This window comes from Salmo salar, chromosome 07 (genome assembly GCF_965601325.2).
Source record: "Salmo salar chromosome 07, fSalSal1, whole genome shotgun sequence".
NCBI classification, from domain to species: domain Eukaryota; kingdom Metazoa; phylum Chordata; class Actinopteri; order Salmoniformes; family Salmonidae; genus Salmo; species Salmo salar.
Genome location: NC_138297.1, coordinates 17363236 through 17470083, shown reverse-complemented (window position 1 = coordinate 17470083; position 106848 = coordinate 17363236). Strand labels below are relative to the sequence as shown.

At 44.4% G+C, this 106848-nt stretch overlaps 5 protein-coding genes and 1 long non-coding RNA gene across 12 annotated transcripts; 3 read left to right on the top strand and 3 right to left on the bottom strand.

The window, feature by feature from the left end:
- Nucleotides 1-8683: 8683 nt before the first annotated feature.
- LOC106608673 (cellular tumor antigen p53) lies at nucleotides 8684-22254 on the top strand. 2 transcript variants are annotated; one of them, XM_014206769.3, is made up of 11 exons: nucleotides 8684-8842; nucleotides 10416-10562; nucleotides 10763-10829; nucleotides 10971-11177; nucleotides 13771-13957; nucleotides 16330-16442; nucleotides 16787-16896; nucleotides 20410-20540; nucleotides 20612-20709; nucleotides 20832-20935; nucleotides 21097-22254. In XM_014206769.3, exons 2-11 carry the CDS (start codon nucleotides 10516-10518, stop codon nucleotides 21182-21184), a joined length of 1152 nt encoding a protein of 383 aa, XP_014062244.3. In that variant the 5' UTR covers nucleotides 8684-8842; nucleotides 10416-10515; the 3' UTR covers nucleotides 21185-22254. The 2 variants fall into 2 exon arrangements, with proteins under 2 accessions (XP_014062244.3, XP_014062243.3); XM_014206768.3 differs by having other exon boundaries at nucleotides 10941-11177.
- Nucleotides 22255-28572: 6318 nt separating this feature from the next.
- Nucleotides 28573-37907, top strand: LOC106608674 (receptor-type tyrosine-protein phosphatase H). 5 transcript variants are annotated; one of them, XM_045721581.2, is made up of 11 exons: nucleotides 28573-29413; nucleotides 29508-29595; nucleotides 30384-30490; nucleotides 30770-31370; nucleotides 31580-31837; nucleotides 32060-32317; nucleotides 32601-32727; nucleotides 35527-35675; nucleotides 36099-36359; nucleotides 36607-36876; nucleotides 37061-37483. In XM_045721581.2, exons 2-11 carry the CDS (start codon nucleotides 29565-29567, stop codon nucleotides 37273-37275), a joined length of 2277 nt encoding a protein of 758 aa, XP_045577537.2. In that variant the 5' UTR covers nucleotides 28573-29413; nucleotides 29508-29564; the 3' UTR covers nucleotides 37276-37483. The 5 variants fall into 5 exon arrangements, with proteins under 5 accessions (XP_045577537.2, XP_014062245.3, XP_045577536.2 ...); XM_045721580.2 differs by having other exon boundaries at nucleotides 28574-29413; nucleotides 30402-30490; XM_082977393.1 differs by adding an exon at nucleotides 37539-37907 and having other exon boundaries at nucleotides 28587-29595; nucleotides 37061-37158.
- A 7856-nt stretch (nucleotides 37908-45763) lies between these two features.
- LOC106608697 (uncharacterized) lies at nucleotides 45764-56446 on the bottom strand. Its single transcript, XM_014206803.3, has 8 exons — nucleotides 56366-56446; nucleotides 55927-55974; nucleotides 52168-52307; nucleotides 51699-51797; nucleotides 49950-50228; nucleotides 49334-49462; nucleotides 46882-46987; nucleotides 45764-46591 (listed from the first exon to the last, which is right to left on the bottom strand). The coding sequence occupies exons 2-8, from the start codon at nucleotides 55964-55966 to the stop codon at nucleotides 46059-46061; spliced, it is 1326 nt and encodes a 441-aa protein (XP_014062278.1). The 5' UTR covers nucleotides 55967-55974; nucleotides 56366-56446; the 3' UTR covers nucleotides 45764-46058.
- Nucleotides 56447-59243: 2797 nt separating this feature from the next.
- LOC106608675 (macrophage-capping protein) lies at nucleotides 59244-73517 on the bottom strand. 2 transcript variants are annotated; one of them, XM_014206775.3, is made up of 9 exons: nucleotides 73379-73517; nucleotides 66692-66885; nucleotides 64522-64676; nucleotides 63920-64081; nucleotides 61591-61740; nucleotides 60813-60899; nucleotides 60445-60577; nucleotides 60140-60231; nucleotides 59244-59792 (listed from the first exon to the last, which is right to left on the bottom strand). In XM_014206775.3, exons 2-9 carry the CDS (start codon nucleotides 66882-66884, stop codon nucleotides 59727-59729), a joined length of 1038 nt encoding a protein of 345 aa, XP_014062250.1. In that variant the 5' UTR covers nucleotide 66885; nucleotides 73379-73517; the 3' UTR covers nucleotides 59244-59726. The 2 variants fall into 2 exon arrangements, with proteins under 2 accessions (XP_014062250.1, XP_014062249.1); XM_014206774.3 differs by lacking the exon at nucleotides 73379-73517 and adding an exon at nucleotides 70651-70948.
- Nucleotides 73518-75029: 1512 nt separating this feature from the next.
- LOC106608676 (DNA-directed RNA polymerase II subunit RPB1) lies at nucleotides 75030-98147 on the bottom strand. Its single transcript, XM_014206776.3, has 28 exons — nucleotides 97800-98147; nucleotides 96783-96915; nucleotides 96471-96607; nucleotides 95741-95917; nucleotides 95272-95553; nucleotides 94999-95160; nucleotides 94423-94643; nucleotides 94158-94290; nucleotides 93913-94037; nucleotides 93362-93572; nucleotides 92938-93147; nucleotides 92631-92799; nucleotides 92333-92427; nucleotides 91932-92135; nucleotides 91158-91380; nucleotides 90693-90876; nucleotides 89759-89930; nucleotides 89415-89520; nucleotides 88243-88448; nucleotides 87746-88009; nucleotides 87402-87609; nucleotides 87072-87277; nucleotides 84404-84586; nucleotides 82148-82351; nucleotides 81640-81826; nucleotides 81232-81345; nucleotides 79360-79509; nucleotides 75030-79200 (listed from the first exon to the last, which is right to left on the bottom strand). The coding sequence occupies exons 1-28, from the start codon at nucleotides 97884-97886 to the stop codon at nucleotides 78041-78043; spliced, it is 5913 nt and encodes a 1970-aa protein (XP_014062251.3). The 5' UTR covers nucleotides 97887-98147; the 3' UTR covers nucleotides 75030-78040.
- Nucleotides 98148-98560: 413 nt separating this feature from the next.
- On the top strand, nucleotides 98561-100924 carry LOC106608677 (uncharacterized). Its single transcript, XR_001329562.3, has 3 exons — nucleotides 98561-98904; nucleotides 99059-99110; nucleotides 100412-100924. It is a non-coding gene; the product is annotated as an uncharacterized LOC106608677 (long non-coding RNA).
- Nucleotides 100925-106848: the final 5924 nt, after the last annotated feature.

Here is a 106848-nt window from a genome sequence, read left to right as displayed (position 1 = left end):
ATCTATATCCACAGTAAAACGAGTCCTATATCGGCATAACCTGAAAGGCCGCTCAGCAAGGAAGAAGCCACTGCTCCAAAACTGCCATAGAAAAGCCAGACTACAGTTTGCAACTGCACATGGGGACAAAGATTGTACTTTTTGGAAAAATGTCCTCTGGTCTGATGAAACAAAAATAGAACTGTTTGGCCATAATGACCATCGTTATGTTTGGAGGAAAAAGGGGGATGCTTGCAAGCCGAAGAACACCATCCCAACCGTGAAGCACGGGGGTGGCAACAGCATGTTGTGGAGGTGCTTTGCTGCAGGAGGGACTGGTGCACTTCACAAAATAGATGGCATCATGACGGAGGAAAATTATGTGGACATATTGAAGCAACATCTCAAGACATCAGTCACGAAGTTAAAGCTTGGTCGCAAATGGGTCTTCCAAATGGACAATGACCCCAAGCATACTTCCAAAGTTGTGGCAAAATGGCTTAAGGACAACAAAGTCAAGGTATTGGAGTGGCCATCACAAAGCCCTGACCTCAACCCTATAGAAAATGTTTGGGCAGAACTGAAAAAGCATGTGCGAGGAAGGAGGCCTACGAATCTGACTCAGTTCCACCAGCTCTGTCAGGAGGAATGGGCCAAAATTCACCCAACTTATTGTGGGAAACTTGTGGAAGGCTACCCGAAACGTTTGACCCAAGTTAAACAATTGAAAGGCAATGCTACCAAATACTAATTGAGTGTATGTAAACTTCTGACCCACTGGGAATGTGATGAAAGAAATAAAAGCTGAAATAAATCATTCTCTCTACTATTATACTGACATTTCACGTTCTTAAAATAAAGTGGAGATCCTAACTGACCTAAGACAGGGAATTTTTACTAGGATTAAATGTCAGGAATTGTGAAAAACTGAGTTTAAAAGTATTTGGCTAAGGTGTATGTAAACGTCCGACTTCAAATATATTTACTTGCTATCCCATCCCTGTAAGCTACTGTACACTGTGTAAAACAATAATATGATGATAGATCGACTTGTATTATTAATGCCTTAATCATAAAACTTTCTGAAATCCAGTCACACAAACTTGGCCAAGACTTATAAGACTTAAAACTATAAGAGTTTAGTAAGTACTTATTATGTTCTTATAAGATCTTTACAAGCTGCTATTTAATCAGTTAGTACTGCTGTCTCATTCAGAATGGTTAAGCATGTATTTGTCATTTAGATATGATTATGATCGAATTAGGTGCTTGTGTGTACTGTACAACTCAAATTGAGTTATTTTCTATCTGTTTGCATTACTCTGAAGTGACCTTACTAACACCATTCATGGTATCAATATCCTAGATATGTCTATATACAGTAGCCTACTACTATGATCAGGATTAGGTTCCTACTGCTGGCTGGTACCATCAATATTATTTCCCGGTCCTGCACATGCATGTGTAAATATCCAACGTCAATTCGTTTGAGTGCCGTCTAGTATTATAGTTGAGCTAAATTACCATTCTATTTTTACTTCATACAGTTTGTATTTTTCCTACTCTTTGTACTCAATTGTTTACTTTTCTATTGTTGTTGCATTGTCCAGAGGTGAACCTGAAAGAATGCTAAGCAGTTTATTTGTAACGGCTGTCTTCTGTAGAAATGGACCAAGACGCAGCAGGTATGTGAATACTCATCTTTAATTAAAATAAAGAAGTAAAGCATCCACTTAACAATGCAAACAAAGTAACAACAGCTACAGTTCTGCAGGCTAGAAACGCAGTGCAAAAAACAACCACCCACAACCCCAAAGAAAAACACACACACCTATATAGGACTTCCAATCAAAGGCAACTATACACACCTGCCTTCAATTGGAAGTCCCAATCATCCACCCAACATTTAACCAATACAAACATGCCACGTCCTGACCCCAAAACTAAAACACTAGCTCCATCTGCTGGTCAGGACGTGACAGTACCCCCCTCCTCAAGGTGCAGACCCCGGAATGCACCTACCAACAAAAAAAAAAACAACACAAAACCCATAAACAATAACCCTAAAACAATAAGGGAGGGAAGGGAGGGTGGCTGCCGTCACCGACGGCACTGTGCTACACCCTCCCTCCCCAACCCACCTATCCTGGAGGTGGCTCAGGTGCAGGGCGTGGACCTTGCTCCACCGTCGGCGTAGCCCACTTCGGTGGCGCTGCTAACTGCGCCGGGCAGATGGGCCACTTGGGCTGACCCTGGCAGACGGACCACTCGTGCTGGGCCGGGGGACAGGAGGACCCCTCGGGCTGGACCAGGGGACAGGAGGGCCCCTCGGGCTGGGCCGGGGGACAGGAGGGCCACTCGGGCTGGGCCGGGGGACAGGAGGGCCACTCGGGCTGGGCCGGGGGACAGGAGGGCCACTCGGGCTGGGCCGGGGGACAGGAGGGCCACTCGGGCTGGACCGGAGGGCAGGAGGGCCACTCGGGCTGGACCGGAGGGCAGGAGGGCCACTCGGGCTGGACCGGAGGGCAGGAGGGCCACTCGGGCTGGGCCAGAGCAGGAGGGCCCCTCGGGCTGGGCCGGAGAGCAGGAGGGCCCCTCGGGCTGGGCCGGAGAGCAGGAGGGCCCCTCGGGCTGGGCCGGAGAGCAGGAGGGCCCCTCGGGCTGGGCCGGAGGGCAGGAGGGCCCCTCGGGCTGGGCCGGAGGACAGGAGGGCCACTCTGGCCGATCCGGAGGACAGGAGGGCCACTCTGGCCGATCCTGACAGGCAGGGCACCCTGGCAGATCCGGGCAGGCGGGCACCTCTGGCAGAACCGGGCAGTCTGGCCACTCTGACAGAACCGGGCAGTCTGGCCACTCTGACAGAACCGGGCAGTCTGGCCACTCTGGCAGTTCAGGGCAGTCTGGCCACCCTGGCAGTTCAGGGCAGTCTGGCCACCCTGGCAGTTCAGGGCAGTCTGGCCACCCTGGCAGTTCAGGGCAGTCTGGCCACTCTGGCAGTTCAGGGCAGTCTGGCCACTCTGGCAGTTCAGGGCAGTCTGGCCACTCTGGCAGTTCAGGGCAGTCTGGCCACTCTGGCAGTTCAGGGCAGTCTGGCCACTCTGGCAGTTCAGGGCAGTCTGGCCACTCTGGCAGTTCAGGGTAGTCTGGCCACTCCGGCAGTTCAGGGCAGTCTGGCCACTCCGGCAGTTCAGGGCAGTCTGGCCACTCCGGCAGTTCAGGGCAGTCTGACCTCTCTGGCGACTGTTGACTGGCGGGCAGCTCTGACGACTGTTGACTGGCGGGCAGCTCTGACGACTGTTGACTGGCGGGCAGCTCTGACGACTGTTGACTGGCGGGCAGCTCTGACGACTGTTGACTGGCGGGCAGCTCTGACGACTGTTGACTGGCGGGCAGCTCTGACGACTGTTGACTGGCGGGCAGCTCTGACGACTGTTGACTGGCGGGCAGCTCTGACGACTGTTGACTGGCGGGCAGCTCTGGTGATGGTTGACTGGCGGGCAGCACTGACGACTGTTGACTGGCGGGCAGCTCTGGTGACTGTTGACTGGCGAGGCTGGGTTGACACACTAGACTCCTGATGCGTGGGGCTGGTATGGACGTGCCAGCCTGGAGACACGCACCTCCATGCTAGTGCGTCTGGCGGGAAACACCGGACCGAAAGGGCGCACTGGCGGTCTTGAGTGCAGGGTTGGCATCACCCCTTCCGGCTCGATGCTCCCCTTGCCCTGGCACCTGCGGGGCGCTGGTGCTGGGCGAACTGGGCTGTGCGTCCGTATAGGCGAGATGGTGCGCACCTCAGCGTAACATGGCGCCCTCCACCTCGTACGCACCTCCCTGTAGTCACGGGTAGCTGGCTTACGGCTCTTCCCTGGCCTGGCCAAACTACCCGTGTGCCCCCCCCAAAAAAAATCTTGGGGCTGCCTCTCGGGTTTCCTAGCCAACCGTGTTCCAGCGTAACGTTCCCGATGGTTCCTCTGTCCAGCTGCCTCCACTCTCCTGAGTGCCTCCACCTGTTCCCATGGGAGGCGATCCCTTCCGGCCAGGATCTCTTCCCAGGTGTAGGCTCCCTTGCCGTCCAGGACGTCCTCCCATGTCCATTGTTCCCTTTTTCTCTCCTGTGGCTTCCTCCTCTTCTGCTGCTTGGTCCTTTGGTGGGTGGTTCTGTAACGGCTGTCTTCTGTAGAAATGGACCAAGGCGCAGCAGGTATGTGAATACTCATCTTTAATTAAAATAAAGAAGTAAAGCATCCACTTAACAATGCAAACAAAGTAACAACAGCTACAGTTCTGCAGGCTAGAAACGCAGTGCAAAAAACAACCACCCACAACCCCAAAGAAAAACACACACACCTATATAGGACTTCCAATCAAAGGCAACTATACACACCTGCCTTCAATTGGAAGTCCCAATCATCCACCCAACATTTAACCAATACAAACATGCCACGTCCTGACCCCAAAACTAAAACACTAGCTCCATCTGCTGGTCAGGACGTGACAGTAACAGTCGTCAGAGCTGCCCGCCAGTCAACAGTCGTCAGAGCTGCCCGCCAGTCAACAGTCGTCAGAGCTGCCCGCCAGTCAACAGTCGTCAGAGCTGCCCGCCAGTCAACAGTCGCCAGAGAGGTCAGACTGCCCTGAACTGCCGGAGTGGCCGGACTGCCCTGAACTGCCGGAGTGGCCGGACTGCCCTGAACTGCCGGAGTGGCCGGACTGCCCTGTTCTGCCGGAGTGGCCGGACTGCCCTGTTCTGCCGGAGTGGCCGGACTGCCCTGTTCTGCCGGAGTGGCCGGACTGCCCTGTTCTGCCGGAGTGGCCGGACTGCCCTGTTCTGCCGGAGTGGCCGGACTGCCCTGTTCTGCCGGAGTGGCCGGACTGCCCTGTTCTGCCGGAGTGGCCGGACTGCCCTGTTCTGCCGGAGTGGCCGGACTGCCCTGTTCGGCCGGAGTGGCCGGACTGCCCTGTTCGGCCGGAGTGGCCGGACTGCCCTGTTCGGCCGGAGTGGCCGGACTGCCCTGTTCTGCCAGAGGTGCCCGCCTGCCCTGATCTGCCAGGGTGCCCGGCCTGTCAGGATCAGCCCGAGTGGTCCTCCTGCCCTCCGGCCCAGCCCGAGTGGTCCTCCTGCCCTCCGGCCCAGCCCGAGTGGTCCTCCTGCCCTCCGGCCCAGCCCGAGTGGTCCTCCTGCCCTCCGGCCCAGCCCGAGGGGCCCTCCTGTCCCCCGGCCCAGCCCGAGGGGCCCTCCTGTCCCCCGGCCCAGCCCGAGGGGCCCTCCTGTCCCCCGGCCCAGCCCGAGGGGCCCTCCTGTCCTCCGGCCCAGCACGAGTGGTCCGTCTGCCAGGGTCAGCCCAAGTGGCCCGTCTGCCCGGCGCAGTTAGCAGCGCCACCGAAGTGGGCTACGCCGACGGTGGAGCAAGGTCCACGCCCTGCACCTGAGCCACCTCCAGGATAGGTGGGTTGGGGAGGGAGGGTGTAGCACAGTGCCGTCGGTGACGGCAGCCACCCTCCCTTCCCTCCCTTATTGTTTTAGGGTTATTGTTTATGGGTTTTGTGTTGTTTTTTTGTTGTTGGTAGGTGCATTCCGGGGTCTGCACCTTGAGGGGGGGGTACTGTCACGTCCTGACCAGCAGATGGAGCTAGTGTTTTAGTTTTCGGGTCAGGACGTGGCATGTTTGTGTTGGTTAAATGTTGGGTGGATGATTGGGACTTCCAATTGAAGGCAGGTGTATATAGTTGCCTTTGATTGGAAGTCCTATATAGGTGTGTGTGTTTTTCTTTGGGGTTGTGGGTGGTTGTTTTTTGCACTGCGTTTCTATCCTGCAGAACTGTAGCTGTTGTCACTTTGTTTGCATTGTTAAGTGGATGCTTTACTTCTTTATTTTAATTAAAGATGAGTATTCACATACCTGCTGCGCCTTGGTCCATTTCTACAGAAGACAGCCGTTACATTATTGCACTCTGCATACATGTATATATATTTTCATTTTTATTTCAGCTTTATTTAACCAGGTAGGCTAGTTGAGAACAAGTTCTCATTTACAACTGCAACCTGGCCAAGATAAAGCAAAGCAGTGCGACACAAACAACAACACAGAGTTACACATGGAATAAACAAACATGCAGTCAATAATACAATAGAAAAAGTATACAGTGTGTGCAAATGAGGTAGGATAAGGGAGGTAAAGCAATAAATAGGCCATAGTGGCAAAATAATTACAATATAGCAATTAAACACTGGAGTGATAGATGTGCAGAAGATGAGTGTGCAAGTAGAGATACTGGGGTGCAAAGGAGTAAAATAAATTAAATAAATAACAGTATGGGGGATGAGGTAGTTGGATGGGCTATTTACAGATGGGCTATGTACAGATGCAGTGATCTGTGAGCTGCTCTGACAGCTGGTGCTTAAAGCTAGTGAGGGAGATATGAGTCTCCAGCTTCAGTGAGTTTTGCAGTTCGTTCCAGTCATTGGCAGCAGAGAACTGGAAGGAAAGGCGGCCAAAGGAAGAATTGCTTTGGGGGTGACCAGTGAGATATACCTGCTGGAGCGCGTGCTGTGGGTGGGTGCTTCTATGGTGACCAGTGAGCTGAGATAAGGCGGGGCTTTACCTAGCAAAGACTTATAGATGACCTGGAGCCAGTGAGTTTGGCAACGAATATGAAGCGAGGGCCAGCCAACGAGAGCATACAGGTCGCAGTGGTGGGTAGTGTATGGGGCTTTGGTGACAAAACGGATGGTACTGTGATAGACTGCATCCAATTTGCTGAGTAGAGTGTTGGAGGCTATTTTGTAAATGACATCGCCGAAGTCAAGGATCGGTAGGATAGTCAGTTTTACAAGGGTATGTTTGGCAGCATGAGTGAAGGATGCTTTGTTGCGAAATAGGAAGCCGATTCTAGATTTAACTTTGGATTGGAGATGCTTAATGTGAGTCTGGAAGGAGAGTTTACAGTCTAACCAGACACCTAGGTATTTGTAGTTGTCCACATATTCTAAGTCAGAACCGTCAAGAGTAGTGATGCTGGACGGGAGGGCTGGTGTGGGCAGCGATTGGTTGAAGAGCATGCATTTAGTTTTACTTGCATTTAAGAGCAGTTGAAGGCCACGGAAGGAGAGTTGTATGGCATTGAAGCTCGTCTGGAGGTTAGTTAACACAGTGTCCAAAGAGGGGCCAGAAGTATACAGAATGGTGTCGTCTGCGCAGAGGTGGATCAGAGAATCACCAGCAGCAAGAGCAACATCATTGATGTATACAGAGAAGAGAGTCGGCCCGAGATTTGAACCCTGTGGCACCCCCATAGAGACTGCCAGAGGTACGGACAACAGGTCCTCCAATTTGACACACTGAACTCTGTCTGAGAAGTAGTTGGTGAACCAGGCGAGGCAGTTATTTGAGAAACCAAGGCTGTTGAGTCTGCCAATAAGAATGTGGTGATTGACAGAGTCAAAAGCCTTGGCCAGGTCGATGAATACAGCTGCACAGTATTGTCTCTTATCGATGGCGGTTATGATATTGTTTAGGACCTTGAGCGTGGCTGAGGTGCACCCATGACCAGCTCGGAAACCAGATTGCATAGAGGAGAAGGTACGGTGGGATTCGAAATGGTCGGTGATCGGTTTGTTAACTTGGCTTTCGAAGACCTTAGAAAGGCAGGGTAGGATAGATATAAGTCTGTAGCAATTTTGGCCTAGAGTGTCTCCCCCTTTGAAGAGGGGGATGACCGTGGCAGCTTTCCAATCTTTGAGGATCTCAGACAATACGAAAGAGAGGTTGAACAGGCTAGTAATAGGGGTTGCAACAATTTCGGCATATCATTTTAGAAAGAGAGGGTCCAGATTGTCTAGCCCGGCTGATTTGTACGGGTCCAGATTTTTCAGCTCTTTCAGAACATCAGCTATCTGGATTTGGGTGAAAGAGAAATGGGGGAGACTTGGGAAAGTTGCTGTGGGGGGTGAGGGGCTCTTGACCGGTTTAGCGGTAGCCAGGTGGAAAGCAAGGCCAGCTGTAGAAAAATGCATATTGAAATTCTCAATTATTATGGATTTATCGGTGGTGACACTGTTTCCTATCCTCAGTGCAGTGGGCAGCTGGGAGGAGGTGCTCTTATGCTCATATCATGTGTACATGACAAATAAACAAACTTGAATATTCACTCAATGGTCAGCTAGTCAGCTGTCCCTCTTAATAGCAGTGCTAGTAGTGCCATCAATGCTAGCAGCCTATTGATTCATCATCAACAGTATTCCATAATTTAGGCATATCAACTAGGGCGGAAGAATGAATATTGGTGAAATTACATGAAGCCGTTATGAAATAAGGACATTTTGAGGAGCAGGCATGCCTTTTCCAAATCCATGCAACTTTTTATATATTTATTTTTTATTTTGAATGAAATCATTTTGCATGAGTTCATAATCTTTGGACATGCACATAACCTGAGAAATTAGACATCATTATCAGACATTATTATCACAAAACATGAACTATGCAATTCAATGTGATGATACAACGCATGATAACCAGCGTGCAATGAATGATGTGCCTCAAACGCCACAATATTTGTTTTCATTCCTGCATTCAGCCAATATAATTTTACTAATACCAAGATGTACAATGTATCCACTTAATATTTTGTTTTTGGAACATTTCGCGCCATCCCATTTAAAAACATACACCTCGGTGGGCGCGGCCTCTGATTGGTGGCCTGTGAACTCTGCGCAGCCCCTCCCCTTCTCTGGTTATTGGGGAAATCCCCGAAAAGCACGCTTTTCACTGAAACTAAATATTTTGCTTTACGGCTGCTACGGATTGCATTGACAGAGAACCGAGGTGCTGCAAGAAAATATTCATAAACGGGAGGCGAGGTATAAAATCCATGTTTAATTTATTTTAGGCAGCGTAGCAAATTCTTTTGCCTGGAAAAGTTTGTGGTTGTTGTTGATTGGAGATTCTAGTAAAACAGCCAGCCAAGCTTACAGCTCAACTAGCAGATTTTAGTGGAAGATGGTGGGTCCTGTATTTCGTTGTATTAATACAAATTGAACCACTACACATTGTAGTATTATATGACATGGAAGTTGGATGATGATCACGAATCGCATACTGTTTAGGGTGTCTAACCTGCTAGCTAAATAGCTAGGACATGCTAGGCCATAACTGAGGAACGCTCAACCCCTCGCGCGATTTGTCAGAAAAAAGATTGAGCCACCTTCAGTCGATACTTGTAAAAATGTCAATTCTGAAAACGCTTATCTGTACCAATGTGTTTCATGTACAACTGCGGCCTTTTCCGGAGGGTACTGAAATTCATATTTTTAATAATAACTTTTATCGAACACCCCCATGTCCTGCCACCAATTTGCTCGCTTCGCCCTCGTGCGGCAATATTTGGGAACACCGAAAGCGGTACCAGTTAAAGATCATGTTATGAATTATGAAACCGTTTTTATTATTACATAAATTCTAAAGATATCACAAAAAAGGACGTTAGCTGGTTCTCATAGAACAAAAAATATAAGATCTCCTAAGCCTGTGTTTATTTTCGCAGTTTATCCATGCAACTTTACCCTACAACATAGTCCCCCTACTGGATTTGGCCCGCATGTGGTTTTATTTGCCCCCCCCCAAGTTTTCTGAGCAAAAATACATATTTTTTTGAATTTTAATTGTCAGACATGACTGCAAAAACACCAGGAAATCAGCTCCAAGTGATTTACATTTTTTAAAAAAAAATATGTTCCCAAGTATTCCCACTCATAATGGAAAGATGCATGTTTTCATATACAAATGTAGAAATCTAGTTGATGATCCCTGCCCTACAACAACGACGTTCTTTTTCCTCATAGGCTCTGTCCAACGAACCATGGCATACAAAAAGACGCCTTTATTATTTCTCTCTGCATGGGGTTGGTTGAAAGTTAGTCATAGATTTAGATTAGGTGTTTATTTGGTAAACATAGGTTAGCTAGCTAGGCACTTGAGCAACACCAAGGATTAGCCTAATACCGTGGCACCAGTGCTCACATGGCTCTAGCTAACTACACAACCCAGTCAGTCATTACCCGTCCCCTCTCTGTATTCTAGCTTTTTTATTTAACCTTTATTTAACTAGGCAAGTCATTTAAGAACAATTTCTTATTTACAATGACGGCCTAACCCGGACGACACTGGGCTAATTGTGCGCCACCCTATGGGACTCCCAATCACTGCCGTTTGTGATACAGCCTGGACTCGAACCAGGGTTTGTAGTGACGCCTCTAGCACTGAGATGCACTGCCTTAGACTGCTACACCACTTGGGAGCTGTTGTCCCCCTTTCCCCCACTGGTCCCCCTTTCCCCACTCATCCCATAAATGTATTGTTTCGAAGACACAGGTAGCTGCTAAAACTAGTATAGATTTTTTTCTTAACTAATCACATGGGTGTTCTCTCTCCTAGATCCCATCGCCTTCCTCCCTCCCTCCTTGTGTCCCTGTGTCCAATCCTCTCCTCCTCCCAAACGGTCCTGTGAGCTGTCGAGAAAGTGAACGGATACAGGATGGAAGAGCTCAGCCAATGTTCCTTCCAGCAGCTTTGGGAGAGCAAGTAAGTTTTGAACAACCTTTAGGACCACAGACTTATGTATGTTTAAGACTACCAAGGTAGGTAGCTACTTCTAGACTAGGCCGAGGAGGTTGTGTGTGAGTGGAAGCCCAGAGACATTGTTCAATGTATTACAGCACCTTTTCTGCATAGGTCTTTTCAGGGCCATAATAATGACTGATCCGGTGATTTCTTTTCTATAGTATGACACCTCAGGGGCCTAGTATTCCACTGGGTGCTACTGAAAACTGGCCTGACCTGGATGTCTCGGTACGTTTGATTGTCTACCTCATGACGTGAAGGAAGTATTTTCATGACGCCACACCTTTTTAGAATGGGCTAATGAGCAACTGATAACTTGAATACTTTACTCCTCTGTAGATAAATGGCATCCACTTACCTCCCTCACAGCTCCTTCCCGACGCGACTCTCCACAAGGTCTTTGACGAGGGGCTGTTTGAACTGCTGGAGCCCCCGGTTGTGGAGCCCTCTGTGTCAACCCTGGACAGCGTGCCTCCCACTGCCTCCACCGTCCCCTCCACCAACGACTACCCTGGGAAGCATGGCTTCCAGCTGCGATTCCAGAAGTCCGGTACCGCCAAGTCTGTCACCTCCACTGTGAGTGTCATGCATATGGCTTACTGCACATGCTCATGCCTGAATACATACACACACGTATTGTTAAAGCAATAAGGCCCGAGGAGGTGTGGTGTGTGTGTATATATGGCCAATATACCACAGCTAAGGGCTGTTCTTCTGCCCGAAACAACTCTGAGTGCCTGGACACAGCCCTTAGCCGTGGTATATTGGTCATATACCACAAACCCCAGAGCTGCCTTTTTATAAACTGGTTATTAGTGTAATTAGAACAGTAAAAATATTTTGTCATACCAATGCTCAAACCACCCAGTTTATAATTCATGATAATATGGCCATTTATCACTTAAAATAAATGCTGTGTTTTGTGTGGGCTTACCCTGGCGTGTAGCATGTAAATCTCTCTCAAACAAGGTGACTTTTTTAATCAATATATTCGGCTCTATTTATTCTGTTTCGAAAATGCTAATTAGCATCAAAGTAGACATGATGGAAGACTACAAATCCCTGCAAGCTCCTGCACGTCATCTCTAGCTGACTCCTTTGCTAACAGGTATTGTGTCCATTAAAAAATATATATATTTTTACCTTTATTTAACTAGGCAAGTCAGTTAAGAACAAATTCTTATTTTCAATGACGGCCTAGGAACAGTGGGTTTACTGCCTTGTTCAGGGGCAGAAGGACAGATTTTTACCTTGTCAGCTTGGAGATTCAATCTTGCGACCTTTCAGTTACTAGTCCAACACTCTAACCACTAGGATACCTGCAGCCCCATTTAAAACTTGCACAAGACAGTTCACAGAATTATACATTTTAGACATTTAGCCAATTTAATCATTACAAATTTTAGCTAACATTAGATAATTATTCCAAAGATTCTTACCTTTGCCTCGATTCAGCAGTTTTGTCCAGATCATCATGGCATTTGTAGTTCTTTACGATAGCCACATTAGCAGCTAATTAGCATTTCATTTTTGAGGGGTAAATACAGGCGAATATATTATAAGTCACCTTGTCCTAGAGAGATTTACATGGTTATCAAAACGTCACGCCCGGGTAAGCCTACACAAAACGCAGCCCTTATTTTAAGTGTTTCTAAAATCCCCTATGGCAGGGGTTCCCACCCTTTTTCCCTCAGGGCCCCTAGCATTGGGGAACATTCTGCGCCCCACCTGCGCACGCGCCACGTCCGTTTCTACGGGCACTAACACTGTTCATGACAAACTTTTCACACCCCTCTTGTTGGCGGAGAACATTTAGCGGGTTTAAAGCTGATTTTCTAGCAATTCTATACGTTTTGGCATGTCTAATGGGTATTCATGTGGTATTTGAGTGACACAAATTAAAATATCTATAGGTTACCAAACCTACCTAAAAACACTTTAGCTGACATGGACTAGTTGATCTGGACATTTCTGGCAAGTTATAAATTGTTTTCTAAGGTCTGCAATGACTAACATGACAAGAGGAACTGATGATGCACTGCCAAATATAGAAATTTCACCCTGTGCATTCTACTATTGCAATTTTCAAGAGGAAGTTTAAAGCTGGAATGAGCCCCACAGTTTTGGAACCACTGCCCAGTGGGAAAAATTGATGGTGGACAAATGGTTGGAACCATTTTCTTGTTTGACTGCTAGGTTTTATGGGTATTATGACTCATACTTTGGTACTCTATAGGAATGAAACACAGCCTACCATGAGGGTCCAGCCCCACCCTTTAAGAAGCATTGTCTCACTGTATATTCACATGCTATGTATATCTCTATTGATCTCTTTCTTTCAACTTTGAATGACTGTTCTCTTCTGGGGGAAACATCTATTTTGATTAAGATACTTTTTTGACAATCACAATAAGTAACAGTAAAATGGCTTCAAACCAATTTAATCCATGGTCTCATTTCAATCAATTAATTACAGTAAATTGCAGTTACTTTACCTCAGACAGAGACAAAAGATATTCCACTCATTCTAATTCCCTGTGGTTGCATTCAACTGGAATCCAGTTCATTGTGACGATTTGCTAAAACTCAAGGTTTTGGCGACAAAGTATTTGGATTAAAACAGCCAATAGCAGCAAGGTTTCCACAGTGACTCACATGTCAGCTTACTATGATAGACCTATCAGGCTTGAGTTAGGTTGTGCTGCCCTCAAACTAACGCCCCCTGCAACTCATTCATTGGAACTGAGGAGTTGCATGCTGGTAGGTTGCAGTAATGCATGGGTCTGACATGACAGGGCATGTTCTACACAAGGGCTCCATTATGGAAAGGGTTAAAATGCAGCCCTTTTGGTGAAAATGTATAGTTATAAACATGGTATTTACGATTTCTTCAGAATATTAATATAATTGTTCATGTGTATTATGATCTTATACCTGTAGGTGTTAAGCCCACATGTTGCTAGTGTTTTGTATTTTATGTAAACTTTATAAACAGATAATACTCTTATTTCTTTTTATCGCCAAAGTGAAATGCTGTCTGTGGGAAATAACTTCACCAAAGTGCTTATTTTTTCACTTTTTATCAATTCAATTCACAACATTGTTTCACAAAATAAAATTCCTATAGACACATCCAACTGGTCGCTCATTGTTTTCTCTCCCCTCCCAGTATTCTGTGCAGCTGAACAAGCTGTACTGCCAGCTGGCTAAGACGTGCCCTGTGGAGGTGTTGATGGCCATGGATCCCCCGCCAGGAGCCATCCTCAGGGCCACCGCTATCTACAAGAAGTCTGAGCATGTCTCTGAGGTGGTCCGGCGCTGTCCCCACCACCAGAGCGCCTCAGATAACAATGAAGGTGGGTGTGTTTTTAGTCTAAGGTAAACATTCAAATCTGATGTAGATACCGTAATTTCCGGACTATTAAGCGCACCTGAATATAAGCCACACCCACTGAATTTAAAAAATAATTATATTTTGAACATAAATAAGCTGCACATGTCTATAAGCCGCAGGTGCCTACCGGTACATTGAAACAAATGAACTTTACACAGGCTTTAACGAAACACGGCTTGTAACAAAAATAAATAGGCTTTAACGAAACACGGCTTGTAACAAAAAATAAAACATTTGCAGTAAGCTTTAGTTGTCTTTTTTGCACTGAGTCAATTCCTCACGCTGCTGTTTCCAACGTCTTATCATCGACTCATTAAGACCAAGCTCCCATGCAGCAGCTCTATTTCCTTTTCCAACAGCCAGATCAATCGCCTTCAACTTGAAAGCTGCATCATATGCATTTCTCCGTGTCTTTGCCATGGTGAGGGTGACAAAATGACTACTGTAATCAGAATGATGGGAAGTTTGAGAGCGCTCGATTTACTCTAAACAGTAAACAAAAAAGTTGTTTGACCTTAACCCGTTCGGCAATTTCGTTGGTCTAATGAAAGCTTCATGCCGCCAAAAAACTGAGCACGTCACAGAATGTGTTTTTTTGGAGAGAAAAAAAATTGAAAGAGGGAAAAATCCATATATTAGCCGCGTCATTGTTTAAGCCGCGAGGTTCAAAGCCTGGGAAAAAAGTTGCGGCTTATAGTCCGGAATTTACGGTAATAAGTATTTTGCCCTTAAAACTTCTTATGGCTTGAATCCTGTTAGCGGGATCGATATGACGACAGCCAGTGAAAGTGCAGGGCGGCAAATTCAAAACAACAAAAATCTCATAATTAAAATTCCTCAAACATACAAGTATTATACACCATTTTAAAGCTTTACTTCTTGTTAATCCTGCCACAGTGTCTGATTTCAAAAAGGCTCTACGGCGAAAGCAAACCATATGATTATGTTAGGTCAGCGCCTACACACAAAAAAACACAGCCATTTTCCAGCCAAAGAGAGGAGTCACAAAAAGCAGAAATAGAGAGAAAATTAATCACTTACCTTTGATTTTCATCAGATGACACTCATATGACTTCTTGTTACACAATACATGTATGTTTTGTTAGATAAAGTTCATATTTATATCCAAAATCTCAGTTTACATTGGCGCGTTATGTTCAGTAATGTTTGCCTCAAAACATCCAGTGATTTTGCAGAGAGCCACATCAATTTACAGAAATACTCATCATAAATGTTCATGAAAATACAAGTGTTATACATGGAACTTTAGATAAACTTCTCCTTAATGCAACCACTGTGTCAGATTTCAAAAAAGCTTTACTGAAAAAGCAATAATCTGAGTACGGCGCTCAGACACAAAAACATGCTATACAATATATCCGCCATGATGGAGTCAACAATAGTCAGAAATAGCATTATAAATATTCACTTACCTTTGATCTTCATCAGAATCAGATTGCACTCCCAGGAATCCCAGTTCAACAATAAATGTTTGTTTTGTTCGATAAAGTCCATCCTTTATGTCCAAATACCTCCTTTTTGTTCGCGCCTTCAGTTCACAAATCCAAATTCACGACGCGCAGGTCAGACAAAAACTAAAAAAATCCCATTACAGTTCGTAGAAACATGTCAAACGATGTATAGAATCAGTCTTTAGGATGTTTTTATCGTAAATCTGCAATAAAGTTTCAACCGGAGAAATCCTTTGTCTTCAGAAATGCAATGGAACTGAGGTACCTCTCATGTGAGCGCGCATGGCTGAGCCTCATGCCCTGCTGGCAGTGTTCTGACTCCAGGAGCTCTTATTCATCCTCACTTCACAGTAGAAGCCTCAAACAAGGTTCTAAAGACTGTTGACATCTAGTGGAAGCCGTAGGAAAAAATTACCCCACAGACACTGTAGTTTGGATAGGCAATCACTTGAAAAACTACAAACCACTTCCTGTTTGGATTTTTTCTCAGGTTTTTGCCTGCCATATGAGTTCTGTTATACTCAGACATCATTCAAACAGTTTTAGAAACTTCAGAGTGTTTTTTAATATGCATATCTTAGTTTCTGGGAGTGAGTAGCAGGCAGTTTACTGCCACCATCCATAAGAAGTTTTAAGAGTAAAAAAAAAATAGACTGATATGCATGATTTTATTTTGGCTCAGTTTTTGTATTTAGCTATGTAAACGAATAAAGAGGAAATGAAAGCCATGCAAATCTGATCATAATATTCATCATGGTCTCAGAGAGATGAGGTATACCTTTACTCCCCATGTAGAAGATTGTCCCAGGAATAGAGGAGACTCCCCCTCACTACTTGTCTACTTCCTGTTTTTTTTGTCTAGGTGTAGTCCACCGCAGTCACCTGATTAGAGTGGAGGGGAGCCAGTGGGCTCAATACCTGGAGGATGGAAACACCAAGCGTCAAAGTGTGCTGCTGCCGTATGAGCCGCCTCAGGTATACCCCATAGAAAGATAATTAATAGAACGGTCGTCCCCATTCAAGTAAATGATGGCATAATGGGTGGACTGGCGGCCATTGCGAGTGTACCCAGATGAGCAAGGCAGGAAGTGTACCCCATCAATCTGTTCTGCGATTTGTTGAATCAACTCAAATGAAATTATAAAAAAAATAGCCACATCAGTTTGTATCATTTGAATGAACATTCTACATTACCATGGAAATGATTACATCACCATACCAGGAAGCCATTATGAGACATCTGTCTATAATGCATTGGAGAGTTGCATTTGTCAATGTGCGTTCAAGTGAAGCTTAACGTTGTGTATGTGTTTGTATAGCTGGGCTCTGAAACGACTACTGTTCTCCTGAACTTCATGTGCAACTCCAGTTGCATGGGTGGTATGAACAGGCGGCCCATCCTCACCATCCTGACCCTGGAGACCCAGGAGTAAGTGTCTCTCCTTATCCCTTCTCAATAAGTTTGTTTTGTAAAATCCGCATCAGGGTCTGAGTTTGCGTTATATTTGCCGTAATGTGTGTTTTGTTTTTTTAGGGATGTAACGATTCACTGATATGAATCGGTCCCCGGTTGAAATATTTAAGATATGAGTGCGTCTGTCAGAATGTAGCATGCATCTGTCTCAAATTTGGTTCAAACGTTACGAATCACCTGTTTAAAATAAAAATAAAAAAAACATGGTGCTAAATTACTTTCTACCTTCCCGAAAATACCTCCATATTTTGTGACAACTGCTTCCACGCCTTCAGCATGTCATTGTTTTGACAGTCATTGATCTACAAGACATTTTGCATGCCGAACAACCCCAGGAAGTATCAGTAGCCTAGTTAAACTGCATACTGTGCTCGGCTACAAGCACTGAGCAATGAAAAGTAGGCCTATTCCTGACCTGCCATATTTGCATGTCACTGTCAGCATGCAAATATTAGTAAAACAGCATGTGCAATATTAGGTATTTTTTTCTGTTGTGACAGTCAATGAATTTGCTCGGTTATGTTTGTATGAAATGTAGTGTTGAAAATTATTATACCGGAATAAAAGTAGCCTAAGCTACCCACACTGCATGGTTGACACAGGAGAAGAAGTAAAACTGTCAACTTCCAAACAGTCTGGTGGGAGGGGGAGTACCGACCACGGACCGCCGGGCACTTCAAACCGGCCCGCGAGACATTTCGTGGTATCCGACTGGTAGTTACTGTCTTGTCTCATCGCTGCAACTCCCGTACGGACTCGGGAGAGGCGAAGGTCGAGAGCCGTGCGTCCTCTGAAACACGACCCAGCCAAACCACACTGCTTCTTGACACAATGCTTGCTTAACCTGAAAGCCAGCCGCACCAATGTATCGGCGGAAACACCATACACCTACTGACCGTGTCAGCGTGCATGCGCCCAGTACGCCACGAGTCGCTAGAGCGTGATGGGAAAACGAAATTTCAGCCTGCCAAACCCTCTCCTAACCCGGACGACGCTGGCCCAATGGGTCTCCCAGTCACGGCCAGCTGTGTGACAGCCTGGGATCGAACCCGGGTCTGTAGTGACGACCGCTGCGATGCAGTGCCTTAAACCCCTGTGCCACTCGGGAGGCCCCCGCAAATTGATTTTAACAAACAATTGGTCCCCCAAAAAATGTGACCCTCCGTTGAATTTCAAAATCCCGATGTGGCCCTCGAGCCAAAAAGTTTGCCCACCACTGGTCTAAACCATTAAATTATGAGACAGTGGTGAAATCTTATTACACGACCACAATACCTTTTTTGTTTAGAAGGTGTTCAGAACAATCTTAAGGGCAAAGAAGGCTGTCTGAACACTGAAAGCTTTGTTGAACTCTCTACAACACAAAATCGCAACACAAGTTAATTAGCCTACATAAAAATTCCGATCAGTCCAAAGTCTACGGTGTGCGTGTGTGCTGGAGCCAAGCGAAATCTCGGGGGAGTGTGGCGGGGGGGTACCTGTACCAGACTGGGAGACAGGGCAGGGCAGACGGGGAGTAGATCGCCGGGTGGGATCCAAGCAGCAGGTAACGGGAGCAGATGTCACACCCGCTTGGGAGAAGCTTTGGTCGGGAGGCTGAGTAGGAGAGGAGGCGTTCAACCTCACCAGACAGGTGCATGGTTGAGCAGATAAAGCGTCCAGAGCGAAAAAGCTGAACGCCGAACTTGAGACACAACCACACACATAATTTACGCACGTACGCGCACATGACCGACAGATCAAACTGAGAGGCCCAGCTCATGAGCTCCATCAGCAGCAGATTTTAATTTAGAATGAAAAATGAATGTTTATGCAACAAAAGTTAGTGCATCACATCGATTCCTTCCTCTAATCGCACTGAATCGTTTCAAACTAAAAATGTATTGTAGCCCGTATACAGTGCATTGGGAAAGTATTCGGACCCCTTCTTTTTCCAAATTGTTACATTATACCCTTATTCAAAAATGTATTAAATAAAATAAATTCCTCATTAATCTACACACAATACCCCACAATGACAAAGCGAAAACAGGTTTTTGCTAATTTATGTGAATACATTTTTTTTTTTTTTTTTAAGTATTCAGAACTTTTGCTATGATACTTGAAATTGAGCTCGGGTGCATCCTGTTTCCATTGACCATCCTTGATGTTTCTACAACTCATTGGAGTCCACCTGTGTTAATTCAATTGATTGGGCATGATTTAGAAAGGCACACACCTGTCTATATAAGGTCCCACAATTGACAGTGCATGTCGGAGCAAAAACCAAGCCATGAGGTTGACGGAATTGTCCATAGAGCTCCGAGACAGGTTGTGTCAAGGCACAGATCTGGCGACGGGTACCAAAAAATGTCTGCAGCATTGATGGTCCCCAAGAACACAGTGGCCTCTATTCTTAAATGGAAGAATTTTGGAACCACCAAGACTCTTCCTAGAGCTGGCCGCCCGGCCAAACTGAGCAATCGGGGGAGAAGGGCCTTGGCCAAAGAGGTGACCAAGAACCCGAGATCCTCTGTGGAGATGGGAGAACCTTCCAGAAAGACAACCATCTCTGCAGCACTCCACCAATCAGGCCTTTTTATAGTAGTGGCCAGATGGAAGCCACTCAGTAAAAGGCACATGACAGCCCCCTTGGCATTTGCCAAAAGGCACCTAAAGGAGTCTTTGGCTTGAATGCCAAGTGCCATGTCTGGAGAAGCATGGTGGTGGCAGCATCATGCTGTGGGGATGTTTTTCAGGGACTGGGGTAGTCAGGATTGAGGGGAAAGCTGAATGGACCAAAGTACAGAGAGATCCTTGATGAAAACCTGCTTCAGAGCGCTCAGACTGGGGCAAAGGCTCACCTCCCAACAGGACAATGACCCTAAGCACACTGCCAAGACAACGCAGGAGTGGCTTCGGGACAAGTCTCTGAATGTCCTTGAGTGGCCCAGCGAGAGCCCGGACTTGAACCCAATCGAGCATCTCTGGAGAGACCTGAAAATAGCTGTGCAGCGACGCTCCCCATCCAACCTGACAGAGCTTGAGTGGATCTGCAGGGAATGAGAGAAACTCCCCAAATATAGGTGTGCCAAGCTTGTAGCGTCATACCCAAGAAGAGTCTAGGGCTAGGCTGCAATCGCTGAAAAGTACTGAGTAAAGGGTCTGAATACTTATGTAAATGTAATATTTCCGTTTTTATTTTTTAGCAAAAAATGATAACATATTTTTGTTTTGTCATTATGGGGTATTGTGTGTAGATTGATGGGGGGGGGGGGGGGGGGGGAACAATTGAATCAATTTTAGAATAAGGCTGTAACGTAACGATGTCAAAAGTCAAGGGGTCTTAATACTTTCCGAATGCACTGTATCTAGATGCATATCGAATCATCTTGGAAGTGAAAGACGCACATCCCTAGTGTGCTTGGCTCCCCGTGAGTTTATTGCCTCTAACTTTCACTATTCTTCACCCCTTTGCTTCCTTTCTAGGGGTCAGGTTTTGGGTCGCCGTTGTTTCGAGGTCCGTGTGTGTGCCTGTCCCGGCCGGGACCGCAAGACCGAAGAAGAGAACACAAACAAAGTTCTGAACGGGACCAAGACCACCAACGGTGCCAAGAGAAGTAAGACTCGGGCCACGTCTCAACCCTCGTCTCTCCTATGTCATTGTTGACCTTGTCTCCTCTCCCCTCAGAGTCCCAACAGACCCTGCCCCCTCCAGGGACCAGCAAGAAGATCAAGAACGGCTCCAGCACTGAGGATGAAGACAAGGACAATGTATTTTTGTTGCAGGTGAGGGAATGACACACAAGCTGACAGACAGAGGCACTTTTGTGATGGAGAATTGGTGTATCTCCACTTCATGGTTTTGCCCAAGGAAAATCCCCTCTCACTTCCTCCCTCTCTCCTCTCAGGTCCGTGGCCGAGAGCACTATGAGTGGCTCAAGAAGATCAACGACAGTCTGGAGCTGATGGACCACATTCCTCCCGCTGAGCAGGAGAAATACAAGAAGAAAGGGTAAGTTACCAGCGGCAGTCATTCTGACGACGGGAACTTCTCCCTAAAATCCCCATCCCTAAACCCCCCCCCCACACACACACATCTATTACCTGTAACATACATGTTCTCCTCTCAATGGTAAACAGTCTCACCCTCTGTCCTGTATTTGTCTTTCTTAGTTCCGCAAAGATCCTCAAGCAAGAAGCAATGGCCCCGAAGAGCGGAAAGCGGCTGCTTACAAAGGAAGACAGGAGCGACTCGGACTAAGGCCAGGACACGTCGGTCCTTATTCTCCTGTCTATTCCAGACCAACATTAAGTTGTGACTCCCAAGTTAAATGCCCAATACCAAACCCTAGTCCCTACATGTAGGCACTTCTGAAAGGATAGATATTAGCAAGATGGTAATAGCTCCACCTAGATAGCCATACTCTGGCGCTGGACCCAGAATGGAGTCAATAGGGACGGACCAACAGTTTAATAAATGTTATCATATGAACACGCAAGACATGGCGAAACGTGTGGAATTGCAGATCATTGTCTTCAAAACTGCAACATTTTCTCTCTGCCCCATGGCAAAATGTGTAGAATTGTAGGAAATTAGCTTCAAAACAGTTCAAACTGTGTAATATTTTTTTAATATACCGGTAAATGACTGTCCATCCGGAACTTTGACAGCTGGGAAATTTTGTGACTGGACCTTCTGAAATAGTACTCAAGTACCATGTTGGGATTTTCACCATATTTCTGATACCAGTCCAACATTTTCAGTACAACACAAACTGCGTAAGTTTAGGGCCTAGGGTTTGGTTTAGAATTAGGTAAGTAAGCTAAGACCCCTCCTCCCACTGTCTTAACCACCTGGTGGGACTTCGTCCTCCTCCTCACCTGCCCCCACAAACAGCACTTTAGCTTGTGCTTTTATGATTTGGACCAATTAAATCTAGTATTCGTATCTTGACCTGCCTAGCCACGATGCTTTGTTACCAGTTAATTGGCCAGTTGCCTGTTAGTATTTTTATACCTGTTGAACATAACTGCTGTTATCCCTCTCCCTGAAACCTTGACTTTCTTTTCCTCCTTTTTTTACTTGTAGCTCGTTATCAGAATGTTTTTTCATTGTTAAAAAAAAACATTTTAGTTGTCTCTTGTAAAGAGTTCTGATACTATGATTATGATACACTTAGCACATGTATATTTGTTTAATTTATCGTTCTCTGATGGAAACTATTTTTGATGTAATTCGGTGCTGAGACATGAGGCTCTATTTTGTTTAGGGGAAAAGGAAACATTTCAGGGAACTTTTAAAATCAAATTAAAGCAATTTCTTAAGTAATACTTAAATCCTCAGTCTTTTCTCAATACCTGCAGTCTTTTGAGTTTTTTTAATATACAAAGTTTCTGTGGCTGAACAAGGTGACATGGGTGCATGACAAGGTTGACTAGAGATTACCCATAATCTCAGAACCCAGAACCAAATGTTGCGTGCCAGGGCCATCTACTCTATTATTTCAGCTGACCGACAGTGAGGGGAAAAAGGTATTTGATCCCCTGCTGATTTTTGTACGTTTGCCCACTGACAAAGAAATTATCAGTCTATAATTTTAATGCTAGGTTTATTTGAACAGTGAGAGACAAAAAAAATCCAGAAAAACGCATGTCAAATGTTATAAATTGATTTGCATTTTAATGAGGGAAGTAAGTATTTGACCCCTCTGCAAAACATGACTTAGTACTTGGTGGCAAAACCCTTGTTGGCAATCAGAGGTCAGACATTTCTTGTAGTTGGCCACCAGGTTTGCACACATCTCAGGAGGGATTTTGTCCCACTCCTCTTTGCAGATCTTCTCCAAGTCATTAAGGTTTCGAGGCTGACGTTTGGCAACTCGAACCTTCAGCTCCCTCCACAGATTTTCTATGGGATTAAGGTCTGGAGACTGGCTAGGCCACTCCAGGACCTTAATGTGCTTCTTCTTGAGCCACTCCTTTGTTCCCTTGGCTGTGTGTTTTGGGTCATTGTCATGCTGGAATACCCATCCACGACCCATTTTCAATGCCCTGGCTGAGGGAAGGAGGTTCTCACCCAAGATTTGACGGTACATGGCCCCGTCCATCGTCCCTTTGATGCGGTGAAGTTGTCCTGTCCCCTTAGCAGAAAAACACCCCCAAAGCCTAATGTTTCCACCTCCATGTTTGACGGTGGGGATGATGTTCTTGGGGTCATAGGCAGCATTCCTCCTCCTCCAAACATGGCGAGTTGAGTTGATGCCAAAGAGCTCCATTTTGGTCCCATCTGACCACAACACTTTCACCAGTTGTCCTCTGAATCATTCAGATGTTCATTGGCAGACTTCAGACGGGCATGTATATGTATTCTTGAGCAGGGGGACCTTGCAGGATTTCAGTTCTTGACAGCGTAGTGGGTTACCAATTGTTTTCTTGGTGACTACGGTCCCAGCTGCCTTGATCATTGACAAGATCCTCCCGTGTAGTTCAGGGCTGATTCCTCACCGTTCTCATGCTCATTGCAACTCCACGAGGTGAGATCTTGCATGGAGCCCCAGGCTGAGGAGATTGACAGTTATTTTGTGTTTCTTCCATTTGCGAATAATCGCACCAACTGTTGTCACCTTCTCACCAAGCTGCTTGGCGATGGTCTTGTAGCCCATTCCAGCCTTGTGTAGGTCTACAATCTTGTCCCTGACATCCTTGGAGAGCTCTTTGGTCTTTGCCATGGTGGAGAGCTTGGAATCTGATTGATTGCTTCTGTGGACAGGTGTCTTTTATACAGGTAACAGACTGAGATTAGGGACACTCCCTTTAAGAGTGTGCTCCTAATCTCGGCTCGTTACCTGTATAAAAGACACCTGGGAGCCAGAAATCTTTCTGATTTGAGAGGGGGTCAAATACTTATTTCCCTCATTAAAATGCAAATCAATTTATAACATTTTGTGTTTTTCTGGATTTTTGTGGTTGTTATTCTGTCTCTCACTGTTCAAATAAACCTACCATTAAAATTATAGACTGATCATTTCTTTGTCAGTGGGCAAACATACAAAATCAGCAGGGGATCAAATACTTTTTCCCTCACTGTACTTCACTGTCCCAGACCCTTCTCTTAGTATCTTTTATTTATTTAACCTTTATCTAACTAGGCAAGTCAGTTTAGAACAAATTCTTCTTTACAATGACGGCCTACCCTGGCCAAACTCTGACTACGCTGGGCCAATTGTGCGCTGCCCTATGGGACTCCCAATCACGGACGAATGTGATACAGTCTGGATTCGAACCAGGAACTGTAGTGAACTGAAGCCTCTTGCACTGAGATGCAGTGCCTTAGACCACTGCGACACTCGGGAGCCCTACTGCTATGTTTGCACATTGACCCAGCATGCTTTGCATGTGTGGAGGAGTAATGCAAAACCAAGTATCTCTCTTGCACCATTAAACCAATTCTTCTTTGTAGTTCCATTTTGTTTGCATGTGGGAGCCATGTTCATCCAGTAGATAAGTTCCTAAATGGGAGGGAAATAGTTTCTGGTATTTGATAGATGACTACCATCTGTATTCGAGTGGTTGTTGATTTCAAGAGAACCTTTGTGGTACACCTGTGGGTTATGCAAGAACCACAGGCGGCCGTGGCACCTTTGAGGAGGACGGTCTCATAGTAATGGCTGGAACGGGATATATGGAATAGTATCAAACAGCAAACATATGGTTTCTATGTGTTTGATACCATTCACTCTATTCCAGCCATTATGAGCCATCCTAACCCTCAGCAGCCTCCCGTGGCAAGAACTCTATTAGTGGTTTTGGCTCCAAATCACATTTTATACGTCACATACAGATTACTGCAGGTATAAAAGGTGCTGTGAAATGTTTGTGGGAGCTCCCTCAGCAGTTCAGTACATCATCAGTTAATGACGACAAAAACAGTGAAGTTAGAAATAACAAGTCATAGGAGTAATAAGAGGTAGTATGCATGGTAATAATGGACTATTGTATGCTGTTGAACTTCTTGAGAACCCGAGAGCCCATGCTTAATTTCTTCAGTCGCCTGAGGTTTTAGGGGCGCTGTTTGCCTTCAACACCACAGTGGTGGTGTGACTGGACCATACTCGGTCGTCTGTGACGTGCACACCAAGGAACTTGAAGCTTTTGAACCTCGCCACTGCAGTCCGTCGCTGAATATAGAGGCGCGCTTCACCCCGTTTCCCCTAGTCCACCATCAGCTCCCTGGTTTTACTGTCAGTGAGGCCGAGGCTGTTTTCTTTGCACCTCTCAGCCAGGACTCTAACCACCTCCCTGTAGGCTGTTGCGTCTGCGATAAGGCCCACCACCATCGTGTCGTCAGCGAACTTAAATGGTGTTGGAGTCATGGGTGTACAAGGAGTACAGAAAGGGGCTGAGCACTAGTAATTTGCGGGTGAGCTGTTTGTTCACCCGCACCCACCTGCAGTTGCTAAAAATTCATCCGCCACCCGACTGACTGATAAAGTGAAAATCTGAGCCCCGCACTGGACCAAAACCCGCAAATATGGAAAATGCGCTTTAGCCTACAGACTGCATAACCAATTTTTTTTTTGGACAGGATTTTTAAAATAGGCCTATGTTTCTGTTTTAAATGTTCAACATTTTGCCAACTCTCAGGCCGTGAAACACACGGACCCTCTTCTCACGCTCCCACAACACACCTCTCATAGCTCACAAATTGAAAAGTACTGCTTTTATTGCTCTAATTAGTCCATTATAGTCAGCGCATTAACTTTTGAACTGTGCTCCAAATCGTTTTGAAATCGGAGCATCTGCGACTGCAATTGAACATCACGAGCCAACCTCTATCCTGTGTTGCGACAACGCTGATCTGCGGAACATTGAAGCATATTATTGGTGAAGTTATGTTAAGGATCAAGGGAATTGGATGCATGTTTTAAGGAAACGCCCCTCAAGATTAGAGTGTAAATGAATGGCGAGAGAACCTTTATCGCTGAGTTTAAAACTAAAAAAAAACTTTATGTACAATGTTGTCAACAAAATTAGGTTGCTGTTACTCCCGCCCCTATTGCAGAATGCAGCCTTTTGACGGCATATTTAATCCACACTTGCAAAAGTCCCTTCATTTGGTGATTGGCATTTAGGCTGTGACAGACCCAGAATGTTTTAGCAGGGACGTTTCGTACGGTGACCTGATTTGGAACGATGGTGTACATTTTATTCTAGAGGGTGGACAATAAATAGAAACATAATTTAGTTTAGGGTGTTCGGGCAGATTTGTCATTTTGTCTTCAGGATATTTGATCTATTTGTTATATTTAGTCTGATCAGTGGAACAATTCTCATTCTTAACAATGAGCAACAATATAGGGTAATTCCTGTGCTTGTCAGCAAGAACACTACTGTATTTCCCACACTTATTTTATAGTTCCACTTCCCAATTTTGCCAGTGTTATCACATATTTGAAATCTGATATGACTACTTGTGTCTTTGAAAATGAATTATATGAAGCTATGTATTTTTTCAGCCATTCATGGACAGTTTTGAATAAGTCATACAAATAAGCATGCGATATTAAATGCTCTAGGAATCAAATATAATTTAACATTTTAGGGGGAATCAACGCATCCTATTTTGTTTATGTAGAGTAAGATGATGGCAAGAATCTTCAACTAGTAGACATAAACCACCTGAATATTGATCTTCATTAGACTGTTCTTGAAGGTTGGGTGATTCTGAGAAATTAATTGTTATAACAATAACTTTTTTAAACAACTAGCACCTGGAGAGCAAGCAGGATTTTCTTTCAGCCCTATTTTAAAGAGCGAGTTTACCCAAATGACAAAATGTTAGTGTCCTTACCTTGACAGCAGTCTATGGACAAGGAGAATACAGTCTCTGGTTTGGCTACCCACTGCCATCAACAATTAATATGAGTATTTACTGTGCACAGCCTTGCTATATTGGTAACGCTCCCTGGGACATATACAGCTTTCCAAATGAGAACAGGGAACAATCCCTGCTTCCATCCTTCCCACTGTTTCTCCCATCGCATTTAATTACTGTCTGAATAAAGTGTCAAACCACCTAAAAAAGATTAGAATACTCAAAGTAAGTCGTCATTAAAATACACCTGACCTGTGGTTTTTTTATTTTTTATTTTCCACCCTCGTCATAGGCCTAAACCATGTCAGAATATGTAGAATTAGATTTAAAACGGTACATTCTTCCTTGCAATGATATTCACATAGCAAATCTCACTCCAAGCTTTCTTCTGAAGTTGCAGCCCTGTATTTATTAGTCAGCTTGTCTATAGTTAGATACATGCAGCTTCTCTTCTGTCATTAGAAGACAAAACAAACCCTTGCTCACCAGAATGTCAGAAATCAACAGAATGAACGCTTAAATCTAGTTGACATCGGTACAGTTTTCTCTTTCCTTATTCATCTCGGCTTCTCTCAAGCAGCAAAGACTTTTAAGGAATGGAGAGAAAACGCAATACATTTTTTGACATTTTGCAAGGAAATCATTCAAATGATATCGGTTGGACCGGTTTAAAGGAAAATAAAAGCTGTTAAAACCAATGTGTTTTTATAAGATTTCAGTTCGGCTTGGATGCATATTTTATGTGGTTATAATACTATCAGCTTTTATGATGTTGATAAAGATAGACCCGCCACCTTTACAGACGGTCCCTAACCGGGAATTCATTCTCTCAAGATGCTGAAAGAAAGAAATTATATTTCTCCACTGCTGTTCCCGAATCAAAATGTACATTTGGTGTATAATTTTACTGCAAGCAATGCTTAATTCTGCAGGGGTTAACACTATATTAAGCTATGTAAGAGGTTATGGACCTACAGTCAGTGTCCAGATATCAGATAGGCTAGTATTTCATTTAACCCGTCTGAACAGTACAGTTCCCTTGACGTGCCATTTTGAAGTCCCTGTGTTGTTCATTTCGAAATTGTATAGCGCCTCACAAAATTATCACACAACATACCCGGCACTGCTATCATCCGCTTTTACCTCTTCACCAAATCTTTTCTCTTATTGAATTAAACACCAACATGATCCTTTTTGTCTCAGTGGATCAACATTAACTCAACAAGTTCCTAAAATCATTTGACAAATGGCATGTATTTGGCACACTACAGTCAGGCCCTAAAGCTTAGGCTACACACTAACGTCAGATAAAAAGAACGAAAGGAAAAACCTCAATGTAGCCTATAGATATGAATTGCACAATTACACATTTATGGATTTAAAAAAATGTTTTTTTCTCCTTATTCAACCCCCGCCCCCCCATCCACACTATTTTATGACCCTAAACCCGCCCACCCCATTTATGAGTTAATCAGCACATCACTACTAAGCACGCAACCCTGGGAGGCCACTGTGTTGAGGGTCAGCGTGGCGGACATGTTCTTGCCTACCCTCACCACCTGGTGTCTGCCTGTCAGGAAGTCCAGGATCCAGTTGCAGAGGGAGGTGTTTATACCCAGGGCCCTGAGCTTAGTGTCGTGCTTGGAGGGTATGATGTTGAACGCTGAGCTGTAGTCGAGCATTCTTACATGGGTGTTCTTCTTGTCCAGGTGGGATAGGGCATGGTTTCCCAAACTTAGTTCTGGGTTCATGTTTTTGTTTTTGCCCTAGCACTACACAGCCGATTCAAATAATCAAAGCTTAATGATGAGTTGGTTATTTGAATCAGCTGTGTAGTGCTCGGGCAAAAAACAAAACGTGCACCCAGATGGGGGCCCCAGGACCAAGTTTGGGAAACCCTGGGATAGGGCAGTGTGTAGAGCAATGGAGATTGCGTCATCCGTGGATCTGTTGGGGTGGTCTGCAAATTGGAGTTGAACCTGGGTGTCAGGTAATTGGAGTGGATCCTGGGTGTCAGGTAAAGTGGAGCTTCTCGAAACACTTCATGATGACAGTAGTGCGTGCCACAGGACGATAGTCATTTAGGCAGGTTAAATATGTTTTATTGCCACATACACCAGATGGGTGCAGTGAAATTCGTTTTTTTACAGGGTCAGTCATAGTAGTACGGCACACCTGGAGGAAATTAGGGTTAACAGATTTTTCACGTTGTCGGCGCAGGTATTCAAACCAGTGACCTTTCGGTGACTGGCCCACCCTCATCACTAGACTATCTGCCGCCCTAAGGTTGCCTCTGTTTGCTTGGGTATCTAGCGGACATTCATCCCTTGTAGGGCCAGGAGTTTGGAGTTCCTGGACACTTCATGTGACCATACTGAAAAAAACTCCTGGCCCTAATCCCATTTCATTTGTTTCCTGGTCGTTGACTATTTGTTTTCCAATAATACTCTGAAAACTCCAATAATACTCCCTGTGAGTCTTCTCTCTCCATCCTCTCATTCTGAATGCAGTCCGTGTATCCATATTCAAATGAGAGGGAGCGAGGGAGAGAAGTTGCCAGCACAGGTGTAGAGATCAAATGCTGCTTCCGCAGTTGGTTTGTTCTCACTCCTTTTGGTAAGGTTTGGGATATTGATTGACCTCATCAGTTTATCTTGGATACATTTTGTGTGGATTTCAACAGCTGTTTGTCTGATTAAATGTATTCCAGTGTGAATATCTAAAAAGGTAACCAGAACAAAGAAGTCTGAATCGTTCCAGTCGAAGGATGGGCAGGATTCAACACCTGATATTATGGGGTGAGTTCAAGTCTTGGGTTTCACAAATATATTGTTTTTCATGTGTTGATTAAAGTTCTACAGAAAGGTGAACCTTTTTAGGGTCTAAAAAACAAACAATCATTAAGTAAGTTCTACTAACAAGAGAAGCAAAACTGTAACATGGAAAGCAGATATTGTATTTGGCAGGTTATTAAACCAGAAAGAAGGGTGCAAGAGTGAGAATTGTTTCATTCTTTTTAATAAAAAATGTTCAAGTGACATTTACAATGGATATTCTGTTTGGAAAAAATATATCCCAAACTTCCTGGACTAGCATTCCCTCATATGCAAACTCATGCAAAGACATCCCATCAAACAAATCTAATGGCACCCAGTTATAGACATGGAATAACAGTGGTGTCAGTTTACTTACCTTTTGAATCAATAGTGCTGATTTTGGATCAGTTTTGCCTTCTAGATTACAATGAACACGATTACATGGGCAGGGGGAACCTGATCCTAGATCAGCACTCCTACTCTGAGACACTTGATACGGCCCCGATCTAGGATCAGGTCCCCCGTGTCCATGTAACTATAATCAATATGATCTAAAAGGCTAAACTAATCCTATATCAGCACTTATATTCTGATATGCATTATGAATATGGCCCTGAATGATACACCGGTGCTAAAAATCAATCAGTCAAATTTTAACATGACTTTTAGCCTTGCGTTATAAAGTTTGCTGAGTAGGATCATTGATTATCATACTGAAACTGAAAATGACTGTAAGCTGTATATGAATGTTAACTCAAAATCATATTCAGATGTCTTCCTCGTCCCAGCTGTGTTGGTGGTGTGTTGTGTAGCTGAGAGACAGTACTTCCTCCAGTCCAACTCCTCCACCTGGGAACAGGCCAGACTACACTGCCAGGTAGAACAACTTTATTGTCCCCATGGGACACTTTTCCTGGACACACAGACTTCTTGTACGCAATGTAAAACAGCAGTGGCCAATTCATGTGTGCAAGTTTTTGTCAACCGCAACCTAGCTTTAAAACGCCTGGTTAAACCAGTGACTCGATTGAGGACAATGATTAGATGATGATGTTATCAAATATTATTGCTGGACTGGAACAGAAGCTGGCACACATTGTGGCCCTCTAAGACCAGTACTGACCCAATATACCTGATATTATCCTTGTCCTGTTAGGCGTGCTACAAGGAGATGGTGAGCCTGACCCCTGACAACATCCAGCAACTTGTCCAGAACCTGACCTCTTCTTACTGGGTCGGCCTCCGCAAAACCATGAACAACGGCTCCTTCCCCTGGTCCCGCTGGTCCAACGGAGACCCCCTCACCTTCCAGAACTGGTACCCCGGTCGCCCCATACTCTCCAAGCCCAAGAATCCTGTGAACATCTTTAACAACTACTATTCCATCCGCGCCAATGACTGTGGGTGTTGCTGCACCAATAACAGCAAACTTACCAGTGTTCCCCCGGTAACTACTAGCTACGGTAACTCTACAGATGACCTTTTCACAGAGAATGTAAACGTGGCGGCATCGTCAACGATGACACCAGCCGTGACAACCAAGGTGACAAAGATGACATCTGTCATGACGAGGGGATCAACGTTCTTTACTGGAGTTACTGGTGGCATCAATGGCACCAATATGACTAGTGGGACCAATGGGACGAATGAAACTGAGACAGACGTGTATATTGAGGAGCCCTGCATAGCCATGCTCAGTTTTGGACTTTGGTTCGATAAAATCTGCTCAGAGCTTCTTCCTTATATCTGCTATGAAGGTAGGGGGGGGGGGGGGGGGGGGGGGGGGTTAAAAAAATACAAATGCTTCTAATTTACTGTGATATTCTGAGAAGTGAACTGAGATGTTGATGTTTGGGGTGCATTACTTACTGATAAACATATTGATGTGTTTTCTTTCACTTGCACCCTTTTCCCCCTCACCCCAACCCACCCCAATCAAACTACCGCATCTCACCTGTGTATGTAGACCGTTTCTACGGTAATGCCACCATGACCAACAAGACACTACACAACGCGACTCTGAGCTGGACCCGTGGGCCTGGTGACATCAGCGGATACAGGGTGGAGGTCAAGTCCACTGACTACAACCTGACCCTAAACCACAGCAGTCTGAACCAGACCTATGACCTTTCCAACCTCACCGCCGGAACCCAGTACAGAGTCCAGGTGTTCCCCATTAAGTGTGGAAGAGACCTCAACCCACAGAACGTCTCCTTCTATACCAGTGAATATGGGCATTACCACTAGTATCAAATGTTACTGTTGAATAGGGCCACTACAACTGCTGTTGTTGCTACTGTTCCACTACTTCTAATACTAGTAGTTGTAGAGATCCTGGACAGATATCTATGTGTAGATGTTTATTATGATATTGCTGTAACAATGTAAAGACATCGATATCAACGATGACGATAATGCTGACTACTGATCATGAATTCTCTCTCAGAGCCTGGCGTGATCCAAAAGCTCAGTGTCACCAATGTCTCAGAAACAAGTATCTCCCTGTCCTGGCTCGCTCCTGAGGGCAACCGTGACTTGTACAACATTCAGGTGAGGGGTGAACCTGACCTGAAAATGACCACACGCACAGAGAGCGCCCTGGTCAAAGGCCTGATACCAGGAGGGTCCTACACGTTGGAGGTCAACGCCGAGGTGGAGGACAAGTCCATCGAGGGAGATCGACGGGATATCTCCTTCTACACCAGTGAGTCAGAGCACTGTTGTTGTTTTTCCTATGCGAATGTTTAACTGGTTTTCCTAGAGGAACGTTTCCATAGGGGAAACTGTAAATAATAAGACTTTCCGTTTCAAATTCCATTTTATTTTCATTCCATTGAGAAAGTTAATGTAATTTGAATTGAAAGGTCAGTTTTATACATTCATATTTGCAGTTAACAATTTGTTCTTAACCGACTTGCCTAGTTAAATAAAATAAAAATGTTCAGTGCAGCTCACACACACACACTGATCTCTCCTTTCCCCTTCAGAACCAGGAAAGGTGTCAAACTTAAAGCCGTCTGCTCTTACTAAAGACAGTGTCGACTTCCAATGGGAAAAGCCGACAGGTAACACCTCTGGGTACAGAGTGCACGCCTGGAGAGAAGAAAACAACATGTAGGTTCCTATAGAAACATGATCAAGTATGTAGGTTCCTATAGAAACATGATCAAGTATGAAAGGCTACTATAGAAACGTTATCAAGTATGTCAGTTACTATAGAAACGTTATCAAGTATGTACGCTGGAACTCAGGACTCCCTTGAAAACAGTGGCAATTGTTACTGGGTGCAGTATCCTGGCTAACTAAATAAAATGAATGAATGAATGAATGAGACTACTATAGAAACTGTATCAAGTATGTTGGCCGCTATAGAACGCTAACAAATCGTAGCCCAAAACAAACAGCAAATAAAGTTTTATTGGTCACATACACATGGTTAGCAGATGTTGTTGCGAGTGTAGCGAAATGCTTGCGCTTCTAGCTCCGACAGTGCAGCAATAAATAACATGTAATCTAAAAATTCCACAACAGCTACCTAATACACACAAATCTAAGTAAAGGAATAGAATAAGAATACGTACATAAACTCAGCAAAAAAAGAAACGTCCTCTCACTGTCGACTGCGTTTTATTTTCAGCAAACTCAACATGTGTAAATATTTATATGAACATAACAAGATTCAACAACTGAGACATAAACAGAACAAGCTCCACAGACGTGTGAAAGATTAGGGGAATCTGTGTGAGTAGGTGGACAGGTAGGATTACTGACAGTGAAGGTGAACAAGTTTCAGGTGACAGAGGAATGGGTGAGACTGAGGCAGGAATGCCTTTAACATAAAGTGGTATATTTACTGGGTAGTGTGGATTCATGGATGCACAGAACTTCTGGATTAGACGGAGTTAAGGAAGAGAAAGCAGCGAGATCGGGTGATGGCGCTTTCCTCCTTTTATGGAGTTGAGATCTGTCGGACATTTCCACCTGACCTAATTAAAGCGCCCCTGGCCCAGCTGAGCAAGTGGCCATGAATTAAAGGATTCCTCCACCAACTCCATGGGCCTTTTCTACAATGTGACTAACAGAAATGGAATAATGTGTCCCTGAACAAAGGGGGGTCATAATCAAAAGTAACAGTCAGTATCTGCTGTGGCCACCAGCTGCATTAAGTACTGCAGTGCATCTCCTCCTCATGGACTACACCAGATTTGCCAGTTCTTGCTGTGAGATGTTACCCCACTTTTACAACAAGGCACCTGCAAGTTCCCGGACATTTCTGGGGGGAATGGCCCTAGCCCTCACCCTCCGATCCAACAGGTCCCAGACGTGCTCAATGGGATTGAGATCCGGGCTCTTCGCTGGCCATGGCAGAACACTGACATTCCTGTCATGCAGGAAATCACACACAGAACGAGCAGTATGGCTGGTGGCATTGTCATGCTGGAGGGTCATGTCAGGATGAGTCTGCAGGAAGGGTACCACATGAGGGAGGAGGATGTCTTCCCTCTAACGCACAGCATTGAGATTGCCTGCAATGACAAAAAGCTCAGTCCAATGATGCTGTGACACACCGCCCCCAGACCATGACGGACCCTCCACCTCCAAATCGATCCCACTCCAGAGTACAGGCCTCGGTGTAGTGCTCATTCCTTCGACGATAAACGTGAATCCGACCATCACCCCTGGTGAGACAAACCCGCAACTTGTCAGTGAAGAGCACATTTTGCCAGTCCTGTCTGGTCCAGTGACGGTGGGTTTGTGCCCATAAGCGACGTTGTTGCCGGTTGCCGGTGATGTCTGGTGAGGACCTGCCTTACAACAGGCCTACAAGCTCTGAGTCCAGCCTCTCTCAGCCTATTGCGGACAGTCTGAGCACCGATGGAGGGATTGTGCGTTCCTGATGTAACTCGGGCTGTTGTTGTTGCCATCCTGTACCTGTCCCGCAGGTGTGATGTTCGGATGTACCGATCCTGTGCAGGTGTTGTTTCACGTGGTCTGCCACTGCGAGGACGATCAGCTGTCCATCCTGTCTCCCTGTAGCGCTGTCTTAGGCGTCTCACAGTACGGATATTGCAATTTATTGCCCTGGCCACATCGGCAGTCCTCATGCCTCCTTGCAGCATGCCTAAGGCACGTTCACACAGATAAGCAGGGACCCTGGGCATCTTTCTTTTGGTGTTTTTCAGAGTCAGTAGAAAGGCCCCTTTAGTGTCCTAAGTTTTCATAACTGTGACCTTAATTGCCTACCGTCTGTAAGCTGTCTTAATGACCGTTCCCCAGGTGCGTCATTAATTGTTTATGGTTCATTGAACAAGCATGGGAAACAGTGTTTAAACCCTTTACAATGAAGATCTGTGAAGTTATTTGGATTTTTACGAATTATCTTTGAAAGACAGAGTCCTGGAAAAAAGGGCGTTTCATTTTTTGCTGAGTACGTAAATATATGGATGAGCATTGCCAGAGCGGCATAGGCAAGATGGTATAAAATACAGTGTATATATATATATGAGATGAGTAATGCAAGATATGTAAACATTAAAGTGACTAGTGATCCATTTATTAAAGTGGCCAAAGTTTTAAGCCTGTATGTAGGCAGCAGCCTCTCTGTGTTAGTTATGGCTGTTTAACAGTCTGATGGCCTTGAGATAGCTGTTTTTCAGTCTCTCGGTCCCAGCTTTGCCATTTGACTTTCTACTGCTAATGTTTTCATAAATAAACAGACCCAACTGTTGCGTCATGGGAACAGTCAGGATATGCATGTAAAAAATGGCATGCAAATTCACATAGAAATATAATGTATAGATCACACTCCATTACTCTGCTATGTGGAACAGAGAACAGACTCTGAACTACAGTGTATGACAAGGACGCATGTGAACAGGATTGACACAAGGCCATTGTTTATTTTGAGTTTAGCACGTCCGACATATTCTGGAAGAATGTGACAAACACGCGTCTGACGGTGGGGAACCAGTCGTCAGGTGCCAAGATCTGGCTGAGCGTTGTGGCACTGGTGCCCGACGGATCGGTTGAGGGAGAACGCAGCATAGAGATGGGCCTCACCAGTGAGTATGGACAGATGATAATGGTGTAAGATGAAATTGCCCCAGGACACACTGATCGGGGGTTAGTTTTGCATTTTCCCCACTAATGGTTAAGGTTGGGGGAGGCGACGCTGATCCTAGACCTGTACCTAGGGGAAACTTCTCGCCGGAGCGACGATAATGAGGCATTAGTTCATTGAGAGGGTGGTTGATTGTTTGGGTGGTTGATTGGGGAGTGGATTTATTGGGAGGTTGATTGGGTAGTGGATTTATTGGGAGGTTGATTGGTAAGGTGGATAGTATTTTTGTGAATGGTGAATCATAACTGTATATTATCATAGCAATAGCCTAATCATTTCACACTACCATTATTATTCTCAATTTGTCACTTTTATATCTTTCTCTTGTCTTACATTCATCCTTCTTTCCCTTTCTCCCCCATAGCTCCAGGTAAAGTTACTGACTTACTTCTGGTCATTACTGCGAACACCATCACAGCGACCTGGACACCTCCTCAGGGAAACTACGAGGCATTCAGTGTTCAGCTCAAGCTAACCGCCTCTAACGAGGAAGTGAAAACACAGAATACAAGTGCCAGTCAACTTTCATTCACCAACCTAAAGGCAGGAGTTGAATATGCAGTGACAGTCACCACTCTGAATGGGTATCTCAAGAGTGACCCAGAAACCATTAGAAATTTCACTCGTGAGTTACTAGTTAATCTTTCTCTTTGAATAGATGAACACATTCCATCAATATTGATACATAGCAGTAGTATAAAAATACAAGAAAGACATTGACTTTTTATTGTTGACATCTAGTCAATATTATTCTTACCCATGTACAGTACATTGTCAACTTTGAGAGGTTTTGCACTTTGAGATGTATGATTTTCCCTTATACCTTTAAGTCACTCCTCTCTCTACCGTTCTTCCCTGTCTCCTTCCCTTAGTTCCTCTCCCACCGCAATCAGCCAAAATCGATTTCTTCAATAAGAGTCATGTCACCCTGTCATGGAAAGCCCCCATGGAATCCCAAGGTGTACAAATAACGTACCTGGTGAAATACTTTTCTGAATTCTGGAATGATACGCAGACGAGCGAGACATACGCCACCAACTATACATTTCATGAGTTGCATGCTGGGACCAATTACAACTTCGAAGTACGAGTGAAGGCGGGAACCCAGGAAAGCAAGCCCACCGAAACATCACAGACCACAAGTAAATTACTCACCACATCAGACATATTTACATGTTGTTGAAATATCTTGCTTACATATCTAATAATGATCGGTGACAATGTTTGTTGTGGGTGACCTTTCTTCATCACTCCCTTACATTACATCTTAACTCACATGGGTCTCTCTCTCTTTTTCCCTTCTCTCTCCCCCCCTCTCTCTGCCAGGTGCTACGGTGAGAGTTCGAACTATGACTATGGCGTGTTCCTCCAGCGAACCTTCCATCTGTGAGAATAGCGGCGAACGGACAGAGGTCTTGAAAAATGTGAGGTCATCACAACATCCTCCAATCACAGTTCATTCATCACCAGATCCTCCAATCACGTTACATTCATCACCACATCCTCCAATCACATTACATGTATATTGTAGTCATTTTTAGCAGCTGCTCCTATCCAGAGCCACTTACAATGAATTGGTAAAACAGCCATATAGCAGGATAATTGCAAGAAAAATATTTTAGTAAAATGCTGCAATGAGCAACAGTAGTTAGTGAGAATATAGAGAAAAATACGTCCAGAAGTTCAGTGTCAGATGTTTCTCCCATCACATACCGAATAAATCAAATGGAATATATTGTCTTACATGTTGAATACAAAACTCGCTTTTTTTCTGTATTTTTATGTCTACTCTTTTTTGTTACAGTTGAAGACACATTTCGGCAAGCGGTTCAGCAAGAATGAAACTGGGGTTGACATGGTGTTCTGGGAACTGGAGTGGCGAGAGGCATAATTTCACACACACACACACACACACACCTTGTACAGATCATCTATTCAATATAATTTCTTAGTCAAGATTAAGATAAATTGTGTTTTGACAAAAAAATGATAACAATAGATAAATGAAGAGTTACATGCGTGCCAAGAATGTATGTGTATTGAATTTCTTGTCTTGTCTTGCTTGTTTTCAGGATGTAATGTATGTTTTTCAAATACATTTTATTAAGGTATTTTCTCTGACCAAATTACTGAATAAAAGTCTGACTCTTGGTGTGGATAATATATATATATATATTTGTTTTACTAGTGTTTTCTTTAAAACTTGTTTTTTGCATCTCGATCAAGAAGGCACCTGATGTTGAGGACGAATATGTGTTGGAAGTTGGTTATTCAATTCAACTTAACATCTTTACTGGAGACCCCCAGCAAGCATGTGACATAATAGTTCATTTACATTTATTTTTGAATTGGTCGGCCATGTTAGGCGGGGCAGTGGATTACTTTTGTATGGTTGCTCAATGTTGAATATTAAATTGTATCCAATCAGATCCCTTGATGTCCTTCCTATAGGTAGTTAATTACTATAGCTGTCTATTAATATAGCTTTGTATCTATAGTAATAAACGGCTACAGTGCCAGGTAGAACCTTCAGAATAAACTGGCCTGTGGCTTGCTGACACCTATCCTGTTTGTGAGACAAGGCAACCTCCAGAGTATTTGACATAATGCGCGCTGATGGGAATAGTCTAAAACCGGAATAGAAACAGGAAGTAATGTGATAAACGTGATACACAAACATAACAGCAGAGAAGAGGCTGTATCACATCAGGCCGTGATTGGGAGTCGACTGTATGAAGGAAGAGGTTGGAACGGCGAAGCATAGGGTCCAGTCAGCAACATCGGTTCACTCCCGTTTGGCGATGGTGCCGGAGTCGCATAGGCAGCCCGAGCTGGGGATGAAGGTTCCCCCAGACTCCACAGCAGTGGAGGGGGATCGGGAATGACATCTGGTGTGGGGCAGGCTGCTCCTGATGAGCAACAGGGGCTGGAGAAATGTGTCCCTGCCCGATCTCAGTCGCAATCCACTTCATAAAGCCGAAGAGGCAGCTTCCTGCTTCTGTACTTAATGCTACTGTCCCGTCTCCTCCACTGTAAACCATCGAAGGGGTGTCCCCAAACAAGAGAAAGCTCAGGATCCACGCTGGTGTGGCGTACCGCTAAGAAGGAACTCCCCACATTTCTGCATCATACGATCAAAAATGACCTCCATACTGTTTGTTTCCTGTACTCCACCAGAAAGGAAAAGTACACGTAACTAGCGCAGCGGCGATCTCGGTGCTGCGGCTCCCTGATAATCCAATGCGGTGGAACTATGACTTGCTGGGTTGCTGGAGCTGCAGCCCCACCTGGTGTTGAACGATATTCCATAGGTGGATGAGTTTCTACATGTGCCGTGGTGTAAAAGTAATCAAACGTGATGGCGATGTGGCCCGAATTTAGGAGGTATCCTGCTTCAGAGCACGCTGGATGTCAAGTCCTCCGCAGCACCGCTGGAGGTTTCTATAGTGATGTCAGTAAGACACAAATCCATCTCGAAGGACCATGAAAGAGAGCGACTCTCCGTTTGGGCCGATCTGTGACCCGCTAGCACCTAGGCAACCTTGCGTTACATACAAGGATATGATTGTAGACTCTTTGTCATTTGTGCAACTGCATCATTTTATCATAATCAAAAATGTTTTTTGTTTGGCCCCTAGACCCTATCTCATGTGTTAAACTCATTCCATGGAGGGCAGAGTGTCTGCGGATTTTTTAAATTTTTTTTAAATACCCCGCAGACACTCGGCCCTCCATGGAATGAGTTTGACCCCCTTCTAGACAGTAGACACTTTTGGCAAATACATATGTCAAAGAAGAAAATGCTTTAAAAAATTGTTTTTGCATAACCTAATTTGTTGAACAGGGTTGTTCAAAAGCTACTAAACACTGGTGCACATATCTGTGTCCGTCCCGTTTCATAGGGGAAGAGAATATGAGATCACAGGTTGAGCTGTCTGGTTCAGTCTGCTTTCCAACAGAGACAGGGAGAGAAATTCACCTTTCATCAGCACAATAATCCAAAACACAAAGCCAAATATACACAAACATTGCTTTACCAAGACGACATTGAATGTTCAGAATTTTGATTTAAATCGGCTTAAAAATCTACAGCGATCTAAAATTGCCGTTTAACAATGATCGACAACCAACCTGACAGAGTTTGAAGAATTTTCAAAAGAATAACGTGCAAATATTGTACAATTCAGGTGTGCAAAGCTCTTAGAGACTTACCCAGAAAGACTCACAGCTGTAATCGATGCCAAAGTGATTGTAACATGTATTGACTGAGGGGTTGTGAATACTTTCATTAATGAGATATTTCTGTAATTCATAAAAATAAAAAAATAAAATGGGTGAGAAACTATCTATTTAATCCATTTTGAATTCAGGCTCTAGCAAAATGTGGAATAAGTCAAGGTGTATAAATACTTTCCGAAGGCACTGTGAGAATCAATACATTATATATATAAAAAAGTATTTTATTTGTTCAATAGTTTTTTTAACAAATTTCCTTCCACTTAGTTGATTTAAAAAAAAAGTAATCCCACCTTGAAAAACAAAATGTGGAAAAATTCAAGGGTTGTGAACACATTCTGAATGCAATGTACAATGCAATCAATCTGTCTCAGATGAGTTAGTTGACTATTATGATCTACTTTGACATTGAGTCAATAGCTCATAATAGTCAATTGAAGTTGGAGGTTTACATATACCTTAGACAAATACATTTAAACAAAGTTTTTCACAATTCCTGACATTTAATCCTAGTAAAAATTCCCTGGCTTAAATCAGGTAGGATCACCACTTTATTTTAAGAATGTGAAATGTCAGAATAATAGTAGAGAGAATGATTTATTTCAGCTTTTATTTCTTTCATCACATTCTCAGTGGGTCAGAAGTTTACATCCCACTCAATTAGTATTTGGTAGCATTGCCTTTAAATGGTTTAACTTGGGTCAAACATTTTGGGTAGCCTTCCACAAGCTTCCCACAATAAGTTGGGTGAATTTTGGCCCATTCCTCCTGACAGAGCTCGTGTTTGTAGGCCTCCTTGCTTGCACACGCTTTTTCAGTTCTGACCACAAATTTTCTATATGATTGAGGTCAGGGCTTTGTGATGGCTACTCCAATACCTTGACTTTGTTGTCCTTAAGCCAATTTGCCACTTTGGAAGTATGCTTGGGGTCATTGTCCATTTGGAAGACCCATTTGCAATAAGGCTTTAACTTCCTGACTGATGTCTTGAGATGTTGCTTCAAAATATCCACATAATTTTCCATCCTCATGATGCCATCTATTTTGTGAAGTGCACCAGTCCCTCCTGCAGCAAAGCAACCCCACAACATGATGCTGCCACCCCCGTGCTTCACGGTTGGGATGGTGTTCTTCAGCTTGCAAGCCTCCCCTTTTTCCTCCAAACATAACGATGGTCATTATGGCCAAACAGTTCTCTTTTTGTTTCATCAGACCAGAGGACATTTCTCCAAAAAGTACAAACTTTGTCCCCATGTGCAGTTGCAAACCGTAGTCTGGCTTTTTTATGCCAGTTTTGGAGCAGTGGCTTCTTCCTTGCTGAGCGGCCTTTCAGGTTATGTTGATATAGGACTCGTTTTACTGTGGATATAGATACTTTTCTACCCGTTTCCTCCAGCATCTTCACAAGGTCCTTTGCTGTTGTTCTGGGATTGATTTGCACTTTTCGCACCAAAGTACGTTCATCTCTAGGAGACAGAACGCATCTCCTTCCTGAGTGGTATGACGGCTGCGTGGTCCCATGGTGTTTAAACATGCGTACTATTGTTTGTACAGATGAATGTGGTACCTTCAGGCGTTTGGAAATTGCTCCCAAGGATGAACCAGACTTGTGGAGGTCTACAATTTTTTCCTGAGGTCTTCAGTCACTGGCAGCAGAGAACTGGAAGGAAAGGCAGCCAAAGTAGGAATTGGCTTTGGGGGTGACCAGTGAAATATACCTGCTGGAGCATGTGCTACGGGTGGGTGCTGCTATGGTGACCAGTGAACTGAGATAAGGCGGGGCTTTACCTAGCAAGGACTTATAGATGACCTGGAGCCAGTGGATTTGGCGACGAATATGAAGCAAGGGCCAGCCAACGAGAGAATACAGGTCGCAGTGGTGGGTAGTATATGGTGCTTTGGTGACGAAACAGATGGCACTGTGATAGACTGCATCCAATTTGCTGAGTAGAGTGTTGGAGGCTATTTTGTAAATTACATCGCCGAAGTCAAGGATCGGTAGGATAGTCAGTTTTACGAGGGTATCTTTGGCAGCATGAGTGAAGGATGCTTTGTTGCGAAATAGGAAGCCGATTCTAGATTTCATTTTGGATTGGAGATGTTTAATGTGAGTCTGGAAGGAGAGTTTACAGTCTAACCAGACACCTAGGTATTTGTAGTTGTCCACATATTCTAAGTCAGAACCGTCCAGAGTAGTGATGCTAGGCAGGTGGGCAGATGCGAGCAGCGATCGGTTGAAGAGCATGCATTTAGTTTTACTTGCATTTAAGAGCAGTTGGGGAAGGAGAGTTGTATGGCATCGAAGCTCGTCTGGAGGTTAGTTAACACAGTGTCCAAAGAAGGGCCAGAAGTATACAGAATGGTGTCATCTGCATAGAGGTGGATCCGAGAATCACCAGCAGCAAGAGCGACATCATTGATGTATACAGAGAAAAGAGTCAGCCCGAGAATTGAACCCTGTGGTACCCCCATAGAGACTGGCAGAGGTCCAGACAACAGGCCCTCCCATTTGACACACTGAACTCTATCTGAGAAGTAGTTGGTGAACCAGGTGAGGCAGTCATTTCAGAAACCAAGGCTGTTGAGTCTGCCGATAAGAATGCGGTGACTGACAGAGTCGAAAGCCTTGGCCAGGTCGATGGATACGGCTGCACAGTATTGCCTTTTGTCGATGGCGATTATGATATCGTTTAGGACCTTGAGTGTGGCTGAGGTGCACCCATGACCAGCTCGGAAACCAGATTGCATAGCGGAGAAGGTACGGTGGGATTCGAAATAGTCTAAATTTAGAAGAATTCATGTAAAACCATGTGAGATGAAAATGGACAAACTAAAGGGTGTGCAATGTGTAGGCCCACTGAGTGGACATTCTGAACCTTGTTTGAAGTCACTAGGTCACATGACCAAGGAGTTATTGAAATGTTACATTTTGGAAAATTCATGTAACACCATGTGAGATGAAAATTGACAAACTAAAGGGTGTGCAATATAGTACGGTAGTCAGTGGACATTCTGAACCTTGTTTGAAGTCACCAGGTCACATGACCAAGGAGCTATTGAAATTTTACATTTTGAAAAATTCATGTAAAATCTTGTGAGATGAAAATTGACAAACTAAAGGGTGTGCAATATAGAAGACTAGTCAGTGGACATTCTCAAAGTTGTTTGAAGTCAGTAGGTCACATGACTAAGGAGCTATTGAAATTTGAATGTAAAACAAGTTTGTACTTTGTTTACGCTCCCTAACTAATTCAACTAGGAATACAAAATGTTGCTCACATTTCCAAATTGTTATTAGCTTTGGAAAGCGAATTCATGTCCAAATCGTGAAAATAAGACCTGTGCAATGTTGTGAGCAATTTTTCCAACATCATGACACTTATTTGGAGTCTGTGGCTCAAGTGGTTTGAAAGCTATTTAAGTTTGAAAGCGCGAATATCCGTCGAATATCCAACTTAAAACTGTCTTTACCTCGGTTTCATGTGAATACATTTGCGCACAGGCCAGGAAGCCTATAGGCCTACTTCTATGCGTGTGCATCCTTACTCCGACAATGAAAACGGGAAGACTGGAATAATAATATTGAATACATTAACAAATTCTCAGGAAATGATAGGTATTAAAGGTAAATGAACTACTGGTGATATGTAATGAGGAATTGATATACACTTAAAAATCAAACGCAAACAATTTACACAATTAAATTGGCGGGAGAAAGCGCATTCTGGAAAGAGAAGTCCATTGTGCATCTGGGCGCATGGTCAATCGAGGTCTGCATTGGCCATGAAGCACTTACGGTGATACGGCCTCAACAGAAGTCAGGGCATTCATACTTCTTGCGCTTTGCGGAGCAGTGCCGAGCTGTTGTCAAGGAAGTGAGTTTGTTTTCTACAGGATGTACCGCCCTATCAGTGTTGCCAACTAATTGTCAGGGTAAATTGTTAGAGGCAGGTTGATTTGTTGCTAAATGACGCTGTGATGTCATTGCCTGATAAAACTGCATCATTACGTAGAATACACAATAACGTCACTCAAATTGACTGGCCATCTCTGCAAAAAACATGATTTGACATTTGTTCAGGTACAGACTCCTACTCTGTTCTGTACAATTTTGATTGAGACATGTTGATTGATGTTGTAAGTTCTGTTCAAGATCAAACAGTCGTGACCAACTATATTCATTGGGTTTGGCTCGTCGAACCCATACTACTGCAGTCAGCCATCACGAGCTGAGCGCCTGCTGCTGACGTCACTCACAATGCACTTTTGCAGCCAGGCACGTGTGTTGTGACTGTGTGTGACAGAGAAAATCGTTCTTGTGTCATTTAGACAGAGCCCCGCATTGTTACAAAATGTAGGAGTCGCATGTCAATGTGGTACGGAGCTGGATTTGGCCTATGTCTGCCTCTGGAGGCTCCGCAATTGCATCACACCCGCCATATGGAGCCCCTGAACACATTTTCAGATCAAGCATAAATTGGTTTTTAGTCTAGGCCTCTGCAATGGATTAATCAGTGGTTCTCAATCCTGGTCCTGGGGACTCAAAGTGGTGCACATTTTAGTTTTTGCCCTAGCACGACACACCTGAATCAAATCATCAAAGCCTTTTGATGAGTTGATCATTTTAATAAGCTGTGTAGTGTTAGGGCAAAAACAAAAATGTGCACCCCTTTGGGTCCCAGGACCAGGAATGAGAACCAGTGGATTAGTTCACTAATCCACACATAGAGTAAAACAATCTTGGTTTACCAACAGCCTAATGACTAAACAATCGACCAGTCGACTAATTAGGGTCAGCCCTACTTGAGTCAGAGAGAAAATGTGGTGAACACAAATAAATCCATGTTTCGTAGACAAAAATATTCGGACTTGGTGACAATTTTGTATTTGCAGATTATGCCAGTGCATTATAAAGTTCATAAATATAGACATACATATTTATATAGGTAGATTTAAACAGTGATGGAAAAAGTACTTAAATGTCATACTACTTAAATGACTCAAGTAAAAGTGAAAGTCACCCAGTAAAATACTACTTGAGTAAAAGTCTGAAATTATTTGGTTTAAAATATACTTAAGTATCAAAAGTACATGGAATTGCTTAAATATACTTAAGTATCAATAGTTAAAGTTTTAATAATGAAAAATTCCTTATATTATGCAAACCAGACGGCATAATTTTTATTCGATTTTTTATTTACGGATAGCCAGGGGCACACTCCAACACTCAGACATTAATTTACAAATTAAACATTTGTGTTTAGTGAGTCCACCAGATCTACCAGATTTAAAATAACTAGTTCTCCTCATTGTACATTTTCCATCTTCCATTTAGCTAGCTGTTTTAGTGTCATAATGCAATTTATATACATACAGTATTTTACAAAAAGGTTATAAAAACATGGGGCTGTTCAAACATTTGATGTTTAAATCTAACTTGTCAAATGTGTGTGTTAACAGACACACTTTTTATTAGAGTGTGAAGTTCCTTCCTTTTTGATTCTATCCATTCAGTTATTTCAGATCTATAAGGGGCCGTCCAGGAGTGTCTAGCCCAAGGCTAGGGATTGATGTGGGAACGGGGCCCAAGCTCAACCCAAGTCTGTGATGGTCAGTGTCAACTGCTTCTCCTATTGTTTTCTCTTCTTCTTGGCACTTCCTTGATTAATTCATGTTATTGATTGGCCGGACAGTTAGTTTGATGCTGGAGGAGAGGAAAAAGAGGGGAAAACAGAGGAGAGAGAGCGGAGAGAGGAAGATAATGAGAGCGAGAAAGAGAGAGAGAGAGAGAGAGAGAGAGAGAGAAGGAGAGCGAGAAGGATAAAGAAGGGAAAGTAATGATTTAGGAGGAAACCCTCGAGGGAGAAAGTTGTTGAAGTAGACGGTTTCTGCAGACGGTGCAGTTCGGACAGAATGTCAATGGAGCAAGCTGCTCATTACACACACACACACGTGCGCGTAGACACACATGATGACACACCTGGTTTTCCAAGTCCAAATCAGACAGTGATTGAAAGTCAAAGGAAAATAAGCTAACAACAGAGCTGATGTTTAGGGAGAACCTACGAACCAAAGGAACCTGATGTCTTCAAAACGTAGAGACCTTATGTGGCGAGATGACTGTGATGAGTGTGCGCCCGTCCAGTGGGGAAAACACCGGGTACAGCTTCTCCTTGAAGGTGTCTGTAAATGTATAGATGTGTGACTTGGTCTCTGAGTTGTAGAAGGAAATCTGTCCTTCCTCATAGTCTAGATAGATCCCCATCCGGCGGGCCTCCAGACCCAGGGGCAGGGGCGTCTCAGGCTTGGTGCAGGCGTAGAATTGGTGGGTGCTGCGCCACAGGGTCCAATAGCCCATCTGGGGGCTCATGGGGAAGCGGCCATGGCGTTTGGCGCCCGCCGTAGTCAGGCCCACCCGCCAGTAGCCGTTGTTGGCTATGTCGACCTCCCAGTAGTGGCGTCCAGAGGCGTATCCCTGCCAGCCCAACACGCCAGGCCAGGCGTCAAAGCGCTGGGGACTAAAGGGCAGGTTGTCCTCGGATATGCCCTCCTGGACCTTTCGGTGGTCGTCGGAGAGCTGAAGCCATGAGTGGTTGGTCATGGGGTCAAGGGTCACGTCAGCTTTAGGGAGGAGAGGGGAGAGAGTTGGTTGAGTTGGTAGCTTTCTGAAATGTGCTGCACATTTTTTACTTTCATAATTTTAAATTACATTCTGTCATCTGTTTTCTATTCTATTCTACTTTTCCATGCTAGTAGCTATTACCATTATGTAAGCTGTACTTCAAGGTTTGGGCAAAATGTATGGAAAATGCTTTATATTTAATATTCTATTCATTCTTATTTTCTGTGCTTTTTACATTTTTTATGAATATTTTAAATGAAAGTACATTTCCAAATAGAAGGATAGTTACCTGATGCACTGACCATCCAGTTCCACACTGAGTTAGGGATGTATCTTGCAGTGCCTGCCTTCCAGGTGCGCTGCTTTGCAGACAGCCACAGATGAGCAATAACACGCTGAAAATAGGAACACAGGCGAAGAATTGGCATTAAGAGTTTCATTTTCATCTTTGTTTTTACTGTGACTTGAAATGTGCTGATCAAAGTGACACAGACCAGATCAACAGATTCAAATGCATACATGTTCTTGTCAACCCTGACCAACAGGCAGATCACACCTACAGAATACACTATGCTGATACAGAGGAAAGTATGACGTAAATGACATGCTAGACTGGCAGTTTTCTCGACATGATGTTTTATTGCACTATATCAAATGACCTGGGGCCTTATCACAAGGCGAAGGTACAGCGGACGTGAAGTTTAGACAAGACAACGGTCAATCGTTCACTGTATGGGTGATGAGATAGATTGGGCTGTATGGAGTTTGGTTTTTGGATGGCTGTCTTGTGATGTTCATTTAAAATGTTTTGTACTGTAACATATCCCAATATTATTACTTGATATTGAATTGAAAAAAATACTTTGATATGGTGGTTTAAATACTATAGAATGTCATTTAAAAAAATACCTTATCTAATCCATCATAATCTTGCCAAAGAACTTTACTTTTGCTCCTAATTTCCCTACCATTATGAATAAAGAAATAATACCTTGAGCAAATATTATGAAACAGAAACATGGAGAAAATAGATTACCGGTATGATTGGTTGAGTCGTAGATTTCCTGTGGACCAGGTAGGTAGCTAATCAGTTCTATGTGATAAGCCCTACAGATTCTGGTGGAGCATTGATCAGTGTCATGCTTCCACCACAAACCTTGTCACTATCTGCACACCTCTAACACTCTGTAGCCCACCCAGTTATGATTTTACAGCTTTATATCACTGGTTATGTAAGCTGCTTTCATAACACTTTAGGTAAGTAGGTGGGTAGAAATCAAATCAAGCTTTATTTATACAGCACATTTCAGACATGGAATGCAACGCCATGTGCTTCACACGAAAAAACAAATAAACAATGAAAATAAAAGCTGAAATATTTCCTACACAACAAACATAAATCATATATTTTTAGCTTTGCTTTTCCTTAGGATGTGGTTTTTAGTTGTTCCGTTTGTCATTTTGTTTTTTTCATCTTAAGATCTCTTAAATATGTCCAGAGTTCCAGCCCCCCTCAGGTTCTCTGGCAGGCTAATCCAGAGGCTGGCAGGCTGATCTGTTTCACCTGTCTTTGTGCTTGTTTCCAACTCCCTCCAGGTGTCGCCCATTTGCCCCATTATCGCCTGTATATTATACCTGTGTCTTCTGTCTGTTGCCAGTTCGTCTTGTCTCGCCAAGCCTACCAGCGTTTTTCCCTTACTCCTGTTCGCTCTAGTCCCCGTTTTCTTGTTTTCCCGGTTTTGACCATTCTGCCTGCCCTGACCCTGAGCCTGCCTGCCGTTCTGTACCTTTCGGACTCTGCTCTGGATTACTGACCTCTACCTGCCCATGACCTGTCATTTGTCTGCCCCCTGTTTTTGTAATAAACCTGTGTTTCTTCGAACTGTCTGCATCTGGGTCTTATCCTGAGTTCTGATACTCTTGGTTCTAGGCTTTGGGATAGTTAAAAGGCCAGTGCCAGAGGACCTGAGGGACCTACTGGGTTCATAACTTAAAAGTATGTCTGACATGTATTGGGCTGCACAATCGTGGATTGATTTAAAAACCAATAGAAGAATCTTAAAATGAATTCTAAAACTCACAGCCAGTCAGAGACCTTAAAACCGGTGTAATGTGTGCTCTCTGTCTGGTCTTGGTCAGTACCCGTACTGCAGCATTCTGTATGTTTTGTAGTTGACCAATGGCTTTCTTGTGTAGACCAGACAGGAGAGCATTACAGTAGTCAAGCCTGCTTGTAATAAGAGCATCGAAGAGTCTCTCTGTATCAGCCTGAGAGAGAAATGGCTGCACCTTGGCAATGTACTTCAGGTGGTAAAAAGCTATTTTGGTCACATTCCTAATGTGTGACTCGAAATTTAGTACAGAATCTAAAATAACACCTAGGTTTTTAACCTGGTGGAGGTATGTGTGTATAGACTATATCATTGTATTGCTGATTCTCAATCAACAGAAATGTGAATGTTTAAGAGGGAACATTGCTAAATAATTACAATGGATTCAGGGTACGACTTCAGAAAATAAAACGCTGTAAGCATAACATCACGAGTTGTGTTATGTTTAATGAGAAGACCCCTAATAAACTATTCAACTATGAAACTAATAAACTAGTTCTCCAATATATAGTGTTGACCTCTTTTGTGTGTGTGTGGTGTGTGTGTGTGTGTGTGTGTGTGTGTGTGTGTGTGTGTGTGTGTGTGTGGTGTGTGTGGGGGGGCCTGCGTGTGTCGGTGTCTGTAGCTCACCTTGCAGTCCTCCTTTAGCAGTGACCAGGTAATGAACTCCAGTAAGGGCAGGAGGTTGACCAGTCTCTTCTTCCTCAGGCCCAGTAGACGCAGAACCTTGCCGAGCTCATCGCTTTGCACCCCACAGCTCTGTGTAGACACAGACACATGGACGTTAATACCAAGTCATCTCTATGGGTCTCCTATTGGGCTCCCGAGTGGTGCAGCGGTCTGAGGCACTACATTTCAGTCCAAGAGGCATGACTACAGACATCCTGGTTCGAATCCAGGCTGTATCACAACCGGCCGGGATTGGTCCCATGGGCGGCGCACAATTGGTCCAGCGTCGTCCAGGTTTGGCCGGTGTAGGCGTCATTGTAAATAAGAATTTGTTCTTAACTGACTTGCCTGGTTAAATACATTTGAAAAAGAAATGACACTTTTTGACCTTTTACCCCTTATGCTAAATGGTCTGTTTTTGCTAGAAAATCTGCAGATAGCAGTTAACCAAGGCTGTTTGAATGTTAGGTTATAGAAATGACTATCATTAGGGAACACATATTTCCCCCATTTCTTTCCTCAGTAGTGTTCCTTTAACTCTTATATACATTTGTATCCTTGACACCTGATCTCTCACCTCTGAGGCGCTCTGCAACTCCTTGGCCCACTCCATGATCCTCTGCTGCACTTCCTCGTTAGGATCCTCCTCTCCATCCCTGTTTTCTTCCTCCACCACCATCTCACTTCTCTCCTGCACCCAGGGGCTTTTCTTCAACTCCTTGTCGACACTGGTGAGCTCATTGGCCCACAGCAGAATGAGTTTCCTGCTCTCCTCCAGACTGCGTTCTGTTCTTGGGTCTTTCAGTTCCTCAGGGGTCTCTCCTTTACTGGTGCCTTCCCTCACATCACTGCCACTCTGCAACAACACAAAACAGCAACAAGGTCAATATCATACTGTACATTCTCAATAGTGTGTATAGCTGTGTCACCTCAACCATCTTACTATTGTCATAGGAATGTCGTAGCAATACTGTGTTCTCCATTGATAGAGCACAGCATGTGATTTTGCGTGTAATATAGCTTGATTCACAAAGAAAACAGGCACAAGGCAAACATCTAGCCATGCGGTGCAAAACTAGATCAAATAAATGCAAAATGGGATGGTTGAGTGCGTTTTTCGTTTTTAGTAACCCTGTTCCCACCTGGCAGTCATACGCCAGCTCAGCACTCCCGACCCTGCCCTACCTCCAACCCTCACCTGGCCCCATTGTAAAAATCTCCCGTCCCTGTAATCATGTAACCTCCCCTTCCACCCTGGAGGGTTATCTGCCTAAGTTACATGGTTTGACTATAACCCTGTATGCTCCAGCTCAGCCCCACGGGGCACTGGGATGGGTTAACAGAGCTGTAAAGGGTGATAAGAATCCCTGTATCAGTACCCTCCCTACCCATCACCTCATTTAACTGTGTCATCTGTCTTGCTTAGCAACGCTTATCCAATATCGGTGAACCAACACTTGCACTTGACTTCCTCCCTCCCCCTTCTAGCTCTGACTTTGCTGGTAACTAATTTATTGAGGAAAAGTGTATTTACTATGCCTGTGATATGTGGTTGTCCCACCTACCTATCTTAAGATGAATGCACTAACTGTAAGTCACCCTGGATAAGTGTGTCTGCTAAATGACTAACATGTCAAATGTAAAGGTAGTAAACGAGCTAAGTTTGTCCCGCTAAGAACAATTTGGTTATGAGAATCAATACTTTTTCTTCTAGGAGGGAAAGTATTAAACGGTCCAACTGTCAATGTGTTGACTAACTAGAGGACAGTCAACCCTGGTGTTCAAGCTATATTAACATGGTGATCAACCCAAATGGGTCATTTCACCCTGTTTTACTCAAGAGACAGTTCTAAAGTCCCTTTGGGGCCAACAAACCCCTTTTTTTAAATATAAAAAAATATATATATTCCTTTCTCTGTAAAGGCACTAAATTAAATGTTGCATAATTATTGTTATGTGAATAATCCCTGACCTACATCTCCTTCATCGCACATCGAACTTCCCTGTGCATTTACTTATCCTTTGCCCTCACAATCCATAATTCCAAAGGTATTTTGCAATACAAAATATGGGGCAAATTAATACTACCGCTAATAGTATTGTTAATACTATCGCTAATACTATCGCTAAAGCTACCGTTAATACTATCATACTATAATGTTGGAAATCAATGTGCATCCCTGGTCTGTCGGGGCTGTCTCAGTTACTGCTTTTGTTTCCTCATCCTCTCACCACATCCCTCTCCCCTTGTTCTTTCTATAAATGTATGTCTCCCCTGTCCCCCCCACTCTCTTCCTCACTCTCTCCCTCTCAGGGGTCTACTTACCTTACAGACTTCGGCCACCTGCTCCTTCCAGTGGTTGATGAAGCGGACACACTCCTGCAGGTTGCGCAGGTTCTTCAGGCCGTTTTGACGAGGATGTTGCTACAAGAGACACATACGTACAGGATGAGCAGGCAAATGTAGAAAAACAGTACAAACACACATACAGGTAGAAGAGTACACTAATGAATAGAAAGACTTTTAAATGGACTGGATGCTCCCGAGTGGCGCAGTGGTCTAAGGCACTGCATCTCAGTGCTGGGGGGCGTCACTACAGACACCCTGGTTCGAATCCAGGCTGTATCACAACTGGCTGTGATTGGGAGTCCCATAGGGCGGCGCACAATTGGCCCAGCGTCGTCCGGGGTGGGCCGTCATTGTAAATAAGAATTTGTTCTTAACTGACTTGCCTGGTTAAATAAACAAATAAAATGTGATGCTGTGAGTGGATGGAGGTTTGTGTGTAACCTACCCGTAAGCGGTGTGTGGAGGGGGCGCAGCTCTTGGAGGGGCTGGTAGGGGCTGAGCTGTGGGCCTGGAGGTCTTCTTCAGGAAGGTTCCATCGCACCGCCCCGATGGAGTGACTCTGGGTAGAGCTCTCCAACTTCAGCTCTGGAGGTAAAACAGTGATAAAATTAGATTAGAGGGGTGGGGGGACACAGATAGATTTCAGAGTTAATTACAAGTGCCCCTGGCATGGGGGGGGGTGACATCCGGACTTTTCGGATTAAAACATTGTGAACTGACCGTTTTACGTACAGACCTGTGAATGGTATGAATGATTAAGAGACAAATTACTGACCTAGTTCATTAGAGGAAAAGTCTCCGGTCTTCCCTACACTGGGAGTGCTATATAGTACACAGAAAGTAGTAGATAGATAGTAGTGTTCTAAAATTGATTGATCTATACTTGTTTTTAATGATTGCCTCACTATTGGACGGTTGTGATGTGATTCGATAAAGATTGAATACCAGTTTGGAATCAATTCCAGATTCATATTACAACAATAAATAACTATCAATGTAGTCACGTTTAATACAGTGACAGGTAATTCAAAATAGTTCTAAACGAAGATTACTTGATTTGTGGTCAACTAAAAAAGTCACATGCAGAACACTTTTTCCCAATCTTCCTCGGTTCAGTGTCTGTGTTCTTTTGCCTATCTTAATCTTTTATTTTTATCGGCCAGTCTGGGATATGGTTTTAACTTTGCAAGTCTGCCTAGAAGGCCAGCTTCCCGGAGTCGCCTCTTCACTGTTGACGTTGAGACTGGTGTTTTGCGGGTACTATTTATTGAAGCTGCCAGTCGAGGATTTGCGAGATGTCTGTTTCTCAAACTAGACACTCTAATGTACTTGTCCTTTTGCTCAGTTGTGCACCAGGGCCTCCCACTCCTCTTTCTATTCTGGTTGGAGCCAGTTTGTTCTACTCTGTGAAGGGAGTAGTACACAGCGTTGTACAAGATCTTCAGTTTCTTGGCAATTTCTCGCATGGAAAAGCCTTTAGTTTCTCAGAACAAGAGTTTCAGAAGAAAGGTCTTTGTTTCTGGCCATTTTGACCCTGTAATCGAACCCACAAATGCTGATGCTCTAGATACTCAACTAGTCTAAAGAAGGCCAGTTTTATTGCTTCTTTAATCAGGACAATAGTTTTCAGCTGTGTTAACATCATTACAAAAGGGTTTTCTAATGATCAATTAGTCTTTTAAAATGATAAACTTGGATTAGCTAACACAACGTGCCATTGGAACACTGGAGTGATGGTTGCTGATAATGGGCCTATGTAGATATTCCATAAAACATCTGCCGTTTCCAGCTACAACAGTCATTTACAACATTAACAATGTCTACACTGTATTTCTGATCAATTTGATGTTATTTTAATGGTCAAAAAATGTCCTCTTCTTTCAAAAACAAGGACATTCACAAAATAGATGGTATCATGAGGATGGAAAATGATGTGGATATATTGAAGCAACAGCTCAAGACATCAGTCAAGAAGTTAAAACTTGGTCGCAAATGGGTCTTCCAAATGGACAATGACCCCAAGCATACTTCCAAAGTTGTGGCAAAATGGCTTAAGGACAACAAAGTGGCCATCAAAGCCCTGACCTCAATCCTATAGAAAATTTGTGGGCAGAACTGAAAAAGAATGTGCGAGCAAGGAGGCCTACAAACCTGACTCAGTTACACCAGCTCTGTCAGGAGGAATGGGCCAAAATTAACCCAACTTATTGTGGGAATCTTGTGGAAGGCTACCCAAAACGTTTGACCCAAGTTAAACAATTTAAAGGCAACGCTACCAAATACTAATTGAGTGAATGTAAACTTCTGACCCACTTGGAATGTGATGAAAGAAATTAAAGCTGAAATAAATCACTCTCTCTACTAATATTCGGACATTTCACATTCTTAAAATAAAGTGGTGATCCTAACTGACCGAAGACAGGGAATTTTTACTAGGATTAAATGTCAGGAATTGTGAAAAACTGAGTTGAAATGTATTTGGTGTATGTAAACTTCTGACTTCAACTGTATATATACACACACACACACACATATATATACACATATATATGTGTGTGTGTATATATATACACTGCTCAAAAAAATAAAAATAAAGGGAACACTTAAAAAACACAATGTAACTCCAAGTCAATCACACTTCTGTGAAATCAAACTGTCCACTTAGGAAGCAACACTGATTGACAATCAATTTCACATGGTGTTGTGCAAATGGAATAGACAACAGGTGGAAATTATAGGCAATTAGCAAGACACCCCCAATAAAGGAGTGGTTCTGCAGGTGGGGACCACAGACCACTTCTCAGTTCCTATGCTTCCTGGCTGATGTTTTGGTCACTTTTGAATGCTGGCGGTGCTTTCACTCTAGTGGTAGCATGAGACGGAGTCTACAACCCACACAAGTGGCTCAGGTAGTGCAGCTCATCCAGGATGGCACATCAATGCGAGCTATGGCAAGAAGGTTTGCTGTGTCTGTCAGCGTAGTGTCCAGAGCATGGAGGCACTACCAGGAGACAGGCCAGTACATCAGGAGACGTGGAGGAGGCCGTAGGAGGGCAACAACCCAGCAGCAGGACCGCTACCTCCGCCTTTGTGCAAGGAGGAGCAGGAGAAGCACTGCCAGAGCCCTGCAAAATGACCTCCAGCTGGCCACAAATGTGCATGTGTCTGCTCAAACGGTCAGAAAAAGACTCCATGAGGGTGGTATGAGGGCCCGACGTCCACAGGTGGGGGTTGTGCTTACAGCCCAACACCGTGCAGGACGTTTGGCATTTGCCAGAGAACACCAAGATTGGCAAATGCTCCACTGGCGCCCTGTGCTCTTCACAGATGAAAGCAGGTTCACACTGAGCACGTGACAGATGTGATAGAGTCTGGAGACGCCGTGGAGAACGTTCTGCTGCCTGCAACATCCTCCAGCATGACCGGTTTGGCGGTGGGTCAGTCATGGTGTGGGGTGGCATTTCTTTGGGGGGCCGCACAGCCCTCCATGTGCTCGCCAGAGGTAGCCTGACTGCCATTAAGTACCGAGATGAGATCCTCAGACCCCTTGTGAGACCATATGCTGGTGCGGTTGGCCCTGGGTTCCTCCTAATGCAAGACAATGCTAGACCTCATGTGGCTGGAGTGTGTCAGCAGTTCCTGCAAGAGGAAGGCATTGATGCTATGGACTGGCCCGCCCGTTCCCCAGACCTGAATCCAATTGAGCACATCTGGGACATCATGTCTTGCTCCATCCACCAACGCCACATTGCACCACAGACTGTCCAGGAGTTGGCGGATGCTTTAGTCCAGGTCTGGGAGGAGATCCCTCAGGAGACCATCCGCCACCTCATCAGGAGCATGCCCAGGCGTTGTATGGAGGTCATACAGGCACGTGGAGGCCACACACACTACTGAGCCTCATTTTGACTTGTTTTAAGGACATTACATCAAAGTTGGATCAGCCTGTAGTGTGGTTTTCCACTTTAATTTTGAGTGTGACTCCAAATCCAGACCTCCATGGGTTGATAAATTGTATTTCCATTGATTATTTTTGTGTGATTTTGTTGTCAGCACATTCAACTATGTAAAGAAAAAAGTATTTAATAAGATTGTTTCTTTCATTCAGATCTAGGATGTGTTGTTTAAGTGTTCCCTTTATTTTTTTGAGCAGTATATATAGTTATATTATATATCTCAGTAAGGAAAAGGGACAAGTACTTACTAGACACCTTCAGAATGCTCTTCATTTCGAAAGTTGCCATCCTTAGTCCTGTATGAACATAGATCGCCTCCTTACAAAATATTCCATATGACAGTTGAGGCCACCAAAGATTTAACTTATTTATCCATATCCACATGTTGAATTGTACAAAATTGACGGTCATACATCAAATATGCTCAACTTAAAACTGAAAGTCTACAACCAAGCTTTGAATATACATTGAAATGATATACACATACACAAAATCGAAATGCAGAACTAAAAACAATGACAGGTGACATTGTTAAAGCTATGAAAAGTACTTCAGTAGATACTTTTCATAAATATAATCTTTATCACAATTAAAACGAAACATGACAATGGGTTTATCATTACATTAGATCAAATGACAAAGAATAACACATTTGAGATAAAAATGAAAAAGAAACCAAAATCCTACCCTATGCGTTAAGGTCGGTCTGGTGCGTGTTCTTGGTAGTTGGTACAGAAAATCCTCCCAAGTCTGCTGTTTTTGTTACAGTGCTTGCAGTTTGATCTTTGGACTTTTTTATGGTCCTTGGCACTGAGATGGAGGGGGGGGGGGACTGGACTTTTCCGCAAGGATATAAAGTATAATCAGTCTACCTTCCTAGCTATCACTGTTAGCTTTACCAAGGAGAGAGTGCGAGATATTATAGCGATAAGGGGTCACGAAGATCACACGCTGATGTGATGCGGATTCACCATCTTTGATGCTATATTAGTGGATCAATCATGAGCAACTATACACTTCTGCCCGTACAGAACAGTATCCCAACTTTCATGGCTAAATTAAAGGATTGTATTTTGTATGAATCTCTGCTCTATCCCTAACATAGTCTTATTTAGAGATGGCATATACATTTAGGATTTGAGTCATATTCTGGTATTGGAAAAGAGGGTCCCTTATCTTGTGTACACTCATACTTGATTCTCCCATGATGTGGCTGCTCTCTCCATTCATCCATCCATTTCAGCGACAGTAATACGGTTGGTTAGAAACGAGGGAGAGCCACACAAACAAACACTTCTGCCACCTCACACATTAATAGGCTTATCACAGGCCATTCATTTAGTAGACCTTACACGCATCCTTACGTCATCGGTGCCGCATTGTGACGCAAACTATAAGCTATGATAGAGTAAACTTTAATGTTGCTTTATGATGGGTCTCTCTCTGTTGAATAAACAATCATAACTGCCACGTTGGCATTCCCTGATCTGCTAAATAATTGCCCTACTTTTACTAAGACCAATAGGCAATAGGGACCATACATTTTAAATCATATGGATCACAGCTGAGAATTTGCTTTGGCTCTTCGCATCATACTGACCAATCATCACACAACTGAATATTTCACTGTTGCCAGGCAAAGTGTCAGGAATGACCCAGAAATTGATCAAGGTCTTGTGGATATGTTTTCATAAGTGAAAATTGTCTCTGTGTGTGTGTGCACATAGCCGTGGGAAGGACTATGAAAGGCACTACTTTGTGAAGAAAAAATAAATACAAATCTTTTATTTTTTTTTAAATATGATTTTTCAGGGGGGGCTGCAGCAGCGTCAGCATCCGCGGGCGGCTGTGTGTGTGTGTGTGTGTGTGTGTGTGTGTGTGTGAGATCTATCCATCTGAGAGACCGGGAGTGCGTTGAGTGTTGGTCGCTCATACGTCAATGGAATAATTATTAGCCTAATAATCGCCAGAGTCCAATGTTCCAACTGAGACCAACAGTCACCTCCACTTCAGGAGAAACACCCAGTCCCCAGTGAAAGACAGTCATTCAGAAAGTATTCACACCCCTGTAGTTTCCACATGTTGCTGTGTTACAGCCTGAATTTTAAAATTGATTAAAGTTAGATTGGGTCTCATTGACCAACACAAAATACACCATAATGTCAGTGGAATTTTGTTTGTAGAAAATGTTAAACTATTTTTTTTTAAATGAAACGCCTTGAGTTAAATACCTTTCTCATGGCAAGCCTAAATAATTTCACAAGTAAATATGTGCTTAACAAATCACATAAGTTGCATGGACTCATTCTGTGTTCAATAGTGGTTAATATGATTTTTGAATGACTACCCCATCTCTGTAGCCCACACATACAGGTAATTGTAAGGTCCCTTAATCGAGTCATGAATTTCAAGCGCAGATTCAACCACAAAGACCAGGGAGTGAAAAGGAAGCCTGCACAGAATAAAAATATTCAAAAACATGCATCCTGTTTGCAACAAGGCACTAAAGTAATACTGCAAAAATTGTGGCAAAGAAATTGGCGGAATACAAAGCGTTATGTTTGGGGAAAACCCAACATCACTGATTACTATTTATTTTCAAGCATAGAGGTGGATGCATCGCGTTATGGTATGCTTGTCGTCGGCAAGGACAAGGTTGTTGGTTTTTTTTTTTGGGGGGGGGGGGGGGGCGTAATGCAGCTAAGGACACGCAAAATCCTGGAGGAAAACCTGGTTCAGTCTTCTTTCCAACAGGGAGATTCACCTTTCACCCGTGTGGCTCAGTTGGTATAGCATGTATCCAATCACTACTGTAAGTTGCTCTGGGTAAGTGTGCCTGCTAAATCACAAGATTAAATCAGGAAAGTAATGTAAAACACACCAGTTGCTTACCAAGACTTCATTGAATGTTCCTGAGTGGCCTAGTTACAATTTTGGCTTGAAAATGGCTTTCTAGCAATGGTCAACTTCAGAGCTTGAATAATTAAAAAAAAGAAAAAAAAGAAAGCTATCCAGGTGGGGCAGTATTTTGTGTATATCATTGACCAAAAATTACAATTAAATCCAACTTTTTTCCCCTCACATTCTGTAGTGTTACAGTCAAGGGTGTGATTACTTTCTGAAGGCACTGTGGATACACAGCTTTAGCCTATGTTAATGTCTTGTTCTATCTTTGACAACCCCAACAGTAGCTCCTGGAGGTTAAGGTTTTACAGAAGGTTAAACTGTTGAGTCCACTGGTAGTTCCCTCAGGTGTAGGCGGGGTTAACCTGTTAAGTGTTTATCCAGGGAACTATGGGAAGAGGTGTAACAACCGAAGCAATGTCATCTCACCGGGTGGAAGGTGAAAAACATTGATTATTTCAGTAATGATAACAAGCAGGAGAGAATTGACACAAGTAATTACAACTTAGTCATTGTCTGTCCCAAATGGTACCCTATTCCTTTTTAGTGCACTACTGCCCTATGGGCCCTGGTCTAAAGTAGTGCACTATATAGGGTATAGGGTGCCGTTTGGGACATAGTCATGCCATAAAGTTGTCAGGAACCAAATCCACACACTGTACGTGTTTCAGTTTCTATTTATTTTCAGAATCTGTAGCCTACTACATGTTCTAGTAGAATATGTCCTGTTACTCTTAAACAAATGTAAAAAAAGTAAAAAAAGAACAACTAAACCAAACAAATTCAACTTATAGGATTTGTGGAATGTCATCTTGGCTTTAAATGAGACTAGTAACAGTAACCAGTGAGTAGACATTTTCCTTCCCAGTCAGAACCAGAACTAGTGACTTAGGTGTGACATCAACGCTCTTATGATTTGGAGTTTATTTGACCTATGCCTGACTAAAGAATTATTTTATATGAGTATAGTACCTTACAAATATATACATATAAGTAACCGCATAAAAAAGATATGTTTTTGAATTTGAGATGCTGTCACTCCTGATAAGACTTTAAAACATTGAGATCTTTTATTTTCCAGGTTGCACTTTCATAATATTTTACGAGGGCGTCATTGAGACCCTTTTCTGATAGCCATTGTTGTTCAGTTCCAGTTTTTGAAGAACTGCTTGAAGATGATCGTCTCCCTCCCTTGTGGTAGTATCTCCACCTGTAAGAGAGTACAGAGATTTGACTACCCGGTCATGACCGTATCTACTGCGACATACACAAACAACCCCATTGTATATGCATAAAACATTTATGATACTGGGTTCATGACCTGCTAGTTAGTGGTTACACAACACAATGGACATTGCAGTGTGACAATGGAAGACATACATGGAATTCGGGTTTGACTAAATGGAATTCAAAATGCGCAAAAGTATACTGTTTTCAGGTATAACAAAATCATAACGCTATCATTTGCTGACGTTATGTTGCTGGGTGGACTTAATGGCTGGACAATGAGGAAATAATGTCTGGGTTTTGCCATTTGTGAGCTCATGCTTGACTCACCTGCGTTTTCATCCTAGGGTAGTTCATCTGTTGGATGAAGTTATCCGCCATTTTTAGGGCCTCCCTCTTCTCCTCGGCATTTGCTCCCATACCTGTCAATCAGTGGGATAATGGTCTCACCATGTTTTACCTCAGTCTGACCCATAGAGGTCTCAGTAAGGTCTAGACACCATAATGTATATTCACTTTATTCAACACAAACCCTGATTAAATTAGTATTTCATTAGACATTGGATCTCTAAGACATTCCAGGGATACATTTCACAGAGCAGAAATGTTAGTCGAGGTTCACGTGCTTTCCTCACCTTTCCAAACGAAGATCTTTCCGTTGGCACCGTTATCCAAAATAAAGCAGTCGTCGCGCACCAGAAGGTCCTTGGCAAATGGGCTCTTTTCCGAGACTTTGGTCAGTTTCATCTGACCTGTCACGTCGGACACCTGTGGAAGACAGCAACACAGGCCATGACTTTTGGTTCATTTGCGAACTAGTTTGCCCCAAAAGTCTTGTTTATCTTGGTGAAAAAAAAAGATCTCCAAAGTATAGTTGTGCAGTCTAGAATCCAAAATATCTCAAATTCTGTCATTGGGGTGAACTATCCAACAGTAATGATGTGATGCAATAGAACAGTTCTGGAGAGAACTGTTTACCAATGGAATTGTAATGTCCAGCTACCTTGTAGAGGGAGGCGGAGTTGGAGACGTCTGCTCGACTGTCCTCCTCTGGAGTGCTCTCTGCCAGCTCTCGCATTGGTCCCAGCACCTGTCAATCACAGGGCAGAGTGGAACATGGATTGTGGTGAGGTTTCTATAAGTGGAGGATGCTGAGGGGAGGACGGCTCAAAATAAAATGGCTGGAATGGAGTAGAATGGTAAACAAATTAAAACCATGTTTTTGATACCATTCACTCCATTTCAGCAATTCTCCCCTCTGCAGGCTCCACTGGTTTGTTAAATATATACATCTATCCTTACACTTTGTTTTGTGGACAGGTTGCTGATATATATTTTTTTAAAGTTAGATCCTCAAATCATATTTTTTTTAAAGTTAGATCCTCAAATCATATCAGCAACCTCAGTCCACAAAACAAAGTGTAAGGAGACTAGTCAGTTAACAAAATTGAAGAAATTGTTGCATGACTAACTATCGACCCATTACCTTCCTATACTCGATTTCAAAGTCTCTAAATATGCTTAACCATTACAGGATTGACAAGTCTCAAGATCACAGGAGGTTGTTGGCACCTTCATTGGGGAGGAGTCTCATGGTAAAGGATGGAGCGAAATGGTATCAAATAGATCACACACACACACTGTAGCTTGCATGCGTTTGCCATTCCAGTCGCTTCTTTCGCCCATTATTACATGCCATCCTCCCCTCAGAAGGCTCCTGTGCATTAGGTCTGACTGTTTTCATTTGCTTTGGGAGTAAAGGACTAAGTCGGCGATTTTACCTTGAGCATCTCCGGCGTCTCCTCCCCCTCATTGATGTCAGTGATGCGTGCTTTGCCATGTCTCTCAGTGTCACGGATCAGACTAGCGATCTCACGCGACTTCTGCTTCTCAAACATGTTGGCCTGCGAGCCGATCCAGGAAAATATGGTCTAAAGACAGATGTTTCTTTTATTGTCTCATCTGAAGTGAATATACAGTGCATTCAGAACCCTTGACTTTTACCACATTAAGTAACATTACAGCCTTATTCTAAAATGAGGGAAAGCAAAGAGAACAGGTTTAGAAAATGTATACATTAAAAACAGAAATACCTTATTTACATAATTATTCAGACACTTTACTATGAGACTCGAAATTGAGCTCAGCTGCATCCTGTTTCCATTGATCATCCTTGAAGTGTTTTTACATCTTGATTGATTGGAGTCCACCTGTGGTAAATTCAATTGATTGGACATGATTTGGAAAGGCACACGCCTGTCTATATAAGGTCCCCTGGTTGACAGTACATATCAGAGCAAAACCCGGGCCATGAGGTGGAATGAATTGTCCGTAGAGCGCCGATACAGAATTGTGTCGAGGAACAGATCTGGGGAAGGGTACCAAAAAAAAAATTCTGCAGCATTCGAGTCCACTGTGTTTTTGGGGACTTTTCTTAAATTAATTAGTTTAGAACCACCAAGACTCTTTGAGCTGGCCGCCTGGCCAAATTGAGCAATCGGGGGAAAGGGCCTTGTCTAATGAAATACTAATTTAAATCAGGGTTTGTATTGAATAAAGTGACATTATGGTGTCTAGACCTTACTGAGACCTCTATGGGTTAGACTGAGGTAAGACCATTATCCCACTGATTGACAGGTATGGGAGCAAGTGGAGGAGAAGAGGGAGGCCCTAAAATGGCAGATAACTTCATCCAACAGATGAACTTACACCAGGATGAAAACACAGGTGACTCAAGCATGATCTTACAAATGGCAAAAACAGACTTTATTTCCTCATTGTCCAGCCATTAAGTCCACCCAGCAACATAACGTCAGCCAATGATTGCATGATTTTATTATACCTGAAAACAGTATAATTTGCGCTAGAGATCCTGTGTAGATGGGAGAACCTTCCAGAAGGACAACCATCTCTGCAGCACTCCACCAATCAGGCCTTTATGGTAGAGTGGCCAGACGGAAGCCACTCCTCAGTAAAAGGCACATGACAGCCCGCTTGGAATTGACCAAAAAGCACCTAAAGGACTTTCAGACCATGAGAAACAAGATTCTCTGGTCTGATGAAAGCAAGCTTGAACTCTTTGGCCTGAATGCCAAGCGTCATGTCTGGAAGAAACCTGGCACCATCCCTACAGTGAAGCATGGTGGTAGCAGAATCATGCTGTGGGGGATGTTTTTCAGCAGGAGGGAGGGACTGGGAGACAGGTCAGGATCAAGGGAAAGATGAATGGAGCAAAGTACAGAGATCCTTGATGAAAACCTGCTCCAGAGCGCTCAGGACCTCAGACTGGGGCAAAGGTTCACTGTCCAACAGGACAACAACCCTAAGCACACAGCCAAGACAATGCAGGAGTGGTTTTGGGAAAAGTAATGTCCTTGAGTGGCCCAGCCAGAGTCCGGACTTGAACCCGATCGAACATCTCTGGAGATACCTGAACATAGCTGTGCAGCGACGCTCCCCATCCAACCTGACAGAGCTTGAGAGGATCTGCAGAGAAAAATGGGAGAAACTCCCCAAATACAGGTGTGCCAAGCATATAGTGTCATACCCAAGAAGACACGAGGCTGTAATCGCTGCCAAAAGTGCTTCAACACAGTACTGAGTAAAGACGTCTGAATACTTATGTAAAAGTAACATAAAAAAATAAATATGGAAACAATTCTAAACCCGTTTTTGCTTTGTCATTATGGGACAAGTTGGTAGAGCATGGTGTTTGCAACGCCACGGTTGTGGGTTCGATTCCCACGGGGGGCCAGCACAGAAAAAAAAAGGTATGAAATTGTATGCATTCACTACTGTAAGTCGCTCTGGATAAGAGCGTCTGCTAAATGACTAAAATGTTAATGTAAAATGATAGTGTTGAGGGGATATTGAGGAAAAAAACTAACTTTAATCCATTTTAGAATAAGGCTGTAACAAAATTTGGAAAAAGTCATGGTCTGAATACTTCCCAAATGCACAGTACGATTTAGTAGGCCTACTTTACTGATCATTAAGGAATGTGCCATTCAAGGCAACAATGTAATATAGTTGTCTAAGCCCCCACTGCTAAGAGCCTCCAGCAGGGAATTGTAACACACACCCTCACCTCCCTCCCCTCCCCCCGCTCACCTCTCCCAGGTCCAGGATAAAACAGTCTCCCTTGTTGAAGTTCTCCCAGCTCAGCTCCACCTCCTTGGCACGGATGTTACGCTTCCCTTTGATCTGGTACAGCCTGTGAACCGGCCCTGACCCGCCCTGGGGCCGCCTGAAGCCAGACTCCACACCACCCTCCTACACGTGTGTTTGAGGGAGAGTGAATAAAAGATAACAATATGAATGTTTGTTAGATTTTCTCAACATCTGTATCTAACCAGGACGTCTAAGGATTTTACTAGCTATGGCTTCAACGAGAGAGATGTTGAATGATATGACAAATCAGCAGCATGTGATGAGGTCATGAAAAGTAGTGCTTGTAAAGTCATGTCATGAATCACAGATTTGAAAAAAAAAATCCATTAGCTATCAGTAGAGGACTCAATCCTAACACTTTAGACACACATCCATGACTCAGCGGGCCCAAATCTAATGTGGGGAAACATGGATTACAGAAAATCACACATTGATGTCCAAGAGAAACAAAAGCTTCCACAAATTCCAATGCAAGTACATTTCTTAAACAGATGGGCCCTGTGTTGTCAGTAAGTATGAACCAGGACTATCCTCCTGCTCACCTTGTAGCTGACCCCCCTGGGGAAGAGGTTCATGAACTCCGGAGACTCGTAGCCCTGGACCTGCCGGTGCTGGATGGGGTCACCACCCAGGAAGCTGTCCAGCTGGGTGGCCAGCATGGCACACGCCACCTGCTCATCGCGAGATGACTTCTCACCTGGAGGGGAAGGAAGAGGAGAGGGGTGAGTTGTGCTGACGGACACACAGCGGAGAGTAGGGGAGTGGTGACGGACACAGCGGGGGGAGAATGAAAGGAGGAGCAGCGGTTTCTGGAAGGGAGAAACGGGAGAGTTAAAGAGTCAGGAGGTAAAGGGAGAGAGGAATCCTGCCTACATAACAGAATTGAAAAAAGGAGAAGGTACATAAACCGAATGAGTGAGCTACAGGTAAATAAATATACTATGTTATTATATTCTGTACTTATCATAATGTGATCTTGCAGACATTCAGCTTTGATCAAACTTTATTAAGCGAGTAGCCTAGAGCATGTGCGTTAGAAGAGAATCCCACCCATGCGCAGAAACATCCGGACCTTTAGCCCCCAGGTCCAGAAAAGTGGACCACAATAATAAAGGCCATATAGGGGTCAGGCCAGGGTCATGTGAAAGGTGGGTGTAGGGGTCACAGAGGACAGGGGGGGCTTTTAGAGAGGAGCACTAACAATCAGCTTAGTGTTACTCAAGCACCAGATACATGCTGGAAACAGCCACATTTGAGTAGCAAAAGCCCTAATGCATTTTTATGAGCACACACACACACACACAACCCTTCTTCCTAAGGGAGCTCTTCTTTAATTTCCCCCCTTCCATCTGTCAGTCTTAGTCTCCTCCCTCACATAAATCTTTGGGTCAGTGTCATGACCATTAGCACGCAGGTTATTCGCTTGTCAGCCACACAGAGGTTAATATGGTGTGGACACAGTGGGTTGGCTAGTACATTACATGACCAAAAGTATGTGGACACCTGCTCGCCGGACCCCTCACTCCAAAATCATGGGCATTAATGTAGATCGCATGGCTGTGTGCTCGATTTTACACGTCAGCAACAGGTGTGGCTGAAATAGCCAAATCCACTTATTTGAAGGGGTGTCCACCTACTTTTGGCCATGTAGTGTAGTTTGGATTTACAGAGCAATACTGGATACAAGCTTACACTCTAAGCAAATTATTTTCTAACTAGAACCTAAAAGGATTCTTTGCCTGTTCCCATAGGAAAACCCTTTGACGAACCCTTTTGGTTCCAAGTAGAACTGTTTTGGGTTCCATGTAGAACCCTTTCCACTGAGGGTTCTACATGGAACCCAAAACAGTTCTACTTGGAACCAAAACTTTTCTTTCCCCTCGCAATATTCAAATCGGTAGTTAGTCTTGTCCGTACAGGAGTTGCAGCGATGGGTGTCGGGAGAGAAGGTCGAGATCCATGCATCCCCCGAAACACAACCCTGCCGAGCTGCACTGCTTCTTGACACACTGCTAGCTTAACCCGAAAGCCAGCCGCACCAATTTGTTGGAGGAAACACTGTACAACTTGTGAGCGTGCATGCTTGGGTCTGTAGTGACACCTCAAGCACATCCCGCTGCACCAATCAGGACCCAAAAAGGATTTTACCTGGAACCAAAAAGGGTTCTCCTATGGGGACAGCTGAAGAACTCTTGAAACATTTTTGTAAGAGTGTAGGAAACACCATCCATAAATGATAATTAAAGACTCTTAACCCAAGAGACTGAGACAGTTTTCCATTCCACTCATGTACACAGAGATCCCCGTCCTCCCCGTCTCCCATGATGACCCCAACTCACCCATTTAATAACAGATCGAGGAGTAGCACACAAAGGCTCCTATAGCTGATTCTATTGAAGTTCTGGCAAATATCAGTATGGATCAAAACATTGTCTTGTACTTCCATGAAGTTAAATGGTGGAGCATTCTAGTAAAGTTCTACAGCTTTTTATGCCCAATACCTTAGTGGGGCAAAGAGTCACGTGGCCATGATAAACTATCAGAGAAGGAGTGAGGATCTAGGATCAGTTTTGCCTTTTAGATCATAATGAATTAGACAGGGGAACCTGATCCTAAATCAGTACTCCTACTCTGTCAATACAGACCCTGATCAAGTAAAACTCTTGACCCTACTTTTGACACATAACATGCATCCATTTTCCTTCATCTCACCTATCCACATGTGTAGGTCGGCCCCCTGGTCCCCCCTGTGCTCCAACACCAGGTAGGAGTCGCCGCTGAAGAAGGCGCCAACCTCAGCTTGCTTCAGCAGCACCGCCTTCATCTTCTCCACCCGCCACACCTTCAGCCCTGGCTCCTGCGTCTCTGGCCCAAACTGTCCGGGTGCTGCCATGTTGGGGAACATTCTGTACGGGGAGAGAGTGGGTCAGTGGAGGCTGGATGGAGGAGTATGGGGAGGGGGGCTGCCTGGAAAGGGAGCATTCTGCACTGGGTAGAGGGAGATGGGAGAGCAGGTCAGGGGAGGATAAACAAATGGTAATTTGGGGAGGGAAGAGTTGAAAGAGCAAGGGTGCAAGTCAAATCAAATTTTATTGGTCACATACACATGGTTAGCAGATGTTATTGCGAAATGTATATGCTTCTAGATCCGACAGTATCTAACAATTTCCAAAACAAAATCTAATACACAATATATAAGTCTAAAATATATGGATGAGCAGTGAGAGCGGCTAAGATGCAATAGATAGTAAAGAAGTAGTGTTTTATTGTTTGGGTTGGGGAAGGGGGTGTATTTCTTCGCTATGGAATGAGTGAGACAGACATGGGGAGTTGTTGCCGCTAGAGGTGGCAGACCGTCAACTAAAGGAAAATTGCTTTTACTTGTCGTGGCAAGAATACTTATTTCCATATTGGGGTCCAGACAAGAAACACAAAGCGGCAGTGGAGGATTGGTGAGAACTCATAATCATGTCATGACATGAATAACCATTGCTGCACGAACTCAGAAAATAAGGTAGAAATGACTAGAAGATCCCAAATGAGGGGTCAAGTTTTTATTTGACCTTTATTTAACCAGGTAGGCTAGTTGAGAACAAGTTCTCATTTACAACTGCGACCTGGCCAAGATAAAGCAAAGCAGTGCAACACAAACAGTTACACATGGAATAAACAAGCGTACAGTCTAACACAATAGAAAAAAAGAAAGTCTATATAAAGTGTGTGCAAGTTGCTTTATAAAAGACCATAAGGGTAGATCGGTTACATCATTGTTGTGTTATACAATACCAGAGCAGGCATACCGACCCATAATGCACTAGTCATCCATTGTACAAAAGAGCGTCTATAGGGCAGGTCGTATCACGTCTCACATGCCGACACTGAAAACGAAGCATCTTCCCCTCTAGCTACAGTCGCCAAAGCTATATTATACTTCATGGATTTGTAGCAGGGCACGTTTAAGCATCCCTGATGTTACTCAGACAAATAAACAATCACTTATGATTCCTCCGGTCACCTCTGTTACAGGGAAGTAACATTGACAATCGGATTCAATAAATGAGTCATATTCAAAGATAAATCAATGTTGAAACATTTGATAAAGACTATACTCAAGTCACCAAGCCTTACACGCCGATTTTGTCTATACTGAAATTGCCCAGTGTTTCCAGGCATTTGTTTTTCTATGAAACAGAAGGCAGGTGGAATCATTGAGACGGGTAGTATTGATGTTGTCCATTAGAAATCATTCAACCTGAATCACAGCACTAAGTTGATTGTTTCTATGGGATATCCTGTCATTTGTCTTCACTGTCAATACAGTCACCAACGCCAAACAAATAAGTGTAAGGTTAATCAGCATGCAGGTTCTGCCTACTGTATGGTGTATTACACCTGTAGTAAGTGCACTGTTAGACGTTTGAAATGGAGTAGGCTATGGAAAACAGACCAACACACAAAAGCCTTTAACGGGGATCACAATGAAATAAAGGTTTGAGATCCTCCTGTACTGTATACACACAATGCAGACTGACATTTTAGTGTCCTATAAACTATTTAGAGCAAACAAAACTACAACATTCGGAGTTAGTACATTTTGGAAACCTTTTAGCCAGCTATGTGACACTCACCAAAGGGAACACCCAACTCACAGAATGTGATGCTGCACTAGAACCCCAACAGTAGGTAACCCCAACAGTAGGTAACCCCAACAGTAGGTAACCCCAACAGTAGGTAACCCCAACAGTAGGTAACCCCAACAGTAGGTAACCCCAACAGTAGGTAACCCCAACAGTAGGTAACCAGCATGCAAAATGGTAGCCAGACTGGCAAAGACTTGTCATCGGTGGCAGGTAGCCTAGTGGTTAACGTTGTTGGGCTAGTAACAGAAAGGAGGCTGATTCAAATCACCGAGCAGACTGTTGATGTCAAAGGCACTTCACCCTAATTTCTCCTGTTAGTCGCTCTGGATTAGAACGTCTGTTAAATGATGTAAATTTATGCATTTCTAATAACAGCATAAAGGGAAATGACCTGGATAACCTTGAAAGAAGCCTGTCTGAAAAGGAAACATTCTGTAAAATGTTCCCCCCAAAGAAATGAAAACTCTCAATTCGTTTCAGTTTTGCACTCACAGGGGCCAGTGAAAAACCCAGTACTGATGAAGTTTGATTGGCACAACGACATATTGTGAGGCAAGATGATGGCTACAGGGAGTAGCTTCAGACAATAAAACTTCAAGCTGCACCTTAGTTAAAGCCTCACCCCCCCCCCCATTGACAAAGAAGGTGGCCATTTGATCAGCTTCTATGCAAACTGCAACTCTGACACAAGTCTCCCTCCAAACAGTCACCCAGAGCTTAAATCTCCACTGTGTCTTTACCAATGGTTCTTAGTGAGAAAGATAGAGGTGCCAACAAGCTAAAGCCTTCCTCCCTATCCTCAATCTTTAAATGTATCCGGTAGAGCAATCTTTCACAACTGCATATTTCATCACAAGGCATTACATGCACGGTTACCAGGTTCAGAACTGCTTAAAGGAGACATCTCACTTGAGGCCAGACAGTGTTTCCTAGCCACTGTGCTTCTACATCTGCATTGAATGCTGTCTGGGGTTTCAGGCTGAGTTTTTGTATAAGCACTTTGTGACAACTGCTGAAGTAAAAAAGGGCTTTATAAATACATTTGATTTATTGATAGTATTTCAGTGTTGGTGAGCCACAGTGGTGTAAAGTGCTTTAGTAAAAAAAAAATGTAAAGTAATTTTTGGGGGCATCTGTACTTTACCACTACATTCCTAAAGAAAAGAATGTACTTCTTACTCCAAGCGGTTTCCCCTGACACCCAAAAGTACTCGTTACATTTGGAATGCTTAGTAGGACAGGAAAATAGTCAAATTCAAGCACTTACCAAGATAAATCCCTGGTCATCCCTACTGCCTCTGATCTGGCAGACTCACTAAGCACATATGTTTTGTTTGTAAATGATATCTGAGTGTTGGAGTGTGCCTCTGGCTATCAGGAAATAAAATAAAAATTGTGCCATTTGATACATAAGTATATTTTCACAATTTATTTACTTTTGATACTGAAGTATTGTATATTTAAAACCAAATACTTTTACTAGGTGACTGTCACTTGAGTAATTCTCTTTACTTTCTCAGGTATTTTCCCCACGTCACAGGATACGACAAGCACAACCCCTTTCCTTATACTACTACAGCGGAGTCACTAAAACTATCATATTCACCTAAACCAATAAAATGTCTCTACATCACAGGTAAGGATGTAGGTATAAGGAAGTGCAGGTAAGGAAGTTCATGCACGTAGCAACAACCCAGTGAGAGTAGAGCCCATCCTTCATGCTATCTATCAGGAAGGACATTAGGCCCTCGTAAAAAACAGACGTGCCCTAATTCCAATTAGCAAAACAGATCAAATAGATTGGCCAGCTCCAAATAAACAGAACAAAAACAAGCTGGTAAAAGTAACTAGTCAGAGAAAGATCGATGGATACAAAGATAGAAAAAGTAAATATTTGAACACACATGCTAGCCTATGTAGGACACAGCCAAGGGGACACCAACCAGGGCTGCAGGTGTCCGTCGGTAGGGTTTAGGGTTACAACGCGTAGACAGCGTGGTGAAGAGGAGGTTAAGACGAGAGAAACTTAACTGCATGATCCCCTCGGCTAGCTCCGGCACCGCACCTGACTCCAGCTCCATTCTGCCCGGTGGCTGCTCGAGTGTTTGTGACTGAGTGGACAGAGGAGGCCTGGGCGAGGCAGAGTGGGTCGTTGCTCCTCAGCTGGCCTCGTTAGATTATATGAGGAAGGCAACGTGAGCCCGGAGAGTGATCTGAGCAGCCTTGGCAAGGGCGCACTATGGGGGAAGAGTCGGGTTCCTGACAAACGCTAAACACCACGGTGACAATGATGACTGCTGGGCTGGCTCCTCCATCTTCCCTCTTCAATGCTTAACCACTTTCCATTGGCCAGAGCAGGGTAATGAGAGAGGGGAAAAGAAGATGCGTCTTGACACTGACAGATGGCTAACTGGTGCAACAGGCAATTTGTACACAGCCCCTGACAAATCAACAAATGAGCACCCTCCTTTCCTCATCTCATGTCTCTCATGTGCATTGATTGAACAGGACAGGACAGTAGAATTGGGGTGTATTTACTCAAGTCCAATTATGATATTTTTTCCACTAATTGGTCTTTTGACCAATCACATCAGATCTTTTCACATCAGCTCTTTTTCAGAGCTGATCGGATTGGTCAAAGACCAATTAGTGTAAACACATCCTTAGTCTCCATTGCATCTCCCAACCAGATCGGTGATAAACAAAAATAAACAAGGGTACAAGCAAAGGAGACCATGTAAGATAATTGGGATGTAACCCAAGAGACAGGAACCTCCCAGCTAGCACATTTGGTTCCTTGGAAGTTGTGGGAACGTACATTTTTGGTTTCCCTTTATTTCTGGAAACAAAGCCATATGTTTCCTGACCGGTAAAACTGGACGTTTTTTAAATGTTCTGGGAATGGAAGTGAACATTTAGTTTGTTCTGGGAACATGCATTTGTAGGTTGCAGGGAGGTTCTGAGAACATTTTGCTATGGTTTGCTGAAAGTTTTCCTGGGAGTTGTTATTAACGTTCTGAGAAGGTAATTAAATTTAGTTTTTAGAATGTTTCACTATGACTTTTAATAACACTGCTAGCTTAGTTGAACTGTTTTGAACTCCAAGCACTCGTAAGACACAGAAATGCATTCATTTAGGCATTAATCATGCAAACACAATTCCTTTTTATTTTGGAATGGCATCAGTGGGATTCAAACCTATGATCTTCTGTTCTCTATCCATGGAATCAATCCACTGCACCACCAGGATAGAGCTAGCATGCCAGTTTTTTAGCTCATGCAAGCTGTTCATTTTAGTATATTCTAACAGGCCCCGTTTCAAAGAAAAAACACTCATTAAGATCAGGTGTGAACACACTTAACAAGACAGAGGACAGAGAGAGTTTTGTTGATGCCGAGAACAGAATGTGTATGTTTTTAAATAACATCCATAGAACTTTCTTTGAACATTACTAATGTTTTCTTGTGTTTTTTTCTGGAAAGTTTTCTTAATGTTATGAGAACCTGTAGGAAATGTTATACTAAAGTACTGAAATTCTCACTTAAGAAAGATATGGTTCTTAGAACATTATGTGCTAGCTGCGTTTAGAAAATTATGAGCTAGCTGGGTATCCTGTACCATTCCCAGAATATTGTGGGTAGTTTGTATACAAAATAACCATAGGACAACCATGCTCTCACCAACATATGGTTCTCAGAACATTATGTGTTAGCTGGGCTGGGCATTTGGCTTCAGGTTAAAGAGAGAGACGTCAGAGATAGGGTGCTGGGGTCACTGAGCCAATCAGATCATTCATGCGTTCTTAATTAGAGGGAGTGACAATACACAGACAGACAGAGGAAGATATGAGTGCAAATATAATTTTTTGCCTTTATTTAACTCGGCAAGTCAGTTAAGAATAAATTATTATTTACAATGACAGCCTACCGGGGAACAGTGGGTTAACTGCCTTGTTCAGGGGCAGAACGACAGATTTTTACCTTGTTAACTCAGGGATTCGATCCAGCAACCTCCAACACTCTAACCATTAAGCTACCTGCCGCCCCTGTAGTGTAGTGACTGTAGTGACGCCTCTTGCACTGAGATGTAGTGCCTAAGACCGCTGCGCCACTCGGAGCCCAATTTGCCAATTGACAGTGGGTGTGTGTGTAGATTGACAGTGTGTGTGTGTCTGCGTGCCAGTGGAGGCTGCTGAGGAGAAAAACGGCTAATAATAATGTCCGGAACGGAGCACATGGAATGGAATCAAACACCTGGAAACCATGTGTTTGATGTTGATACCATTCCACCCATTCCACTCCAGTCATTACCATGAGCCCGTCCTCCCCAATTAAGGCGCCACCAACCTCCTGTGGTGCGTGCTTGTGTGTGTGTGAAAGGTGTGTGTGTGTGTGTGTGAGGGAGATAGACAGGGATGAAATTCAAGGGAGAAATAATTACATTGAGATAACAAGTGATAAAGGAATACGTGCAGAGCAGAGTCCATAAACAATCTGTAAACAGAGAGAGAAACAGAGAGGAGAATGAAGAGATATCGACAGAGTATGGAGGGATGGAGGGTGTTAAAGTCAGGGGTGGAAAAGGGAGGTAAGTGAAGTGTGACTAGTTTCAGTGTTCCCTCAGATTCCTCAGCTAATTTGAAGAAAGAATGCAAGATGGATGCATCCGGTTTCAGGACAAGTTGGGGAGAAAAGAAAAAGACAAAGACAAGAAGTGAAATGTGAAGGAAAAAAGTAAAAATTATTTCGTAGATCTTACCTTGTAACTTTAGTTGAGGAGGTTGTGGATTAGGACACGTCTGTGGAGAGAGAGAGAGAGGAAATGTAGTCATGCAAAGGGAACGTCTACACACACACACACACACACACACACACACACACACACACACACAACCACACATTCTTCCTGTCTCTGTCTCATGCAGTCATAGCCCAGCCCCCTGGTTTACAGAAAAAATAAACTGCAGAAAAAGTAATGAGAGAGTGAGAGAGAGAAAAGCTAAGGAAGCAGAGTAAGAGAAGGGCTGAAAAGAGTAAGAACAGGGTGTGAGAGTGTGGCGTTAGTGAGACAAAATTAGCAGAATAGAATAAGAAAGAGTTGGGAATGACTTTGTGGCATGAGTAATTGTTTATCTTAATGATTAACTATTCAGCCACTATTCCTTCACCATAGCGACATAACCAAACTAACCAGTATTTATATGGCCTCTCCCATAGACACACCTTGAATGGGGAACACTTACCTGACTGAGTGCCCATTATATAGTCATATGACCTCCTACACAGTGACACACTGCATAATCACCAGCCTGGAAATTCTTATGCGGTTCTACAGGGACCCAATTACACTTTGACCCTTGGGGATTCCTTAATGATGATAGTGGGCTGGGCTGATATTACTATTTCTTAACACTTACATTTTTACTTATGTGGGGCACTGATTTTTAGGAGTGGTGTCCAGCAAACTCCATAACTTGAACCTTGTTCCCCATAGTATGTTTTTTGTAAAGTCAGTCCGGACAATGGTGTCTGCTAAATGTGTACAGCTGTCGTTTCTCTCATTTGGTCAATATTTCAGACTGTTATATTGATATGCATTGATTTAATCAAGGCAACCTAAATTGGCACATTTTGAGGCCCGTCTACATCCTCAGTATTCCCCTGCAACATCCCATTTTGGCTGTGGTGAGGATGCAGGGTTTGATTACCAAATACACCAACCAAGATGGAAAAAGAGAAGTCCACATTCTAAATAGACACAAGTGTGTGACTGTGACTCAGTGGACTATATTAGGTGACTGGAAAATAGTCATCTTTGGCATTCAATCAGTATTAGGCTCCAGTTCCATTTCAGCCCCGACACTTTGTGTTCACAGATCTCAAATAACTAAAGGTCTCACCAAGCCCCCTCATAGGCTTCATGGAGTGTCTACCATTTTTCTTTCACCTATTCATATTTTCCAGCTCTTTTGACACTGAACGTTAAGGGGCTAGGGTTAGCGGATAATGTTTGAAATGGAACTAGTCCCTTACGACATCTGTAGCCATGGTGACAGCTGGCTCTTTATCACTAAACCACAAACTAAGGCAAAGATGTGTAAGGAAATGAAGCAAGCTCTCCTGTCATGCAGGGTTTTTAACTAGGAGATGAGATGAATCGTATTGCAGTAGCTATGATAACTATAGTGATGAGCCCTGAAAAAGAAACCAATAGCCCTTACAGCAGTTTTATTGTATATGGGGCTATTGATAAAAACCTCAGATCCAGAAGGCGTTCACCCTAACCCCAAATTCTAGTCTTACCCAAGAATACTTCCTCTTATACATATCCACTTATATAAAAGGGATTTGTTAAATCCCTCAGTTTACTGGTAGTACTGACAGCAACTCTTACAAATAAGACACACAACCTGTAGTAAAACTTTATTTTTTTTCTCAAGTCAAAAAAACAAAACATACAGAGAATGACATATTGGATTGATTTCAATACAGTGGCAATTTATTTTAATCCTTCCTTTTCCCCAGACACCCTGTCCAGTCTTTTCTCCAACTCAAGAAAACCCTGTCTCTCCTTCGACCGACACACACACACACACACACACACACACAACACACACACACACACACACACACACACACAGAGTCCTGGTATGTTTGAATTGACTGGACGACACAGGTAAATCAATGGGATATGATGGTAGTGGACAAAGTCACCATGTCATGAGGCGATTATGGGAGAGACCAACTGCATGGATTTCAACAGTGTATTGCCAACACCTGTATCCAATGCAGGTGGTACAGTCCAGTCAATTCAAAATCACCGCTGTTGAAACACATTTGGTAGACAGGGCGAGTTGTACCAAAAACGTTCCTGACCATGAACCAGATTAAGATCCCAACAAATTCAGACTGCATCCGAGTACCAGTCCCACCATGGAAGTCCACAGGGATCGAATTCCATTCCCTCAGGACTCCCAGTTCCATACAGTACTCCACCCCCCTCCCTCCCACCAACGCCGAGATTACCAATCACAGGTACATACACTGGTAGAAAAAAGGACAAACACCGATTTCAGAAAATAATCAGTATCACTTGTGGATGAAGAGGGGGGAAGGAAAGCCAGCTAGTCCAATCAAAAGTGGGGAACGTATCATTTCCTGTCCTACTGCTTGGAGGGAACACCAGAGGAAACACAATCTGTGTTCCATAGTCATACAGGCAAGAGAATCAAACACTTGTCCACTTCATCAATCAAACTAGGCCTAGTAAAGTGTAAGAGCACCCGGATGTGAATGTCAAGTTTGTCTATGCTTGGTCCATGGTTTTCATAAACTTCCAAGGATTCACTGACGCACTAATGTAGTGGGTAGGGGGATGTAGAGGCCAAAAGTGCTCCGAAATGGCTGGTCTCCTTTGTTAAAAATCACTGAACAGAAACTGACGCTTCTAGAGAAGTTCTGTGAACTCAACTGAGGGCCTACGTCGCCCTCCAGCGGTCAAGAGCGTAACTGAAAACACTAAGCTGAACATTGCATTTTCTACCTTAACTGTAGTAGAGCCACTTAGCGGAAGCCTCATGAATGGACTGCATGCAACATTTTCCTTTCTACTACTGAACGAGAACGCGGCGGCCATCTTGGCCCAAATTGGAGCCGGAATGGCAGAAACTGAACAAGGCGATTGGGAAACAGAATGGAAGAGAGACCCTAAGGGGGAGAAATCGAACATACCCCCTCCGTTCCCTACCCCTTCATCCAAAGTACCTGAACACAGACCCTCTTTGCAAACAGCTCTTACCAAGTCAGAAGCAAACGAGAAAAAAATACTTTAAAAAACAAAATCATTGGATTCTCAATTTATCCTCTATACTGATTCACACAAGTAGTACGTTTCCCTTTTCTTTCTTAAATAAATTGAACTCATTTACATTTTCTAATTAGAATTATGGAACACGTATTATTGAAAGGTGGGAGGGATTTCAAATAAGAGCGCTTCAACCTAAATCTGGATGATTAAAATGTATTAACAGGTTGCTACTCATTCATAAACAATGACGGAAGCAACGACACCGACCAACTAGTATCCCTCTTCCACCTAGAAACGCCCCGTTCTCTCCTAAAACCAAACAGAATCAAATAGTAATAATATTATCTCATTATTCCATTCTAAGTCTTTCATAAACCTCATACTTCCCAGTGTTTTAAGAAAGAAGTGGTTTGCTGGGAGAAAAAAAATAATCAGCTTTTTGCTGTTGTACACAAGTCTCATCTAATGGTGAAGAGCACAGGGATGCTGGTGGCTGTTTTTTTGACATCTTTCAGGCTTGTCTTTGGGGTGAGGGTAAAGGGGTTTATTTGGAATGTCATAGAGAGGTGACAATACGTCAACATCTCCCTTTCGGCTTTCTGCATCCATGACCTGACCATCTGTCGTCCTGGGCAGTCTTCATTTGCAGCCCAGGACTATGTGCTGACCTGCAGTATCATGGCAACCCTTTCCACTACTCCCACTGTTCTGAACTGCACATGTGTAATATTTTATGCTGTTCATCTCAACGCTGGCCAGCCGCCTTTAGTTTATTTAGTAAATATTTTCTTAACTATTTCATGAACTGCATTGTTGGTTAAGGGCTTGTAACTAAGCATTTCACCGTAAGGTCTACACCTGTTGTATTTGGTGCATGTGACAAATAAAATTAGATTTGATATATCAAAAGCATTAGCTCAATTTTTTCTTCCAACCAAAACAGCAACTGAAACTGAAAAACTAAAGATACGTTTTAGTAAAATCTGCAATAAAGACCACCTCAACTCTACTCTGGTTCTTTTTCTTGGAAGCTTTTTAAGGAGAGAACTACAATCCACTGGTAGATTTTTCAAGGCTTTTGGCAATACTCTCCCCTACAACTATACATCCAACAGTGAAGTTCAGAGAGAGAGAGAGACTGGGTGCTGGGAAACAGGGGGGTGAAAAGGAGGGAGGTTTTTGTCAACGTGGTAACCACATCTCCCTCCCCTCTGCTTTCCTCTACTCTGCTTCAACCCCCTGCATGAAAATTAATAACAGAAACAAAAGTTCTAGTTCAAAAGGCAGCCATTTCTCCTGGCTAAACTGTTCAAGTCTATCAAATACAATAGTAGGAAATATTTTTAGGGACCCCACCCCCCCACCCCCAAGTTGGACAAGGCTGGGGGTACAATGGTCCCCAAAATATAAAATTCACAAGTGGGATGCCCAGGGTTTTTTTTCTTTCTTTGTCCACCCAAACCACGACACCTCCAGCAGAGAGGCTATCCTTCAGTTATCCAGCCCAGGGGCTTGGATTGGGGCAGGGAGAGGCTATCCTTCAGTTATCCAGCCCAGGGGCTTGGATTGGGGCAGGGAGAGGCTCCTCAGCCCCCTCTTCTCCTCCTGGCTCCCTCAGTTGTTTTCCTCGTCACTGTCGTCTGGGCTGATGGCCGGGCTGGTGAGGGTGAAGCTGGGCGAGGGGTTGCTGTAGCCCGGAGACAGGGGGCTGTAGGTGGACCCTTTGGGGCTAGTTGGTGAGTAGGTGGGGGAGGTGGGAGAGTATTTGGGTGAGGTTGGAGAGTATGTTGGGGAGGTAGGGGAGTACTTGGGGCTGGTGGGGGTGTAGGTGGGCGAGGTGGGCGAGTAGGTGGGCGAAGTGGGGCTGTACTTGGGCGTCGTCGGTGAGTAAGTTGGGGAGGTGGGTGAGTATTTGGGAGAGGTCGGAGAGTACTTGGGCGAGGTGGGGGAGTATTTGGGGGAGGTGGGGGTGTACTCTGGAGAGCTGGGGGAGTAAGAAGGGGACGTAGGGGTGTATTTGGGCGAGGTGGGTGAGTAGGAGGGCGAGCTGGGGCTGTAAGAGGGAGAACTGGGGGTGTAGGTGGGCGATTGGGGGGTGAAGCGCGGGCTGGAGGGAGAGTAGGACGGGGAGGTGGGGGAATAAGAGGGGGAGGTCGGGGAGTAGTTGGGGCTGGTGGGGGTGTAGTTTGGAGAGGTGGGGGAGTAGGAGGGGGAGGTGGGGGAGTAGGAGGGGGAGGTGGGGGTGTAGTTGGGTGAAGAGGGGCTGTAGCTTGGAGAGGTGGGGGAGTAAGAGGGAGATGTGGGGGAGTAGGAGGGGGAGGTGGGGGAGTAAGAGGGTGAGGTGGGGGAGTAGCTAGGCGAGGTGGGGGAGTAGCTAGGCGAGGTGGGGGAGTAGCTAGGCGAGGTGGGGGAGTAGCTTGGGGACGTAGGGCTGTAGCTTGGGGACGTAGAGCTGTAAGAGGGGGACGTGGGGGAGTAACTAGGGGAGGTTGGAGAGTACGAGGGGGACGTGGGGGAGTAACTAGGGGAGGTTGGGGAGTACGAGGGGGAGGTTGGTGAGTACGAGGGGGAGGTTGGGGAGTACGAGGGGGAGGTTGGGGAGTACGAGGGGGAGGTGGGGCTGTAGTTGGGGCTGGTGGGGGAGTAAGAGGGGGAGGTTGGGGAGTACGAGGGGGAGGTTGGGGAGTAGCCTGGGCTTTGGGGGGTGTATCCCCCAGGAGAGCGGGGCTCGTAGGCCGGGGAGGTGGGCGAGTAGTTGGGAGACATCGCACCTCCTGGAAAAGTAAAAACGTAGAGACATGAGAAATAAAGAAAACTTGTACACAGAACATCAAGCTTCAGTGTTATTCCTCTAACATGGAAAAAGGTAATGCAGTCACTCCTGTGTCAGTTGGTATTTCAAACCAAACTGGTTGTTTTGAATGGTGACCAACCTGGAGAGGGGATGTAGGGGCTGGCTGGCCCCGGGGACCCAGGAGATCCAGGGGTAGGGGACCAGGCCGGGGAGTAGCCCGGAGAGAAGCCACTGGCGTCGGATGCTGCGCTGGGAGAGAAGCCTGCTGCTCCGGGAGTCATCCCGCTACCTGGAGGTCAGAAAGAGTCAGGGCATGAGTCACCGGAACAGTAGAGAGTCAGGGCATGAGTCACCGGAACAGTAGAGAGTCAGGGCATGAGTCACCGGAACAGTAGAGAGTCAGGGCATGAGTCACCGGAACAGTAGAGAGTCAGGGCATGAGTCGCCGGAACAGTAGAGAGTCAGGGCATGAGTCGCCGGAACAGTAGAGAGTCAGGGCATGAGTCGCCGGAACAGTAGAGAGTCAGGGCATGAGTCGCCGGAACAGTAGAGAGTCAGGGCATGAGTCGCCGGAAGCAGTAGAGAGTCAGGGCATGAGTCGCCGGAACAGTAGAGAGTCAGGGCATGAGTCGCCGGAACAGTAGAGAGTCAGGGCATGAGTCGCCGGAACAGTAGAGAGTCAGGGCATGAGTCGCCGGAACAGTAGAGAGTCAGGGCATGAGTCGCCGGAACAGTAGACAGTCAGGGCATGAGTCGCCGGAACAGTAGACAGTCAGGGCATGAGTCGCCGGAACAGTAGACAGTCAGGGCATGAGTCGCCGGAACAGTAGAGAGTCAGGGCATGAGTCGCCGGAACAGTAGAGAGTCAGGGCATGAGTCGCCGGAACAGTAGAGAGTCAGGGCATGAGTCGCCGGAACAGTAGAGAGTCAGGGCATGAGTCGCCGGAACAGTAGAGAGTCAGGGCATGAGTCACCGGAACAGTAGAGAGTCAGGGCATGAGTCACCGGAACAGTAGAGAGTCAGGGCATGAGTCACCGGAACAGTAGAGAGTCAGGGCATGAGTCACCGGAACAGTAGAGAGTCAGGGCATGAGTCACCGGAACAGTAGAGAGTCAGGGCATGAGTCACCGGAACAGTAGAGAGTCAGGGCATGAGTCACCGGAACAGTAGAGAGTCAGGGCATGAGTCACCGGAACAGTAGAGAGTCAGGGCATGAGTCACCGGAACAGTAGAGAGTCAGGGCATGAGTCACCGGAACAGTAGAGAGTCAGGGCATGAGTCACCGGAACAGTAGAGAGTCAGGGCATGGGCCAACGGAACAGTAGAGAGTCAGGGCATGAGTCACCGGAACAGTAGAGAGTCAGGGCATGAGTCAACGGAACAGTAGACAGTCAGGGCATGAGTCACCGGAACAGTAGAGAGTCAGGGCATGAGTCACCGGAACAGTAGAGAGTCAGGGCATGAGTCACCGGAACAGTAGAGAGTCAGGGCATGAGTCACCGGAACAGTAGAGAGTCAGGGCATGAGTCACCGGAACAGTAGAGAGTCAGGGCATGAGTCACCGGAACAGTAGAGAGTCAGGGCATGAGTCACCGGAACAGTAGAGAGTCAGGGCATGAGTCACCGGAACAGTAGAGAGTCAGGGCATGAGTCACCGGAACAGTAGAGAGTCAGGGCATGAGTCACCGGAACAGTAGAGAGTCAGGGCATGAGTCACCGGAACAGTAGAGTCAGGGCATGAGTCAACGGAACAGTAGAGAGTCAGGGCATGAGTCACCGGAACAGTAGAGAGTCAGGGCATGAGTCACCGGAACAGTAGAGTCAGGGCATGAGTCAACGGAACAGTAGAGAGTCAGGGCACGAGTCACCGGAACAGTAGAGAGTCAGGGCATGAGTCAACGGAACAGTAGAGAGTCAGGGCATGAGTCACCGGAACAGTACGGTAGCAGGTGGGATGGACCATGCTGTACCCCCAGGATATTGTCAAAGTCCACCCAGGTTGAGCCTTACCAATGCTGGGGGACCAGGCACCATAGGCGGGGGTGGCTCCAGTGTTCCAGGGGGTCATGGCTGGGGACATGCCACTCATGGGGCTGGGCGCCGAGCCAAAGAACATTCCGGTGGCTATGGAAAGGAAGACACATTTTAGACCACATTTCATATCTTCATTGAGATGTATCCATATACATGAGTTGATAAATGCATGGATACTTTGAAGAAAAACAGACATTCTGAGAACATACATGCACACACATTTCCTATGTTGTCTATGTTGTTCAATCAGTCCACACCAATACATTTCAACATACAATCGAAAATGTAAATCTGGTGATTGAAAATGTCCACAGGCTGAACAATTCCATTTCAATTCTTGCTTAATTTTATTATTCACTGTGTGGAATATTCGTGGCCACTCACGTCCAGCCACGCTGATACCAGGGATGTTGGTGGGGATCTCCATGCCGTATTTGCACTTCTCAGCGTCCAGCAGCAGGTCAAAGCAGCCCGTCCCGCAGGGGGCCAGCTGGCCCAGCATAATGTTCTCAGACACACCCTTCATAGGGTCACTCTCCCCGTGGGATGACGCCTCCATCAGCACGTCCACCTGGGACAGGGAGGGAGTGTAAGAACAGGAGGCCCCCTTTTCTCAAATCAAAAGTAGCTTAATGCTGATTTTCATTGTTTCCCACTAGGGTCCGATCCAAACCTGGGAACAAGGTGAGCGGAATCTCTGGCCAATCAGTGACACCTGGACCCCCAGGCTAGGTACTGTACATTTCAGTACTCCTACTATTAAGGACGGTGACTAGAATTGTTACACAAGTCATAAATATGTTCTAATGAAGAAAACTAACTTATACCAATACCTCTGAAACATCCTCCCAGCGCCCTTCCACTTTTCCCTGCCCCCTCACGTGACTCTTACCGTCTCCTCAAAGGAGCACTTCATGAGAGGTCCCGTGTCCTGTCTGTTGATGCCGTGACGTGTGATAGCCATCAGGTGACCGCGGCACGTCATGGTGTCGCAAAGCAACGACAAGTGGCGGTAGTTGACGTAGGAACCATCAAAGGAGATGACGTGGTTCAACTCCCTCTCCAGCGCCTTACGTACAGCCTCGATACCCAGCACCTAGAAAGGAGGAGAGGGGAATGAGTTACGAACATCGCAAAAAATACTGACATGTTTGGGCTATGCGGCAATTCATGTACTTTTCAGGTTTAGCAGTGGAGTAACATTCTTTTTTATATATACAGTGCCTCCGGGAAAGTACTCAGTAGACTTTTTCCCCAAAAAATTACGTTACAGCCTTATTCTAAAATGTACTAAATAAATACAAATCTTCAGCAATCTACACACAATACCCCATAATGACAAAGCGAAAACAGATTTTTTGAAATGTTTGCTCACTTATTAAAAATGTAAAACAGAAATACCTTATTTATATAAGTATTCAGACCCTTTGCTATGAGACTCGAAATTGAGCTCAGGTGCATCCTGCTTCCATTGATCATCCTTGAGATGTTTCTACAACTTGGAGTCCACCTGTGGTCAATTCAATTGGACATGATTTGGAAAGGCACACACCTGTCTATATAAGGTCCCACAGTTGACAGTGCATATCAGAGCAAAAACCAAACCATTAGGTCAAAGGAATTGTCCGTAGAGCTTCGAGATAGGATTGTGTCAAGGCACAGATCTAGAGAAGGGTACCAAAAAGGTTCTGCTGAATTGAAGGTCCCCAAGAACACAGTGGCCTCCATCATTCTTAAATGGAAGAAGTTTGGAAACACCAAGACTCTTCCTAGAGGTGGCTGCCTGGCCAAACTGAGCAAACGTGGAAGAAGGGCCTTGGTCAGGTAGGTGACCAAGAACCCGATGGTGACTGACAGAGCGCTAGAGTTCCTCTGTGGAGATGCGAGAACCTTCCGGAAGAACAACCATCTCTGCAGCACTCCACCAAATCAGGCCTTTACGGTCAAGTGACCAAGGCACATGACAGCCTGCTTAGTTTGCCAAAAGGCACCTAAAGACTAAGACCTTGAGAAACAAGGTTATCTGCTATGATGAAAGCAAGATTGAACTCTTTGGCCTGAATGCCAAGTGTCACATCTGAAGGAAACCTGGCACCATCCCTACGGTGAACCATGGTGGTGGCAGAATCATACTGTGGGGATGTTTTTCAGAGGCAGGGACTGGGAGACTAGTCAGGATCGAGGCAAAGATGAACAGAGCAAAATACAGAGATCCTTGATGAAAACCTGCACCAGAGCACCCAGGACCTCAGATGGGGTGAAGGTTCACCTTTCAACAGGACAACGACCCTAAGCACGCAGCCAAGACAATACAGGAGTAGCTTCGGGACAAGTCTCTGAATGTCCTTGAGTGGCCCAGCCAGAGACCGGACTTGAACCCGACCTGTAATCGCTGTCAAAGGTGCTTCAACAAAGTCCTGAGTAAAGGGTCTGAATACTTATGTAAATGTGATATTTCTGTTTTATTTTATTTCTGTCCCCCTTCTGAAACCTGTTTTTGCTTTGTCATTATTGGGTATTGTATGTAGATTGATGAGGGAAAAAAAATATGATCAATTTTAGAATAAGGCTGTAACCTAACAAAATGTGGAAAAAGTCAAGGGGTCTGAATACTTTCCAAAGGCACTGTGTGTGTGTGTGTGTGTGTGTGTGTGTGTGTGTGTATTTATATATTTTTTACATTATTTGTTATCATTTAAGATTGTGAGTCAATGTCCCAGCTTGCAAGCTGTGAGTTTGGTGGCCATTAGACCTTTTTTTAGATTTTTTAGGCATGCCTGTTTGAAGTTTTCCTTTCTGTATCTATTGGTTTCTGTCACCATCCTAACATAATTTGCTAGGGCTCACCGACCCAAAGGAGTCAAGGCAGAGCTGGCCCTGGACACAACGGAAGGTTGTTGTCTCCCTGGGCACATGTGCATCCAACACGGTCCTCAAATGCTGATTTCTCACATGAATGCACACATTTTGGTTACAGACCATGTACCTAGGCCTATGACCCCTAATCTTAGCGAGTGCAACCATATTAGCAGGCTAGTTAATCGGTTTCGTAACACCATCATAACTACCGTAGCAATCGGTTGCCATCACAACTAGCGTAGCTATTACAACTAGCGTAGCTATCGGTAACTATGGAATCTATCCGTACCGTGAAGATCTCTACAATGTCGTTGGAGGTGGTCCTGACAGGGTCCACGTCCTTCTCACTGAGGACCCTCATCAGTCCCACGCCATCTGTCTCCAGGATCCACTCCTGCAGGGCCTTGAACTCTCCCTCCTCTGTAATGATGATCTTCTTCTTGTTGTCTGTCTGGGGCAAGTGCATGTACACCTAGGGAATGGAGACGAAGATCAATACCTGATGGGTTAACGATCTGGATAGGTTTCAGCCATATTGTTTAGGTCAACCAGTGTGTGTTAAGTCAGTGGTAATGTAGTAACGGATAAGGGAGGTAGCTAAGAGGTAGATAAGTGAGGTACGTCTGGTAAGACGAGGGGTGGGGTGTGTGCATTTGTCAATAACAGCTGGTGTGCAATGTCTAATATTAAGTAAGTTTCGAGGTAGACCACACTATCAATATTTTTCATAGCCGTCTATTTACCGCCACAAACAATGCTGACTGCTTATGGCTTTATACAGCTCGTTGAGTGCAAAAGCCTATAAGCAAACAAGAAAATGCTCATCCAGAAGCGTGGCCGGGGACTTTAATGCAGGCAAACTTAAATCAGTTTTACCTCCTTTCTACCTCCATGTCACATGTGCAACCAGAGGAGGAAAAAAACAACTCTAGACCACCTTTGCGCCACACACAGAAACTTAAGCTCACCCTCCATTTGGCAAATCTGACCATAATTCTATCCAAAAACTATAGCAGGAAGTACCAGTGACTCGCTCAATACAGAAATGGTCAGACGACGCGGATGCTACGCTACAGGACTGTTTTGCTAGCACAGACTGGAATATGTTCCGGGATTCATCCAATAGCATTGAGGAGTATACCACTTCAGTCACCAACTTCATTAATAAAGTGCATCGGCGACGTCATCCCCACAGTGACTGTACGTACATATCCCAATCAGAGACCATGGATTACGGGCAACATTCGCACCAAGCTAAAGGCTAGAGCTGCTGCTTTCAAGAAAACGGGAAACTAATCTGAACGCTTATAACAAATCCTGCTATGCCCTCAGATGAACCATCAAACAGGCAAAGCGTCAATACAGGACTAAGATTGAATCCTACTACACCGGCTCTGACGCTTGCTGGATGCAGCAGGGCTTGCAAACGGACTACAAAGGGAAACCAGCCGCGAGTTTCCCAGTGACGCGAGCCTACCAGACGAGCTAAATGCCTTTTATGCTCGCTTCGAGGCAAGCAACACTGAAGCATGCATGAGAGCACCAGCTGTTCCGGACGACTGTGTGATTACGCTCTCTGTAGCCGATGTGAGCAAGCCCTTAAAACAGGTCAACATTCACAAGGCCGCGGGGCCAGACGGATTTCCAGGACGTGTACTCAGATCATGCACGGACCAACTGGCAAGTGTCTTCACAGACATTTTCAACCTCTCCCTGACCGAGTCTGTAATACCTACATGTTTCAAGCAGACCACCATAGTCCCTGTGCCCAAGAAAGCAAAGGTAACTTGCCTAAATGACTCTCGCCCAGTAGCACTCACTTCAGAAGCCATGAAGTGCTTTGAAAGGCTGGTCATGGCTCATATCAACACCATCATCTCGGAAACCCTAGACCCACTCCAATTCGCATCCACATTACCAACAAACTATCATGGTCCAAACACAACAAGACAGTTGTGAAGAGGGCATGACACAAACTTTTCACCCTCAGGACACTGAAAAGATTTGGCATGGGTCCCCAGATCCTCAAAAAGTTATACAGCTGCACCATCGAGAGCATTCTGACCGGTTGCATCAAAGCCTGGTATGGCAACTGCTCGACATCCGAACATAAGGCGCTACAGAGGGTAGTGAATACGGCCCAGTCTATCATTGGGGCCAAGCTTCCTGCCATCCAGGACCTATATACTAGGTGGTGTCAGAGGAAGGCCCCAAAAATGGTCAAAGACTCCAGTCACCCTAGTCATAGACTGTTCTCTCTGCTATCACACGGCAAGCGGTACCAGAGCGCCAAGTCTAGGTCCAAAAGGCTCTCAAATGACCACCTGTACTATTTATATTGACCCCCCCTTTGTTTTTACACTGCTGCTACTCTCTGTTTATTATCTATGTAGTCACTTTACCCCTACCTACATGTACAAATTACCTGGACTAACCTGTACCCCCGCACATTGACTCGGTACCAGTACCCCCCCTGTATATAGCCTCGTTATTTTATTGTGATCATTTTTATTTTATTTTTTACTTTTGTTTATTTAGTAAGTAAACTATGTCTTGAACTGCCTTGTTGGTTAAGGGCTTGTAAGTCACCATTTCACTGTAAGGTCTACACCCGTTGTAATCGGCGCATGTGACAAATAACATTTGATTTGATTTTGAGAGTATTTAGATGGTAATGTAGTAAAGGATAAGGGAGGTAGCTAAGAGTATTAGATGGTAATGCAGTAAAGGATAAGGGAGGTAGCTAAGAGTATTAGATGGTGATGTAGTAAAGGATAAGGGAGGTAGCTAAGAGTATTAGATGGTAATGCAGTAAAGGATAAGGGAGGTAGCTAAGAGTATTAGGGGCTGAGATGTAAAATGGTGCCCAAGTGAAGTTAAGAAATCAGACATGATGGTGTATTTTGAGTGTGTGTGTATATTGACTGTGTGTGTGTGCCATGTGACCCCTCGGTTACCTTGCTGATCTGCTCGATGCCCTGCAGTGTCATGTCCGTCAGCATGTTGGACTCGATGCACCTCAGGAACACGTCGTCGTCCATCTTGTCCACCACTTCCTCATCCTCATGGAACTTGTTCTCGTCGCTGTTCATGATGCGAATTCGCAAGACCAGCTTCTCGGCGTTGTCGTCATTGAAGATACAGTTCAGATCATCTCCGAAACCTTCAGGGAGAAAAGAGGTTGCATTTTTGCAATAGGTTGTGTAGGGATTATATGGTCCTTTTTACTTCCAACACTTCATTATAGATCCATCAAGCGGTGTTTGCTTGTGTTCATTCATCCCCACCTGCATTGATCTTCTCTGCGATCTGCTCCATGGTCAGCTTGCGGTCAGTCATGTGTTTGCGGTCGAGCTCGATGCGGAGGAGCCAGGGGGAGATGCGAGTCACGTCGAAGTCAGGCATCTCATAGTAGACGTTGACCCACTCCTGGTCCTCCGTCACCACCGTGCTCTGGGGGTTAGGGTCGTAGTAGATGGCTGTGTTGGCCGTCACCTGGAGAGAGGGAGAGAGGAGAGCGAGGTTGTTGTTGTAAAATCAGCACGCGAAGAAAAGGAACAACCTAAGAAAGGAGATAGTTGGCCTAAAGTTGTTGACTGTGGTCTACCACATCACATTCTCCACTGTTCACCTTTCTGAGGGTGGTGTGTTCCAGCCGACAGAGGATATCCTTGGCCCGCTCGGCATCGCGGGCCGCCTGGCCCAGCAGGAACACGGTGAGGGAGGGGGTCTTGGGCCTCTTGGAGATGTTGATCAACTCCTTGAGACGCGGCACGCCCAGAGTGACGTTCTTGGCCGACACACCAGCGTAGTGGAAGGTGTTCAGGGTCATCTGGGTGGCGGGTTCTCCCAGCGACTGGGCGGCTAACGCCCCCACCATCTCACCCGGGTGGGCCTAGAGGACAGAGAGGGAGGTAGAGAAGTAATTACATTAAATGATGTTGATTGAATTAGATTAATAAAACATTTTAAAAGATCCCATCAAGCTGTAGGCTTGGTTTTCTACACCTTACTTTACACTGTTCATTTCAATCTAGTAACATCTTTAGTTCATAGAAACCAGTTTTGGTGTTGACCCTCCCCCTTCCAGTCTCTCCCAGCATGCTGTGCGTGTAGAGCTCTACTCACAATAGACTGGTTGAACTTGCTCTCGATCTCCCCCAGTAGCCAGTCGTAAGCCTCAGTGCTCAGCCGGAATTCGTCTGTCATGCGTCGGGAGCTGAGCGTGGAGCGCAGGTGGATGTTGAAGAGGAGGGTGGCGTTCTGCTGGGCCTGTCTGCTCAGGTGGTCCTCGCCGTTCACAATCACCAGCTTCTTACTCAGGTCTTGGACACCTGCGGCGTGTAAAAGAGAGGGGAGACGTTTTAGAATGTCAGAATGTTTTATTTTATGATTACTTAGCCTGGCTTAGTGGTCGAGTTAAAATTGCTTTTTGCGAGAGAGAAATTTGGTACCAAGATGGCAGGTATCAACAACATTTACTTAGTTACTAAAAGAAGTGCAGCTAGTCCTTATTTTTAGAATGACGCATTGTACACCAAAAGGTAGTCATTGGAATGACAGAATGAATCGGGTAGCATATCAAGTACTATGGTCTTCTAAAACAACACGTCTTTGTCTTCATGACAACAAACGTCACTGTGACCGAGGCACTTTGTGCCCAATTCAGGCTTGAGACACGTAGACTTAACGTGGATTTAAATTAATAAAACATGGACTTAAGTCCAGCATTTTCTGACTTCAGTACAAGTCTGAATAGGGCCCTTGAAGCACAATACTGTACTCCGTGTAGTGCAGTACTGAGTAAAGGATCACACCATCTCTCTCAGCATCCTAGTCTTCATAGCGTTAGGAATATGGTTGGGCACCAGAAGCTTTTTATAGCCGTCTGAAAGGAGCGCAGCTTGGGGGCAGGCCACAGACCAGACTACAATCACTTTGTTCACATGATTTGTGAATCATTCCAATGAATGACATGGTTGACAATGGGTGTGATCAACTTTCACCCATCAAGGTCACTTCATGTGATGGTGTGATAGCTCAGAGGCCTATTCACAATCCAAGTGGCCATAGAAAATGAATGGTATCAAGCTTTTACAACTTAGACCAGGGCTAATCAATACCGCTCTGCTTAGCGTTTCTAACTACACTTATAATTGCACTCACCTGGTGTCCCAGGTCTGAATCATTCCCTGGGTTAAAAACAAGTGTTCTGGCTCTGACTGACTATATGGCACATCTTTAGACGGTCTACAATATGGGTCTATGGTGGCTGCAGAGTGTATGATTGTGGTACCCACCCTCTACCACTCGTAGGGGGTTGAGGTCTGTGGGGGTGCGGGGGTTGATCCTGAAGATCTTCTGGGCGTTCCAGATCATCCTGGCCAGGTTGCATGGAAGCACCACCTAGTGAGGAGCAGGGACATAACTTCTTTAGTACTGTAAAGACCTAATGCATTGGGCTGAATCAGTGGGATATGCTTGCAGTGGTGACATGTGGGAGTGTTCCTGGGAGTACATGGAAGTGAACGAGTGTGCATGTGTGGAGATGTGTACATGTCTGGAGAATCTGGAGATGCGCAAATAAGCCATTGTGTGTTCATATGCTTGTGTGTGTGTGTGTGCGTCTCAGTCCCCCTCTCACCTTGCTGTCCCCAGTGGGGAAGATGGCCCTCAGAATCTCTCTGTCCTCCTTCATCTTTTCATACTCTCTCTCCAGGGCACTCTGCACCTGGGCGTTGGTCATCACGTCCTTCACCACGTCCTCCTGTAGGGTGCGCCGCAGCGCCCGCTCATTGGTGCAGTCAAACCTGAACCTAGTGGTTGAGGGAGGTGGTTTAGGGAGGGACGAGATAAGAGGGGAGGAGGTTTAGGGAGGGACGAGATAAGAGGGGAGGTGGTTTAGGGAGGGACGAGATAAGAGGGGAGGAGGTTTACGGAGGGACGAGATAAGAGGGGAGGTGGTTTAGGGAGGGACGAGATAAGAGGGGAGGTGGTTTAGGGAGGGACGAGATAAGAGGGGAGGTGGTTTAGGGAGGGACGAGATAAGAGGGGAGGTGGTTTAGGGAGGGACGAGATAAGAGGGGAGGTGGTTTAGGGAGGGACGAGATAAGAGGGGAGACCGACAGACTGACAGTGGAGAGTTAAGCCAGTTGACCCTGGATGTGTGGCCTGTGGACAGTGAGCTGCTGTACTTAAGAGCGTTGGCATTAGAGTGTACGTGATAAATAAGATGGTCGTGGAGAGATGGAGACTATGAAATCCAGTGTTTGGGTTTGTCGTTACACTGTCAATCATTACGAGAAGAGAAGGGCTTGTACTAGTTCAAGAACCTTATTGAATCCTCGAATGACTAAGTGGCAATATGACATTAACACAGAGCTTAGTGAGAGCCTCAGTCTCGTCCCAGATCTGTCTTTCCCATACAGCTAACTCCTATGCTTGTTGCCATGACCTTAGGCGTTGGCAAGACAGCTCAAACAAATCTGGTACCGGGGTAGGTGAGCCGAATTACACCACACCCAAAACTCTAGCCGCCATTGTCCTCCCCGGCAATCCCACTTCCCTTCACCACTCACTTCTTCTCGAAGGCCTTGTTGGAGGGTTTGAGCGTGGCCATGTTCTGGAACTCCACAGCCTCCCCGGCCAGGCCGTCCTCTCCGTAGCGTAGCTGCACCACCTGGTTGATGGAGTTCCTCACGGTGGCGTCGTACTTCACCATCACAGACTCCATGGACTTGATCAGACGACGCTGGATGTAACCTGAAGGAACCAGATGAGGAAAGAGGTTCGAAGAGCATTTCAACCACCGAGTCAACTAGCTATGTGATCACGTCTCTAGTCTCCTCTCCCTAATCGTGCCGGGGTCGTAACCTTCACCCCTTCTTACCCCTCGTACCCTTCATTAACCAGTGCTTCTAACGAGCTTAAACCCTGAACCTAACCTCAAGCCCTTCCCCCCACCAGTCTGACCCTAACCCCTACCTCTTCCCTCTCCCTGTCTCTGTCCCTAACATCTCTCATGCCTCAGCCCCTTCCCTCACCAGTTTCGGCGGTCTTCACAGCCGTGTCAATAAGCCCCTCTCTGCCTCCCATGGCGTGGAAAAAGAACTCCGTGGGCGTGAGGCCAGCCAGGTACGAGTTCTCCACGAAGCCTCTGCTCTCAGGGCCGTAGTCATCCTTGATGAAGTGGGGGAGCGTGCGGTGCTTGAAGCCAAAGGGGATACGTTTACCCTCCACGTTCTGCTGCCCCACCACAGCAATAACCTGAGGGCCACAGAGAGAGAGATGGTTAGACAAAGAAGACAATAACCTGAGGGCCACAGAGAGAGAGATGGTTAGACAAAGAAGACAATAACCTGAGGGCCACAGAGAGAGAGATGGTTAGACAAAGAAGACAATAACCTGAGGGCCACAGAGAGAGAGATGGTTAGACAAAGAAGACAATAACCTGAGGGCCACAGAGAGAGAGATGGTTAGACAAAGAAGACAATAACCTGAGGGCCACAGAGAGAGAGAGATAGTTAGACAAAGAAGAGAATTGAAGTTAGTAGGTGTAAATTGAGGACTGTTTTCTGCCGTCATCCATACAGGAATAAAGTGCCAATGATTCTGTGCCGATCAAAAACCCACTGATGTCTGAAACAACCCTGGGTCGTGTTCGGTAGAGCAGACCCTAGTGAAATGTTTTAAAACATTTGTAATGGGAAACGAAAATGTGCATTTGTTATTGGATAGGTTGAGGTAGTCCCTGCCCGTTTCAAAATGTTTTCCCTACTGAACACAGCCCAGTTTTTTTTTAAGACCCCTGGGCGTACCTGAGAGATGTTAATCTTGGAGCCTTTGGAGCCGGCCACCACCATGGACTTGAAGTTGTTGTACTCAGACAGGGACTTCTGGGCGGAGGAACCCGTTTTGTCACGGGCGTCGTTCAGGATGCGATTCACCTGGTTCTCAAAGGTCTGCCTCAGCGTGTTACCAGGGGTGGGCTCCAACTCGTTGTTGTGGGCCTTCTCAATGACCTGGAGAGGAATGCAGGAAGAAAATGTGACGGAGTTAGATAGTGGAGCTTGGCTAGGGATCATATCTATTCTATTCCATTCTATATTTTTTCTAAGCAATTTTCAGGGGATTTCCCCATCATGAGTACAAGAGGAATTATTTTTCAAGGAAAATTCTGGAACTTTGAAGAAAGCTCCCGATGAGAGAAGGGACTTACCTCTATTACATCCTGCTTGGCCTTCTTGATGGTGTTCTGAATGTCAAGGTAAGTCTTTGCATCAGCAATAGAATCACCAATACCAATCGAGGCACCTAGAGAGAGTATATAAATATTAAGAACGGAGGAAATATTGACTAAAATATCTGCATTTAGAATAGTTTAGACACAAAATCGAACCAGTTAATTGTTTACTTCAAGTGGATTTTAAATGAGTTGCCTTTTCCTAATCTGACCATTCCACCCACTGATGCACTCTTTCAGTGCCCACCCAGCTCAGCCCAACCCAGGTCCTTACCCTCAATGAGCAGCCAGTTATTCACCACCGTCTGGATGTTGGAGTAGAAGAGGCGGGTGACGTCGTGGCCCATCTCCAGGAAGCAGATGTGGACCAGGGAGCCAGCAGAGGTACCCAGGGACTTCTTACACAGGATGCCCATGATCAGCTCTCCATTCTCCACTATCACCTGGGATGTACAAAATGACAAAAATAAGACCCTGGATTCTGCACACATTAACAATACAAGAGGATTTTTTTCCTACAAATCCTCATTGCCACATGAGCATCTCAGGGTGTTTAGCCAACTGAGTGTTCAGTATTTTACCTTGGTGTCCCCAGGGGAGATGTGTTTGTAGGGCCCACTGTCCTCCTCGTCTGGGTGGGTGCTGTGTGTTCGGATGGCGTTGATGTGGCCCGGGATGATGAGGCTGAAGATCTGCTTGCCCGTCCAGAGCGGCCGGGGCTTCAGGATGGCTGGCTGGGGCACCTTGCCGTCCCACGTGGACAGGAACATCAGGAGGTTCATCACATCGCCCTGGGGGACAGATCATGTTCCAGAATGAGTGTAGGAAGATGAGTGTGTGTTTTTCGAAGTGCGTGTGTGTGTTTTTTGTGATCGTCTTTAACAATCTTACGCCAACTTTTACAAGCGTTCCATTTTTGTTTAGCATAGTGCTGTGTATTGATGTCTAAAATTCCTGACAAACATTGACTTTGGGCTGATCGATCCCTAATGCGGCCCTCCTTACCCGCTCTAGGAAGACATCCCTCTTGGTGAACTTGCGCACCGCTGTGAGGGTGTCCTGCACGATGCCCATGACGGGCCTGTTGGACTGGGGGGTGACGATCATCCGAGGCACCATGGCAAGCTCCTGGATCTCAGCTCTCGTCTCCAGGGACTGGGGGAGATGCAGGTTCATCTCGTCCCCGTCAAAGTCAGCATTGTACGGGGTGGTTACACTGTGGAGCAGGACGGAGGAGGGACCAGAGTGGTTAATGTCACCATCCAGGATCTGCTAGATGTCATATGTTCAATGATATGTAATGTGTCTTATGCGTTAACATTTGCTTTCAATTTGAGAAAATTTAAGTTGAGAAATTATATTTGATGACAATAGGTTCTATATCAATTTTCTACCCAACATTCTTGTCAGTGTTTACACCAACAAACAATAACTCCTCAGGTATCCTGCCTGGGGCGTGGCCTGTAACTGGGGCGTGGCCTGTAACTGGGGCGTGGCCTGTAACTGGGGCGTGGCTGACAGACTTGAAGGGATCATTCAGGACTTGATAGTAGTACCTGAGGTTCATTCGAAAGGTGGACCAGGGCAAGATTCGGACTCTGTGCCCCATCATAGACATTTTATGTAGCGTGGGCTGTCTGTTGAAGATAATGATGTCACCATCGCACATATGTCTTTCCACCTGAGGGTGACAAAAATGAGTTTATAAAAGTGACATTGCATTACATCAAGTTCATGTCAATCATATTCCTTAGTAAACATTCCATGATAAATAACGACCATCTTGTCTGTTGAGGGTTACCTTGTAGCCAATCTGGAGGTGAAGGTCACTTGGTTTGGGGTGAAACCGCAGGTCGATTCTGTCCCCGTTGTCGCGGATGATATATTTGGCTCCGGGATATTGGCTGTTGCCTCTGCGCACCAGCTCCTGTAACCTGGTGACATATAGGACAGCCAGCATTATAACCAATACACAATTCTGTCAGTTTAATCAATGACTTTATCGCAATGACGTAAAGGTAGATGTCAACGTTTCAGGGTGTGCCCGTCAACGTTTCAGGGCGTACCTGTCAATGTTAAAGGGTGTGACGATTTCAGGGAAGGTCATGTTGGCTGCGATGGAGCGCGGGACGCCCACTTGGTCGATCTGGAGGTTGGGGTCGGGGGTGATGACGGTTCGGGCGGAGAAGTCCACACGTTTCCCCATCAGGTTACCTCGGACTCGCCCCTCCTTCCCTTTCAGACGCTGTTTGAGGGATTTAAGTGGGCGGCCCGATTTTTGCATCGCCTGGGAGTTGAGATTAAGTCAGAGATCAGCACAAGCACATTCAGAACAGATTATCCTTTACAACTATCAGTAATCATTGAAAATGAAATAAACCCAGTTATTATGGGTTGAATAGTTGTCCGTCTTATCAGTTTTTAAAAACACTTTTGAAGCATCCAATAGTCTGTGAATATGTTTTTCTATGTGTTCTGAAATTTCATTTGGTGTTACTTCTAATCTAACTTAACAGTCTTCAATTCAAACCAAAACAGTAAGAGTAAAGCTTTATAGTAACACTACACATCGGCCAGGGTAAGAAGTACAGTAATGTTGTGCCAATTGGTGCCCTCTCAAGTGTCACTGCAGCTGTGTGTACCCTGGGTAGGCCTGGCAGCTCATTGTCCACCATGGTGGCCACGTGGAACTGCAGCAGCTTCACGTCCTCAGCGATGACGTGGGCCGCCGCGCCGCTCTGCTCGTTCCGCCGCAGCTGGTTGTTGATCTTGACGATGTCGGCCAGCTTGTGTGTCAAGTCGTCCTGGGCAAAAGAAACAAAAAGGACACGATGTGGTTAAACAGAGGTAAACGACGGAGGTAAAACTTAAACAATCTCAACATTTCTCTTTAACAGTTAGTCGTTCCTCCTCACCTGGTTACGAGCAGAGCCCTGCATGACGACGGCGGGCCGGACAGCCAGTGGCGGCACGGGGAGTACTGTGACGATCATCCACTCGGGCCGGGAGAACTTGGGGTCCAAGCCCAGGATGACATCCTCCTCGTCCGAGATACGCTTGAAGATCTCGTAGACGCGCTCTGGGCTCAGCAGGATCTTCTTCTCCTGTGAGTCCTCGTTCACATGCTTCCACTCAGCGTACAGCTCCAGGCCCGACCGGCGGATACGCGGCTGGTAGCGCCCACAGCCACCGTGGCCCTGGGAGTGTCAGGGAGAGAGTGTGTGTGCATGGGAGAGAGTGAGAGGGTGTGTGTTACAAGAGGAAACAGAATCAGACAGATGTTACTAAGGGAGATGAAGCAGACAAAGAGAACAAAAACAATACATGTTCTAAGTATCGATGTCCTACAAATGACATGTCGACAAGCATCCCCGGTTAAAGTACCTTCTCCTTAGTGATGTCCTCACTGTCGTGCTCCTGCTGGTCCACTCCAAACTTGTTGTCCATCTCCTCTCCGCCCTCGCAGATGTTCTTGCCTTTACACAGGTCGTACACGTGGGTCAGACGCTTCCTGGGCTGCCCCTTGGACTTCTGCAGGATGTCTTTGATCTTTGGGTTATTCTAGAAGGAAGGAAAGACCATCACATAATTTATGGGGCGGCAGGTAGCCTAGTGGTTAGAGCATTGGGCCAGTAAACAGAAGATTGTTAGATCGAATCCCCGAGCTGACAAGGTAAAAAATGTGTTGTTAGGCCCCTGAACAAGGCAGTTAACCCACTGTTCCTAGGCCGTCATTGAAAATAAGAATTTGTTCTTAACTGACTTACCTAGTTAAATAAAGGTTAAATAAAAAATATATATAAAATTAAAATCAACAAGTCATTGGAACATGTGTAACGCAATTCCCAGAACTAATATGCAATCATTAGCACGATTTATTCCATAGTGCTTATACCCATAAAATGACAATCAATTAGATATATCAGGAGTTAATGTAGTGCTATATATTCTGTGTGTATGCTGTGCAGCGCAGATGTTTGGAGGTATAGTGCTGGTCAATTTCCGTTAGCCTCACAAGAGAATCGAATGCGGGAGCGGATTAGTACATGTTACATATAGGTAGCGTAGCTGCACTGTAGGTAGTGATATGAGTTAGGAACGGAGGGTTACTGACCGTGTCGACCAGAAGCTTGGAGCACGAGTAGCAGACACATCGGAGGACCTTCATGATCTTGTTGACGAAGCCCACGTGGAAGACAGGCTTTGCCAGCTCTATGTGGCCGAAGTGGCCCGGGCATTCTGTCATGTTGCCTGAATAGCAAAAACAACAACGCTTTGATGACATTCCAATACGGTAGTGGTGACCTAACCTTCGCCACAACTGTTTGGGTTTGAGAATAATAATTTAAAAAAATGACTATCAAATTCAAAACAAGTGTTTTATTATCATTGAGATGAAAATTGACTGCCTGGTAACTTTTGGTACCTGCACACGTTTGACACCTTCCGGATCGTTCGATGACCCCTTGTCTGGGGTCCATCAGCCCACCAAGTTTAGGACGTCCTCCTTCTGTGGTCTCGGGGTACTTGATTCCCCCTTCTGTGACCGACATCCGTTTCTAGAGTGACACATCCATGGTCAACATCAAATCCGGTTCCAAAACATGAATAGCCCAAGTACATACACAAAACAGTAAAGCTGTCACAAGTTTACGCAGACATTGGAAAATGGCTTACATATTTCTCAAACCAACCTCTTACAGGCCACACGGGAGACGAATTCAAATAAATAACTGCTACAAAATCAGTAAATGAATCAAGATATGGACAGTACCTACACTTCAATTAGAACATGGTGCTACACTTCGATCAGTTGCATTTCTAAACCAATATTGGTACTATCTGACAAATCACTTGTGTGAGGACCAACTCATTAGATGAAAATCAATTGGAGGCGAGGAAATTGACAATGCAATGATTAAGGACTGTGTAAGCAATGTATTCTATTATACCAAACTAATAATGAAACAAAGAAAACATGCATAACTTTGACTTTATTGACGTGACCTTTTATTACGATGTAGCTCCCACATATATTGTAGGTCATAACAAGACGGAACATCTAGGCTTGCTAATGTTTGTGCATTTAACTTTTAGGGAACACCAATATAGTAGTGCAAAATAGCCAAGTTCAGTAAAAGTAGCTAAAAATGGTCTTTGTTTACATTTAGAACTTTCAATATAAAAAGGGAGTTTGATTCATGATATGGCTTAGCTCAGATGAATAATACTGTGTGTGTGCTGAAAGTTGGTCGAACTTCCTACAAAAATGCTGTTGCTAGCTCAAGCTCCAACATGGCTTAGCTAGCTAGGCTATCTGCAAACGACTTGCTACATCCATTTCATTGTCATAATACATTCTAGGTATTATCATGTACAGTTAAGATCAATGTGAGAACGTTCATAAAGTAAACGAATCCCCCCACCCCAAAGCAAAACCTACAAGCTCATCTGGGCTGATGATGCCGAATTGCACTCTCTTGATGAGGCGCAATGGGCATGCGCTGTCGCCGGAGGGCGGTCCGTGCATCCTGTCTATTCAAAGAGAAGCGTCCTCCCTCGGCACGCCGCTTTTGTAAGAAAGAACAGCTTTAAATGCCACCAGGACTCTGGCCAGGCCGCCAACGGTGACCGGAATGTCTCCGAAGGCGATATCACGAAGACCCACGTTGGTTATTGCCCTTGGAGTCTATTTATTTACGTTTTACTCCTATCCACTATGGCTACCAGCTGTCCCCTCCCTTTTCCTGATCTACACTCCAGTGCGCTCTACGCGCATCTGAGTTTGAAAGCAGCCAACGCGTGTTTATATAGACTGGATACTTTGGTACAGGTTGACACACTCAACGAAGCAGGGGCTGAACAGTCAGGAGGCGGGTTATGGATCTGTGTAGTAAAACGTTAATTGGCTACACAAGATCATAACATGAATAATACATTTCATAAGACGCATGACCAATTGTAGCTTACGTTTTCTTCTTTAACCAATTGAAACATAAGGCAGGCACTAAATTGATTGAAATGCTCACCATTGGTCAGAACAGAGCAGAGGCGGGGCTACAATGTAAATATGGTTGTAGTTCTATAAATATTCAATAAAATGCAGTGTGGTTGGTCAATTATGTCATTAATATACATTAATACACAGAGATTAACCAATGGCTATAGATATACGATGGCGTTGGAAAAACCCGCCTTACTTCCGATTTTTGCCGAACTTCACCGATTCTTATTTTTTCCTCTCTAAGCAAAATTAAAAAAATCCGCGTTGTCTCGTTCGTCTCGCTCTGGATCGGCAACAACTCTTGGAAAAGAAGCTCGTTCGCGAGGCCTACCTCGACCTTTCGGAAATCAAAGTCATATTTAAAGTGTTTTTTTCGCTTAGTATTATTATTTTTAAATCAGTTAAAACTAGTTATTTTTCTTACTTTTTTAAGAAGATGTCGAAGTTACTGTTACTTTACAACAAAACAATTTTTTTTACGGGACTACGCGAGAATCCTCGGTCTCAAGTGGAAACCATGCCGGCGTGATCAGTGTTATTTTAAGTAAGTCAACTGGGAAAATCCGACAAAAGCCTGCGGTGTTTAATATAATAACGGTGAAAGACTTTACCATAATTAAAACGGGAAAGCTTGAAATACTCGTTTTTAGAGCAAAATTTGTTAATGTTATGGACATTTCATTTATATTCTGAAATAGGGACGAGATTGGAAGGCCACGTCTAAAACGAAGTGACAGCTTGGCTTTGGCGGTAAGTGTCTTGCCAGTTAGCAAGCCAAAGTCTATGTAAAATCAGATTTCCACATAGTTGTACTAGAATGTTTGGTTAGTGTTCAAATGTTCAGCTTTAAAAAAAAAAGTGTATATATAACACAGTTACCTACACGTTAGCCTAAATCAGGGGTCAATAGCCCTGTTCCTGGAGTGCCGCAGAAAACAAGAGTTTGTTCCAATTAGGCACCACACCTGACCAACAACTAATTGGTAATTTCGGCGATTGCCCAAATTCAACACTCTTGATTTCCAAGGTCGGCACTCCAGTACCAGGGTTGCCTACCCCTGGCTAAGTAGTTAGCACGATGTAGCTAATGTTAGTTGCTAGCCAGCCATCTAACGTCGTTACCCCTTTGTGGGCACTGTAAAAACCCGCCATTGAATAGGCTGTCTAACTAACGATGGAAAATGAGCAATAAATATTTGATATTATTTTAGCGCTGATTTTTGTTTAAATGTCACCGAGTACAATAGAGGCGCATTGGCTAGCTAACTAGTGTTTCATTTTTAAAAGGAAAACATCAGGCTAATATACCTAACTAGTTGCAAGCAAAATGGCACCCAGAGCGACCAGGTAACGCTAGTTAACTAGCCAACCTCAGTCACTAGCTACCCTGTTGGTCAGTTGTATAAATACGTTAGCTAAGTCTATAAATTCATAGAAAGAGGGATGGCATGGAGTTTGTTAGTTTTGATAGTTACGATAGTTGGCTACCGGACTGCTTAAGTTATTTGTACACATGTTGCGTAATCTTGCGAGTTAGCTGAGTTGGCATGTAACTTTTTAATCTATACAACATGGTCAAAACACTGCTGGACATGGCTAGTTGTCTGTCTGGCGCTCGGACTAAGCAGTTAGCTAGCAGCTCATGACATTCGCTGGTCGTTTTTTTTTTTCAATATCGTTGCTATACATTTATTTCGTTGGATACTTGAATGTTAATTAATGTTTTTTTGGGACCATTTTGTTTCCCGTCTTAATTACTAGCTACTACCAACTAACTTAGCGTTGTACATTCAACGTTGAAACCTCGTCTCAACATGGCGGTGTTGAGGCTTGTGCTTCTTGTTGGCAAGAAAAATTGAGTCCTGTTAGCTACCAGAGAAACCGAAAGTTAGCGTTCAAGCAGACCAGTTGTTGGATATACTTTTAAATAGTAGATGTGTTGTATAACCTTGACAGCTTACATATTCAGGTACCATCTAAATTGAGTTCAGTGATTATACTAATTAGGTAGCGAGCTATTTCTCCGTTTCACGAATTTCCTGTGTCACTAGGTACCAGAAGTGTTTTCACCATGGAAGGACCTGGTTGTTGCCACTGACTGGCTCTGGAGTGGACCAGCCACTGTAGACATTGTTAACAAAACTCTTGCTACAGAACATTACCACAAGACCAAGAGGTCTTCAACTGAAAATGTACACCTAATAACTGACGTAACATATTGTAGAATGTTGTCCCCCTTTAACAACTTTTTTGTTTGTTCTTGCATGAGTGTGTAGCCAGGAGGACTTTTTAAAGACTAGAGCAAGTAGGTTTAACAGGGATGTTGTTACAGATATGATCACATTGATTGCACTGCATCGGTTGATTTTAAACTGCATGTCCATAAACCAATCAGTTTGCATTACCGATTTGCAAATACTTTTCTTAGTGGCTAGGCTCTTCTGTATGCTGGTCCTTTTTAAAGTATAGAATGGTAGTTGCAAATGTACTCCTCGATTTGTTGAGTGACGAAATGAACTGATTCTAACTGCATTTTGTTTAAAGTAATAAAGAAATCAAAGTTACTTATTGACTCTGTTTGTGTTTGGGAATTTAAGGGTGTTTGACTGTTGACAGCATGAACATGCCACTTTGCTCTCATAATTTATTTGGCAGACTCTGTACATGACAGTTGTCAAGTTCCCACCCTCAAGCTGTTGTAGTAGTCAGCTGTATCATTATTACTTCCAAGTGCTTTTATGAATCAGATTTTTTTTTACAGCCTGAATTCAAAATATTAATAGTTTTTTTTTCTCAACCATCTACACACTACCCCATATTGACAACATGTTTTTAGAAATGTTTGGTATTTGATAAAAAATGAAATGCATCTCATTTACGTAAGTATTCACACCCCTGATTCCGCTGTGAGTCTTTCTGGGTAAGTCTAAGCTTTCCACACCTGGATTGTGCAACATTTTCCCAATTTAAAAATGAAATATTTTCAAAATTCTTCAAGCTCTTTCAAATTGGTTGTTTATCATTGCTAGAAAACCTTTTTCAGGTCTTGCCATAGTTTTGACAAATCCATTTGAAAATCTAACTCGGCCACTGGAACATAACATGTCTTCTTGCTAAGCAACTCCAGTGTATATTTGGGCTTGTGTTTTAGGTTATTGTCCTGCAGAAAGGTGAATTAATCTCCCAGTGTTTGGTAGAAAGCAAAAACACCAGGTTTTCCTAGAGGATTTTGCCTGTGCTTAGCACCTTTCCGTTTCTTTTTTTTTTATCCTGAAAAACTCCCCAGCCCTTTCGATTACAAGCATACCCATACTATGATGCAGCCACCACTATGCTTGAAAATATGGAGAGTGGTACTCACTAATGTGTTTTATTGGATTCAACACATTTTTTGCCGTATTACTTTAGTGCCTTGTTGCAAACAGGATGCATGTTTTATTCTGTACAGGCTTCCTTTTTTTCACTCTGTCAATTAGGTTAGTATTGTGGAGCCCCTACAGTGTTGTTCCATCCTCAGTTTTCTCCTATCACAGCCATTAAAGTCTGTAGCTGTTTCAATAGGTCTCATGGTGAAATCCCTGAGCAGTTTCCTTCCTCTCTGAGTTAGGAAGGACGCCTGTATCTTTGTAGTAACTGGCTGTATTAATACACCATAAGTGTAATGAATAACTTCATGCTCAAAGGGATATTCAATGTCTGCTTTTTCTCTGGTCTTTGTGGTATGTGTGGGGTACAGAGATGAGGTAGTAGTCATGTTAAACACTTATTGTACACAGTGAGTCCATGCAACTTACTTTGTGACTTGTTAATAAGCACATCTTTTAATTCATTTGTAAAGATGTTGATAAAACATAATTCCACTTTGACATTATGGGGTATTGTATGTAGGCCAGTGACATCTCTATTTAATCAATTTTAAATTCAGGCTGTAACAACAATGTGAAAAAAAAGTCAAGAGTTGTGAATACTTTCTGAAGGCACTGTAAAAGGCTACCACTCTACTGTTATACAAACAAACCATTATCAGTCTTTTGGCTCCCCCTTATGGTCTATGATGCCAATGGCATGCTTTGTAATGAAATTGCGCAACAACAGTTCATATGCGGAAATGTCCCCTACCTGCTCTCAGCCTCCTACTGGCAACAAGACACTGGTGCATGGGTAAGTGACAGCCATAACAGCTGTGTGCCAACAGCATAGTATATGCATGTAATGCCTATTCTGCCTACATTCAAAACAGGTAACCTGGTCCAATATACTCTTTGTTAATGTTGATTCATTAGCATCACCCCTCTTGCATGGAGGTCCTAAAGTCAATGGATTCTGTCTTTGTTTGTCATATGATTTAGGCCTATCTTAGTTCACATTTTATGTTGAGCCACATAGGCCCAGATTGGACCTTATCACTCAGTAACTTTGAGTTGTAAATTGTGACTTGTTTTCCTAGAGAGGGTGACTAATCTACCATGTGAATACTGATCTGTGAGTATGACATTTGTGGGTGTGTGTAACACTTGAAATTTGAGACTAGTGTCCTCAGTGGGATGGGTGACGTACATCAGCGTACTTGTTTTTGTGTTATATTCATTGAAGGGCTTACAATTACCCTTGTCCAGAAGGAGTTCTCATTTTCAGTGTTTGCCTGGCAGTGTGTGAGCGCGCGAGCCAGCGACAGAGCTGGGTGAGTAAGCGAGGGAGTCCTCTGTAGCACAGGGAGGAAGGGAGGGACGTTCGGAGATAGGGAGGGACCCAGGAACAGCAGGGGAGGAGATAGAAGTGACTCCATTTTGACTCCGAGATTCTGGACCCCTGTTTAAACGTCTCCGACGGAAGGTAGGCTAAGAGCCAGAGGAAATAGTGGGGAGGGAGTGTAGATTATGTAGCTTTTTATTCCTGCCATTACCACCGATGTCCCAGGTACACATGCACCTGTAGTGCAGGCCTATTACTAACGATTGGGCTTGGTTTGCTATGTGTGTGTATTCTTGTCTTTGTCTGCCACACTTTTAAGGTACACATAAAGCATCTTAATTAAACACATGAAATTACATACTATGTAATACCATAGGTAAATGTGGTTCTATCAGGTCATTGACTTAATACTCATTGTTTTTTCGCACTTGATTTAGAAATGGTCAGCCCTGTTACATGTGCCTGATGACTTCTCAGCCAGGTTTGCCATCAGTAGGCCACCTGACCGGGTCACAACATGGGACTGCGGTTTCTTAATCATTTGTGAATTCCTTCCATTCAGGACACGTTGCTGTGCAAATCACTTGTGGAAATCCAGTATCTGCAATTATTGAATTCCACCCCGTGTCTAATCACATGATCAAAAGAGAGATTTAATTTCAGATTCAGCCCATTCTGATAATATTAGTACCTAACAGACTAATTGGTCAAGCATAAATGTTTAGCTTCCAACTCCATAAAAACATTTTTAGTTTCAGTTTATATACACTGGCCCGCAGTTTCATAATAAAATGGATCATGACGTTTAGTAAGAGGCACGCTCTTGCTTGTTTAACAAATATAAACGGAACAAGTGAGCTGTTCTCTTGAAAGGCATCCCAGACCTTCACAGGGAGCCCAGGGAATGTCCTGTCTCCTTTACCGTTTGTTTTGATGACGTCACCAAGTGGCTCTCTTTTAGACATCCCTAAGCATCCACCCATCAGATCCAACCTTAATGTCTCACGTAGGCATTTGTTATAGTGATTCTTGCGTCGTTTGGCAAACATGGTAGTAATTTAAGATGCTTTGATATTTAAGGATCCAAGTCTGAGGGAACACTTTGTCTTCTTACAGGAGGCACGGAGAGCTTTTGGAGGAGATTCACACACGTGACGTTCCATTGTGTGAAGGCTTTTGGAGCCTCTTTCTTTTCCGGAACTATCTGAGGTGCTAAATGAATTGCACTTCATCCCACCTCCGGTCACAATCGGTTTAGTGTTGATCTGGGCTCCGTGCGGTGCGACAAAGTCTGGCACTAGCAGCACGGTTGAGTCCTCCTATCCTCCCCCAGAGGACTGCCCCTGACTCCGGCCATCTCCCCTTCCCTCTCTTGGTCTTTCTATCCTTCACGCCCTGCCCTTTCCCTAATTCTATTTACCTCTCCCCTTTTTTTGCTGCCTCGCTCACACCCGCACCACCTCCCCTCTCCCTCACCGCCTCCCCTGTCCTTTATTCCCTCTTCTTCTCCCTCTCTCTTATGTTCTTCTTCCCCCTGTCACTCTCTCCCATACCTCCTCCCTTCACCCATATTCTCTCTCCTTCTCTTCTCTGCCTCTCCCTCCCTCTCTCATACTGAGCTGTAGAGACTACCAGATGCTGGCTGCACGGACTCTCCCCTTGCCCAACCACTGTTTTCTTTATCTCTCTCTGTTTTTTTGCTCTGCCTCTGTTATATTTTCTCTGGCTTGGTGCCATCGCCTCTGACCATCTGCCTCTTTCTTTCTCGCTCTCTTTCTCCCGATGTCAACGGTATTATCATAGTGTTTGTCCTTTTTTTTTAATCACTGGGGAATGATTTCATTTAGTCACTCCCCGCTCTCCCTCACACGTTCCCTTTCTCTTTCTTTTGCTGTTCCTCACATCCATTCTCTTTTCTCGGTGTCAAATTGAGGTGTGCCTGCTATTTAAAGAGGCATTGCGGAAGAGCTGGGGTGTTGACAGCGCTCTGAAAAAGTATGCCGTTTTAGGAACAGGAAGTATCATAAACCCGGATTGCAGCACTAAAGGCCCGCCCGCCACACAGTCAACTCACAGCTACTTCCTACTCGCCGCTGAACACCAGCAAATTAACCCTCCTCTCCTGCTTATAAGAGAATTATGCCCCACTCCTCCCTCACCAATACCCCCGCCCCACTGCCCCCACCCTACCAGCTCTCCTGAATCGAGCACATATAACAGGCTCTTCACTCCTCCACCAAGTTCTCTACACTCTCACTCTTTCTCTTGTGTACACTCTCCTTCTCCCTCTCTTTGCCAGTACAGCATGCCTGAGTAGCTGCCTGGAGATGAAGAAGCTAATTAATTTGATTTAGCCGTTCTTTCCCTGGCAGTGGAAAATCCACCCCCCTTCTCTCTCCCTCCTCCCCAACACCACCACCACCACCACAAACCATATCAGTCACCCCTCCCAGATGATTTTCCACCAATCTTTTCCAGTCTCTTTTAGAGGTGTTCCCTTTCCTTTCCCCTTCTCCTCCTCTCCTTTCCTTTCCTTTCCTTTCCTTTCCCCTTCTCATCCTTTCCCATTCTCTTCCTCTCCGTTCCTTTCCCCTTCTCTTCCTCTCCGTTCCTTTCCCCTTCTCTTCCTATCCTATCCTTTCCCCTTCTCCTCCTCTCCTTTCCTGTTCGCATTTCCTATTCTCCTTTCCTGTTCCCTTCTCCTCCTCTCCTTTCCTTTCCCCTCGAAGCAACCATGTGTTTTAGGTTCGCTCTTGGTTGTATATTAAATTAAATCACTATACACTATTCACCTCCGTACTAAAATAAACTAAATCACTATCCACTAGTCACCTCCATATTAAACTAAACTAAATCACTATCCACTAGTCACCTCCGTATTAAACTAAACTAAATCACTATCCACTAGTCACCTCCGTATTAAACTAAACTAAATCACTATCCACTAGTCACCTCCATATTAAACTAAATCACTATCCACTAGTCACCTCCGTATTAAACTAAACTAAATCACTATCCACTAGTCACATCCATATTAAACTAAATCACTATCCACTAGTCACCTCCGTACTAAACTAAACTGAATCACTATCCACTAGTCACCTCCGTATTAAACTAAACTAAATCACTATCCACTAGTCACCTCCGTATTAAACTAAACTAAATCACTATCCACTAGTCACCTCCATATTAAACTAAATCACTATCCACTAGTCACCTCCATATTAAACTAAATCACTATCCACTAGTCACCTGTGTATTAAAATAATCTGAATCACTATCTGTTAGTCACCTCCATATTAAACTAAACTAAACTAAACTAAATCACTGTCCATTAGTCACCTCCATATTAAACTAAACTAAATCACTGTCCATTAGTCACCTCCATATTAAACTAAACTAAATCACTGTCCATTAGTCACCTCCATATTAAACTAAACTAAACTAAATCACTGTCCATTAGTCACCTCCATATTAAACTAAACTAAAATAAATCACTGTCCATTAGTCACCTCCATATTAAACTAAACTAAAATAAATCACTGTCCATTAGTCACCTCCATATTAAACTAAACTAAACTAAATCACTGTCCATTAGTCACCTCCATATTAAACTAAACTAAATCACTGTCCACTAGTCACCTCCGTATTAAACTAAACTAAATCACTATCCACTAGTCACCTCCGTATTAAACTAAACTAAATCACTATCCACTAGTCACCTCCGTATTAAACTAAACTAAATCACTGTCCATTAGTCACCTCCATATTAAACTAAACTAAACTAAATCACTGT

Excerpts from the sequence above, each read along its gene's own strand:
- LOC106608673 (XM_014206768.3), top strand. The coding sequence starts at position 10,516 with ATGGAAGAGCTCAGCCAATGTTCCTTCCAGCAGCTTTGGGAGAGCAA. Across the intron at positions 16,897-20,409 it reads CTGACCCTGGAGACCCAGGA|GGGTCAGGTTTTGGGTCGCC; the intron begins GTAAGTGTCTCT and ends CTTCCTTTCTAG. Across the intron at positions 20,541-20,611 it reads CACCAACGGTGCCAAGAGAA|AGTCCCAACAGACCCTGCCC; the intron begins GTAAGACTCGGG and ends CTCTCCCCTCAG.
- LOC106608674 (XM_045721581.2), top strand. The coding sequence starts at position 29,565 with ATGGGCAGGATTCAACACCTGATATTATGGG. Across the intron at positions 30,491-30,769 it reads AGGCCAGACTACACTGCCAG|GCGTGCTACAAGGAGATGGT; the intron begins GTAGAACAACTT and ends TTGTCCTGTTAG. Across the intron at positions 32,318-32,600 it reads GGATATCTCCTTCTACACCA|AACCAGGAAAGGTGTCAAAC; the intron begins GTGAGTCAGAGC and ends TTTCCCCTTCAG.
- LOC106608697 (XM_014206803.3), bottom strand. The coding sequence starts at position 55,966 with ATGGCAACTTTCGAAATGAAGAGCATTCTGAAGGTGTCTA. Across the intron at positions 51,798-52,167 it reads CCTCCACACACCGCTTACGG|CAACATCCTCGTCAAAACGG; the intron begins GTAGGTTACACA and ends TGTCTCTTGTAG. Across the intron at positions 46,592-46,881 it reads CTGGATGGTCAGTGCATCAG|CTGACGTGACCCTTGACCCC; the intron begins GTAACTATCCTT and ends TCCTCCCTAAAG.
- LOC106608675 (XM_014206774.3), bottom strand. The coding sequence starts at position 70,700 with ATGGAGCTGGAGTCAGGTGCGGTGCCGGAGCTAGCCGAGGGGATCATG. Across the intron at positions 60,900-61,590 it reads AGACGCCGGAGATGCTCAAG|GTGCTGGGACCAATGCGAGA; the intron begins GTAAAATCGCCG and ends TGTGATTGACAG. Across the intron at positions 60,578-60,812 it reads ACTCCGCCTCCCTCTACAAG|GTGTCCGACGTGACAGGTCA; the intron begins GTAGCTGGACAT and ends TGTCTTCCACAG.
- LOC106608676 (XM_014206776.3), bottom strand. The coding sequence starts at position 97,886 with ATGCACGGACCGCCCTCCGGCGACAGCGCATGCCCATTGCGCCTCATC. Across the intron at positions 94,291-94,422 it reads ACACCCTTTAACATTGACAG|GTTACAGGAGCTGGTGCGCA; the intron begins GTACGCCCTGAA and ends ATATGTCACCAG. Across the intron at positions 93,148-93,361 it reads GGGATGTCTTCCTAGAGCGG|GGCGATGTGATGAACCTCCT; the intron begins GTAAGGAGGGCC and ends TCTGTCCCCCAG.